General features: G+C 41.0%; 1 protein-coding gene across 2 annotated transcripts; it reads right to left on the reverse strand.

The window, feature by feature from the left end:
* Positions 1–26,739: 26,739 nt before the first annotated feature.
* Positions 26,740–108,272, reverse strand: NCK2 (NCK adaptor protein 2). Of its 2 annotated transcripts, none has more exons than XM_065741110.1 (5): positions 108,253–108,272; positions 77,006–77,077; positions 53,929–54,170; positions 35,529–36,250; positions 26,740–28,114 (listed from the first exon to the last, which is right to left on the reverse strand). In XM_065741110.1, exons 3-5 carry the CDS (start codon positions 54,152–54,154, stop codon positions 27,920–27,922), a joined length of 1,143 nt encoding a protein of 380 aa, XP_065597182.1. In that variant the 5' UTR covers positions 54,155–54,170; positions 77,006–77,077; positions 108,253–108,272; the 3' UTR covers positions 26,740–27,919. The 2 variants fall into 2 exon arrangements, with proteins under 2 accessions (XP_065597182.1, XP_065597183.1); XM_065741111.1 differs by lacking the exon at positions 108,253–108,272 and adding an exon at positions 103,415–103,508.
* Between the last annotated feature and the right edge of the window lie 35,907 nt (positions 108,273–144,179).

The raw sequence follows: 144,179 nt of genomic DNA on the forward strand, positions 1-144,179 counted from the left end.
ACCAAAAGCAGTTCTGTGCCACACTCTCTGTCCCCAGCTGTGTGATGTTTGGATGTGCTGGATGACAAGCAGCCCTACCATGGCTGCTTTCTGGGACAGTTATGGGGATAAAGGAATGGAGGTCTGCTTGGTATGAGCGGATTATGGATCCCAAGCAATCCTTTGTGCTGCAGAATCCATAACAAGGACATTTCCACACACCCCTGCTATTATCCAAGCACCTGAACATATTGGGCTATGCAGAAAGATCATCGCTTTGCTTTGTACCTGCCTCTCTCTCTCTTGCTCGAGCTTTCTGTCACAGCAGCCAAACACTGAACTCCCATCCATGTCCTTGGGTGCTTGAGTTTTCAGCAGGGGTATCTAGAAGCTAGAATCTCAATTGGAAACCCTCCTTCACTGAGGCATCTGGTAAACATTATCAGCTAGAGGTCTCCGGGCTTTGATTCAGGTCAGCTGGCATCAAAGGGGAATCAGGAGTGTTTGCTTTCCATTCCAGTGCTGAACAAAATAATCTGTTTTAAAGCTCCAGCCTCCACTTGCCCTTGATCGGAGGTCATTTCTCACAGGAGGAAATGCAAGAGGGAAGGAAAGTTCTGCTGAGCAAAATCCTCTGCTTTGTTCTAGTGTGTTATGGCTGGCACCAGCGGGTCTGCAGATGAGGGAGTGACCATACCGCCACTTGTTCAAATATTTTGAATAATAAAGATGTTAGCTCAATAAATCCCTGGCAGCAAGAGTAGCCCAAGTTCAGCATCTTTCCCTTTGAACTTTGACAGCCTGTGACTGATGGTTGGTGATCTCAGATCGAGGGCAAGGGCAGATCAGGACCAAGACCGAGCTTTTGTGAGAGCTTTGTTTTCGTTTAGCTTTGGGCATAGCAGGCAGCGCTGCCAGTTGTTTCCCAGCTGCTCCCTCCTCAAACCCAGTGTGAAGGCATGCAAAGAGGAAAAATGTTCACTCCTGATGCTGTCCCATCTCAGCCTCTGTCTCAGCCCAAATATTTACCTTCCTGACTAGGTAATTCTGCATCTCTGGGAGACGTGCACTCAGCCCTGTGCCAGGGCTGTGGAGCACAGTGACACTTTCTTATAGCTTAGATGACAGCAGCAAGGTAATGATAAGGTGTACCATACATGTTAGGGGAGCCTCCTGCTCACTTTATGAGCCAACAATTAACATTAATACAGCAGGACAAGAGGACAAGCAGAACCACTGGACACAAAACCTGATTTCTGCTCTGAGAATGGGCATGCTGTTTGCTGTGGGTATATAATCCACTAAACTCAGCCCCTTTCCTGTCCTAGACAAAATGTTCCTCAGCTGATTTCATCCTGTGAGGAGATTGTGATCCTTTGTGAGCATTTGGGAATGCTGTTAACTGAACTGCATCACACCAACTATTAGCACACTCTTATTCCTGTTGCCTCTCTCTCTCCTATGTGACCACTTGCTCAGGTTTGTCAACATCACGGGCATAGTGGCAGTGCCAGCTGAGGCTTCCATCCCAGCCTGCTCATTCACACCATCTCAACACTCATAGAAAGCACACTCTTTGTTTCATTTTTCCCCCTGACCATTCCTTCCAGGCACGGCCCCAGCAGTGGGGTCAGCACTGCTGCAGAAATCACTGCTTCCCCATGTTCTTGTTAATTCACTTACATCTTTACTGTGGCAAAAGGAACAGGAGTAAAAAATACATCTTGCCCCAGAGTGTTATTTCTCTTAAGATGCAGCACATTTCAGGATGTGACCATTTGATGAATAACCCTTTTGTCATCGACCTAGCAAGCAAATGGAACAGCCAGATGTGTGCTGGGCCTGAAGATTTACTGCTTTCCAATAATTCTCCAATTGCTTTACTCCATCAGATGCTATTTCACTCAGTGCCTTTCCCATCATCTCACAGCCAGCCCTCCAGGACCTCCAGTCTCTTCACATCCTCCTTTGCACCTTCTTCCCATCCCACTGCATGTAAAACTGCACAGCAGCCCAGTGATGGGCACAGTGTTGGTGTGCTGACTTGATGATCCTCACGGCTCCCTCCAACTCAGGATATTCCACGATACTATAGCTCTATTTCACTGTTAGCTCACCCTGCCTTTGTCCCCTCCTGCTGCGTGTGTCTCTGGTTTTTGGCTCCCAGGAGCTGGAAAAATAAAAGCGCAGTGAAACAATAATTGCCTTTTCTCTTTTAAACTGTGACACATGGATTGTTTTGTTTTGTTTTTGTTTGTTTTAATGACTTACTACCTTTGGGTAGACAGCTGTGATTTACTGCTGATGTCATGGCCTTTGGGCCAGTTGTAGCCGTATTGGTTTGAAGCTGTTCCTGTCCATGTAGCTTTCTCTGCTACGCTCATGGGAATTAGGTCCTGGCAGTGCAACTGCATCCATGCCAAGGGCTGTCCTGGTTTAATTATAACAGATGTATTTAAAGCACTACCCAAAACCACTTAGGTAAGCCCCCATGCGTCACGTGAGAGCGTGGCAGGGCTCTCCCCACTGAATGAGGATGCTCTCTGATTAGCTGTTCATTTCCACCTCACAACAGCCCATGAGTGAGGCCTGGGCAGTTACTACTCATCAGCACCTGATCTGCTATGTTCCTACAGAAATCTTTAACGTAGCAGTTTTATTTCATGTCAGTGAAATCCTCCATTCTCTGTCCACCTTTCAGATTCTTTTTCCCTTCCTAGCTTCACGCCCTCAATTGCACTCACTGTAGGTTTACCATGACCTCCATTGCAAAGGCCTAGGTTCAGTCCTACAGCTTTGTGTAGCAGCTCAGATTAGAAACTCAGAACCTTAAACACAGCTGGATGGATCTCAAGAACTAAGTTTCTTGTTTTGCTAAGGAGGTAAGAAGCTCCAGGAGATAACCTTCATTCTGAGATGTCTGAAATAATAATCACCATAGGGCACACCAACAGGGCAAGGATTTGTTAACATTTGCTGTTCTGTTTTCCAGACATGCGTGCACTTGTTTTCCTGATATGAAATGTTTCTCTTAATGCTTGCTTTCACCTTCTGGACACCCAGTACTGTCTCCTCTGTTCAATTTTTTTGTTGTTTTTTCAGAAAAAACAGGTATCTCACCGCCCTAGAATTTGATCCTGGGAATGGCAGATGTGGCTTGCAGAAGTACATAAGATTTTGTGATTTTCTTGCAAGGGAGAGAAGACCTCACTGGTGATGGAGGGACAGACAGAAAGCAGCAGTCTCATTAGATGACAAGGACTGCAACTCAGAATTAGATTTGCCAACCAGCATGTTCCACCTCAAAAAGGACCAAACTTCTTCATAACCCTGTTACTGATGGGCAGAATAAAGATTTGAGTGTTTATTTGTCCCAGCCCTCTCATCTGGCTATGGTGGCTACCACTCCAGGGGCAAGTGGGAGCTGAGGTTTCAGTACAAGTTATTGGGGTAGATGCCTCAGCATTTCCAGTGTTTGAGCTCAATGGAGGAAATGGTGAGCCTGACCTACAGGACCCCAGTTGGACTCCTATGCCTTGAACAGATTGGAACATGCTGTATGAGGAGCTACAAAAAATAATTGCCTCCAAATTATATTACTATTATTATTATAATATTATTTTCAATGTGGGCATGCAGAGTTGAAGAGGGGAAAGGGAAACTCCTTTCAGGATTCAAATGGCTGGGATCCACGGTTTGCTCCAGCTGATGGGTGGGAGAAACTGTGTGTAAACAAACATGCTGCCTTCCCTTTGGCTATTCCAGCAGGAACAGCAAGAGCCTGATGCAAAAGAACATGGAGCTGGATGGATCCCTCTGTACTGTGTAGATGAATGCTGGGACAGGATATTTGAGATGGGGGAATGATGTTTGCCCTGCACCAGAACAGTCCAGGTGGTCACCACTGCATCACACTGCTATATCAGTACACATACATCAGTGGACAAATGCAACTATTTCACAAAGGTGTCATCTGACCTTCCGTCCTCTCCATAATTAATCACAGACACAACAGTGCTGCCTGGTAGATGATTAATCTGTTTATCTATCTATTTACTTAATTAGAGAGAATGAACCATAAATAGCAGATACAAAAGCATTACTAACACATGGCTCTGTTAATTGCCTTGCACTGTATTCTAGCACAGCTGTGATACTGAAACAGTCTGAAGGAACATAGGCCTTAAAAAGACTCTATAACTAGAAGGAAGGCTAGAAATCATCAGCATCTCAGCACCAGAATAATGTGACTTTCTCTTGAGTGCCCAATTTATGGATAGGATGGAAGTAAAAATTTGGGTTACCATTAGCAGTTTGGAGAGGGCAAAGCCTAAAGGTTTGGTTGGACTGTCAAAGCAATGTGCAGGCTGAAAAAAATTTTATCACCTCAGAGTGATAATGTTTTCTTTATCTTGTTCTTCCACACAGTCTATTAGTAACTCTGTCTCAAGCCTGCAGCAATGCATGGGGCTGTTATGGGCAAAGTGAAGGACTTGGCACTTAATCTTGTTGAACTTCATCCCATTGGCCTTCATTAACTCTATTAATCATGACTTTCTGGGCCCAGCCCTCCAGCCAGTTCTCTACCCAGAAAAGAGTGTACCTATCCAAGCCACAGTCTGCCAACTTCTCCAGGAGAGTACTGTGGGAGACAGTGCCAAAGGCTTTGCTGAAGTCTAGGTAGAATCTGTCAACAGTCTTTCCCCATTCACCAGCTGGATCACTCTATACTTGAAGGAGTTCAGGTTTGTCAAGCAGGACCTGCCTTTTGTGAACCCATGCTGGCTGGGCCTGATCCTTTGGTTGTCCTGTCCATGAGGTATTGATGATCTGCTCCATAACCTTCCCTGGCACTGAGGTCAGGATGACAGGTCTGTAGTTCCCCAGATTCTCCTTCCAACACTTCCTGTAAATGGGAGTCACACTGGCAAGCCTCCAGTCCCCTAGGACCAATCCTGTTGACCAGGAACATTGATAGATGGTGGAAAGTGGCTCAGCTACCACCTCCACCAGCTCCCACAATGCCCTTGGGTGGATCCTGTTTGGTCCCATGGAATTCTTCACAGTGAGGGTGACGGAGCAGTGGCACAGCTGCACAGAGAGGTGATGGAGTCTCCTTCTCTGGAGACGTTCCAGACCCGCCTGGATGCCTACTTGTGCAACCTGGGCTAGGGAGCTGCTTTGGCAGCGGGTTGGATGAGATGATCTCTAGAGGTCCCTTCCAACCCCTACAGTTCTGTGATTCTGTGACTAGTGACAGTCCAGGCAGAGTAGTAGGTCCCTAACTGTCTCTACTTGAACTTGGCTGTAATCAGTGAATGCTCATAGCACTCCTGAGGAGGAAAATGTCACTGAGGTGAGGTAAATGCCATAAATAACATTATGGGTCTGACAATTCTTGGGTACCCAAACCAGCGGCTGGAGACTACAAGCAGATTCTGGTCACAGCTTCATAGTTGCAACCCTGTTGAAGTTTGCATTGATGAACTAACCAAGTCCCACCTACGATACGGCAAATTCAGCACTCCACTGCTACAGCAAACTCTTTTGTGCATGATCATATGTGTAAGACACTCATTCAAACATGCCGAAGTATACGTGCTTGGACAGATCTTCTGGCCTCGCATTGTTCTCTTTCATTGGGAGGGCTCAATAGCCCATAAACCTGAACAATAACTACTGCGTGTGTTCAGGCAGGGAGTGGAAGGAAGTAAGATAACTAATGGCCTGCTCTTACAGTCTGGTTCTGCCAAGAAAGTGATGAGAAGGGGCAAGACTCACTTTGAGGAGATGTAATTTGAGTACAGCAAGAAATCCAGTTGAAGTTAAATAAATCCTCCCTGGCAGAAAAAAAAAATGGATTAAGGAGAAATGAAGGAGTAGTAGGTAGGGTGAAATTATTAGGAATGAAATGAATATTGGGAAAGAAAAGGCCACAGGATTGTGCTTAAGAGAAGGGTCAGTGATTAGAGAGGGCACAGGACAGAGAAGACCCCCTCAGAGCCACTGGTGATTCTCACAGCATCTGCAGCAGGAAAGGGGCTGGAGAACAAGGCTCTGAAGCTGATGGTGAACAGGTAAGGAGCGTGAGTGAGACAGGACAGGATGGCCATGTACTGGGATGCATATCTGCCACTTACCTGGGGAGGCATGGAGGTGGATTTGATTTCTCATATGGGTTTGAAGGTACTTAAGGCACTGGGAAACAACTGTGCAACATTTCCATAGCAGACAACAGGTCCATGACTTCTTTTTCTGCATGCTCCAAGCATTTAAAAGGCTGAGCACAACCACTGTTAGAATGCAATCAGAACCACTTAGCTTTTTTTTAATCTTCACTATGCCATCGCAGTATGTCATGCATGCACCTACGTAAGGGCTGTAATGGGAAAAAAATGATAGGAGACCCTTTGAAAAGGCACTCACCCTTGCCTGGTATTTAAAGGATGACACTTTCCAAGTCACCTCCACCCATACCTGCCACTGAAAACCTCTACCATGTGGATCACTGATGGTGCTGAGGTCTCAAGTGGCCTCACATTTGGCCAAGCCAAACTGTGCTTGGGCAACTGCATCTGTGGGGCACTGAGTCACAGGAATAGGGTTCTCTTAGCAGGCAGGAAAACTGCTCTCACAGATGAAGCCAAAGTGTCACGGGTAATTCCCAATCACTGTAACCCTTTTCAGAGGTCACAGAGAACACTACAGGGACTTGCACCTTTAGTCAGTATTTTCTGGCTGGCCACAAGACGCTCGCAGTCCAGCAATAACAAAGGCTGGGGTTGGCATGGGCAGGTGTGTGCAGGGGTTGTTTTGCAGTTTCATTGGAAGTACAGCTTAATACCCAGTAAGATGTGCTAGTAGTAGTCCCTTCGTGTGCTCACACCTGTGTGCACTTCAACAGTTTGTTGGATGGAAGCCATAAGGAAAACATTTACTGGGATGAAAGGTGAGAAGGAGTAAGAGCAGGTGATCAAAGCAAGGCTTCAAGCAAAGGTTAGCATCAAGCAACTGCTCCACAGCCAGGCTTCTCACAAGAGTATACTGAAGAGGTAGAGCACTGCAGCCAGGCATGACCTGCCCAGGGTTGTAATGCAGCCACCTCAGTCACCTCACAGGCACCAAACAGAGCAGTGGGGCAGAGAAGCAGGAGGCACATCAGCTCTGCCCTCACTCAAGATCATGATATGAAAATCCTGTTCAGAGTTAACCCCATAAAAATCAAGAAAACTCAGTAGCTCATGTCAAAATCGGTCTTACTTTGTAAACACAGCTGAGTCTCCACTTTTCTCCTTCCTATTGGCAAAGTGCTCCTCTTGCTATATGAAGATATCTAAACAATCTCTCTCTTTGTACAACCATTTTTATACTTTTCCCCTTCATCTGTTTCAGTCACACTCCATTCAGCACACCACAGGGCAGTGTTCAGAGCACGTGCTAAAAGCATTGGGATTTTTGTTCAAGATACTTATGGGAAAAATCCAGGATAAGAGAAAGTTCCTCCATCACTGTGATCTCTAAGAGTCATATTCTGCTATTATTTCTGTGACAAAAATCTCACTTTCTAGGCAAAACTGATTGCACAAAATCTTTCAACTTAAACTCTCGCATTCAGAGTCTTGAATAAAATACTTCATTTAATATCCTAAAACCACTATTGCTAGGAAAATTGTAGTTACTTCCTCAACACAAACACATCACCACTGAAGAAAGCTGAAGTCTCAGCAGCTGGATACTGGAGATCCCTACTCTTGCTTTGGACTAAAACTTCCACTGCACACAGGGATCAGGTGGATGCATGAGAAGCTGTGGTGCCCCATCTCTGGAGGTGCTCCAGGCCAGGTTGGGTGGGGCCCTGTGCAGCCTGAGCTGGGGGGGCAGCCCTGCCCATGGCACAGGGTTGGGGTTGGGTGGGCTTTGAGGTCGCCTCCAACCTAAACCACTCTACTATTCACAATGAAACTTGTTTCTGCCTTCCCTTGGGACCCACTGTAACTAATTTCCATTCACTCTCACCCCCAGAAGGGAACGATCCCTGCCAGAAGCATCTACTTGAGGACAACTGAAGATGGGCAGCTTTCTGCACCCCATTTGTCTAGGCTTTACATCAACGAACAGAAATCCCCGTTCAGTTGACTGCAGCTGATGTGAACAGGTTTTTGGATTAGACCCTGTATAGGACAATCCCAGAAGCAGAAATTCAAAAAATTCCCATCCAGAAGCCTCTCTGAAGTAACTTGCCAGGTTTACCAGCAGCCAAGAATCAACAGCAGCTTCTGCTGACCTCCCACGAATGGGGAACCGAGCGTCTACTACTGTGTCACGTGAGAAATCCCCACTTCTAGCAGTCAGTGCTGCCAGCTTCTCCAAGAAGCTGACATGTCACATAACATGCATGCTCTATTCTGAGGTTTTGGAATGCCTCCATAATTAATAAATACATGGAGGTGTTGGAATTTCAGAGGGCAACTGAGGGGGTCGGTGCCACGCATTTCGATTCATTGGGATGTTCTGCACTCAAGATTTTGTGTTTTGGCAGACAAAGGGGATGGTACCTCCTGTATCTCTCCAGGCAGAATTGCATTTGGCACTTGTTCTTGGTGTATCCAGCCTGATTTTCTGCCTGAAGCAGATCCTAAAAAGCAACAGCAGCAGCATTAGCTTTAATGGGAGGGTGAGCAAGGCCAGACCCTCGAACCAATCCAGCTTTAGTTCAGTGATTTCCCATGTGTCAAGCCAACGCCAGTTTTTTTTTCTAATTATCATTACCAGTTGAATAGAAATCTCTGTAAAACCAATCATCACGCTGCTGGCATAACCCAGTTCCTATTAAAACAAAAAGGAGATGGTGATGACACGGCACACACATCACTAGGTCGAGAGGGACAAAACCTGTGTGCTCACCAAGGGCATTACCCGAACAGCAGCATGGGCTCTGAGACTGATATGTGACATTTTAGACACGTGTGAGTCCCTGCTTGCTGCAGGAAAACAGCAGCTCCTCTGAGACTTGGGGAAAAGGATTTACTTGCCTCCCCATGCTTCAGCTTACAAGAGCACTCCATTAATTCAGTTCTGAATGACTTTGAAGACGGCATGCAGTTACTGCCCAGTCTGATCGAACACATGCTCTGGTTAAGAGCTGTAGTCATTCCCACCTGGGAGCAATGATGGGCATAGGGAGCCCCCACCAGCAGCTAACCACCCTCAGCCTGTGGGGCTGAGACTGTATTGCTCTGTTTCAGCTGCCAGGTTTCCTTAAAGGAGGTATTTTTTCCCTCCTCTGGTTTAGATTGAGATGTGGCTACTGTGCATGTGTGCCAGTGCAGAAGCAGCCCTCCAGCCCCGCACCTTGGTAGAGGTAGAGGAAGGGGGAAAGACAGCTGTGCAGGGAAGAGCATCGACTTTTTCATCATGCTCAATTTCAAGAGAACAGTGGAAGGAATTTCTTCCCCTATGGGAAGATAGAAAGAACCCAGAAAGAAGTACTGATTATTGGCTTTATTTGCACTCATCGCTGGAAATAATTTTGAATTATAAATGTACTTAGGGCAGATTGTTCTTGAATAGAAGCAGCACCGTCTGCGAAGGATTCTAAAGGAAAAGGTTTGGTTTGGCTTCCATGTTACACTCACAGCTTAAATAGCCTCTCTGTTGGGATTCAACCTTTTTTTTTTGTTATTATGTATTTATTTTTATGCAAACACTAAAATTCATGAGGCTTAAGAATTAAGACAATTCTTTTTTTCATAGTAAACATCATTGAAGCCAATCCAGAGTGCTGGAGAATGGCTACGAGGAAAGGTTGAGGAGAGGTTCTAATAGCCAGACATAAGGACAGAGGTGGGAGGAGAGCAATGCTGCTGGTTAGCTCACTGCAGTCAGCTGCAGCACTCGGCTTCATGGACATCCATGCTCACGCTGAAAGCACAATTGCTAACATTCTTTGCTGACATGCAGCTTTCTTTGGATCAGGGCAGAGGTGCTCAAGTGAAATTAAGCTGGTAGTTTAATTCTGCTACTGTACTGTGCCTGCGTTACAAACTGACAGTCTGGAACTGTCAGTCTGAAACCTCTAATTTAGTTCAGAACCAAAAGCAAAAACAAATGAATAGAAGAAAAAAAATAACAACACAGCACAAGATGTGCAGAATGGCACGTTGCAGTGCCTTGCATTACAAGCATAACTGCAAAATTTTAATAAGAATGCCTCATTCTTTATGCTGATTTTACACAAAAGTAGGATGGCTCCAGAAATAAAAGAGAAAGACATGGCTTGGTGTTTTGTTTTTAGTCCACCTCCCATTAGACATGCAAACTACATGCAAAATGTATCTAGTTTGTCACACAAACACAGAGAACATGATGAAGCAATCCTGCCCGCAGCAGACACTGGGTGCTGACTTGAAACTTCTTCCTGAGGCAGGAAAGAGAAGGACCCAGACTTCCTGCAGCACTTGAGACACAAGGTGGTGGAAAGCAGAGGCAGCCACATGGAAAACACTGCATAGCATCCTTGCCAGCCAGCTCCAGGTACCACTGCTGCTGGTCTGCTCACCTATGGCTCATGTTGGACTACATGATCTTAAATCTTTTCCAGCGTTAATGATTCTACAACTCCATGTTAGTTGCTTGCTGGCATGATCCGAATCCATAGGGCTTTGCTGCTGTGCTGTACATCTTAAATTACACGTACAGTGCTCTGCAACAGGAGAGGAGTGATCAGAATTATTTCTGGGTAAGCAGAAAGCATGCCCTTTATCTCAGTGCAGCACCTACCACAGGCCACATTCCACCACCATCCTTAGAGAAGTCAAAATGACCAGAATAGGGACAATTTCTGAGTAAGATATTTCTCAACAAGTATCAGGATGTAGGTTTTCAGCCCACATCTTTAATTCTTTCAATGCGTCTTTAATCAAAATTCATAGCGCCATATAGTGCCTTCCTTTCTCTTTGCTGGTAGCTGCTCTGGTAGATACACAGAAATGCAATTAATTAGTGCAGATTTCAGAACAGAAATAGTTACACAGATATCTGAGCAGACACTAAAAACGTCAGGAGAAAAGTAAGATAAATGTCAATGCTATTAAAAATAAATGTCTACTTAACGCAACATTTACCTAAATGCTTGCTGGGAAAACATTAAATGCAGAATGTAAGTCCTGCTGTAGCACAATCACAGGCTCAAAAGGGCAAACTCCACCCCTGCACTGAGTGGCAGCCTGAGATGAAAATCTCACTCAAAACCTAGATGCTATCTCTGTTAGTCCGCTGCACAAAGGTGGATCTTATCCAGCAAACAACCCACTTCCCTTCACCAGGGCTGAGTTTAGCTTTCTGACAGTTCCCTCCATGCCTATAGCCATGCTTTACCAAACCCCACGTGTTGGTGAAGTGCTGGGTTTACGCTCTCTTCTCTGCCCATCAGATCTCCTGTAAAGTCTTCCATGAGAGCCAGCCCCTACAGACCTGCTGCCTTGAACTCTAAACACAAGCCCAATGCTGGGCAGCAATAAACGAGCATTTGCAGTATTCTGGTTTATCAAATAATGCAGGTAGCTCCTCTGGTGAGCTGACTCACTCATCACCTCGGACATCTCCAGTCTGTGTGCACATCTGCAAGCATTATCAGTAATGATTTTATCTTTTCTAGCAAGATAGTGGTGAAAGTGTTAAACAGCGGAAAGGCAGTAAACGATCCCTAAGGAGTCCTGCAAAGCACTCCACCTCAGATAGGGTTTCCTCCATTCATCTCCGTGTGGAGATCCATCACAGTCAAAGCCACTTTCTGTTGGATCTTGCTCATTTCATCTCTTGATCAGGACGTGCAGCAGACATTTGAGTGCAACTCCTTCATCTTTTATCAGTCAGGTTTATAATCTCAGTAAAACACACCAAGCTGTTTTGACAAAATCTATTTTCCTTAAGCTCAGATAGATGGACGTTAACAAAGTGGCAGTCCTTTAATTCTTTATTAAAGAGCCTTACTTCAGTCATTCCATTATTTTGCTTTGGATCAATGTCAAGACTCATATCTACCACCATCACTCCATCTTCACAATGTGATAACTACAAGCTTTTCACTCACTAGCTAAAACACACAATTTAGAGGTCCAAAGAGCTTGTCCCACCATCTCTTTAATACAAATTTCTTGGATTTGATTATAAAATGTCAGTCTGCAGCTGCCCTGGAGCTCTCTCAGTTTTTATGTGACATAGCTGTATCTCCCATTTCCTAGAACATGCAAGATTCTGTACTTTAGTGTTGGATTGAATGCCACTCTCAAGAGAATCCACCATGGGTGAGTCAGGTGCCAGGCCCAACATGCAGCATTTCCACCTGAGAAGATGCTGGGAGCTGGTTCCAGCACTGCTCAACCTCAGGAACCGTGTCTGCCTTAGAACATCTGAAAGCACTCCTGGCTCAGCTTCTTTGACGCTTGCATGATGGGCTAGGAGGGAGCCTGAAGGGCTTCATGCCTTTTTTTCAATTACAAAGATAATAAAGCTTTGTTTTACTCAGTTTGGGTTACAAGCAAGACCTTAAGTCACTTCCTGATTGGAGCTGGCTGATTTACTCACCCCAAAAATCACTGTGATACCAGGTCACGTACATGACACCAGCTTCACACACGTGGTGTGGAATCTGGCAGAAAGTGACAGGTGTCCCTACATGCACCAGCAGCTCCTAACCCCACAGTGGCTCCACGGCCTGACAGGACCCTGGCACTACTCACACTAATGAGCACATGCGTAGCTGACATGAAGAATAATTGCCATCCACATTATTCACCCCCGCCATGTGAAAACAGTGGCAGGTCGATGATTCTGGAGTAACAGTGGAGGAAATGCAAGGTGCAGATAAGTACCGATCCTTGGGGGAACTGCAATTTCACAACAAACGAATGCCCACTTCTGTGCGAAAGCACAATCCTAGAAAGCTACAAAAAAAAACCACTTAGAAACAAGAGCCCTTTCATTTGGCCGTGCTGCGGCCTGCTGCTCTGTCCCACTAACAAGCCCTCTGCCAGCAGAGTAGGGCCGAGGGACGTGGCTCCCAGGAAGGCTTCTTGCAGGCTGATGCCAAGCTGTTTGCTCAGCACATTCCTGTGGCTGTGGGACATGGCCAGCAGCCCCGGGCCCCCTGAGAGCCCAGCAGATGAAGTCATTCTGGCCGGATGCTCCAGCAGGAAAATGGATGGCGTGCATGGGGGGTTTGGACACGTTCAGCATTACCACATGGAAAAGGAGGGGAAAGATGCTCAATTTTCAGCAATTCTGCACACGAACACCGCAGCTGCTGTTGCCGATGATAGCATTTGAAGGGCCAAGCCATATCACACAAGGTGAATGTGAGCTCACAGATCAGCGCAGTGGAGTCTCAGCAGTGAAGACTTCAAAAGCAGGCCCAGGGTGAGCTATTGATAACCGCACGGCAATCCTGAAAGAGGACAGGATTTTAAGACCCTTGGGTTTGGGAGCTCAGCTACTCACGGGAAAAAGATTTGCAGCCCATTCTAGGAAAACCTGCACCAGTCGTCTGGGAACTGCAGTCTTTGCAGTGACCTGCCCCTGACCTCACGTGCCATCCCTCCGCATCCTTCTGCTCTCTCCACGGAGGGATCTGGTCTAGCAGCATTGCGCAGTTCTAGGGTTCACATCACAATTAGTGCAATGGACAGCTTTCTTCTCAGCCTGAGGGAGAGCTGGGTGAAATCCCTTTCCATTCTGCATGTGTTTTCAATCATCTTTTCTTTATGCACACCCCCTTCTCAAAAATACACCGTTCCCCTGCCAACTGCACTGCAGATAGCACAGCTGGATGGGTACAGCTCATTTCTTTCTTCCAAGTTTCTTCTCCTCTGAATCTCTTATTTTTAACTCTTGCTTTGTTCTTTCTCCCATCTGTGTGTGGAATGAAAGCTGAGTTGAATGGAATGAAAGCAACTTACTATATGCCAGTTATCTGCCATGTCTTACATATAGCCACTTCTGGATGAAAGGGAAAACTGCAGAGGGAGTATTTTTGGATGCAGAGCCCATACTAGGTACCACTCCGGAATTTCTCTCTGCACAAAACAAGCAGCTGTAGCAGTGAACAATTCACTCATACCATTCCCATGCATCAGAGGATGAGGCAGCATGAAACTTCATCAGCAAAAATAGTCAAGGCTCAGGCACTCCAGCTACAGACAAGACAAACCTAGCATCTCTGTTGTTAAACATCCCGCTGCCTCGCGTCACGTTGATTTCATTTCATGCTGAGTGTGGCAGGCAAAACTCCTGCACTAAATGAAGTTAATGGGGGCCTCACAATTGGATGCGATGGGCTGGGACTTCAGTCAGAAATCAGTTCTGCTCACCTCTGAGCTCAAGAACTGTGCCTGCTACGCCCAGCACGGAGGACCTGGGGCTGAGCCAATATCCTTTCCTGTTAATGGAAAGCTCCCACTAACTTTAATGAGGACTGAGATGGATGGTTAGCGGATGAGGATGCCAAATTTGATAAAGGACAACACTGCTCCACAGCCACTTACATTGCCTTTTTAACCCCTCGTTCACTTTTTTCATCCTCATCTCTCACGCTGATCTCACTTGCTGCCTATAAGGATTTTGCACAGCTGGGGGAAAACTGCCTCCCAGCACCATTCCAGTTGGGAAACCTACCTTACTATAGCCTAGAATATGACACAGCCTCAGGTTATGGATGCTGCTTTTAGCCATTTCTCAGCATTAAGGTAATGTCTTTGTTAGAAGGAGACATCAGTAACACAACAGCTGTCGCTGCAGTGTTGTGTTTAAAGTAAAAAGATTGTAACAGTGCCAATCAATAGATCTGATCTACAGCTCTCTCCATTCTGCGTGAGTATCACTGGAGGTTCATTCTTCCTCCTGATCTTTCCAATCACCTTCCTATCCTCCTCTATCACAAACCCCACCTTTTCCTTATTCTAACCACCTTATGCTCTGTTTTTCTTCAGACACCTCTGGCCTTCCTGCCTTCAAGGCCCCACATCTCCATTATTTTCACTTCTTTATTTTTTGGGGGGGCTGCAAGTGTGATCTTGGAGCAATGTATTCAAACAGAAATGGATAATCACTAGCTCAACAGAAGTCATTAATCCCCTGTAAGTACACTCCTGCATGAATCTATTAGTTCTCATTTCCAACTATTCAGAGCTAAAGCATTTGATATAGTACTACACACTATCTATTCTTTTTAATTAAAAATCGCTCCCACTGTTGAAGTGGGTGAAATATTTCATCAGCCAGCATCACCCACAGTTGTCATGGAGAAAATTTCTGGGTATGTCTGACACACACTAAAACACTGAGCATCAGCTGAGGTTTCTCAGTTCATATTAAATGCCATTTGTGCCAGAAGCAGAATTATTTCCCTTGCATCTTCATAGTGTAAACCCACAGAGAGAACTGCATAGTTCAGATTTATATTGAATATCCTCTGTATCCTTCTTCACCACCTGAAGTGAGACTGCAGTCAACAGCGAAAATAAGTAACACTGCTCATTATCTGTATGACAGCAAATCAGCAACCTATAGGAAACGATTTTGCAACAAGTACAATTTCAAGTGAACAGATACACATTCACTATTGCAACTCATCACTTGGAAGGCAAGTCTTGCAATGAATTTGTGTGGCTGAGGGATACAACTCTATGCAGAGGTGAAAAAGGAAGAGATCAGCTATGGGGTCTAGCAGACACACAGTAAATAAGCACATGGGTACGAGAGAAGGCTATGATAGTGGAAGCATCAAGGACAGAGCAGACACCTGAGGTCATCAGACACAGGCGTCTGTGTTATACGGACAAGGCAACATGTCCAGAAGAGCTTGGCCATGAGGCAGCAGTGCCATAGCAACCCACGTTTTGCAGCCCAGGATTGAAAGCTGGTGATTGCTTTGAGAGTTCTAAGCTTTTCGGTCATTTCCAACAAGCTTCTTTTCTGTGTGTGCAACTCAAGCCATTCCCCAGAGACCTGATACCATCGCCTTGCTGGAATCAGATTACAAGGGAAACTTGGGTCATCAAGAAACATCATCTAATAACAAAGTCATCCCCAACAGACCCAGGAGACCTCAGTGTAGGAGGCCGTGAATCACTGAAGACGTGGGAAAATGGTAGCAAAAGGGTGGAAAAAAAGACCAGTTTGCAAGAGAAAAACAGGTATAAATGACCTGATCCCTGAATGAAAACTTGTTTTTTTTAAGTAGCCACACTCTGATACCATGCTTCTGATATTAAAATTACTATAATGGATTCTGAAGCAACTAGTGCAGCATTAAGGTGTGAATCCAGGCTGCTCCAGCCAGCAGAGAAGAAAGGAGCACCACTAAGCAGCCAGAGAATGTGAAGCAAATATGCCAGGAGCAACCACCCTGAACCTGACAAACTTTGGCTAAGCTTTATGTTCTAGCACTGGATCCCAACAAAGATAAAATCCAAACCTAGGAGATAAATCAAATAATAAAACCATCGTTCATAATGCATCTTTTTAGTTCATTCTCACATCTGTAACATTTTCACTACCGTAATGCAACTACTGACTACCCTGAACAGAAGTCCTGTATTTCCAGAGGACTGACAGGAAGAATATCTATAACATGAAACGTAGCAAGTCAGGTTCAGTTAAGGAACACTGCAACAGTTTATAGCAAAGCAAGCATGAAATCCTCTTTTATAGGACATTTTCTTTGCAGATTTGGCACCACCTCCACTTTTTATCCTCTCTGCCCAGTTGGTGAATACACTTCATGTATGATTGCTTAGAAAACATAAACATGTGGCTCAGGGAGCTTCGCTGGAGCAGGTGCTTGTATTTCTGATCCCCTCTATCATTGGAAGTTAAGCCTTTTAAAATCATAAGGGTAAGTGCCCTACTACTTTTTGATATCAAACAGAAGTCAGTAAAAAATTAATTGTATTGGAGTCAGATCCCAAGCTAACTACTTTGATGTTCCCATTCAATTTCAACCTACCTTGGTGTAAGCCTTAGAAAACCTGCCAAGTAAATGCTGATGCTTTTTGCAGTTACTGCATAAATGTTGTGAGGTTCTTTGCGAATCTTTTTCCACATCTCAGTTCACATCCACTGTCCTTTAAGAAACCCAAACATTACGTAAAAAAAAAGTGAAGCATCACCAATCAAGGAGCCAAAGGATACCAATCTGGATGAGGCATTTAATGAACAACAGCCACATTCAGTGTGGTTCAGCTAGAAGTCTACAAAAAAAATATGCCAAGGACAAAAAAGTACCACAATGGTGGATTTTACTGGTTTTTAGGTCTTGCATTGCCCTAGTATAGCTGTATTGGTAGGCAAACTATTACAACGGGATCGTAACAGGAGGGTGAGCACAGCCATTAAAATCTCTGTACTGAGGAGAGCCAATTCAGAAATGGCATGCACTATATTTTACCTCTTGTCACTGACTTCTACACATCATCTGCTTCCAATCCAACTCATATCCACATGGGTCACAATGCTGCTCTCACACTGCCAGTAATCCTTCATTTTCTGAATGCTGATGGTAGGCAACACATTCATCTGGTTACGGCAGTGGAAAATCAGGTTCCCTAGCTGGGTATGACTACAGGTACAGTAATTTTCCATGCCCAATGTGAAAGGCTGGTGCAAGAAGACACAGGATCAAAGTTTTCTTCTGAATACCAGCTGTAGAAGTTGGAATAAACTTGGACAGGCATCAGGGCTGTCACAAGGATCAGAGAAACAGAAGGGCTGTGCCTTCCCAAGCAGCAACATGATGGGGAGGTGGAAGAACAGAGGACTTCTAATCTAATTACAAGCACAACTGCAACTTTTCCAATGCTGGCTCTCATGGCAGAGAGCACTGAGCTCATTCAGGATTAGTCATCGGTGTGCAGCCTAGGGCAAGTCTGCACACAGGTTCAAACACAATCAAACCTTTCCCCAGTGACCACAAAGCTACAGAAAGGTGTGTGTGTGTATGTGTGGATTCTGGGAGAACAAGCGAGTTAAATTCTGGAGTCATTCAAATCTGAAGAAATTTTCTAAATGGAGGGAAGTATGTGTGTGTACACATCTGGGACAAAGGGGATTTCTTAGATGTCTTCATTTCCTTCTGCACGAGCAGAGACTGATTGAATATTCAAGCCTACCGCTGTTTATGTCCAGACTGCATCTCAAGAGGAAAAACACAAACTGCTTCCCAGCAAAGCAGCCATTCCTCTCCCATAAGCCTGCAATGCCTGTGCTCTCAGCAAATGCCTGGTGCAACCACTCCTAGCATTCCCCCTGCACGCTGGTGCCAACACACAGATCACTGCGTCCACGTGGGCTGGCGTGCTCCTAACAGCTTCATCTGTCACCATACTTCACTTCCATGGCTCCTTGGTGTATGTTCTTTGTCTGTTCTCCATCATTACTGCACAGAATGCTGCAATTATTTGGGCTGCTCTCTTCAGTTTGAGCTGTTTCGTCCTTTTGTACGTGGGCTGAGGGCATTTTTTTTTCTTTCTTAATTAAAGGTTTTTGTTTACAGTATCAGTTTCCTGAATGAAGATTTAAGGCAGATCCCATAATTATAATAGCCCCAATAAACTGCACAAGCTGTCATTTGCAGCTACAACACAGCGTTGAAGTTATTTATACCTCAGCATAGCATCTCTGCTATGTCAAACTACACATCAGCGCACTTGGAGAAAATCAGATCTCTCAAAAAGAGCTAATGCTGAACTGCAGTTCTCCTGGAGGACTCCTTCCCATCTCCTCTCTTCAGGACCAGCAAATAACCAGTAGGTTAGAAAGAAACTCAGGCAAGCAGAAAGGGAGGAGTGGGCTCTGAACTACTTTCTCCACAACAAAACCATGTTAAATTGTACTCTCCCTCCTGAAAAATACTAACAGCATTAAGAATTTAACAGCCCCTATTTTGGTGAACATGAGTGAGACATCTGGGACGAACATGCAGGAATACTGACCATGTCCTATTCCCCACCCCAGTATCAGAGCTGCAGCTGCTTAGCCTGTTTGGGCACCAAACGTCCAACAGTGTCAACATACGCACTGAAGCCCTCAAGTCAGGTTGAGGATTTGGGCTAGAATTCTATCATTCAATGTGAGCAATGAGAAGAGGTCTGCTCTAGCAGGGCAGCCTTGCTGTGCCCACAACACAAGTGCAAGCCAGGGAAGTGGGCCTGCTTCTCTACAGCCCGCACGTAACAGGAACAAGTGAGGACTAAAGCAATCTTTCCTGACCCTTACGTAAGCTCTAAATATCGGTGCTGAAAAAGAAGGGACTGTCCACACTATCAAAGAAAAGGAAGGAGGAACTGAAGAACTTGACAAACTTCAGGGTAAAGGAGATAAAATAGGGGGAAGGAGAAAAGGTGGGCTAGGAGACAAATGGGTCAGGAAGCTAGAACACAAGAACAGAAGCAGGATTCTTGGAAACTGAAAACAGCTCAAATGGAAGCAATGCCAGACTGGCCACACAAACTCCATTAGAAAACGCAGAAAAAAAAAAAGTTATTTCCTAAACACACTATAAAAAAAAATCACTGCAGAAACAGAAAAATAAGAAAAAAAAACAAACAAACAAGATGACTGCAAGTTGCCCTAGCCCCAAAGGGTCAGAACTGTATTTATTATGCAAAGCTTGGTTTTAGATATGTTTCTGAAGGTGGTCGGTTGTATTTTTCAGTTCTGCTGCCATTGAAGAATTAACATTCTGTTAATGCTGAAGAAAGCAGACTTCCCCTTTCATTGGTAATTACAGCAGTTCCTGGCATGGCAGCACATAACAGGCATCTCCATTCTTAAAGTTTTAAAATGATTCACAAGCGTTTAAAAAGTGTTTTGATTTAAACCAGAAGTGAACTTGTTCCCTTTTTTGTTTCCCTTCTGAAGAATGGCCAGAGTTCATTCCATTAGCATGAAGTGCTTCAAAGAACCAGCATTCAAGTAGGAAAGCACCATCAGCTCTTATTTACCTCCCCACAGGCTCACACCATTCATCACCAATGGCACTGCTGCTCATTAGGAGCCAACGTTCAAGGAAAACTTGGTCGTTCCAGGCACTCCACAAAGTTTCAGAACAGACAAGGAGACTTTCCAGGAAGCAACAGGAACGCCACTGGCAGAGGGGGGAATAAGAAAATAAAACCACACAAATCTGAATCTGATGTTAGAGATTTAACAGTATCAAAGATGACAACTAAAAACACTTTGCCAGCAAGACTGAAACTCTGATAAACATTCATCGCATAGCAAAGGACTGAGATGAGATTGCTAGCTTCTGAAACACGTTCAGACTTCTCCCTTTTGCACGAGAGTTTGCACATAAGAGCACCCAAAAGCTGGGTGTGTAATATAGTGCATCAGAAATAACAGTTAAAAGGAATGGTAATTTTTTAAAAACCATCTTGAACTTTACACCACTATGATTTCCCAGAGAGAAGTCAGAGAACTGGCACATGTGATCAAAGCTGCCTATTAGCATAAGAAACAACTCCATGCCTTGGTAGCACAGAACAGACAAACACCTACAGTGCTGGCAGACACTGCTGAGTTAGCCAGGGCAAAGGACTGCAAAGTAACTGGTTAGAAGTCTCCTCCGTGGTTCCTCTCTCTTACTGCTGACCACTGCTTGCATTATGGCCATCTGCTCTAACATAACCACAGTTACTTTTCAGCAGAGGCAGGATACACCAGCAAGATCTGTCTGTTTACCTGCTAAGGCGGGTAAACACTAAGCATCTCCACTTTTTACTGACATACAAATACGAAGAGATTTTCAGTGAGAAAACAGACACAACTACCAACGTTCTTTACTTAAATTAAGGCCTTGACATCCTCTTTGTCTCCTGCAATGTTCATTTCTAATTCCTGGAATTTACTTCCGAATAGACTCTACATTAAAATAAAGAAAAGGATGAAGATTCACTTTCACAAATTAGCTGTGAGCATTCAAATTGAAAATGAACATTCTAGAGAAACCTTCAGATCCTTGCCTTGTGATCCCAGGGGCCTGTTCACACCACCTGTCTGCTGCTGCCCTTACCCTCGACTCCTTTGCTGTATTATCATCTACAGACTCAGTATTCCAAGCATACCGGTCGCCCACAACTGAAGAGCTTCTTTGCATTACAAATTATAATTGAACTGAACGCACTACTGGTTCTGCGACATAAGAAGGAACAAAAAATACAAAAAAAAATCAAGATAGAACTTTATGGAGTTGAACTCAGGTGAAAAGCTAAGTCAGTAACCCAAGGTGCCCACTAATTAATTACCATATAGATGAATGTATCCTATCTGATGGAAATCAAAACTAAATAATAATAATAATGTAACCCATTATTCACCACTGCAGTTTCAATTAGAGTTGGGAGACTAATTTCAGTTAAGGCACTGTGTGGACTGGCTTACACCCAAAGGGATGCTTCTAAGTAAAACACTCAGAAGCAAATCTTGGCTTGAAAACTGACACAAGTACCTCTTTACAAGCCTCTCCTGTAAAAATAAAACACCTCTGGCCTTGCTCTCCAGTCAACAAAGTTCCCAAATCACAGCTGTCCCACTTGAACATCACCACTGTTTCACAGAGTACAACATTGAGATCAGCAGTTATACCCTAGTATACATAGTGTTTTCTCTGTAGAATACTGATATTTTTTGCCATGATAGTGACCTCTACCTTCACCATGTTCAAGAACCATAATGTTCTGCTTCATCAATAACAGACATTTGAGCAGTAACAACAGCTTTAACTTGTGACACATTAATACATTAACCTTTCTAATAATGCACAAGTGCCATCTGATGTCAAGCCAAATTCATTTCAGGAAAAAGAAGAAAACATTTCTTACCTGTAACTTTCCCCTCATAACTGTGCACTCCCACTACTGAAGGTAATCTGTCAATTTAAAGATCCTTCTTTTCTTTTATCTATTAACCTCCCACTCCCAAACCATTTAAATATTACCACATATGAAAGAAAAAGCAAGGAAAAACTTGTCTAATATGAGAAGGGTTACATACCACTTCTTTTACTCAGCTTCTGTATGAGATTGGGTAGATACCTCAAACAACAACAGAAGAGACAAAAAGCTATTTTATAACAAAAAAAGAAACATCAAGTAAATATGCAAGAAAAACTTGCACTTCAAAATATGAAAGTAGCATAGGTTTTCAGAACAATGGAAAGGACCAGAAAACATTATGATTAGAAACATCTAGATGTTATATTTCACATTAAGTCATTTCAGGTCCATAAATGTTCTCTGCATATACGTTATGTCCAACAACAATAGATATGAATATACAGCTGAACAGCCAACCTATTGCATTTCCAAGGCCCTAGCACCAAAACATACAAATGCAAGATGCTGCTATCATATACCAAAATCGGGGCACACTTGGGTTGGAATTGCAGTATGCTTCCTATGAAATTATTGCTCAGCTCATTTACTTGTCACTGAAAAGCCTATTCCACCAAGGAGCAACTAGTGAAAGGACCAGTAGTGTTTACCTGTCTTCTCCCTGTACCATGAGACCTTTTATTTACATGGTCCAGGTGATCAGTAGTAACATTAAGGACTGAGCTCTCTGTACTCTTGCTGCTTTATGCTTTTCTTAAAAAATGTTGTCTATGTTTATGTCGATAAACCTTATGCACTTCTTAAAAAATAAAATAAAAATAAAATAAAAGCATACTTCTCATTTTGTTAGGACCAGAAAGGCTCACAGTTCCTACTGTAATTTTAACGAGCTGAAAGGTACGTCAGCAATACACCTTTCACAGCTTATAGGTATAAATATGTTAACAAGTTTCCATTTAAAAATGAGTCATCCTAACCTACTGGAGGAGGAACACATAACTCATCAGATTTTGGGGAGATTGCACAGGTTTCCTTACTTCCAAACTACTGAATAGATCCGTTTAAGACCAAGAAGAAACAAGTGTCCCAATTCTGCACTAGCTTTTGCCAAGTAAAATGCCAGACTGAATCCAAAACAAGCTTGGTCCCTTTTCTAGATTTTTTTTTAATGTTTGTTTTTAATTTTCTTTATAGCTTTGACAATATTCAGCTCACTTTTATAAGTAAAATTGTAAAATGGTTTTAAACATTTCAGATTTGTCGTAACGAAAATCTAAGCATAGATTTCTTATTTGTCCTTAGTGAAACCATTAAATCAGGGCATTAGTTTTACAATGCAGGAAAGCTACAGTAAAGGCTTGCAAGCATAGCTGTCAATTTGAAGACTGACACCTTCATTTCTAAGACAAAAAAAAAAAAAGATTAGAGAATATTAAATAGAATTATTCAAGACCATGACTTTTAGTCCATTCATACAATCCATCGTCATGTTAATTACCCAACCACCTTTTCCTCTCCTCTCCCTAAAAGCAAAGGCAAAGCAAAGCCTTTGCTTTTACAGCACAGCAGGACCACACGAGCTTACCCAGCATGCCCTCTGTTTACTCTTAGCTTAATCCTTCAATAATCTGCCTGCAACTAAAGTGTGACTACCTTCAAAACTAAATTGGTCAGCTGTGGCTATCTGGAGCCAAACTGTGTCGTATTTTGCAGACAGCACCTTAAATCAGCTGAGAGTTGCACCGCTTTATTTACAGTTTCTGTTGTACTTCTCTGCAAGACTTCCAGTTTAAGACTCAGCATCGTGCTACAAGTTCACGCTTTTTCCAATTTGGAGCTGGCGAGTGCCTGTCTGGCTTGGAACCTAAGAAAAAGCTTGTGTGCATTCATCTGCAAAAGAGAGTAAATCCTAAAGCTCTCTGATGTTTCTTTGGCCAAATACCAGCACGGGTAACAGCAGCATGGCTGTGGAGGCACTCTAACAAACAGCACCAGCTTCCAGCTATATACAGCTCTGAAGTGGCTCAGAAACAGTAGCAAAACACCTCTCTAAGTCATCTCTCCGAAAATAAGACACTAACGTGATAGCCAAGACCTCCTCCCTGCCCCTCTAGAAACTTTTCAGCCCACAAGACTGAACAACAAAAAAGCTGGGACCAAGAAGGTCAGCAACCACAGCATCCGAAGTAAAACAACCTTAGGAAAGGACTGGTACAGCCTAGAAGAGAAAGGATGTGCAAGTTCAGAAGTGACAGGATTTGACTCGTCTTTTTGTACTGCATGCCTGGTGATATCACAAGCAGTCAAGATAATCTGAAGAGGGAGCTCACCGACAAGAACCTGGAGCTGAAAGTAAAAACACAGATCTCAAATTCCTGCAACTACTACAGATTCAGAGAACTCATTCACTGCCCTACGTAAACAGCATCAAGAAAAGAAAACATTCAACAGCTGTACAGATGCAACACTTAAAAACAAAACAGATGCACCTATATGGACCAGGTGTGATAGGGACAGGCTAAATATCATGAAGAAAAATCACCACTGTAACACAAATTATCTGAGCTTTTAATGAAAACCGCAGGAGAAGTAACCACAATTCCTATAATCTTACAACAAAACACACCCTCTAATCCCATGTTTTGACAAAGAGGCTTTAAGTAGTCAAAAAATAAGATTACAGTTTTGTCAAATGACAGGAAATGTGGGTACAAAATGAGAAAACAAAAATCCATGCAATACCATCCTTTATTAAGTTGTTATCACTGAAGATTTTCAATGCTTAAGGCCCAATCCAGAAAATGAGGTCAAGAAAGCAGTAAAACTTGCAGAAACCTATCTTAATTAGCAAAGACTGGGAACAACTGAAGACCTGTTAATGAGCATGCCGAATAGACTGCATGTTGATTAAATACAGAGTGGGCAAAAACAAGATGAAGCTTGTTTCAAAAAAAAAGAAAATAATAACTCAAGCTAGTCGTTCATACTGCTGGGTCACAAATTAAATAACTGCTTCCAAAACAAAATGCTTCAGCAGTTTGTGCCTCAATACTCAGAAGCTGCTCACAAGGCAAGAAAGAGGTGGAAGGAAAAAAAAAAAAGGATTATAAATCCCTTAGCATATCAAGTAATGGTAAAAACTTCACTTGGAAGTCTATTTGATTTAGTTCTAATCTATCAAGACTAGAAAGGAGTTAGGAACTTTCAGTGCTTGTAAAAGAAGACTAGAAAAAAAAGGAAAACAGAAAACACACAGCAAGAGGCACAGGAAGACTCCTGGAACAAGAAATACAGTGAATGTTTCAGAAAAATAAACATGGGCATGAAAGAGTAACTGTAGTTGTTAGTTTACTGAAAAACATTCCCATGTATCAATTTTCAAAACACAACAAAGAGGCAATGGGTCTGAAAAGCAACTCAGAACTGAAAACACTCATATGGCATATAGTTGACTTTCTTAACATCATTGCCATACTCAAGGTACATGTTTGCACTTAGCTAAATAAAGAAGTAGACACTAGACAGCAAAAGCCCTACAGCCCCTGCAGAACTCACTTAAAAGGTTAAGAAGAAACCAACTGCGATGTCCTGGCAAGAAGACTGTAATCAAGGGGCACTTCTCACCAACTCTGTAATGAAAACTTCTCTGCTTTCAGTGTATAGCCATGGGTATGGTCTTGCCAGGATGAAGTGTGATTGCTCTGGTCTGCCCTAAACCACTGCTTTCCTTCGTGAAGCTGGACAACATGGAAGCTTCAGTGCCCAATTTTTGAAAAACACACATACAAAAAAAATACAGTTGTTAATTCTTATGCAGTTCTAATCCAGATAATCTCAGAGAAATAAAAGAGTGGTGGGAGAATAACAAGTGACTTATGAAGTTGTATGTTGGTTGCTCTGAAAGTAAGGCCTCTATTTACTTCTATGGAAACAACAGTTATAAAGAACACAGTAACACTATTTGAGAGAATAAATTCTCATCTGCAAAACACTATTTTTCAACAGTCATCACCATTACCTAAGCATTTTTTGCCACTGATGAACAAGAGCCTGCATGCCACAGTCACAAAAATCTCCACGGCCATCCAGAACATGGCTCGCCTTCCACATCGCTATTGCCATTGCCAAAACTCACTATTGACTGCCTCACTATGCTCACATCCACTGTTTGGGCTCCATAAAGTTCCAGCAAATGTTGAGGAATGGGTGCAGTTTTGGTTTTTTTTCCTGCATGGAGGAATACAATGACACATCGCTGCTTCATACACACTTTAATGTCAGATGCCATTGTGTCAGAACGCCCCTCTGCTGCCATCTGTCACACAGCAACAACATGGAATACTGGTGGGAAGAGTCAACCTCTACTGCCATCCCACCAATATTCACCTCTGACATCACGGCCCAGCAAAATAAAATAGGAGGCATTACTTTCAGAGCAGCTCTCATACTTGTCTGGCACATGTGAGCAGGACAGTGATTACACTGCCAGTTGTGCCAGTACAGCCTCCTGGCAGAGGCATCATCTACACCACAGCAGACCAAACAGAGCTGGTACCTGCTCTGCCTACGCTGCAGTTACGTATGTGTCACCACTGGCTGAAATACAAGATCTGTAAGCAAGATTTAATAGCAAAAAGGTACCATAAAAGAGCTCCATCTTGCAGTTCTCATTAGAGCTAAGAACGAACTTATCACAGAGAGAACTGACGTGGAGCACACGAGACAGTGCCTCATATCAAACCGAGCTGTGCAGTTGCAAATGTTTTCTTTGTAGGCACACGCATTCCAAGACAGACAAATTCAGAATTTACTGTTTGACCTTTCTACAGCCACACCAGGACTGCCACCCAAGGATAAACCCAGTACTCCATCATGACATAATACCTTTTTTATTACAATATCCAAAAAACTGAGTACGCAAGATTTTTGAGATCTCAAGATCCCTTCTTCAATCTCAGGAGTGTGCCATCTAAAGTCTGCATATTTAAACCATAAAGGATTTTAAATGTAAAGAAAAGAGAAAAAAGCAGTTTCTTCATAAACATTCTGTGCGTCTCTTCCTACCAATCACACCATCCTCTGTAAAACCTGAAGATTCCTTTCTGTAAAGCAAATATATATATAGTGTTGGTAGCCCGCCCCACCCCGTCCCCTGATCAGTTTTTATTCATCTTCTGTATTAGTGTCAACAATCAGCTACAGATACATATTACTTTGAGAATTAAATACATAATTGTTTAATTCAAACAAGCAGAAGGGCAAGAGGAAAAAGCATTATGTGGATGGCACATTTGGTTGTAGATTACCGAAACATTCAGTCTTTACAATTCAATGATTCTCTCTTTAGTAATCAACTTTCAAATAAAATTTCTCTTTGTTGCAATTACAGACCAAAATACACTAGATAGTTTTCTTTTACTACAATCTTACCATAGTAGTTTAAGAAGTACTATTACAAAACGCTTTAGTTAGTGTACTCTTTGCAAAGAGTCAGAGAGGCAATGTAATAGCAGAGTACAGTGTAAAGAGTGCTTCTAGGAACTAGGAGTTTTTGTAATATACTACCTGGTAAGCAATATAGCTACAGAACTCACAGCCACAACTGTTATGTCTACAATATCTCACTTACTTAGCTGCAGCCTCAGTGCATTCCAACTGTGCCCGATGTCTCTCAATGAAGAGTTCTGTCTGTCTGCGTGAGCAATTTGAACAGGTTAACACTGGGTTGAATTGCAAACCCCCCTCCTTTATCCGAGCTAACTATGTAAACGTACACAGAAGAGGGGAGCTTAGAACTCGGACATGGAAGTGAGCGCTTACAATGGCCACAGAGGTGAACTTCTCGACCTGAAGGGAGGTGATCTGAGATTAACAGAACTGAAACACAAAGTAGGCAAATGAAAAAGGACAAATAACAACCAACAGAGCAAACACGTTAGAAAGAGCCTACTCTTTAAGCCTGCTTCGGATATTGCTCTGCTCTATAAAAGTGATTTTAGGACCTAAGGCTTGGAAGTTAGAAGAGGCCTGGGTGGCCAAGTCCATCTTCATCGTCACTGAAGTGCTTTCACAAGATATAGCTTTTCCCCGTGTTCACTGGTGAAGATGGGAGCCTTTTTGTAGTGTTCCACCAACTCATCCATAGTATTAAAGCGACGCTGCCCAATACAATAGACATTGTCCACGAGCTGCACCTTGAAATGTTTGTTCTTCCCCGATGCCTTTAGAGATACCGAGAAGTCACTGGGCTGTTGAGAAGAATTCAAAGAGAAAAGAAGAGTTACATAAAAGTGCACAAAAAGAAGGCACAGTATTGTGGTTTCAGGAACAAACTGAAATACAGCTGACAGCGTAATTTGTGCTAGTCTTTGTTCCACAGCTCAGTGCTTCAGCTACTTAAGAAACCCAACAGTCTATTATTCAATAAATAATTGCCATCGTTATTAACGTGCACAGTTAAGTCATTTAAGTGAAGCTCCCCAGATGCACGGTCTGAAGCTGCCAATTACATGACTAAATCGCAAGCATTATCTTAGTTCCTCCATGCAGAAGCACGAGAATGTCAAGGAGAAGAGAAAAACTTTCATCATTTTGGTTTCTTTGCTCGAGAGCCCTGGAGAAAGCTATTATTGTGAAATGAAGCAAACTCCCCTTATAATTTTTTTATTACTATTATTTATTTTTATTTTTTGAGCTGTGACCACTAGAGGGCCATTCTTGCTTTGTATTGCAAAAGAAAAAGAAAAACAAAAAAGATGCCTTTTTATCTTCATCACCACACATACAGGAAATGATTTCTTCTACCGAGTACGCCTTTTTCTTAATAAGATAAAGCTACAGATCAAAAATATAGTACAACTCACACCATCAGCCACCATCCGTGAAAGACAAATTTAACCACTAATTAAAATATCCAGAACAGAGCAATTTTGCATGGTAAATCCTGATAAATCTTTTAGTCTTGGTGAGTGGTTGCTTTGGGAAGGCTGTTAACAGAGCAGCCAGGACTTGAGCCCGCTACCCATCCTACACCACATGCAGCAGGCAGTGCTGAGAACCTGATCACTGTTCTCACTCCAAAGAAAAGCCCACGAGGGAGCCTTCAGTTCACAGTATCATGCACAAGCTCTGCCCCAGCACAGCTGCAGAACAGCGGGGGAGTGGGAACCTCCTGATGTCAACACAGTCACCAGCTCTGCTTTGGGAAGATGTGATGAGGGTCTGCTACGCACTGGAGTATCTATCCAAGAGAGCTGTTTTCTTTGCCTGCAGTGATATGGGTCTCTGCCACACATATCTCCCACATACTGCACCGCCAAAAATCCTGTGCCCTGAATCTCACCTAACTGTTCACTTTCTCTTCCTTCTCCATCCATGCTGCTAAAAGAGAAGTAAAAGCCTGGCAGGATCCAGCTGAACCTCCTGGATCTGCATAAACCCAGCTTACAGGGCTGTGCCAGGGAGCCTATCTTTCAGCAGACATCTTCCTAGTCCCAATGAACAGCCATCAAAGGGTAATGAAAAATCTGGAGCTGAATTCAGTACAGGTCTGCACAAGTGCAGTTTTGAACACATCACAGGGTACTGGACTGGCTGCAGGGCAGCTCTGGGCACAAGCTCTGAGCACAAACCACCTTGCAGCTCCACAGAGTCCTTCAAAGGGACAACATGGGGACAAGTACAGAAGGACAGGCTGCTTGAGGTGCAGAAATCAAGATCAAGTCCTGTTGAGCAAATTCTGAGGCTTCTGATGGTAAGCCTACATTGAGTGAAAACATTTTTCATTTTTAGAAGTAGGAAGAAGCCTTTATGACAAAGGTTAAAAATGGAAACCATCACTTGGTGTTTCACAAAGTTTTCAAACAAAGCAGTTATTTACAGCACATCAACGTAATGAGTTTTCAAAGCACCTGGCATTTGCTAAGAACCACTGCCTTCAGAGGGATGCAGTACTGACAGAGGTTCTGGTTCAACACCTCTGTCCCAAGCACTTTGGCCATACTTTGACACAAGGTGGTCTACACAATGCCACAAATACATTTCTCATCATTTTAGTTACCAGCTTTCACAAGCAGCCATTTTCCTTAACTTGGTCCATTTTTGCAGCAGAGCTGCTAAATTAGATTCACGCATAAAGAGGAGACATTAGTATCACTCATCTTCTCCAGAATATATGTTACAGAGTTTACCCCTTTCACGATCTAATTCAGTTACAAAAATAGCAGAAAGGCTGATCTAACTCTTTTGAGAGCCACCATCCGGTGCATGGAGATGGAAGAGCTTGAACAGCTGTTCCAGAAACCCTGAAACCCTTTATTGGCCTCAAATTAGTAAATCCACCAGGATGTAGGAACAAACAGAAAGACCAACCAGACTTGTATCTACTTTTATTTTGGTATTCCCCATATCAAACATGCAAGATGCTTTTTTAAAAGTCATTTAAAAAATATATCTGCAGATTAATTAGAGCTCTTAACATTACTGCCCTAAAGTATGTTGATTTGATGCAGCTTGAATTGGCTCCCTGCTGTCCTCCTTGGATTTGCTCCAACCCTGTTTATTTTATTTACTATTTAAGTTGTTTCATTTCAACTGCTGGCCATTTCTTCCTCCCTTCTCCTTCTGAAATTAATTGCCGTATGTGGATGTTTGTACACTAACTTTTCCAGGAATAAAAGCTTCACATGCCTGTAAATAAAGGCACACCAGAAGTAAACTTTAATCTTTGAGTCGTTGATGACTCTGCCACAGAATTACAGAGCATAGCCTCATGGCAGGCAACCTTTGAATATTTCTGTGCTGTCATAATTGGGAAGGCCACAATCTGAAGTTAAATCCATTCCTAAAAATGAAAATGGAAGCCAGGCTGTTATGCATTTGCGGTTCCTCAGTCCCCGTGTAAAATTCTTTAAAATTACTTCACAATCCTTTAATTCTTTCCTTAATGACTAACATAACCATGCCTGCAGACTGTGGGAGACACCGTGCAGGATCACATTCCTTCAGTTTTACTTCTTTGGTCATCAAAACAGACCGAAAACTTTGTCATGAAGACAAGCTATAAAACGATATAAGGGAAAACAATGCAAATGAAGACAGTAAGTTCCTTCTTTAAAATCTCCATTTGACAACAGAGCAAGACCCTGCTATTTTAAGTGGCAATGCTGGGAAAAATAACTCCCCCAGAAAGCCTTTTACTGATCCCACAACTTAGCTTTTCATTTCACCTAGCACCACCTGTCCTCTCCAGAAGATATTGTCACGTTTCAGGTTATTCTGTGAACCCAAGCTAGGGCTGCCCAACTCCTTCAAGTTCCAAGCTCCAATTTCCCCTCCTCATCCCTTCTATTCAGCTACCTCAACAACAACGAAAAAAACACCCTAACACATCACAACTCCCAGGTCTGTGGTCAGGCTGGAAAGAACAACCTGAGAGAGTTAAAATTCCTTTATCTCATCCTATTTAGATATGTACAAATATTCTATGTAACGTCCAACATGCTCTCAAATCAATGTTATGCAGGTCAGAAACATGAATTAGCTCCACTGGTCTTCAAATACAGCCCTAATAAAACTCCTATTCTTCCATTTAAAATAACCCACTAGGCTATTTCCCAAACCCAGTTGTTAAAGCTGAACTTACTCCTTCCCTCCACTGTAGCTGTCAATTACAGCATGTCACAAAATATGACGTGCTGCAGCTTTTGAACAGCTGCCACATTTAATAGCTTCTATCCAACACACGAAGAATTAAAACTCCAGGAAAATATGGGACACCCTGAGAGCTACAGAATTAGCACCTCAAAAAGCATACGAGCTTTGCTTCTTTCCTCTGCTGGCATAATTTCTGGGCAATGAACAGAGGAGCTAAATGTAGCCTCAGCAGACTGGCACAAGTCCAGCTGCACCTACAATCCTCAATCACTGTAATGCACCTGCATTTTTCAGCATCCCCTAATACCAACCCCTGCCACCCCAGGGATTGGTATTAAAATGACAGCCATGGGACTATAGGTGTAAATTCCTAATGAATAACTGCTCTTGGAATGGTTCAAAGAAATCACATCCCTCACTCATGCTAATAAATGTGACCGGTTTGAGAAAAATAGCTGCTTCTCTGCTTCACGTGAGGGCTGAACTTGTAAAGTAGTTTTTCTAACTAGGTGTGCTCCACTTCGATCTTCTCTTTCACAGCTCCAAAAAAACTAAGGTGACACTACCTAGGTGCAACAGGGTTGGCAAAATCTATCAGCTAGTAACTGTGCCTGTTACATAAACTAGGGTTTAAATGGTTCAAAAAGGTTTATGATGCTAAGAATAGTATTTCGTAATTAATGAAGCTAATCAGATGCTCAGCTACCCAACAGGGTTCATCTCAGGGTATTCTTCATGTGGCAGCACCCATTCAACTAGAGCATAACTGAGGATGGGATTTGTATCTAAAGGAATCTAGCTGTGAGACAAACATCTGACAATCAATTTAAGAGAAATACTGTAGAATACTACAACGAGTACAATTTTAAAGAGACAGCCTCCACAGTGAAGCAGATAACACAAAAACCCCTCACCTAGGCAAACAGAGCACTGCATAGCTCATTAATAAGCACAGATCTGAAAGTAACCTAAGGAAAAATTTTCTAAGGGGGACTTTCCTGTAGCTATATTGATAGAAGGCTACAGAAACACCAAAAGCAGGTCAGAGATCAAGCACAGTATTTCCAGGATGGCTCAATGTTTCAAATATGAGGCTTTTTTAGAAAGGAAAATCCCTGCACCTTCAGCTTGAACAGGTGGATTCTTAACACAATGCCAAGGCAAGTGGTGCCTAGTATTAAAAAGGAGCAAAACGGGAGAGCTAACAACTCTGCTCAGCCTGGTCTCTCCCATCAAGACCTTTGGCTTTCATGCTGCAGAGGCTCTGGATGACAAGGCAGAGCTTGAACCACCTCTGTAGTCATGCATGTGAAATATAGCAACAGTCAAGAATTCAGAAGTTATTCCTAAAACCTTTGTTCTACAATATGCTTGAAGGATATCTTCATTATTGCTTTCCTTTGATGCTATCGGGTATACTCACTAGCTTTTTAGATAACTCCTGGTACTTATGGGAAAATGAAAACAAACTTACAGTCACCAGTGTTATTATAATTAATACGTATAAACAAATGACATGAGTATATGATATTTGAGTACATTTTCTGGGATTCCAGTGTTAGATGCTGGAAATAACATCATGACCATAATCTGAATGAATCTTCTACTTCAGAAGCAACGAGTTCCCCAGTAACAACAGGGACAGTGTATTTGGAAATGCTTTGAATATAAGTGTGTTTAGTGTTACCATGACATATCAAATTAAAAGGTTACTGCGTTCCTTCAAGCAAATTAGTTTTACCTACGATTTAGACTCCTAAGAGCAAGGAAATGAACTTTTAACACAGCACTGTGACGTGGTAGGCGCCGAGAAATGGGCGCATGCTCTTGTATTTTAAATAATGCATTAAGTTTCAAACTGCCCTGTTGGCACCTTCCCAGGATGCAGACAACGACCAATGAGCAGCAGCCAGGATAACCCAAAATGCAGCATTCTGTTCAGAAAGTATGCCTCCATCTGCTTAGACTGACTGCAGGTATGCTGCGTCCAATGCACCCTCCTGCCCTTGGCAGACACGATGCCAGGCTAACGGGACATCTGCACTGTTAATTTAATGATTACCATCATCCCCTAGTAGCTTTCTGTATTTTGAAAACCTGTATGATCTACCTCAGACTTGTATCCTGTTGATCAAACAACTTGATTCTGGCAGCCTCTGCTTATAAATCTTCTTTTCTAACTATTTTTCTATTCTCTACTGGTTTATTTTCATTAAATCTCTGCTTTTCCTTCCTGGTCCCCTCTGATTTATTTGCGTTTGTCTTCCTTTTGTGATTATACTTAACTAAAAGCAGAAGTAGGAACTTAAAAAGAGAGCACTGAACAAAGTAGTCTGACAGTTTTGTGTCTGCTGCAGAGAATAATCAGTTGAGAAAAGATGCCTGAAACTTACACAGATAGTTCTCCGAAACGACAAAAATATTATGGAATATTATACAATTCTATTTTAAGAATATGATGTCAAAATTTCATAAATAAAGAGTATATAATAAAGAGACATCAGTCTAACTCCAACAATAATAATGCACTACCAATGATTTTCAAAAATTAAAACACAAGGTTTAATTTGTGTTTTGAATATCTTAGAGAATTAACAATTCCCCTGTCTTTTAATTGCTTTTTTGCTGTCACTATAAGGCTCTGTTCATCTCCCTCACCGAGAGACAATGTGTCAGCCAATTCCAAATTTTAGGCATTATATTAAAAACGCCAACTAGTGCTATTGACTAGTAAGTGAAATCATTTACATAAGGAACAGCTCAGGGGAACGGTTTTTCCTCAGTTCCACAGGCAACTGTGATACAGGCCTCCTGATCACATGCTGGAGTCATGAAGTTGACCCTCTTTAATTTCAGAACAGTCCATACTGCTTTAATTTTTATTTGCAATCCACGTTACAAATCAGCTCAATTGACAGTTGGGGAGAAACGTGAGGCAAGTATGTCATAGGGATAGATGCTTGGAGTTGACTGTTTTTTAACAGTACTGCACCTTCAACTTAAAAGACTGAGCTGAAATAACTACATGGATTTTGATTTTTTATACTTGAAATAACAGAATATTTGGATGGAAGTATGTACTAAACAATTTATCCTCACGGAACAGTGGTCCTACAGCTGAAACAACGACTGCAGGAAAACCCTGATGAGAAATTAAGATTCACCTTTTTGTAATGTTTCAATGTTGTATAGGGGAATTATCAAAATCTGCCACCTTTTAAAAATCACAGCAAAGGGATAATTAACTTCTGAGCACTCTAACTATGCTTTCCCTGGCCTCAGCATACATGAAAGGGCTTTCAGTCTAATTCCAAATTTGAACTTTCAGATTTATAATAATCCCTAATCAGCATTATCCACATCCTCTGATGTCATCAAGGCTCAGTTTCCAAGTAATATGAGTTGCTGACTTGACCTTTTTTGTTGTGCATTATAGTCTTAACAGTTAGATACAATAATTTCATCCTATTATGACCTAAATAATCCAAGGAGAGCAGAAGTACATTAAATTAGAATTTTAATCAATAATTTAAATGATCTAATTTAAATAACGTTATTAACCTATGTTAATTAAAGGCAAAACAAAACTGACCAATGAAAACATCCCATTTTAAATTGGCTTTAAGTTCAAATTAATGCCTACATCCTTTATATGCAATATTTTTTTTCCCCTTGTAGTGCTATAAACTTGAGAAGGATTGCATATGAGGAATACATGAAATGTCAGACAGAAGCTTGAAATATCTAGTTACTTGTCTGCTAATTAAAAAACCCTGGATAATACAGTCTACAGTAGTTACATTTCATGTAACTGTAAATGTAAATGTAAATGTCACTGCATTTCTGTAAGAGATTGATTCTCACATACAGTACACGTATCAGTAGCACTGAAGCACTGCTTGTTTCTTTAGGGATGAAAAGTCCTTCTCATAATTATGAGCTTCCACACTCGTTAAACCATACATCACATGCTTTAATATAAAGACCACGGCGCTGAGTATCACTTACCGAAGATTCACTATCTCTAACAAGGAAGTCTCCTTCCACTCCCCTCTCATTTAGGGCACATTCTGCTTGATGTCGGGTAACATTCCCATAATACCACTCTCTTCCAGCAAATCGTCCAGTAGAAGATGGTCCCGTGTAGCTTATCTGAGGTGGATGGGAAGTGTTAATGCTAGGACCATCGCTAATGATTACTACATAGTTTTTAGGAACCAGACCAATTTGCCCTCTGGAATTTTTACATTTCCACCATTCTGGGTCATTTTCTGGCTTTTCAATGACTTCCATTGTTTCCCCTTTTTCAAAATTGAGCTCTTCTTCCGTGACGGAGCTGAATGGATACAGTGTCTGAACAACGTGGAGTACTTTGGTGCCCTGGCCGTTACTCATGGAAGCGCCTTTCCTCAAGCTCAGAAAGCTCGGTGAATCTGCTGTGGCCTCCTCAACTTCCTCCACCACATAGTTCGAAGGAAACCATCCAATCTGTCCATTGTAGCTCCCTCTCCACCAGCCATCGCTGCATTTCTCCATGACAATGACCCGGGACCCTTTGACAAGGGACAGTTCATCCTCTCTCTCCGCCACATAGGCAAATTTGACGTAGGCTGGAATGTTGAGGTCATAGATGCGGTCTGCACTGCTGCCATTGGAAGGGTACTCTGCATCTGTGCTGGGAGTGGGCGAGGCATCTCGCGCGCTCGTCTTTCTTTTTGTTTTTCCTAAGCCTGTTAAATAAAGACAGAAGCAGAAAGTGGTCACTCAACATCCTCCCCACACCACAGACACTAAATGTAGCAATGCGTACCTACATCGCTTCAAATCTCATCTCGCTACAACATCTCTAATGGTGCAGGCTGTCAGAAAGCACCTTTATTGATCGCCTTTAAAAGATGATAATGAATATCTTGCATGTACACCATTACATATGGCATTATCATCACCCTTTTCCCTTCCCAACAGTACCAGGATTTTAACACACATTCAAAGCACTGGTTTCTTCATTATGGAAACTTCCATGAATCCCTAGGAGGTCTGCAGTTTGGTGCTGTATCTCCCAAAAATCCAGTTAATCTATCACGCCCTCACATTTTAGTGATGACTTAAATATGACTTAAGCAAAACACGAGAAAGAAGCATGCAAAAACAAACCAAGAGAGGGATAAAACCTTAGTTTCTCTACAGATTATATTTCTCCATCTTCAATTATCACCAGGCAGCTACAGCAGCAACCATTTCCAGCTGCAAGCCCTCTTGTGAAACCTGTACCTCCTTCCACCCAAGTACCACAGAAGCATTGACTTCACAATGAAGAGGACTATTGGAGTACATCCCCCTAAAATCCACAAGATCTCTATTGTCATGGCTTCAATTATAGAATTAAATACAACACACAAAAGAATCAACAACACCATTACATTCTTAACTTTTACGGGGTGTAATTTAAGTTTAAACATGGAGGAAAAGCCACACCGTTCACTTTCAAACTTCTGCAGCAAAGGCCACTTAAACTCACATGTAAACAGAAAGATAAAGTTACTAAGTAGCTGTCTATTCTGAAATTCAGCTATAGAAGTTCTGAAGATAACATAAAAGATGCAATCTTAGTATATCACGAGCCAAGCAACATCCAAAATGTCATGCATTGGACAGAATGCAAAAAAACAATGTAGAAATCACAGGTCTTGCACTTTTCTCCACCCATCTAGATCCTTGCTGGGAGGAAAGAGATTCACTCCAGACACTACTGAATACACACTGATTATGGAAGACTGAATGAAAAAAAATGAGACTTCGTTCTTGTTTCTTTAAATAGTCATATTAGAAAGAGAAGCATGCAATTTCATTTTAACAATTCAGAACACTACAGTTGGGCCATGGCAGTGCTAAAAAATGTGAGTAGTACAACTCTCTCTCTATATATACATATATACTTACACACACATACAAATGTGTTGAATAAAACTACTCAGCTGAAAAGGACCTACAGAGATCCAAGTCCAACTGCCTGACCACTTCAGGGCTAACAAACAAGGAGCTCAAGACTATCTTTAGTGCAGCTATCTGGCATGCTTTGCAAGTTTAGCTGAACAGCACACATGAACAGTGCAGATGTAACCGCATCACACGCTAGAAGAGTTAAATACATTAATTTCTGCAGTCCTAACATCTCAGAAGACAGCAGAAAATTCTGATGATCCTAAGTGTTTCCTGACCTTCCTGAGCAGCTCCTTGCTTCCTGTTGGAGTCTGCTTACATCCTAATGTAATTCTAAGTACTTAATTTGAGCTGAGAGCCTGTGGCTGTCCTTTCAGACAAAATGACAGAGACCAACTTATTGTGCTAGGGGAGACAATTGCAGGAAAGCAATGCTTTTATGCCAAGCAAGCTTTAATCAGGAGTTGGCCGGGGGCTGATCTCTGCCAAGATTACTGGAATTTTTCATCAGTTTAGAGATCATTTTCAACCAAAAGGCAAGGATGTGTATAACACAAGAATTAAGGAGCATTAAATTAGGGTAATACAAACAAACACAACTTAAGGGTCATTTAGTTAGAAAATCCTCGTTACAACTTCATGCAGAACAAGCAACTGCATCTCAGCGGATTCATCCCACATAAAGCCTTATACTAAGATGGAACTTTCTCAATGAAAAGCTTAGGCTTTGTTATGCTTTGTAAAGAAGATATAAAGCACTGTGCCCTGGATTACAGCAGAACTAATAAAATTGAGAAAAGGAGCAGCTGGTGAAGTGTCTGGCCAGAATACAACTGGTTAAAAAGAGCACTGAGATAATGGAAAATACAGGGATACAATGTGATAAGAGAAATGTCATAAACAGAAGCATCTACAGAAAACAAACAAAAAAAAAGACAAAACCTGTCAACAGTTTAAAAAAACAAATTTGTAAAAACAACAACAACAAACAACCATCTGAAGTCTGATGAAGATTTAGGAAAAGGTTATCATTCGGGCACTTTCTTTTACTTGAAGTTTCACAGGCTGCATCTTCTCCCAGACTTTCCAATGCTGTGCTTGACATTTCAAGCATTCCTTTCCATCCTCCCCATTCAAAACAAACCACAACAATGTAGGGAAAGTCAGAAACGTGGTTGGTTTTCTTTATCAGCAAAGGCAAATAGATGGACTTCCTCACTCTGAACTCTAATATTTACTGCAACTGAACAGCAAGCTACCAGTGAACCTTTCACCATACCAGTGACATGCATCAAAGTTCTAGTTTCCAAACAATTTAAGGTAAGGAAGTACTCGGAGAGCCATCTGCAGCCAAGCTCAGTGAAGTGTATGCACAACATTATCTACCAGTCATTTTAATGTGATGTTGTAAGATCTGTAACTGTATCTATGAGAGAAGAGGATACAAGTTGTGCCACAAGAAGAACAAGGGAAATCTGTTCCTGTTTTTCTCCTTGCACCTCCTGCTGCACCAGTCCCCACCGCCTCTGCCAGCTCCTGCAGCACCCTCAGCTAAACCCCCCCTTACCAGATGACTGCCTTTGCATCCCAGCTTCTTTTCACACCTGTGAAGCCTGCTCCATCTCCCACCACGTGCTGCCCTCCCTGGTGATGCCCATCTTGCTTGGGTTCCCAAAGCACCTATGCACTGGGATCGCTGGAGTTCCCCACAAGTGGGGGACCATGACAGTGTCCCTCCTAAATGCTGAACAGCATAGAAGTGGTTCCTTTACTTCCTCTGGTCTGTCAAGTTTGCCTGAAATTGGCAGTTACAGAGGGTAGACAGATGGGTGGACAACGACAGCTGACTGTGACAGCATGACTTGTGTAAGTCTCATTTCCTTAAGAAACAAGTCTAAAAATATAATTTAGTAGGATGTCTGGTCATAGCTAAGCAACAAGAAAGTGAGAATTGTTATAAATTTCCCATACATCACATCTACAACAAAGATCACAACACCATTTAAAAAAAAAGAACCTACAATCTATGGAAATTGTATCTAACAGGGTAAACACTGCACAGTTAGTTACACATGCTACTATAATAAACTTTCATTTATTACTACTTACAAGGGTACTCCTCTATTCCCACTGCCAAACCAAATGAAGCCCTTGTAAGGAATTTCACAGGAAACAGAACATTTGGGCACATCTGGAAGAGCTGAATGCACTTGTGACTGCAGTGGTAATCTCAGCATTCTCACTGTCTTTGTTGCAATAGCAGGTATGTTTTCACTGGAAGGCAACCACATGTTCACAGTTCAACTCACTGGATACAGTTCCCTTAAAGCCATAATCTTTTGTTACACAACTAATTGTTGTGAAGAGAATTCAAAATCCATGGATTAGCTTTCAAGTGAGTGGAAAAAGAGTGGGAGCACATGGAATGCAAAGCAGCAGAAAGCCTCTTTCATCTTATGGTGCCTGGTAGGAAGAAACTCTGTTCATAACTTACAGTTGAACCATGCTAAATTATTTCATTTTTATCTCTTAACAACAAGTTGCCAAGTAATGTGAGTGGGTTTAATATTTGGTTGGATATACTGCTGGAAAAAAAACAATACAAAAAAAAAAAAAAAAAAAAAAAAAAACACCAGCCATCGGTTAGCATCATTTCCAGAGAACAAAAGCAATCCAATGCATATCTTTCTTTTCTCTACAGGGAAAGAAATCCTTTGGCCCTGACTAAGTAACACCAGGGAGACCTAGAAATGTGCCTCCCAACTTACCTTCCCTCTTCCTTCAGTGTCTCACTTGCAGCTTTAAGAGCAGATTGTTTTCAGAGCAACAGCACTAAGGAAGACCCTGTTTCCTATGAATTTGCTTCCTGTCTCTGAATTCCTCATTGTGAAAGCCCAGCCTTGCACCCTTTCACTTCCAGTTTCTCCCTGTTGCAATTCTGTGGGTCCTCCGGCCCCAGCCCACACTTTGCAACTGGGGAATTTCCTCCTGCACACCCCTGTGGCTCAATGCTTCTGACACTGCCACTTCCCCAACCCTCCTCTGCTGCTCCTGGCCAAGCACCCTGCCCAAAGCCTTGCTGGCCAGCAGAAAACAGAGGTGCTCTGTACCTGAGCAGCCCAGACTTCTCCTGCTAAAACCAATGTGAGGATTTCTCTCCTCTTGCCACCACTGAAGGCATTAAAAAAGAGGCTGCTTGGCTAGGAAAACTAGGGGTGCTTAGGAGAGAAAACTGTTAACTATGTTTAAAACTTAATTCTACTTTATCTGATACTTAGAACACATAATACATTTGTATTCAGGTGGCCTAAATAAATAAATAAATACATACATACAAATCCTTTCTGAAAATTTATATTGCATTTGCTAATCACGATTTTTATTGTTCACCATCTTTGCCAGACAAAAGCCCACATACGTAGATGTATTTGCTCATTTTCAGTAAGACCTATTTGCTAATTTTCATGCCTCACAAGCTGAAGTCCTTGCCTGAAACTGATGAGTTGCAACTTTCTGCATTCAAACTGCTTTTCCTCATCCCTAGAGGAGAAAAGAGCAGACTCATTGATGGGGCTGTGTAATGGATCTCTACAGCCTTATCAATACTCTGAATTATTTCATTGAGCTCTTTTTAAGAATAGCATGCATAAACACTGAAGATATTCTGTAGGTGAATCACCCAGCACTCCTCCACCCTCAAGACTGCTCCCTAGCTTTAATAGCTTAACTTTAAACAGAAAAATGCAGTAACATTTCTTTTCTGAAGATATTTGTTAGGCTGATACCACAAATAGTGACTTTCACATTCTCACATCTTATGGGCATTAAACATTTCAGTCAATTCCCAAAAGCCCATTTCTGAACAAAAAGAATTGGCAAATGAAACTAGGGTCATCTGCATTCTTACATCTACTTTTTCTACCTTTTCTGTTTTCAGTACATAAATCACCGGCAAAAAAAATATATTCAGTAGCTTACTCGTGATCAGATCAACTTCAGGGGATAAAAACAACAAACTACCAAACAAATCTAAATAGAGGCCTTTAAGAAAAAAGCTGTGATACAGGAAAATAGCATCAAGAAGTTAGACAACACTGAACAGTTTCCAAACAGAATTCCTCAATCCAGAGCTCCTTGAAAGAGACTAAATGTAGAACTAAATATGCTACATATGATTACTTAAGAAACCATCAGAAACCTATTACTAAAATACCAAAAGCAATTAAGGATGGAGTTCTTTATTCCAGTTCCCTCACTGGTCCCACATTAAGTTATTTCTAATCTACAAGAGAACACATAAAACCACAACAGAAATGAACTGAGAACCCACTGCCTCAGAACAACTGAGTTCTTGGAAACTACTTCCTTCACATGATTAGATCTCTCCTGAATGTTGGTCTTCAAATACCTTGTACCAACCACAGGCTGCCTGAGGCTGGCAGGGCCCTCTGCATCCCTCAGGCCCACCCCCAATCCAGCAGGGCACCCACAGCAGAGTGCCCATGGCCATGGCCACGTGGCTGCTGGAGATCCCCATGGAGGAGACCCCACATCAAAGTCCTTCATGATTCCCTGCTGTCATCAGTACCAGTGTTGAGATTCCAGAGCTGTGGTTTGCAGGGCTGGGAGACTCGATGATTTCACGTGACTGGAGCTATTTTGCAACTCCCTAATTTGGTCTTCATGACATTGCCTTTGAGAAAGATGTTTAATATCAACATTTTCATTCACGACTATTCAATATCAAACTGACCGAAACATAAAAAATAAAGTATGAAAAGAGAAGGAAAAAATGAGCCGATTCCAGAATACAGTCCTTTAGCTACTGCTTTAAATCATACCCACTCCACCACAACTCTCAAGTGGGATATTAAAGATTTTAAACACAAGGCAGGACAATCTGAAAATACAAGGGCTGCTCTGAAAGTAACGCCTCCTATGTTATGATGGTGACCCATGATATCAGAGGCAGATGGTGATGGTACGGCAGTGGAGGCTGAACCTTCCCACCAATATTTCATTACACGTCATTGCCATGAGACAGATGGCAGCAGAGGGGCACTCTGACACAACAGTGCCTGACATGGAAGTGCAGATGAAGCAAAGGTACGTCACCAAATTCCTCTATGTAGAAAAAAATGGCACCCATTGACATTCATCAATATTTGCTGGAGCTTTATGGAAACAAAACAGTGGACGTGAGCACAGCTGAGTGCTCACTGAAAACAGTGAGCACTGCAGAAATCAGCAGTGCATTTCAGCAATGGTGACCAGCCACTTCCTGGATGGCCATGCAAGTTTTTGTGATCATGTTATGCAGAGTTTTGTTCACTGCTGGCAAAGAAGCATAGCTAATGGTAGTGTGACTCTGTTGAAAAAGTGTGGTTCATAGCTGAGAATTTGTACTATCAAACAGCATCATTGCGCTCTTTGTATCTGTTGTAGTTTCCATGGAAATAAATAGGAGGCGTTATTTTCAGTGCAACCTATGTATATTTAAGAGGAAAGAAAAACAACTTAAGAAAGGATCTTTCATTGGCTTTCCAAATAATCGGTTACAGAAATTTCTACACATTGCTGGTAATTCTCTGAAATAAAAAAAAATATCTTAAAGCTTACTTGTAAAATTGTTCATACACCTTTAAAGGCATTTCAATTTATGTACTCTCCTTCTGGAATAAAATGCTCCAAACAGCACTATTTGCTTTATTGCTAAAAAATGATCACAGAAGCCACCATCCAAAAATATGAGAACTGTACATTTTTTATGAACATATTTTCATTTCAATCCATTTTATTTTAAAATTGTTTTTCTTCTTGAAAAGGAAACTTATCATTCAAATTGAAACTGGGTGGAAAAGAGCTGAAAAATGTACTGCTGCATAATCCATTAAGGGAACATATAATAAGCAAAAAAAATATTCAAGCATAACATCGATGAGGCTGAAAAATTCAACTAAGTCCAATGTGCTAACAGAATCCCTGGTATAAATACCTAGATCAAGAGCTAACTTAAATACACTGATGGAGTTAGTAAAATAGTCTTTAGAAAACATTTCAGTCAACTTCGGAATCAGTTTCAAGTAAGATGGAAATAAGTCATCTTTTATTCAAATATAAAACCAGGGAAGATCTTCCACTTAAAGCCTTAAAGGAAAGGCATCAGAGACTGAGAGTCAATCTACTAACTAAATGTTTTGTTTTAGATGTAGCAGAAGGGATAGAATTTACCAAAGCCCATTTTTGTTTATGTAACGTTTTAGCTTATTTTGAAGATACTTAAAATGATTTTTGTGTATTTTAAGAGAACTGCAATTCCATGTGGCTTCACACAGATGGAGTAAATACAAATGCCTTTTCTGTTCACCAAATAATTTATTCATTTCCTTTGACAAGGGGTCTGACTAAGTACAGACTAATGCATACAGCTAACAAGTATGAGAAATGCATGCTACCTTCATTAAACAAAAACAAATTATATTAAGAAAGAAGTGATTTTCACATTTGCGCATTTTCAGCCTGCAACCTCCCACCCGTTCTTTGCTGCCTCCACATCTCCACAACAAATTTCTGACAGAATGCTCAAATGCCAAGTGGCCATACAGAATATCTGGGTTCTCCAGAAGATCTCCATTAACAGCACTCTTCTAAAGACACTGCTGTAAGTTTCAGAAAAAATTCACCTGAATTTGTGATACAGAAATGAAGTCTTACAGTTGTAATAATGTTGTAGGTTTGTTGTTGTTTTACGTGCTCAATCAAGCTTTATCACGAAAGGTCTCACTAGGAAAAAAAACAGAAAATGGAAACTCTTCTTTAAATATCAAAGTAAACTTCTGACATTTCTAAAGCCAGGCTGCTTTATCACTAGCACTTTTTTTCCCCCCTCCAAATACAGGAAGAAGTACTGTCAAAGTTTCCCATACAGCAACCACTATTTGGTACAGAGACTTCCATAAGAAATGAACTCAACAACTGTATTAAAAACAACTACTACACTAATTCCTGTAATTTAGATGTTGTTAAATGCGCTTATCTCTTACCAGGAAAAGTACATTCAAATTTCACTGTCAGATAATGAATTTCCTGTACCAAGAGCATTTTGGAGCCAAGAGGTTTAGATGAAAGATGTTCTATGTGAAGTTACGTAGAGTTTTTAAGTGCACCAAACACACAATTCAAAGGGTTCCTTCAATGGTCTCACGTATGTTCCTACTCCGGTGCAAAAGCGAAGTAGATGAAGTGTCACCTGGCAATTAAAAGAGCCTTAGGATTTTAAATCCCACACAGAATATAAAAGGCATACAAAATGGATGGACTATCTCAAAATCATCTGGATCCATGGTTCCAATTTCTGACTATAAACTCAAAAGACAAGGCACTTTACATATAGGCTTTACTTTCAAACAGAAATAGTTTAAAAATCTTTCCATCCACATCATAATCTTATTACCTCACTGAGTTTTGGAGCATGCCATGATAAGAAAAAATAACCCAAGGCAACCCTAACATTCTAAGAAAATATTGAAATAAGAGTCATGTCTTCCCAAATCTAATTAAAAGCAAACAGTTGTGTTTACTGTTGAAATGACTGTCAAGGAAAGCCATCCTTGCCACTAGAAATCCAACTCCCTAAATAAAAAAAAAGTGGACACTGATTTTGGCATATCTTTGCTGGATGCTCGCATACATTATCAACATCTAGGTTCCTGCTCAATGCCATACTCCACAAAATGAAATGTCTGTGAGACTCAGGGAAGGAACAGAAATCTCTCCTTGTACATGCTAAGACAAAACCAATAGATTTGTGTCACAAGTACTAGTTTACAAGTTTTGTTTGTGTGGTATGAAAACATGACACTGGCTGCTGCCCACCTATCTTTCAGGACTTCTAGAAAAATAAATAAAACAAAAAGTGGAGCTGTGGAACCTGAGTAAGCCCGAAGAAACATACTGATACTCTGAGAGACCCTAGAAGATTAAATGCTCAACAGCCAGGGTTGGGGGGGAGGGGGCAGAAATCACTGAAGAGATCTAGTGATACTGAAAGAACTATTTGGGGATGCAATTGCATCTGAATCGCAGGAAATCCTCCTACTATGCTTACAGTAGAAAAAGCAGCCATTGCCAGGTCAAAACAGAACAGTTCACCCTCTGAGTCACTGAAATGCTTCAGAAGTGGAATCCCTGAGCAAACTCAGTGCGCACATTGCACACACAGGACTTCTGCCAGCCATGTCACTGCAGAGCGTGTGGGTCACGGCTATGTGCAGCAAGCCAAGCACAGGCTGCAAAGAAGGTTCAGGAAAACCCAGTGGCTCTCTTAAACAGGAAACTACAGAAGTACTTAGAACAAGCCCAAAAATGAGAAATCAGAGACCGAATGCAAACACACATTGAAACATCAGAGGCTAATAAAGAAGCAAAATCAAGACCCTCAGATTGCAATAGCTGTGGGCAGTAATACTGCCAAAGAAAGCACTGCAGGCACCCATGCATAGTTCAGGTGATCGTTGTATCTCTGCAAAATGTGGTTATGACTAAAACAAAGGATTGTTCTGCAGTAAGTCAGCGTTGATTTCCACCTCGAAGCACAAGCACATAGGCTGAGAAGGGGGAGGGGAAGACCCCATTACACAAAGCCTACAACACAAAGAACGTTTTCTAAAATCAGCAAGGTTTCTTTATGACCTCAGCCTTGCAACATTTCACTGCGACTAAATTAGAAAAAAATCTGCCAAGAGGTATGGCACATCATGGTTCCCGTTGGTTTTTGTTTTTCTCCAAGTTTTTAAAGCAGCAAATCTTTTAAATAATCAACCCCAATAAATAATTTGCATTGAAGAAACTTTCAACAAAATTTAATACACGCAACTGAAAATGGAAATAAGAGCCAAGCTGCGTTCCAGGTGCCAGCTGGAGCTCAGGGGCACTGCAAGAAGCAGCAGGCTCTGCTTTCACCACTGTCGTTTCTGACTTTACACCTAGGACCAGATAAAAGGCATGCTTGTACACATCCGGCACTGCAGGCCTTGATGGAGAACAAACAGCAGCATTACTAAATGGTGCCTGGTGGCTTTTTTCCCCCATAGACTGCTCTGCTACTTTTTCTTTTCCATTTTAGCACAAGTTCTTGCAGAAATTATAACATGGTATTTTTGAGAAAGTCTAATTTTAGTTCCACAGAAGACAGACTTCAATTTGTTTAATGCTACTTTTACTAGACAAAGCTTACTAGACATAAAAGTTATGTGCTATATGCTATGCCCAGAAATGAAAATATACAATTTTGTTTTGCATTATTCTGGGTTACTATTTTACCATATGTAATGTAACATTAGCACCAATTTGTAACAAATTTTTCCGCCATTACATATCTGTATATATGTATGTAATCAAACACTGACATAGCAGGCCCTACCCTGTCAACAGGATCTTCTTGTACCATGCTCCACAGACAGAGATACTGCTATTAAACATCTCTAGACCTTCAAAGATCATCAGTGGACTGCAGAAAGCAGATTAACCCAGATCTAGGCTATAATGACAAATGTAAGGCAGATGTGGTTCCAGGAAGTAGAAAAGCAGATGAATTCCCTGCTGTTTTCTGCTAATTCCTAACCCTGAATGGTATAGATGAGAGCAGAAATGTATTCCCAGCATTATGAAATCCCTGAGAACACACTCCCTTTCTGTCTTCTTGGCTTCTAGTAACATCAATCCATGCAACAGACTGATGACTTACTGCTCTGAAGACAGTAAAAATGCAGCTGTTCAATCACCCCCCAAAAAATCACATCAAAACAGCTTCTATCAGCTTTTGTTACCACCACAATATCACATTCCTCAATTTCACCGTCCGTGAAGAATGAAGATTTTTGCCATCCTTATTTTGAGCAATGCAACTTAAAAACCAGATGCCGAACAGCAGACAGGTGCTTTTGTTGAGCAAATGCAACTATGAAATAAACTATTTTAACACAAGGATTCTGTGAAGCTTAGCATCAATTTGTAACACATATGAAAACTTTGACTACTTCCTCTATATAAACATGAGCTAAATTTCTGTATAGATACTGCTTCTGAGTGCCAGTACAAACTGACTCATCCAGTCCTCCGAGAGACATGACAGACATGTCACTATTTTCATACCTACAATTTTTGATAAACTAGAAAGCTTCGAAGAAACATGAAGCGATAGAGGAAAAATATTTTCTGTTGTATTCCTACAGGAGGATTTTACTGCTAATTTCAGCTAGAGATATTTCACAGAAATCATGGAATCATTTAAGATGGAAAGGTCCCTTAAGAACCTCAAGTCAGCCATCCACATAATGCTACCAAGTCCACTGCTAAACCATGTCTCTTAGTGCCATGTTCAAACCCCTCTTAAAACACCACATCATTACCATCGGCAGCCTATTCCAATGCCTGACCACTCCTTCCATGGTAATCCCTGGCACATCTTGAGGCCATTACCTCACATACTATCACATCACCTGAGAAAAGACCAACACCCTCACTACAACCTCCTCTCAGACAGTTGAGCAATAAGTCTCCATGCTTCAGATTCAACAACCTCAGTTTCCTCAGTCACTCCTTGTAAGTCTTGTTTTCTAGTCCCTTCACCAGCTTCATTACTCATCTTCACATGCACTCGAACAACTCAATAATATTCTTGTAGCGAATGGTCCAAAACTGGACTCTGCACTTGAGGTGCAGTCTCACTAGTGCTGAGTACAAATGGACACTAAGTTCCCTTGGCCTGCTGGCCACACTGTTTGTGACGCAGATCCCCATCTTCTTGGACACCTGGGCATGGTGCTAACTCATGTTCATCCAGCTGCCAACCAGCACCTCCAAGTCCTCTTCCGCCAGGCAACTTTCCAGCCACTCTTCCCCAAGCTTACACCACTTTGTGGAGTTGTTATGACTCTAGGGCAGCAGCCAGCATTTATCCTTGCTGAATGCCATAGAACTGGATGCAGCCCATCAATCTAGCCCACGTAGATCCCCCTGCAGAGCCTCTCTACCCTCAAGTAGATCAACACTTCTGCCCAACCTGCTGTTGTCTTCAAACTTACTGAGGATCCTCTCACATCAAGATGACTGAAAAAGATGTTTAAACTGGCCCCAGTACTGAACTCTAGAGAACACCACTTGTGACTGCAGCAAATCTGATTTAATTCCATTCACAACAACCCCTTGTGCTCAGCCATCCAGCCAGTTCCTTACCTAACAAACAGCACATCCATGCGAGCCACAAGCAGGCAGTTTCTCTGGGTGAAGGCTGCTGGAAACAGCACCAAACGCTTGGCTAAACAAGACTTCCTATCATTCTCTCTTTGAAACCTTTACATACAATTAACACCCTGACAAGTAGTTACACACTGTAAAAAACTGAAAACATTCTTTTACAAAATAATAATAAAGCCACAGAACCAAAACAGATTTATTAAATGGCTATCATTTCTTACAGGTCCGCAATAAGGAAGCTCAACAACTCCAGTAACTCAAAGTTTCAATGAGATAAAAATAATTCATGTTGTCTTACAATGCAGGGATATTTTATTAAAATGCGCTCTATAAGGTTTAAGAGATTGTGACATACATCAATGACTTTATTATACAGTAATAATGTATTTATTCTTATAGCCAGCATTCTTTTATTCTGTAATAAATTTAGCACCCAGAAGGTGTCCAGAAAACACCGAATTTGACAACTAATTAAGAACAAATAAAAATATTTTCAAAATAGTACTTGATCATCCTGTCATGTTACCAATTTAATGTGTTTTCTGCTATGGTAAAGCTAATAGACCTACGACAGTTTGCAGATAAATGAATACAAATTTATCAAGCAAAGTTTATGGAAGACAATTTATAGCTAAGACCTTGACAGAAATACTATGCATATTTCTCATCATTACATTTTTAAAAACAGTGCTGGAAAGAACTGGAAAAAGTTCAGGTAAAAAACACAGTAAGTAGGAGTCAAAGTAAAATATTTCACTGGTGAAATTTGCTAAGTAGTAAGCTAATTCCAGTACTCAAGATTTAGGTGTGATGTTATCAATGTCAAAACACCACCTTGAACAAAGAAGAGCTTTCCGTTAGTATACAGCTCTTAAATCTAGCGGAAAGAGTTATAGGAAGTGACAGCCAGATGGAAGCTAGAACAAATCATATAAGACAACAAATTTTTACATGAGATCTAACTACAGATGGTGAAACCTTGTAGTCAAGGAGGGTCAAACTTCTGAAAGGTGTTTTGGCCTACGACTCTGCAGCCTACCTGGCTGATCACAAAGAACAGATGACGGCTGTCAGAAGGTAGATGTGGGAATAGTCAAACACACACCAAAAAACTAGGCATGTCTCGTTGACAAAACGTTTGGCTGTTGCTGGCATTTCTAAGAAGCTGGGTTGAAAAAAAGAAGCATGACATAACACACTGGAACTACCTGAATTTAATTTTTCAAATCCTCAAAGCCAAAACAAGAAATAAAGCCCACTAACCCCCACAAAATTTAAGGATTGATGACTTAATTGCAGAATGAGATTTTATGACCACATTATGAAGAGAGATTATGTTAATGTTTAGCTTTGGAGTTGAAACATTTGAATCAAAAAGGAGCACAGCCTCTCAACAGCATCTTCCAATAGTGAATAAAACAATACATTAGAAAAACCTGTGCTTTAGCTTTTTACTAAAGTTAAAGGAAAAATAATCAACTTTCTCCTTAATTACCAGATAGACATGGTAAAAATGATATTAATTTGCTCTTACATGGAAAAATGTTAAGTATAAAGGTGGGAATAAAAGGTTTTCATATAAACGTATGTATGTATATTAAAGGAAAAAATACATTGGAGAGAGGAGAGGTGTAAAACCAATGATTTCTGGAAATGATAATACACAAGCACTCAGGAAACAAAGCACAGACCTACAGATTGATCAAGGTAAACAATTCAGAGGTTCATAAGCACAGGATACTGTTTCTGTGCACTCAACACTTTGAAGTAACACTTGAGGAATCCTGAAGCAAGTAAGGAGTGTTTTCTCTACTTCGTATCTCATTTAACAATTCTTCTTCTCCACATGAAACGTCCAGCGAATTATATCTGAAATACTGACACATTTTGCTGATGTGAGTAAGCTTAATAAAGAAGAAATTTGAGGAGACTTACACAGCTTGGACACTTCTCTGACATCTCAACTAAATATCTGCCACTACTATCAGCACTCATCTCTAAAATGCTTCTTTTGTTCCTACGTATTTTGTAAATGTCCCTCGTACTTTCAATGTCTGCTAATAAAGTTTTTCTCTCTTTTGTTGGATATCTGACAAAAAAAAAATTACCAAAAACTGAAGTAACTTTAAAGGCTTTTTTTTAAGGCAACTGTTTAATAAAGGGAGTAAGATTTTAAGGAACTACCAGTACACAGTACTAGTTGAAAAGCAAATCAGATTCAAAGGAAACATCACGCTTCATGACCCCTCACCACTCACTCAGGAGCTGGTGGTAGTAAAATGATTTGTAAATGCATGAAAAAATGTAGGGCTTATTTATTTATTTATTTATTTATTTATTTATTTATTTATTTGTTCTGTTACAGATCTAAGTAAATCCTTAAATAATTTTGCTTTCTTTGGATAATATTTCTATGCAGTAGGACAGAGACGAAGAAGAGGGCATAGCACCGTTGCTGCAAAAGAGGGATCCTTTGGTCATGGATTCAGAGATCTCAGAGGCAGCTCTGAAGTAGTACTGGCAAGCACCCATTCAGATCCAGCCAGCACCAGAATCCCAGTGCATGGGAATAACTACTACAGAAGACCTCTGCTTGGGAGATATATGCTGGAGGTCTTTCATTTAGCACTTAACTGAAATGTACAGAAATATCCTCCCCGACAAAGAACCACTGTATAAGGAAACTGTTTTAAATTTCAATTAGAATGAACGAAGATGAAATTTTAATCACAGTCCTGGAAAACTGGCTTTTGCCTAAGGAAAAGTAATAATCACCAGATTTCATTCAATATGAGCAAACAGAAGACTTCAATTTGAAACGGCTAAATTGCCATTAGCTTCTTACTTTCAGTATCGCTCAGTTAAGACAAAAAAAGGGAATGAGAAGTTGAATCATTTAAAATACCTAGTAGGTGGCCTAACTCTAGATTTCTTTCACTAAATACAGTCAGTTGCAGCTATGTGTTCAGGAGAATTCACTTGAGAAAAAAGATTTAAGAATACAGAAGTAGTATCAAACAGAAAGACTATGAAACCAGACAGATATCAGCACAAAAATAACAAGCCTTGAAATCTTTCCGAGTTGCTTCAGGAAAGTAAGAAGTTTTGGCATAATTCCCTGGTGGCAGGACTAAAAGACAACGCAGAGCAACAGAGTGAGCCCCTTCAAAGGAATAAAAGAAAGTTAATAGTGCAGAAAAGACTACTGTTTTGCAAAAGAATAAGATGATACAAGAGCATACTTCAGAAATTAGTGAAGGTCATCCGGGACTTGAGGTGAGCTTGTTTTCAGTCCAGAAGAAACTGATTTAATGAACATATGCTAACAAGTGTTAATCAGCTTTTTAATTTGCATTCAATGCATTTAATAGAGCTGGCTCTGAGCATGTTTTATTTGCTGATGTTCTCTTTGCAAAGTCCCAAACTATAATGAAAATTCCAGAAGACCAACATCATGCTGAAAATGGGGGACAATCTTGGAATAGCAAGCTGCATGTTCCAGGTACATACAAGCTCATTAACCTCCCCTGAACCCCAAGCCAAACAACAGGAAAGTTGATGGGATTCAATTAAAAATTATTAAAGGTCTGAAATTCAATTAATGACAGTCAACAATTTTAGGAAATCAGTTTTCATCAAACAAGCTAGAGTTCATTCTCTGATGAGGTTAAAAACTTTCTTGATAGAGTCAACTGCAAATAGGTAATAAAAACTTCCATAGCATACTCAGTTTTTCTGTATGACACGCCACTGTCTTAAATGATTAACTGGTACCATAAGCTTTCATTAGAACACACATCATATGGATTAAGAATTATTCAGCTGTTGCATCTTCAGCAGCAAACTATGGGGACTATTAATCACATAGTTATTGTATTGATTAAATAAGAGATAGGGAGAAGCAGACCTCCATAGGATCAACAGCTTGCTGTAGTGCTGCAATACCAAAGGTGGATCCAGGCACAGCTCCGTGTCACTCTCTCTAAAGCCAATTACCCTTGCCACAGAAGGCAGCTAAAGACCTGCAATTTCTCTCCTGCAATTCCTATCATTAGTATTTGACTTACTGAATATTAAATGAAATGACTCAAATTGGCTTAAATTTTTCCCTCCACTAATATTGTGGCAATACCTTCAAATTTCGGGTTTAAAGGCTAACACTCATGACCACCAATTCCCATTTGTGCTGGATTAGTGAGCTTTTAATATTTTTTGTGATCATAGTAGAACTGCCTTATTTCTATCAGGAGAACACAAGTATCAAGTAAGTAAATAAAGCCACATTCTTGCTGCTCACTCAGCACAAAGCGTGCTCCAAGTTAGGACATGCACTCTCCTTCTGAATGGGAAGCTACTATAGAGAAAGATGGGCAAGGTTTGAAGTTTTACTGAGGAACTCTAACTCAAGACAGGTAAAAAGAAAATTGTACATAGGTCTGGCATGGCACGAGTTTAACTGTCATCACACTAAGCAGCTCACATTACTTAAACCATAAAGAAAAAATACTCAAGCATCTGCATTTTCACACGTGAGAAGGTGTCACATTTAACTTGAGCTGATCTTTGGGTTATCTATGTCTTCAGCAGGAAGTAAGAGTGTAAATGAGAGCCTCAACACTTAGCAGATACATTTCTTCCAAATGCACTCTAAAATTTTCCAAAGTTATGTTATTATATAGATCTTGTAAAAAACAATAAATAAATGCAAATAGAAAAATAGCACATAGCAAGCTGGTAAGCAGAAGAATCATAACCTCAGACAACAGAAGTATATCCCCTTGACACTCCACACAGCCACACTGCACAACCTCATTTATGAAGCGATTGAACTTTGCTACGATAGCAATGCTGAACAACCCATTTACACCCTCATATTTTTCAGAGGATCTGGCATGAGAGGAGAGGACTCATCAGCTCCTAAACCAGTGAGAACAATGATCTTCAGCTACTGAAAATACATAACCTCTGATAACCCGTAACAAAAGTAAAACCTTATTCTACTTTATATGGTGTGAGAAAAACAGGTTACACATGACACCGTTCTCCCCTACCCCTGCTCTCTCCCTCCTCCCCTCTCTCAGTCATTATCCAACACATCATCTAAAGAACATTAAAAAAAAAAAAAAAAAAGATACAGAAGTATTTATTTATATGCATTCCCAATCTGAAGCTCATTAAGTGTACTAGATTTCAAAAACAGAAAAGGACTTACCCAACGTGTCTTTGAGATTTTTAACCAGAGAACCTTTCTTCAAGCTGTTTTTTCGCTCCACATAATTTGATGGCACATAGCCCGTTTTGTTGGCCGCGTTTCTTACCCTCCACCATGTCTTGGAATCATCTAATAGCCAAAGACGCTCATTTTTCTTGATGTCAAGTTCTTGGTCCTGCTGTGCAGTGTAATCCCACTTTGCAATAACAATAACTTCTTCTGTCATCTTTCATGGAGTCCTTCTGCAACAAAATATTAAAACATGTTCACCAATCAATTATATCACGCAACTCTTGCTCAAATTTTTCAGGCAGTTCTGAAGTATGCAAGAAAGGGGAAGGGAAAAATGAGGAGTGATACAGAGAAAATAAAGCTCAGAATTGAATACCTTCTTTAAAAATAAGAAAAGCCATAGTGACCTTTCTTACTTTTTCTGCCACTGAAATATGGAAACTCCTTGATAATAAAGTCCAGACATAAGATTGCTTCTGAATGCATATTGAATATTATTCAGTTACACATTAACACAGTGAAAGTTATAAATGCCCATTTAGTTTTTGCATATAGCATCATAAAATATTGAAGTTAGCATTCAAAGTTCTGATCTGAGAAAAAAATTGACCAGTACTTCCTTCCATCCTGGTTATGACATTTAATATACCAATCCTATATTCACACTCATACAGTCAGATTACTTCTAAGTTTTCTGCATTTAAACAGTTATCCATCTTTACTAGGAAGTTAAAAATGCCTTAGTAAGTAATGCACTTCAGTTAGGAAATCTCTGCCATCGGAGGGTACTGCTTCAGTAAGCTTTAATGCAGAGCATTTTGTAAAGGGAGCACACAAGCATAGTTTTAGAAGAAGCATTTGCTTTGCCTTTGCTGCCAGGAGAAGACCAGCTTATCCCAGTCCTATGCAGGGTGAAGAACAGCACCCACTGCATTCTCCCGCATCTCCTTCCATTTTTTCCTTTCACTATACTTCTCCAGAGTGAAGATCTAGTAATCCTTTTTACTTATCCCTATAGCACAAATGATCTTTTCAGAAACTATTAGTCAGTTGCATGAAGACAACCATGTGCCTCCACATTTTTCTACACATCTGGTAATTACCAGAAACAACACAGCTCTGTGACAGCCAGAAAGTACAACAGCAAGCAATGTCAGTACCACTATGACATTCCAGTATGTTATAATACTAAACAAAACAGATTTTATTTTATCCTCTAAATCCGAATCATGGAACTGCATCAGGGAAAAAGACCTTTAAGATTATCAAGTTCAACGATCAGTCTGACTTACTGAGTCCAATTGTGTCTGTTTAACAACTCCAGAGATAGTGTCCCTGGAAGTGGAACTGAACAGATGAAAGGCCTGGAGCACCTCAGCTGAGGGAGCTGGGCCTGTTCAGCCTGGAGAAGAGAAGGCACGGGGGAAATCTCATCAATGTCTATAAAAACCTGACGGAGGCTCTTTTCAATGGTGCCCAGTGCAGGACAGGAGGCCACAGGTACAAACTGGAGCACAGAAGCTTCTTTCTGAATACCAGGAGCAAACACTGTGCAGGTGACAGAGCATGTCACAGGCTGCCAAGAGGCTGCGGGCTCACCCTCCGGGAATATCTAGAAGCTGCCTGGCCATGGCCTACGGATCAGAGGGAACAAGAGCGCCTTGCCAGCCTCAGCTGTTCCACGAGCCTGAGATTCAGCTTCCTCCTGTTCCAGTTTCCTCAGCCACTCCTCATATTAAGTTCTGTTTCTCTAGAAATTCTTTGAAAAATTTCTGAGGAGTCACTTCAAGTTTTCTAGTTACCACTGGTCCTTTGTTTCCTCTTTTTTTTTTTTTTTTTTTCCTGGGGGGTGTGGGGGGGTCAGGGAGGAACAGAAATAAGCAGAAAATGAGAATTTGCAAACCAATGTAGCATACTCATACAAAACAAAACAAAAAATCCATGGTTGTGGTTTCCCAATAAACAAGAATTTAGTAGAAACAGATCCCAGCGTACTTCAAATTATTAGTATCCAAGGATCTTCTGAGCATGATTTGACTTCACTGCCTCATTCTTAGCAGTCCACAACTGTGTGGCAAAGTCTGACATCTAACAGTAGACACAACAGAGGTTTAATGCACCATTACCTCATTCAGAAATTGTTCTGTTCAGGATGCAAGTTATACATATCACTTCATTCAGAAAGGGTTCCATCTGCAATTTGTAAGCACACACACCTCCTCCACTTCCAATGAGGAAATGCAGAGGAACATAAAGTAGTTTAAAACTCAATCTGAATATAGGCGTTCAAGGCTGACAGCCCCGAGATGAATTTGAAAAGTTGAGATGTTTTGAACAACAAAGAATCAGAACTCTGACAGTTCAAAATGCCTGCAACATAGGCAAGTAGAATTGGTATTACAATAAAAGTCATTATACCTTTAAAAAAAATTCCTCCCCCTAAAACAGCAATTCTGTCTGACACTGACAAAGACATAGGAGAGCCCGAGCTTTGGAATGCAATCTCCAATAAACCGCCCTGCTTTCTGACTCACACGAAATGGGCAGATAGCCTACAAATCGATATGCTGATGTAGCCAGGGGGAGATTGCAAACAAGCGTGTTCTGGATGCCGCTATTGTCAATATAATCTCTCTTCAATTTAGATCGGTTCATTTTATGCCAGCAATTGTAAAATGGTCAATTCACACTATTCCTGAGGATATGGAGGGCATGAAGAAAAAAGACACTATCAGTTGGCTGACAGTGTCACTACACCGACCAATTTCAGAAAGGTTTCACAACACAAACAGGTTAAAATTATCTACCCGTATGATGAGCTATTAATTGAAAATAACACACTATGCATAATGTTTGACTAACGACTAATGGAAAGCTATTAAACTTTTCTTATTCCTCTAAATCCAAGAAAAAAACATGCAGAATGGTCCCTTATTGTAAAAGTCATCAAGCTTTTCCCCAGAGTGCTGCACGAGGACAGAGGAATGAGAAAAACATACAAGCATGTCAGGGCTGATGGCATCAACCATATGGACCTGAGAAATTCCCTCAGGACAGGGAGCCTAAGCTACCTCATTTCCACAATTCCAGCCTGTTGTTACATAAAATTGCCACTCTGAATGAGTAATGATGTCATGCCTCCAGCAGGCCCTTGCCTTACACAGTTTTTGCAGAAATGTAAGGGATCCAAGGCTCTCAGGTGGCATGCTCATACAGAGCCCAGCACACTACAGCATTTGTGGTTTTGCTCAATGTCAATGGCACAAGCATTCCTACCCAAGAGGAAACTGCTTCTTTATGGAGTTAAAACATACCATACATCTGCAGTTAAACATCTGTTCACTTAAAGCTGTACAGATGTGTCCAGAGGGTTTTTTTGGTTGCTGTTGTTGTTCTTTAACGTGAGGGATCATGATCGAACTTCTTAAAATTACTTCCTTACAGTTACTTCGTTCAGGTGGCTCCATGAAGGATAATACAGTTCTTCCTGTGACATTTGCAGAGCTAACATTTCCTTGTATGTGAATAAGGACACATTTGTTCTCCGGGAGGGAGGCTGTAGAATTAAGTTCTGAAATGTTTCTGCCACACAGCAGAGTGCCAAACAAAGGATTAGAAGCAATGACATAACTAGATCTGCAGAAAGCATAAGGAACAAAAACCATTACAATCTTCCAAAGCATTCAAGCATTCCGTGTAAATTTGACATGCATTCAGATAGTGAAAATTCCTCAGTATATTGCTTTTAGACTGCACAATCAAAAATACTGCAGTTCCTGTAGACTCTTTGCTAACACAACTCTCTAGTATCAAGAAAACCCATTTCTGCTAGGAGCACACAAGCTTGTGACATGCTCCTCCTCAAAAAGTTCAGAAGCTCTAACAGTGAAAGACCAAACCTCCTCACATCAGATATGAGTATCTCACACTTTGAAAAGCACCAAGGAAAACAAAACAATGCAAGCTTTGGGATATATCCATACTTTCAGCCTCTCTTCTCAGCAAGAGTTCCCATCACTGCTAGCAGTGCCAGTTAGCTGATTTGTTGTTCCAGAATCGTGTATGCGAAAGTGTTGTAACTAATCAGTTAAAACCACAACAGTTGTATGCTCTAACTGCATGAATGTTAGCAGACTATAAAAGTTAAAGCTGAGCTTGTCTATCAGTTGAGATCTTTTGAAGATCGTATCAGACCATCTCTAATAATGAGTGGTAAATGGCACAGCTTCCAAGTAGAAGGAAACATACGGCTCAGGCTTACACTCCAGAACACGAGTGCCACCAGGCAAGCTTTAGTTATAACCCCCAGCGCAGCTGCAAGAGTCCAAAAATAAAAGCTAGTTATTTTCCAAAACTTTGTCTGTTTGAACTTAATTTCTCCAGAAAATATGTATGTTTCTTAGAATCACAAAGGTTGGAAGAGACCTAAGAGATCATCTGGTCCAACTGTCGACCAAGCACTGGTATTTCCCCACTAAACTATGTCACAGTACAGAATCCAAATGTTTCTCAAACACCTCTGGGGACAGTAACTCAACCACCTCCCTGGGCAGCCTGTGCCAGTGCCTGGACACTCTTTCAGAAAAGAATTTTTTCCTAATCTGATATTTTTTCTGGAGATTACAGCTAGAAGTTAGAAGTTCAGTAAGGAAAAAGTGAAAACAAAACTGAAAGCACTGCTCTGCAAGAGAAAATTCAACGTTAAGTACTGCACTAGAATGGTAAGTGGTTTTATTATGGTGACTTCAAGCAACTCCACTGTAATGGCAGTTTTAATAATGCTATCAGTTCCAGAGCATCTTTCTACTTCCTTCTGTATCTAAGGTTCACAGAGGCAGCAGTTAACTTGAGAGGTAACACCTGCACTATGTTTCACCAGAACAACCACTAACAGACAAAGCCAAAGATAAAATAACTCAAAAGTGAAACACTAGCAGCATGATGTCTTGTGATCCTGTAAGTGCTGCATATCTTTAAATGAAAACAAAACTTAAGAGCAAATGTCAAAGAAAATGTCTTTGGGTGTAAGAAATTTATTTTGAAAGAGTTACTTAGCTGGAAGTAAAAGAGCAGCTTTTGGCTAAATCAAAATGCATGTCTTGGTGAGGGAAAACAAGACAGGATGAGATGATAAAAAATGACTTACTGAAAGTGAATTTCTCATTCACGCATACAACAGCCACCAAAACTTTCCCTCTGTTCTGAAATATGGATTTTTTTAAATCATTTCCCAGAAAAACTGCAATACTAGGAACACCAGTGTGCAAGGATTAGATTGAGTTCGGATGTTTCAGACACTGAGCCTCCTTCATCTAGCTGATGGCTCTGTTAGGAGACAAGTTCTACCTTCTGGAGTAGTGTCGCTCCTGCTGAAGCCCACATGCAAATGTTCTAACTCAAATAAACCCTCTGGGGAGAGAAACTGGAAAGAGTGCCCAGCTATGAAGGCAGCAAACAACAGCTCAGCGAAGGGAAGTCACTTACAAACAGACTGCACTGAAAGGCTGCTCAAACAGGTGAGGGACAATAGCTAATCCTATGACAAAACAATGCAGGCAACATTTCAGAATATTTCTGTGAGCTTAAATGCAGAGAAACTTTATCTGTTCCACAAACTTGTAAAACTGGTGGTGATTTTTAACACACAATGAATTACTTGCTCAGTTGATAGTACTTAACAATATGAAACTTTGCAATGTTGTTACACAGATCTCTTTCTATTGAGATGTTTCTTTCAGGGTAGGGATAACACATTTCTTCCACACAGACCCCCTCCAGCATGCTGTCTGATCTGGAAGCTTCTCCTGCAGGCTGATACCAGTTCCCTGTGCCACCATCTGAATGCCCTGTCCCAGCAGGTAGCACAGCAGCAACTCGTTTTGCCTGCAGGAGCAAGGCACAGGATCATGCCAAGGACGTGCTTAGAGCAGCCAGAGCACACAGGAAACAACACTGAGCTTTGAAGACTCTCTAAGAAAAGTACTTGGCTCTCCCTGTTCACCATTTATTTTGCAAAATGAAATGCTGCTGAAAAATGACTGACAGTAATGCCTTAAGTTTAATCCCTCACCAAGGGAACAAGCAAAAATTCTATTAATAGGAGGTGACAGTGCATGTAACAGACTTCTGGAATTGAATGTATTCCTAAGACACACTGAAAGAAAGGTAATAACTTAATTGATATGGAGGCTTTTAAGCGACACTGATGTACATAAGATGTAATTACTACATGATATTTCGTTTACTCACTTGGGAGAACGAAAAGATAGCTAATGACACAGAAGAACATCCTCTAAGATCTGAGGGCCAAACAACCTCTCCCTCTCCAAACACCAAACTTCAAAAACCAAACCAGGTTTTGAGCTCTGCAGCCTGGGCTGCTGAAGGCCCTGCCACCTGCTGTTCCCTTACTTCACCTTTCACAGGCTACAGCAAACAGACACCGTTTGGCCTTCTACAGCAACACAGCTGAGGAAAACAAAAATCAGCCTTTTTCCATCAGGACAACTTTCATAGTGAGTGAATGGGGTTAGTGAAGTCAGCGATTAACAAAATAACTTATTAGATCTCTTCATCTGAATTGCACTTGAGGGTCTGAAACATTTCTGTTTATGGAGATGCAGTCTAAGCTAGCCTGGCTTCTGCTTCAGGTCTGATGGTTTGTTTCCATTTACAGATGTTTTAATTGTTTGTGCATGTTTGTTTGGTTGACTTTATTGTTTTTACTATTAAAAATAGCTCTAACATGTAGAAAAGAAAATCTCTTTAAAAAGAGTAAGCAAATTTGCTTCATTTATAGGAAACAGCAGCCCTTTGTTGAAACTAGAAAAAGGCCTTCCATGCTCTGTCACAGCAGCTCTTTGCTGGAGCTCAGACAAATGATGGCAGATCACATAAAGGCCATCTTTTCAAACTGCTTCTGCAGTTCAACACTTTAATATGGCAAATAATGTGTCAATCGATCTCAGGGGACATAGTTATTTAGAAAGAGGTCACTACACCAAAAATTATAATTCGGATATTCGTCCCATCTCCATCTTTAAAGAAGGTATCAACTAAGTAATGATAGCAACCAAAGATCTGCTATCTGACTACGCAATTTTGAGGTGTAAAACAGATAGCTACGTAGAAAAATCTGCAGCAGGATAGAACAGAAATAATGATAAAGATTCAGTTCTGACACTCTGGTAGAACTCAGCTCAACAACCTTCGATGGTAAGCTTTAAATTCAAGAATTGACACTGAACATTGAACAGCAGACACAACTGGAAATTTACAACTGATGGATGCATCCTATTTGTCAAAGGGAGAGCGTTCAAGCTGAGCTTTCACTCTGAAGAACTCTTTTCATGTTTTTAAATCAATGCCTGAGGAATAAAAGACTTTTGAATGCTTACAGATCTATGTACTTAATGAAAGCATTATCATAACCACACAATAATATCTGTAGTAAATATACGTATATAAGTAATCTCATATACATACATATACACCCCTTGCATACACATCCCACACTGGGAACCAGATACAGTGTTCCTAGAATACTATGTGAACACACAGTATATGTGAATTAAAAATATATTCAAAATATAAGGGGGCTTCAGACTGAGGAGATATATATATATATATTCAACAATGTACACTGTACTGGTATTAGAAACTAAAACAAATCCAGACTTCCTAAAACTCCTGACTTCTAAAAGCAAGTGTGGCAATTAATATGGAGTACTTTAAAATAACTTCTCATTAGGATGCAGTGACTACTGAGCTAGCAGTGATAGCACAGTGTGATTACTATCTAATTTAGCGTGTAAACTGTGTGCTGTCACAAAGAATAGAAGCTGATGTTGATATTAAGGAGGTCAATTTTCAAAAGCTGAAAACGATGAATGGAAACTGCGAGGAATAAATGTGAACAAAAATGTAATAAAACATTCTTCTTTCATAGTTAATAACTTATTTACACTTCCTAATGTACCACAGAATCACAGAATTGTAGGGGTTGGTAGGGATCTCTTAGAGATCATCGAGTCCAACCCCCTGCCAAAGCAGCTCCCTAGCCCAGGTTGCACAGGTAGGCATTCATTTGGGTCTTGAACATCTCCAGAGGAGACTCCACCACCTCTCTGTGCAGCTGTGCCAGTGCTCTGTCACTGCACTGTGAAGTTCCCATGCACATTTGTGCAGAACTTCCTATGCTTCAGTTTGTGACCATTTCCCCTTGTCCTATTGCCACACACTGCTGAGAACAGTCCAGCCTCATCCCTCTGCCTCCTGCTCCTTAGATATTTATAGACGTAGATCAGATCTCCTCTGAGTCTTCTTTTCTCAATGCTGAACAGACCCAGGTCTCTCAGTCTTTCCTCATAAGAGAGGTCCACGCCCTTTATCATCTTTGTAGCCTTCCCTTGAACTCTCTCCAGGAGATCTCTGACTTTTTTGTACCAGGGAGCCCAGAATTGGACACAGTACTCCAGGTGAGGCCTCACCAGGACAGAGTAGAGTGGAGATGCAATCTCTCAATTTTGCATTTATAAAAGAAGCATACAGTTGAAAAAACAACAAAAAAGAAGAACACTAGATAATTGCTGTGTTTCCCCTTCCTCTTTTTTTTTTTTTTTTTTTTCTTTTCTTAAGAAAAACCTGATAGAGATGAACACAAGTCAGGAAATGCAAACTGAAGTACCAAAAGGAGCTAAGAACTATAAAACGTTATTAAAGTGTGTCTGGCATAAATTAAACATTAGCAATAGAATACGTAAAAAAAATATAAAATTAAGTCTCTTGTAAGGAAAAATGTTCAATATCTATCTCTGCACTATGGGATTATCTTACAGTGACAACTATTTCTGTTCAGTCATTAACTACTGTAGTAAAAATAACAAGTATAATTAAACACTTAATCTTCAAACGCACCCTAAGATAGCAGAGTTGCCCACAAAGCTTTCACAGTTTTCAGTAATAACTCTGGGCAAAATTTGGAGCTATGAGGAAGTTTTGGAGAATTACAGCTGTGCCACTAATCTAAAGTGTAAATGGAATGTCCTTGGTAACACTGCTAAGTAGTCAGCCTAACTGTAACGCTAGAAAAATAAAGGAGAGGCAAAAGAATTCTCCTCCCTTCCCACTCCAAACAAACAAACAATACACACAACCTGGAAACAGATTATGGATGAGTAGCTGGCAATTGATAAAAGGGTTTCCAAGAAGGTAAGTATGATGATAAGTTTTTTTTTGTTTTTTTTAAAATATGTATCTTTCCTTTCAGCTGTTGGTAGATGCACAGTCCTAAATCAAAGTCTATATCCATAAGGAATGGATTAACCACCAGCTGAGTGGCAGAGCCAAGGATCAACCTCCCAGGAAAGCTCAGCAGAGAGCAGGAATGCTTCTGGCTGGTTCCAACACATTTCCTCACAGGTACAGTAGCACTCTGTTTCCTCTTGAGTCACTTTGAAAACAGAGTAATTACAGATAAATATTTGAGGGAGAGTTATACAGCCTGGTAGACTGCTTAATTACATTTGAGATTCTTTGGCCTGTGCACATCAAAGGTCCACTTCTGGTCAACTCTAGAGACATTATGTGTACTTTTTCTTTTCTTCCAATGACAGTTCTTACTAAAACAGAATTGAGCTTTGAAACTTCAAAACCTGTGAAGAACTAGTCTTAATCAACCAGTAACACAAAAATACACCAGCTATATAATCTTACCTTGATGCTATCAAGAAACTTGGCCCCCCACATCTCAAACACTTCTTTTCATCATCTTCTAATGTTTAATGACAATGCTGTGAGGTTTTGGTTTTTTTGTTTCTTCAAATGAATGCCTTTGACAGCTTTTAACTATTGTCTGATTCTCTCTGCTCTACAGTATATCTGGTATTTCAATCTCCAATACAACTGCACATACGCTGTAGTATCTTACATCTTGAGTTCCAAAACTGCAAACAGGAAACCTCAAGACTAGTTTGGTGGTAACGAATTTCTGCTCAGCTCCAACAGAGCACAAAAGTTAAGCTTGTTTTTTGTCTTATAAGTGGTTTAGAAGTCTTTAAAAAAATGTGCAAAGGACTAAAGAAAAATACAAACTAAAAACACACAAAATGTTCCTTCCTACCAGGGAGTCAATACAGCATTTTACTGTAAAATAAAAAATAAAAAAAAATTCACATATGTTCAAATAACAACTTGCATAAAAATGTATTTGTAAAAGGCTTCCCACCTGACCTTTTCATCTCCTGCTCAGATGAAGTCAGCTGGGATGGATCCAATTCATTATTAATGAAAGTGAACTTGCTGTTTGGAAAGAGTGTGGTTCTAATGTCAAAGCACATGATACCTCTGAGGGATTCAGCCACCACTGGGCTGAGTTCTAGCCCTCCAGGTCCCAGGTGTTACCCAGTGTTAGCTGGGTGGGCTGAAAGGCCATTGAGGAGCAGAGTGGTTTCTGATGAGGCACCCACATTCATGCCTTGTCTCCTCTGCCTGTTCTTGTAGGCCAGTCACCCACTTCTCAGACTAATGCTGCTTTGCAGTTTGAGGAACGTGGTGCCAAAAGTTGGTGTTGACAAGAAAAGGACACTGTACCTCCACAACAGTAAGTATCCAGAATGTATTATTAGATAAGAACAACATGGCTACCATTTATTTGAAAAAGCAGCAGATTAAAACGTTATTTCAGCTGACATCCTCTCTAATGGTAGAATAATCCTCCGTAATGTTACAAGACAGGCTGCTGCAGCAACAATGAACACACGCTTGAGTTCTAGCCTCCTATTAATATATACAATAATGCCCTAATTGTACATGATGTTCACTCAGTTTCATGCTGTAACCTTCATACCATCTTTGCAATTTCAGATTTTTTCTTCTCCAATTAGTGGTACTGTTGTGACCCAAAATGTCCTGGTCTGCAGCACTTCAAGATACAATGCAAAACCAATGTGATACTCTTTAAAACACATTGTCTTTTGTATTTACGTGATAAGTACTCATCTGTTTAAGGAAGTTAAGTTTTTAAAAATCTTTTGATGTCTTACTTAAAAAGACTGATATTTCTATACCCTTCCTGGAACAGCATGCCTATTATCAAGAAGGCAGTGTTCATTTCTAGCTTCTGACAGATGATTTAAATTTATAATTTCAAAGGATAAAAAGCTGATATTCTGCAGGAACAAGCTGGTATTATATTAATGCATGCTGAAGTTTAGCAGTACTAGTTCAGAGCCTTAAAACTTACCTCAGCTTAAAATAAAATAATAAGTTAGGGAGAAAGCATTCTCACAGGTCTTAGCTATGCTGGAAAAGAAAGTGCAAAGGGTTTATGACAAAAATTGGTCTAAAGTGCTTTCCTACACATAGGATTACTATTAAGAAATTGCCCAAAGACAACCTTCAGGGATTTAAAACAAGCAAACCCCAGATCAAACAAACAAAAAAACATATTTCAGCTTGGCATTTTCTCTTCTTTTTTCCTTCAGAAATTTGTATGTACTTGTATTTTTAATTCATTTGGAAATCAGGACAAAGATTAACAACTAATACTGGTAACTGTCTGAAGGACAAACGTTGAGAGAATTTTGTAGTTAGATGGCTTTATTAAGTACTTCATCCAACACAGACAGCATTTTTGGAAGAAGGCATTTCTCTGTACCTTGAAGACTACAAATAATTGCATCTTCTTGTGTTACTCATATTATACACTTACCAGAAGACACAATGAGATTAAGTTATCTCTGGTTTCAGTCTGTTGCAAAAGGAAAAAAAAAACCAAAACCACAAAAACAACCACAATGTCTGACAATGAAGCACTTCCAACAGCAAGTAGCCAGCTTGCATCATTTCCTACCCACCACCTCTGCTCTCCACCTGTCTTCAGGGCCCAGTCCTGCATCTCCTCCTGTGAGGCCCAGACACAGTGAGCTGCAGGGCCATCTCTACCCCCCAAGACACTCTGTACAGATGCAGTTACTGCTGATGATCTGGTCTGTGGTGACTTTTTCCATGATTAGTTGAGATCCTGCACACTTGGTTTTGCATGCATTGTCATCAGTAACATTTTATTATTATTTTTTCGCATTCTGGATAGCAAAGGTGAAACCAATAACCTGCAAAGGAAGACATCTTCCAATCTTTCAGCTGCAAATAGCACAAGGTGGGTATGGAAGAGAGATCTTTTTTGGCCGCAGAGTAAACCAATCGGAACCCCAACCTCTGCCTCACACCTAGGTAACTACAGCAACAGAAACAGGAAAAAAAAAAAAGCAGCAGCCCTTCCTGAATTATTTTATAAGCACTTCTAGAGAAGACGCTGAGCTAATAACCAGCTCAGGTGCACTAAAGAAAACTTCTAGGGGAAAGAAAGAAAAAATTCAAGACCACATCTCTCCTCTAAAACAGCAGCAATGATGAATGGCCTGATGTCAGCATTGTTTCATGGCTGTTTCTAAGTCAGAAACACAAAGAGGCACAATGACTACTGATGTCCCCCTGGACTGTTGACTCCCCATTCCTCCATGCAGACTAGACTTAAGCCTACATATACATTTGAAGACGTAAGAAAACCAAAGTCAAGAGAGAAGGCAGGAAAATTCTGAAAGAATACAACACCTGTGAAGTGTATAGACAAGACAAAATGGCAAACTATTTTACACTGACCAACAGGCTCTTACAAAAGCAGAGTGAGGAGAATCCAACAACAAAATCACAGGACAAACACCCTACGCTGACATTTAGGTACATTATCTTTATGATAGATGGAGAAAACACTGTGTAATAACAAAGCAAGCTTACTGCTACTCGTTCATTGGTGGTCTCACTTTAAGCTGTCCTTCTTGCCTTGAAATTAAAAGTCAGCCATTCATGACATGGTGAACATCATGAAATTTCATAAAGGAGGCATTCCTGAATTTCATGAAGGATTCAAAAAGTGTTTGAATAATCTGTTTTCATTGTACCTTCTCTTTCCCTACCTCAAACATTCAGCAGTGTGTATGAATTGCACTTTATTAGAAGTGCTTGTAGTACATTTATGCATTGTATAAGCAAAGAGCAGTCTTCAAATATAAGAGGTATAACCTTGATCTTACATAGAAGGACAAAGCTCAGAATCACGGTAGATTGCTACACTTTGCAGCTAATCCCTTGAAACACTGCTACCTACTTTTCCAGGGGTTTCACTTTAAACTGTCTATAAAGTGCTAAAATAAAATCGAACTGTTGACCTTCTGTTCCCCAACAGAAAAATCGTATATTCTTTTTTATATATTTTTCTAAACTACAAAGAAGAAGAGATGTTTGTTGAGTTCAAAAACACATTTATTCCCACCAATCAAGGCTGTTTAAGGAAAAAAAAAAAAAGAGGACAACGTTTCTTTCTAGACACTGTTCATCTGACATTTTTCAGCAGTTTATCTGTCACATTACAAATTTAATTTACTGCCTGACAGTAGGAAATTCTGAAAAATACATATATATTTTTTAACTTTCTAGTTCACAGAGACCTAAGCACTTTAAAGGCCCTGTTTGGACTCTGTTCCTATGAACTTTCCAATTTGCTGCTATTACAAACACCAAATAAATTCTTACATTTATGAATTATTATTTACTAGGTCACCTGGAACAGAATTTGTATTCTACACTGAAAGAGGCACATGCATAGAAAGGTGAGGGGGAACAAAACTTCTCTATTTAAAAATCTCTTAGGACAAAATTTCATGCAGAAGTTTACCTGAACTCAGGGTAACCCTAACACCTATTAATCTCCTATTAAAATCTAGGGGAGAGCCTCTTCAACAGAAAACCTCTTTCCAAAACCGGGGTCTTTGAATGCTACAGGTAAAAATAACCACCAGACACAAGATATCTTCGTTCTTTTCTCTGTGCTTGCATGTGTAATCAAAGACACATCTTCTATTGATATTTAACAGCCTCACAAGTCACTTGCTGGTGAAATCAATGAGTGCTGCACTAATGCTACACAGTTTAAAAAGCAGAAGCCCAGGCAAGAAAGGGTCACCCAAGTCTCCCCCTAAAATCATCTATTTCCCTTTGATCTAACAAGTTTCTCAGAATCAAACTGGGATCTCCACTTCACACTCCCAAAACACAAACGCAGATGAAACTCTCTAAAGCTTCACCTTTCCCAGTATAACAGGCCTCTAGCCAATCTATCCTATCGATCTTCAAAATCATTTAAGTTAAGACCAAGCTTTTAGCCTGGAATGTTGGCAGCGTTCATTTCTTTTAATGAAATATTTCTTAAGTATTTTCCTCCAGCTTGAGCGAGTTCCTTTCAGAAAAAAAAGTAGTTCTTGTGAATGCTCTACCACATGATTACAGCAGGAAGTCTGCTAATTCCCCAAAGGGGAGGAGTACGTGCCTACACCAAAAGGAAAGTGTTGAAGAATGGCACAGAGAACAAGGATATTTTTTTCCTAATTTATTTTTTTAAGTGTTTCTGCAAAGCATGCTCCATAGAACATGGATTTACATAAGCACACTAAGGATATGTACATTATTCTGAACTCTTACCTTGCTGTTCAGTTGCTATAACACTGCTTACCCAGATATGGCAAACAAGGAAGTGCTGCACAGTTGTTAGCCCTAACATGATTTTCCACTGTACTAGAGCTGCTGCTCCAGAAAGTAAACCTGACTTTTCCCATAGAAACTGTTACCCAAAACCAAGAAAAAACAACTAGAAGAATTAGAAGACTTTTTTTTTTTCTTTTTTCAGATAAAAAAACATATTCAGTAGAGATCAAGACTGCCTGGCAATGCTGGACTCTCACTGCCCTTTATTCCTACTTGTCAACTCCAGTGCTTCAGCAAAAGTCATCTTTTTCCCTAAATTCTCTTCTACTGTTTAATCTTCTGCCAGAAATTTCTCCCCAGACCACTTTTCTCAACAATATCTGTCTGCAATAAGCAAATCAGTTCAAAATTAAACATTTGGCTTTGGCTGCTGCATCACTTTCTCTCTCATCTGAAAATGTTACAGACTCTCACACTGATGAGATGTTCTATCCTCACTCATAGACACATTTTCTTCTTTCCTCCCATTAGATAACAATAAAATCCATCAACAAATGTGAAAGAGAAATAGTAGAGCCACATAATTCCCAACTATGAGGAGAGACTGTGGGAATTAGTATCTGTACTATAATCAAAATTAAATGAAAGAAAAACAAGTTCAAAATCACACAGGTCTGAAATTTGGAAGTTTAGCTACAAACTTTAGTCCTTCTGTATGAATACAAATAATTTGCTGAAGCTTGGTACCAATATAAAAGTGACTATTGTTTCATATACAATTTAAGCTGGGAGACACAAAATATTCAGTGCTTCACAGCCTCTAATAGTACCTTAGTATTGCTAGCATTAAAAATTCAAGAACAAAACACCACAGCTCTGTTTTAAGGAATATTAAAACAAAAGTAGACCATTTCTTCATTATCTGCATTAGATCTTATAAGAGAAGTCAGGAGTGTTATGAAATTTGCACTGGGCCACACTGATTAGCTTTTGAAGAAAATTCATATGCTAACACTAGAACTGTGAATAAGTGGCTGAAAGGAGTGGCAAGAAGTAATCCCCTAGTTCACATAAATATAAGTGCCTGAAGTTTATACTTTGAAATATCTAACAATTCACAAATTATCCCAAGGTGATGGAACAGAAAGGTGGGTGGAAAGAAGATATAAGTGTCTCTTGTCCACTTAGAATTGTGGAATCTCTTAGTGCTGGAAGGGATCTTTAATTGTCATCTGTTCCAACTCCCCTGCATTGAGCAGAGACATGCACAGCTCGATCACGATGCCCAGGGCCTGATATCCAGCTTCACCTTGAAGTCTCCAGGGATGGGGTACCCACCATATCTCTGGGTGAACTGATGAATGAACAGGAAATTAAGTTACCCTTTCCTGGGTCTCAGAGACTGTAAATACTTCAAATGACTAATGCCATGCATTTTTAGTTTCTTTGTTCTTGTACTCCTTGTTGAAAATTAAGCTCTAAGGAACAGTTCTTGAACTCGAGTGCTAACTGATGCCATATTCCTGCTTCTCCACTGTGGAGAACCATTTAGGTTCAAAAGCTCTCAACTCTGAAAGCAAGTTTTAGTTCCAGAATGGCAAGCAGTCTTGTGCACTGCATCAAATGCTGCCTTCTGTGTTTGCAGTCTTATTTTCTAAGGACTGCACAGAATGAGTGAAGACTCAGGAGGCAGAGATGCCCAACCAGCACTTACAGACCAGAATCTGAACTGTACCCTGCTTCATGCCATCCTCTTCCTCTACTTCCCCTAAACCACAGCCAGAGAGCAGGTTGCAGTGACCCACTCACAGCTCTGCTTCCACTTTTTTTCCCCCTAGCAATGGCAGCAGCTGTTCCTCACACAAGCAGACATAAGCCCACCACACATATGTGACGACACCACCACCTCCCCTGCCATTTTGGCCACATAGTGAAGGTAATACATGGGAAAAGGGCATAACTCTCCAGATTTCCCTAAATTTCAGAAAGTATCTCAGAGGAGCTGTGTATCCAAAGACTGCATGGAGCATAAGTGAGTATTGGGGAACATAAGCTGTTATTACTCCTCTGATGGTAAGGTTCAAGATCTAAAGAGCCCTACTGTCAAAACCTTGCTTACAAAGTTGTTTAAGAAAAACAGTTTTATAAATATATGTACATATAAAATATAAATAAGTATATTATACATATTTACATACACACAAGTACAAATAAAAGACTTGTTTTAGTGAAAACATTTGAGTAAATCTTACACAACTTTCTGTTTCGAGATAAATGCTTTACCCTAAAAAAATGACCCATTTTTATCATTATAACGCAGTATTCTCCAGCCATGATGGAATAGATCTTCCCAAATCTTACATAAAATCAGAGCTGGTATCAAATGCCATTCAATAGTCTTTAGGGAGAATTAAGAGATGAAAACCAATACCTGCTCTACCTGTTTAATCCTGAAAGACAAATTCAGGAATCAAAGGTAAAGATGGTCTAACCTACATCTTAGCAGCATTTTTGGGGATGGTACATGATAACTAGAGAACTAATAGTAGGAAACAACAACTTATCAGGGGATATTCTTAAGCACCAACAGACAAAAAGATTAATGACTCTTTTGCAATATAGAGAATTCCAAACCAGACTCTTGGAAAACTGGAGATCCCCCAGCTACCGGTTGCTTCAGGCAAAGGATCTCTGACATCACATCCTGCAGCCACAGGCACCAGCAGAAAATGCTCAGCTTGCATGTAGGAACGTGACAGGTAAGATTTCAGTATTTCCCACCAAAAAATAATACCAGGCTATAGGTAAATTTTTTCTAAGTTAGTGTGAAGATGTGGAACAAGTGGCAAGAGGGAAATGAAGTACTAAGAAGGGATGTAAAGTTTAGCACAGGAAAAAAAAACTGCAATTCAGAAAGACAGCATTAACAGGCGTGCTGGGAGGACCAAGCATGCAGCTGTTGCATCCAAAAGCAAGAGCAGGATAAGTAAAACAAACAAGGGGAAAAAGAAGGGTAGGGGAACAGGTATCAAATGTTCTGTTGAACATAGGCTCTATTACAGGGAACAACTAAGAGTAGATGATGTAGGAAACAGCCTCCAAATAAAGTACAGATAAAATGAGAGCTGCAGGGGAACCCTGAACAAAAGAGCGTGGTGAGAAAGAGCACAAAGGAAAGGAGTGTAAAACCAAGGCACTGCAAGGAGCTATGATGTCTTAAAATGAAACTCACAAACTTAAGTCAGAGAGAAAAAAAACTAATTTAAAAGGTTTACTTCTGTATGTGTGGAATTTTATGCCTCATATTACAGGCTTAAAAAAAAATACACAACAGGACAAGCTCATTTTCCTCAGTCCTCTCTGCTTAGCACAATTCAGGCTTTGTCACCACAGTGCCAGCAATAGCTGTAATCCAAGATTAATTAAGCAAGTTATGAGAAACAGAATTCCATGGCAAATTTATGGCAGTAATTTTTAAACATTTTGTTTTGTAAAATCTACCAATTTTAGCAGTTACCAAGAAAGCCTCTTCAACACAAAAAGGATCACAAATTGCAAATACAGCTTCTTCCCATTCATCAAAAAGAGCCATTTAGCAACTAGAAGTGTTTTTTAATATTGTAATGCATTTAATATAACATAATTTTAATATTCAAATGATATTTTGATACAGAATACGTTAAGAGCACTACTGAAAACATGAGCATTTACAGTTTTAGCTGCATTCTTCTAACTTACACCCTGGTTCTAACACAAACAATGAATAGTTTAAAGTTCCTGCACAACCTCCAAAGCAGAAGAATTGTCTTCCAGCAATTCTGAAATAAGAGAAACAAATCTGCAACTGATTTTATAACCAGGACCAATGCCAATGCTGGCCTACGCTCCTCGTACTGTGAAGCCCAAAGTCAAGCCCCCAAAGTGCAGAGCTGTGAAATGAGCCTGGCATCCCTCACATAGCTGAGGGGAGGGCATCTTCAGGAAAAGTTTGCAAGCAGAAGATAACAGCAGCTACTTCCTGGGGCAGGACAAAGCTATTAGGGTAGCTAGATCTTGGAGTGCTTGGTAACACCAGCCTTGGCTGCCTGGCTAATCTATTTCCTCCTCCAGGAGGGCAGTGGATTATTAAACCACCCCTCTGCTGATAGAGCCTTATCACACTGCACAGTGTGCTGGCACAGGGGTTGCTTAGAATCCACACATCCTAAGTTCTCCAGCTGACTCTCCTGGTTACACGCCTCCATATGCAACACTTATCTAATGAAGGTTTTCAGCACGTCAGGATACTCTTCCATTAATGTACATTAACTTCATGAACTATCTATTCTCAAGATCATATTCTAAGCCACATCAGCTGTCCCTCAGAAAAGCAGTGTATACTTTAGTCTTCTAACTGACTTGGGCTCAATGCAGGGATATGTTCATTTAGTAACCCAAGAAATATGGGTTCAGCTAGTTTAATGGCATCCCATTCAGTGCTGGTCAAGAAACGAGTATTTTGTTACTGGTTCATAAACAAAGAGGCACAAGCTTAATGTTAGCTTATTTATACATATATTATCATACATATTAACAATATACCTTTTAATTCATAGCGATACTCTTGAGCTAAGTAATGCTGTAGATAAGTAATACTCTAGATCCTTTTCAGCAGGCAAAGCCTTTTTTGGCTCAGAAAACTGACACGTTGGATGAAAAGACAGCTGAAGTGCATACAGACTACCAAACAACTTCCACCAGGGAAGATGCTGTCATCTTTTTGTTTTCACTAAGCTGAATGTACACATACTGATGAAAGCTGGGTAGTTTTCTCTGTGGCACAGAAATCACATGGATAGCAGTTACAGTGAGCCACAAATGCCGTTGGTGGGTTGCACCAGGTACTGCTGCTACCTACAAACCAAACCTAAGCTGCAGCCAGGAAAAATGGAGGGGGGAAAATACAGACAAATGATTTGTAGTCTATTTTGATATTATTAATAAAGAAAAGCATATTTGTGTTTTCATCTAGAGAATATTCAGGGGGTATATTACTGGTGATGTGGACAGGAGATCACAAGGGAAAGCATTCCTTCCCTAATATTCACTACCACCATTTAGAAAGTACTCTATCAGCAGTACAAGATAATCGGCAGAGTTCTATAAAATCCATAGCTGACAGCTTTACTTAGAGGCTTAGAATCATCATTTTTGACATCTGTGATAATTGACACAAATCCATTATTATTTTTCTTGGGAAAAGGAATGTAGAAATCTACTCGGTCCATACCTTTCATTCATCTAATTACTATCAGAACAAAAACTTCCCATGAAATCACCTCATAAGGTACATTAAGAACAGGAACTATTCCCTTTGGTTTTCAGCTCCTCAGAAATCCATTAACAACTGCAAACATGCTGAGCCACAAAAAGCACCAAGAAGTACTTTGATACAGCACTGCAGACAGTTGTATCAGGTTGAAATCAGTGTGGTGCTTCTACCTATTCAAATGAAGATGTCTGCTCTTAGAGAAGCCACCAGTGAGTCCCCTGCCTTGCCACACGCGCACTTGCACAGCAGGTGCCTGAATGCCTTTCCAGACTAAGCTCCCCACCAAGTGTCCTAATGCTGTAACCACTGACATCTGATCTCAGTTTGGCAAATCTACTGAGCACGAAAAGACTGTGATAACTGAGCTTCATCTGCTTACCTCTATTTTCTTCAGACTCTCTGCCTTCTATGTACGGATGTACCCCTGCATACCCAAATATTACACTGCAGCAAGGTACATGAAGGCAAGCTTTATTCACAAAAAAAAACCATAGTAAAGAATATTTCCCAAAGCAAATTATCTAAACATTACCGCCAAAAGGTACATATAAATAGTGCAACCACTTTTCAAAGTGTTTTAAAGTGAAATACAAGAAGCATTTATTTTTATTTTTAACAAAGAAACTGTAAGTGAATGAGTAACAAGTTCAAAAATCACAGAATAATATTAAATATCATATTCTATAACACTTAAATGCTTTTAGGATAGTTTCAAGTTTTCAGCAACTGAATGACTGGAATAAATTGCCAGAATATTGTGCTTTCTAATTTCATACTAATGTAACTACAGAAATGACAAAGTTTTAAAAACAACAAAAGTGCGTTTCCAAGCAGTTCTCTTTTTTTTAAAAAAAACAAAGAAACAAACAACTGAAAGCAGCTAGAGTGCAGTTATTAAAAGATGACCATTTAACACATACAAATTGTGCCAGTTATCAGATTCGACAAAATCCTGTGAGAATCCATTACTGCCTGCAGTTTGCTGAGATATAAAGAACATTTTCAGGGTAATTTGTGAACATTTACCAACAGCCTTTGCTTTTAAAAGAGCAAAATATTTACTACGTTCTGATTCAATGAAGCATTTCAAATACAAGTTTCACTGAAGCTACACACATGCATTAATTTCCTTTTTGGAATGGCATTAGAATGCTCCATGTTCTCAACAATCAATTTTACTGAACTGAATATAGTCCATCAGAAACATGAACAATGCTATGCATGCACATACAAAGGACAGAGATGTTAAATATAAAACAGAAATGAGATTTAATTTTCTTACTGAAATAAAAGTGTTGCCTGACTGGACAGAGCAAGTATTCTGTACACCTACACTCAGAAGGGTAGGTCAAGCAATTATGATATCCAAAGACAGAAAAGGCTCTTTTTCTTTTCGTTGTAGCAAGCTATTGTCTGTTTGGGAACTATATAAAACCTTATCTGCAATAAAAATGTTTGTTTGGGGTGTTTCTGGTGTTTTTGGTTTGTTTTATGTTTTTATTTTAAGGGGAGAAGAAAAATATCTTTGACTCAGAAATAGCTTGAATTAAGAGTACGCTAAAACTCAGACTCCAGAAACATATTTCTCTAAGTAAAGTGATGAGGTTTTTGTTTTATTAATTTTTTATAGAAAATCTGAGTGAAAGCTATGATGAAAGAGTCCAAGAAAAAGACAATAGTTTTATATTACATATTTGAAACAAATACAAGACATGGGCCACAGTTAACAAGCTTATTTGAGCAGACATTTCAGTAGAAAAGTTATAATCATTTTACTGTTATTAAGATTTTAGTTAGTTGAATCATTATGGCTTTGGGGATTGTGTATTTGTCTTCTATTTACAACAATGGCCATTTCAAGAGCCTTTTTACTTCATCTGCTACCTACATCCAACAACAATAACAACAAAAAAGCAACAAACCAACCACTCTACTCTTTAAAATTTATTACAAAAGACTTCTCACTGTTGTTCAAAAATAATTACAGAATCTTCAAGGCTACACATTCTGATCTGTTGGGAAGGCCAGAGTTATAAAAGCATTTCTGAATGTAATGGATAGAAATAAATTAATCTGAAAATGTAGTGCAAAAGTCAACCCATCTTAAAGTATTCCACAGTTTTCTTTTACCTTGAAGGAAACCCAATCATTTCCAAAAGCATTTCCAATAACATAAGTGATAAATTTAAGACTGGATTGCACTTGTAATTCTAACTGATTAATCTGCATTTTATTGACATTAGATGTAATTTGTTTAATGTCTGATAACACTTCACTGAACAACCATTAAAAGAACTTGCAGCAAAACCAAGACACATGAGGTCTTGATGCATTGCTTATCACCTAAGGACTAAAAAAATGTCAGTAATTAGCCATCATAACTTCATTCTGAAGAAGGCAATTTTATTTTAATTTGTAAACAACGCACCTGAGTAAGAAATAGTAAATCTGTCTGGTAAAGTTCTCTTGCCTGTGCTGCAATCAGTACCATGCTAAAAGTTTATTCAGCTTTTTTCCTTTTTTTTTTTTCCTTTTTGAATAGTTGTAATGAGTTTTCATTTCATTAAAAGTGACTAAAAAAAGACAACAAAGTACACCTACTAACTATGTGAGCAAATCTACCACAAAATAGAAAACATCAGCTCCATAACATTAATTCAGTCTTCAGAAATGGCTTGGTAAGTTACTCTACATATATACTGAATTCAATTCTGATCTACACTTAGAGAAAATAAAAACAAAACCAAACAAAAATAAAACAAAGAAGAAATCACCACAAATATACATGCCTTCTTTTATTTCACTCAAATTATTACTCAGTTTTTAGAAATCAAAGAATAACACTGAGGCAGCTAAACTGAAGCCTATGAATTACTACTAGGCCTCCTTTCCTTCCATACCAATACATTTCATTTATATATTCTCTAGGATAAGTCTCCTAAGCCATAGTAGTAGGTAGCAAACAGAAGAGCCAAAAAACAGCTGTAGCAGTATCTAGCAGTTAATTAATAACTTGATCCTATCTTTCTTCTTTTTCAAGCAAGAGCTACAACAGGTTTGTCTCAGATCACAGAAAGAAAAAAGATCTGTTACTTAATAAACAATACAGCAGTTTAAAGAAAACTACAGGTATCACACCACATGAAAGCACAACCTAGCAATATATCCAGTTGACTTCTTATCTTTAGATACAAAAGTAAGGCCTGAATCACTCACCTTTGGCACGCTGTTAAAAGGATCCAGGCAGTGAAAGGCAGGAGTCTCCAACAAAGATACGTACACAACTATCTGAAACAACAAACAACACATTTTAGTCTTAGCACTGAAGTTAGATCTTCAGACAATTTGGTTCTCATTCTACTAAATCTCTTAAGAGATTATGAAGAGAAGGCAGAATGACTTCAGCTTGATCCATGTACTCAGTATAAATGGAAGCTGTATCCATCCAGGAAAAAAGATATGTTATGTACAAAGTCAGTGGAACTGCAGAACATCCAAACCAAGTAGGGAAGGATATAAATCCACACAACAATACAAAGAAAAATTAGTGATTAAATCTAATTAAAAATTCAACAGTTCTAAAAATTGCATCTGAGCTGCTTCAGCTATTGCACCCTTCACTTTTACACTAGCAAGTTTGACTTGCATCTTCCTAAGGGAAACCACAATCACACACAGAGAACTGAGCATGGGAGCAAAGACCCAGGCTGCAGTGTGAGGGACAGATAATTCCACGCATTGGGTACCTGCAAGGTCCCTGGCCTACGACACATGGTTCGGGGCCCTCCAACACAAGTCAGACTGAACTCTGAAGTTGGCAAGGAGAACTCTCATTAAGGAGGTTCTGTTTGAACATGAAGAAGAGTTCCCCACAAGGTTGGCTGGGCACAGCAACATGCCTTCCAAGAAATAAGGGGACCTTCTGCCTGAGAGTCTCAAAGTTCAACTTAACAGGGTCCCAGCTTTGGCCTTAGCCCCGCTCCAAGTAGGCTTGGATACATGACCTTCAGAGAGCTCCTCCATGTTGACCTGCTGTGTTAAGTGTTACTAACCATAAAAGTAGTATTTCAGAATCTGAGATCTCAGATTATTTCAACAGTGTCTTCCTATTTTCTAACAAGACTTCCAACTCCAAAGGATGTCTGACAAATTCAGGATATGTAAATTTGTTAAGATCCAAATCAAACAGAAGGAAAATATTCCAAGCATCTTCCTGTACTACAACCCTTAGCTCATAACAACACATTATTACAATTCTTACTCATTCGAAGGCCACTTGTACACAAACATTTGTGTTCAAAAATCTTCCCTGAACAGACTCAAATAAGTTGTCATGCTACAGAAGTATCCTACAAAGAAATTCAATTACAGAAAGCAATTCATGTAGTGTGTGGAATTCATCTAATTCATCCTAATGAAAGGGGAGGGGAAAAAAAAGTACTGAAGGAAGTATTGCAAATACGTTCCAAAGACATATGAAAGTGAGGTTTGGACTTCCACTCTTTATAAGGAGAGAAAGGGAGACTGATAAACACTGAGGGCAGAAAAAATGGTTCCTACTCTCCAGCTATCTTGAAGTCTCAAGGTAAGCAGGATGCTGCTCCTGAAGCATGGGAAAGAACAAAAAACACCAAGGCCAAATTGTGATTAAGTACTGAACACTTGATGAATGAAAATACATCTGTAATGGCAGAGAGCTGATGCTATGGGAGAATGGCCTACCACCTGCCATCGCTTCTTTTGTGCTTAACTACAAGCTGAAATGCCCATTACACTGCATCCAGGCTCTTTATTTCACCAAGTTTTCAGTAGACAGACAACTATGTTTTGCCAAATCAATCCTCCTGCCCAGTTACTGTATTCTTAGTCTCCAGAACTATTATTCACCATAAGAACTGCTCTCCATTTGAAATTACAGGACAGACCTGAAGATACATTGTAAAGGGAAAAGATACTTTAATAACCAACATTAAAAACCCTAAAGCAAGGTAGATCTCTTCCTGACAGCTAAACGTTTTCAAAGTCATAGAATTAGTAAGACTGAAAAAGACCTTAAGATCATCTAGTCTAACTATCAACCCATCACCATCATGCCCGTTAAATCACACCTCTAACTGCCACATCTACACATTCCTTCAACACCTGCAGGGACAGTGACTTCACCACCTCCCTGAGCAGCCTGTTTCAATGCCTGACAACTCTTTCAGAGAGAGAACTTTTCCTAATATCCCACTTGAACCTTCCCCAGCGCAACAACTTAAGTCCATTACCTCTCTTCCTATCACTAGTAACCTGGAGGATGAGATCAACTCCTATCTGCCCCCCAAATCCTTTCAGGTTCTTGTAAACAACAATAAGCTTCCTCTTCTCCAGATTTAACAATCCCTGTTCCCTTTTGTAGTATGCTTCTCTCCTGCCAGAATATTGTTAATCACGAGAGGAAAAAAATAAGCAAGAAAGCAAATGATACTTTATTTTGATACAAGATCTTCTAAATAGTACTTTTATTCCCCTCTCACCCCACAAATCATCTACTGTCTGTTAATACCCACAAAAAAACTACTTCATCAACCTTCTGACACTGCTTCAAAGGATTTGGAGGTTCTGTTCTTCAAAGAGCAACTCAACGCTCCGAGTGACTGCTTCCAACTTCACAAATGTGCATCAGTGTTTAGAACTTGCCTTGGGAAGTGAGCAGAGAAACAGGACTGTTAATCATCAATACCTGAAAAATGAATCCTATACTTATCAGTTAACTGGAGAGAAAGTATAGTTGGGGAAAATAAAAGTCCAAATTCTATCTAAACATATAAGAAAAAAACCAAACAAGCCACAAAAGTATTTCGATATAACTCTGTTTTTGTACAGAAAGAGGCTTCACTTTCACAGCCCAATTAACAAATACTACAAGTACCTCAGAACATACCAAGAGTCAAAAGAGGAGATATATCTTAAATAAGATAATTTATATATAATATGTATAAAATAGATACATACAAGAAAACCTTATTCCTACCAACACTTTTCCTGAAATAAAGCTCAGATGCACAGACACAACAGCACAAGACGCATACAGGTTTTTCCTCTCTGGGTTCAATTCAATTGCATTTTGACTCTAATTCTGCTTTTCTCCTGCTAAGTCTTGATTTTGCTACACAATAGCCAGAAAATATTTATGCTCTGACTTTCATTAACAATAATTTCCCAATGAGTATGCATCTATTTCCATCATATCTCCCCTGCCAAAAGCTTCACTGGCAGCCCTGCAACTTGCCAAGTGACTCAAACTCAGGATGGAAACCTGGACCACAAAGAATTCACTTATGCATCAAATACATTCCTTGAAACAGTACTTCAGTTAGGCAAATCTGAGATCTTCCTTCTCACGCATGGTGAATGGAAACAGTGGTTACAGCTTGAGACAGCCTGCAACTGAACCACAGGCTTTGCATCTTGAGTGGGGCTTTTTGTCATGGTGTTCTAACAATCAAACTCTAGAAGGCCGTATCTGATGAGAAAGTCAGGGTGGGCCATGAATATTTCAGCACTGAGAATACAAAATCATTTCCTGTAACCTCCAAAAGGCTTCAAACATAAATGGCAAATGCTCACTGTCCACCCACAAGACAAACTGCTGCACATGAGGAAACTCTAGAAATGAGTCTACAGTTTCCAAAGAGTCCCAGGTAAGGCAGGCAGCCACTGCCATGGCTGTCCAACAGAAGCATAGTACCCAGGGCATCATCAGTGCCTCAGACTCTGTACCTTTTGGTGTCATATCTCAATCCAACTCCAGGCCACACCCGGAGCAATGTGTTTAGTTCTGGGACCACCAGTACAGACCTGGATATGTGGAAAAGAGACCAATATAGAGCCATCAGGACGATGAAGGGACTGGAGTATCTCTTCTATGAGACGAGGAAGTTCAGCCTGGAGAATAAGGCTGTAAATACCTGAACGGAAAGTGCACAGAGGACAGAGGTTCCTTTCAGTGGTGCCCAGTGGCAGGACAGAAGACAAGGGAAACAAGCTGGAACGCAGGAGACTCCTTCTGAATAGCAGCAAGCACTTCCAGGCTCTGTGAGTGATGGAGCACTGGCACACGCTGCTCAGAGAAGTTGTGAAGCCTCCTCCTTTGGAGATCTCCAAAAGCCACTCAGCCATGGACCTGAGCATCCTGCTCCTGGTGGCCTTCCAGCCTTAGCCAGTCTGTGATGTTGTAATACCAGACTACTGAGAGAGTCTCAGTGCTTATACATGCAGTATGCCAAGGTGGGTCACTCACGGGAGGTGGGTCCTGCGAGGTTCAGAACAAAGGCATGGAAGATGACACCAGGGAACAGGAAACACAGAACACAGGATTTAGGTGAACATGTGGTTACAAGCACGCAGAAGAAAGATAAATCTATGTTTCAACTGCAATCTCAATTACTCATTGGTTTGTTAGACCAAAATCTCCCCAACACAAGAACTGCTTAAGTCCCACAGTGAAAAGTGTTTCTGAGTAGTCAAAAATGGATTTGAATGTGGTGCTTCAACAAGTACCAAAAGACAACGATCAGTAGCATCTAATAAAACGTGCACCTTAAATTTAACTGTGTAATCTTTAAAGATTACAACTTTAAGAATAAATTAGTGCTCTTCTAATGATTATCTGAAAAGTAACCTCCAAAGTTATTAACCATCTTCCCTTTCATTAATAGCTGCGACGTGCCCCAATTTCTTTATCCCCATGACTAAAATCCAAATTCAGCCTTACAATGACTATTTTCAACGACAATTCTCTCAGGCTCCCTTCCCAACACCCAACCACCATCTATTTAAATTCTGACATGAAATAGCTAAAATAATCTCTTTGATACTTAATATGCTAATACACAAAAATGACCCGACCATAAACCTGCACCGCACAGCCTGGGAATTTTAACTCAAATGATAAGTCATTCAAGTGACTCTGATAACTATGATAAAATTCAACAATTGACGTATTGCTGGTGACCTTCTGGAGAACAAATGAAAAGCACCACGTTAATACAAATTCTCCTGCAGAGAAGATCATGCTGGCAATCTGCCAGTTCATTACACCATCTAGCTCCACTTCAACATTAAATATTGTCTTCCTTTGTAATTGACTGAAATACACTAGAGCAATCGCAGGTAACCACTTTGGGCTATTAAAGTATTCCATTAAGACTTCTCCATTAGGCAGATATTTCAAATGAAGTTACATCAAAATATGCTACGCTCAAAATATTTTAACTGTACAGACAATTGGGCATGCATAACCCAGTACCATACAGCAGCAGACACATCAGCAAAAAAGCACTCAGGAGCAAAATGCCTGCCTGAATTTGCTTGAAACAAAAAGAAACCCAAAGTGTATTCAAGGTTCTAGGATACCCTTAGTATTTTAACTGCCTACCAGTGTATCCTCATAAAACTCAGTTAATATTACTGTACTTGAAACTAAGAAATGGTAAAATAAACAACTACTGTTAAACTTAGATGAATCCATTCATTTATTGAATACTACAAACACAATTAGGTGTACAACACCTGCAGAAATCAGAAAGTACAACTAGACACATGCTGACACGCTTCAAGGAAGAAGCAATTAGGCATTTAGTTATCACTGGTCACCCAACTATTTTGTTGTTTTGTTTTTTTCATATACATATAGTTCTTGTCTGGAGGGGTGTGTCCAAGAGGAACACAAGAAGCAAAAACATGCAGCGGATCACAGTTGACCCCACCACAATCAAAGAGGCTGCAGTGGTATATATTCTCATTTAACTCCTGCAGTCAGATCCACATCATCTTCAGACTTGGTATGTTTCTAAAAAAGTCCAAGAACAATTTTTACATCTACCATCACAATCATTAACTCCCAATCCACTACTGAAACTTGGGTACTTCATCTTCTAAACAGTAACGATGTTTATTCGAAAGAACATACTTCCAAAACAGCTTCCATTATCAGCTTCCTCTAGCTGCAAAACATGCATGAATAAAATCTTTCTAATTTTGCAGAAAACAATTAGAGCTATTGTATCTATTAATGATTGCACCTGCTATGTCTACTACATATTCTACTGAATCACATTGTTTTGTTCAAGGGAATCGTGCATCTTTTACATTCTCTCAGCTAGAAGATTCCCTTAAAAGTTTAAGCTATTAAATAACTTAATGTTGATAATAAATTTCTAACAACTCACAGTAATATGAAAAACATTTTTTAAATTCCCATCTTAGAAATTCCTGCTTATCTTCATACTTAATGATATTGACAAAATGATATTGACATAATCTAAACCCAGTGCCACAAACTTTCAATTAATGCAAACACTGAAGTAGAGATGAGGAAATCATGAATGTAAGGACAGGAAGCATCATCCCAGCTAGGCTACAAATGCCTTCAGAGGAAACCTAATATTCCAGCCCCAAAAAAATAAAACAAACCACACTCACCTGCCTTTGATACACAACAAAACATAAAAATAAATGCTAGCCATGTTGAGTCCTTTGTCATATGCCTCCTTCATTTTACAAAGGTACTATGCCACTAAAACAGTCCCCATTTTGTTGAGCACCGCTATTCAAAAGCAATCCCTAAAAGGAAGAACAATCAAACTCAATTTTATCTTCATTCCACTGTTTCTTCTTTTCTATTTATAACATGAAATAGGAGCTCAGAACCGTTCCAGTTTTCCTTATTTAAGAATTTGCATTCTGATTACATAAGTGCACGTATACACATCCCACAAGACCACACAGAAAAAGCAACACAGGTCTTGATTAATGCTTAGGGCAGCTCTATAGGCACCTCACAAATGCTTGCAAAGGTACAATGAAGACCTGAATCATCAGTTATAATTGCAGATAAGTAAGCAGAAACCTAACCACGCCTAAGGATGTTCTTAAACTCTGTATCACAGTATCTCTGAGGAAGGAAAAGATCAGACTTCAAACCTTACACAGTTCTTAACTTAGCAGGCTTCTCAGGCCACATTCTGACCACAAAGTAATTATTTTTCTTTCCTCAATAGGATACCTTAAGAATCAGATTTGTAGTTTGAGCAGCAAGAAATATCTTAGATAACTAACTTCCTTCAACACTTTAGAATCCAGAAAGTAGCATTTTAAACACGCACTGTAACAATTTGCTCCACTGGAACTTCAGCCTGTCTCTGATTTATACTTTTATTTTAATTGAATGTAAAAACAGCACAAAAACAGCCTTTTCCATGAGGTAAAATTAGTTTAGAATTTTTCATGGACCAGCGTGGCTATTAATAACTGATTAGTCCAAACAGCTCGCCAGCAGATCCATTTCTCCTGTTACATACTTGCCATGTAACGTCCTATGTGTCAAAATACATATACAACCAACTGAATTATACCAATTCCTCCAGATGTCTCTAAGTCAGAGCTTTTAATCCAATGCTTGAGGATTTCAAGGCTGCGGAAGATGCCTACAAACAACATGTCAATACAGTCATTAGAGCAATCTAGAGATCTGCACATCTAAGTAAAAATGCCTGCCTCTGCTGGAAAAAAGCATTCACAGGTGGCATTTAGGGAAGTGAAAAACCACAGATTCCAGTAAATTAGCTACCATAGAGGATGTATCACTTAGTCACAGGCAGATTATCAGAGCAACATGAAGCAGAGACTTCTGGCTACCACTCTTGGCTAGGAGCACGTTTTAAGTAAGCAAATAAATTTCACATCTAGGCAAACAGATGAGATTTGCTCTGGGTAAGACGCAACAGAAAATGGACTGTAACAAGGACTACAGAGTTTTCAGGTCGCTATCGTGGTAGAAAAAAAGCAAGGCATGCTTCACAATTCAAAGTTAAAGTCTAACTCTAACTCTTATTACAGCTCCTGTTCTGATAAATTATTTGTTTTTTATTAGTCCAAAGATTATCTTTCCTATATCCATATGTTTGCATTCAACAGTTGCTTGTCTGGCTGTAACAGTACCGTCTGCCATCAGAAACAGTGCCACTGCTCTCTTCATGTAATAGCATACAGACAAGGTGATGTTAATTCAGATATAGCAAGGTCAGTGTTTGTGTTTGGTGCTGCCAGGCAGACGTAGAGAAATGGAGGATGTGCTCACAGCAAATCATGACCAACATCTTCACAGAAAATTGCCAGAAGCTTATTGGTAGCTCTCAAACAGCCCGGTGGCAGCTCAGTGCATTATACCAATCACAGAATGGCTTGAGTTGGCAGGGACGTCAAAGCCCACCCAGTCCAGGGCTGCCCCAGGCCTCAACCTAAACCTGGCCTTTAGTGGAGGGCACCACACCACACCACCTGGGCAGCCTGTGCCAGGGCCTCCCCACTGTCAAATGTGAATTATTTATTAATACATAATAATATTTATTAATAATCTGCATCTTACCTGCTCTAAAACATCCTGGAGGATGTTTGAGTTTTGGCTCTCTACCCTCCTCCAGGTGCACAGCTACTAGGTACGTACTGACACTGGAGGCACTGCTGCCAAAGTATCTTTTTGCTGAAGAGTGCACAAGCTCTGCTGCAGTCCATTCAGGCAAATTACACTTGAAATATAGTTAGTATGAGCAAGAGATATTTCACTGTGAAAGGATGGCTGCAGAAGGCCCAGGCACCCTGACTTTCCAGTTAAGAAATCAATACCAACTTCAGGTGTGAGAACAAGTTGGAGAAATCTGTCTCACAACTGTTACTAGCAGACAGAGTAGGTGCAGGTGGAGCCAAGACTTCTATTGTGACTACCTTTTTGCAACATCCAAAGTCGGCACCTTGAATTCGAAGGTCAAACCAGAACTGCTAGGTTGCTCAGTTCCAAGTAAAAGAACAAACACGCTGTTAGGCAGGATTGTTATTTCCCAAGAACACAGAGACCCTAAAAACCACCTTCCTTTCCTTTCCCATTTGTGATTGGATGTAACTGAATCTGTTTTGCCTGAACTGACCAAGATATTTCACATGAGCTGAACAGCAAGAACAGATTTTCACATAGCTTTGGTCCTGCTAAAGCACGCAGTAGCCATAGTTAGATGCTGCTGCTGTTGCCATTTGAAGGATAAATAGATATTCCAAAATCTCCTAATGCTCAAATAGAATTTGGCAACAACTTAGATCCTGACATTTTCAGCACTGATCTTCCCCATTTTACATCTAGCACACATCTGATGGCGTCGGTTCTACGCCTTTTAATCCCACCACTTCAGTGAAAAAAACTACAAATGAAAATGCAATGGAAATATTGCAGGCCTTGCAACAATATCCAAAAAACAAGATTTCCTATGGCAGATGTCAAATTAAAGACAACTCCAAAGCTATCTAAATACAGTATCTGGGCAGAAATCCAATTTGTCATTCCTGTCTGAATACCCCAAAAGAGAGTCCTACTGGGGTTAGAAGTGGAAATAATTGTTGAGTGCAGATTAGCTACATAAGCAGCTTCACACTTGAAATCAGAACAAGGGAACAAAAACCTGAACACATGACATTTATCTGGACACAAGGGAGGGGGAAAAGGAACCGCCAGACATCTGGCAAAAGGTCAAAGCCAATTACAATGTCCAAATTTGCCCCCTAAGGTAATAGCTCCCAGGTTCACTTCTTAGGAATAAGGGGCATAGGCAGTAATCCAAAGATTTCTAATTATTTCTACATCCTCCATTACTCCTGCATTTTTTTCTCAAAACTATTTCACGTACTTCATATTCATATCATATATCAGCATATATATATATATATATATATATATATCAGACTACAGATTAAGACTGCCATTACAAACCACAGTTACAAATAACTCTAAGTATTTCCACGCACTTTTAGAAAGCTACTGGTAGGCAGCACAACCAAGAACTCAGGTACAGCAAGACTGTACATGCTATGACTAGTGTGAGCGTAAACTTCCTGAAAGCACAAACTAAATTTACCTCAAGTCTACGTAACAAAAATAATAACCATATTCCTCCTCTGCTTAAATACGAAAGCTTGGAATATCATTTGTCACGGTTGCTTTAATTCAAGGCTCTGATTTCTTTCTGCTGTTTTTCCCTAACCTATTCTAGCTACCTATTTCTCTTTTACTGTGGAAGTCTCTGTTACTGCCTAATTCTGTGGCATTTAGCATTTTCAGCTTGCTGAACTTCACCACAGAATTCACTTTGTGGTTTTATAACACACAGCTATCAAAATGCCTTATAAGTCAACGAATTAAACAAAAAAAAAAAAAAAAGGAGGTTTTTTTTTCTTATGGGCATAAGAAAATAATCGCTTCTGAAAATACAGATAAGTTCATCTGTTTTTCAAATGAAACTGATAAAGAAAATGGCTACTAAATTATCTAAAAAAATGAAGATGTCAAACAGCCAAAGGAATATGAATTGTTAATAACTAAAATTCTAACCAGGAACCTTTATCTCAATTACAGATGGATAAATGAAGTTTTAAATATATAAAATGAATAATGCTGAAAAACACCTGACTGATTTAGGCAGTTTCTAATTCTGATCAGCCCAGACACCAGCATGAACACTTCTAAAGGTAAGTTTATAATTCACCAAATGCTACTGCTACCAACACAACATCAAATTCAGGAGAAAGAAAAGCATTCATTAGGAGCCAAGTCCATCTTTAGGAATACATCTTCCAAAATGCGCTTGTTACTAAGACTCAAACAACTGAAGGTTGTTTTTGGTTTTGTTTTCCTCTGAGCACGGTTATGGGATTTTCAGAGGTTTGAACATATGAAGTTACGTTTGTCAGAATCTCCTCAACTCTTAAGTTCATAGGTAATTCAGAAAAGTAATTGAAAGAAATGGGTAATACGCAAATATTGCTTGTGCTCTTGAACACCAGACATTTTTAGCTGAGATCAGTACCAGCAAGACAAGCTACACACAGTCCTCACCACTTCAGTATATTCAGTCTCAAAAGCCACTTCTAGGGGCATGGGCAGAGATCCCTTTCCAAGTCACCAATGTGGGATATTGCCAGTTTGGACCAAGTTCAGATCAGTAACCCACCACATTTTGTGATGCTACAGAATAACTTAGGATACCAGGCTTTTATTTTCAACTAAATTTGTCAATAATATAATTTACTTCAATTATTATCTTGCAATGAAAAAACCATCAGGTTTACTTAAAAATAACTTCCACGTGGACCATGGAGTCAATGAGGCTGTCAGGAACATTTTGGCAAATCCCAGAAAGCAAATTTCTCCAGTTTCAGATTCAATTTATTTAACCAGAAAGCTAGGATATACTCAAGGAATACATTTGGTGCCAGTTTTTTATTACAAGAGATTTAATTTTTGTGTTCACTCTCTATTACACACAGAGCAGCAGTATCATGAATCCTGCTCTGCCATACATGTACTGCAAATCCAATTACTACTCTATTAGGTCTCATTTAGGTCCCAGATGGTGTGACAATAAACTGAACAAAATGAGCATCAACATGCTTTTCAACCATCTTTACATTATGATATAGGTGGCAACCACAGCTTAATAACATTTCATTTATAATAAAGGCAGCTCTGAATTTTCTCTATCTGCCACATGTTTCTGAAGTCTCCCTGAAACACCTACACACAACCACCCAGTGAATTCAACATCACCTGCAAAAATCTCACTGTTTGGTTTTATTTGTTGTTGTGATGTGATTTTTAAGTAAGCTCTTATTGCACCTGCATTTAAAAGCTCTCTTCACTAGAACTCTCAGGTGCTCAGAATACTTCACCACTTCACTGGAGTTAATTTATGGACACACTGTAATCATGTACTCCTCTACTTTCATTCATGTACCTGCCAAATTTGTCTCACCATCCAGCAATTCACTGTTGATAGATGTCCAGACGCCCTTTCTTTCAGGAATTCAGAGGAAAAAAAAAACCAACAAAACAAGCCCTCAGCACCATTTAGTAGTAAGCACTCAACTCACTCAGAGTTCTCTAAAGGATGACAAAGTGTCTTGTTGAACGGCTCGTTCTTTAGTGGCTAACCTGACTAAATCATCTTCCTCGTGCAGGCTAGAAATAAAAATGTCACACTGACATTTACACACATGATCTGTTATTAAAATACAAAAGCCAAGTAAACACATACTGTCCATTTTCAAACCCAGTCCCCATATCTGGTTATTTTATTTCCAAAACTGAAAGGTTCAATCTTTCAAAAACTAGCTTTTAAATATTTCAGTCATCGTGTTGAACAATTTTAGTAGTAACTATTAAATTTTGTCCTTTACATGCCTCCCACTTAGGCTCAGAAGCAGTAGGAGATACTATTTCAGGCTAAGGGACAGAGGATCTTAAGATATGTCAAGGTTTGTGTTCCAGTTCTGCAATTAGAATGAAAAGATTTGGGTTAGAGCTTTTTCTATACAGAGACTGTAAAGGCAGTGACTTTATTCATTCCCTTGCTCCTCCCCCTCCTCGCTAGAAATGGTTAAAATACATTACAAAAAAAAAAAAAAAGCCTTTGCATTTTATTCCATTGCATTACTCAATTACGTGGTCTTCTCTATTGCATATTCATGCTTTGTTCCACACATTCTTCAAAATGCCTTCCCCCTCCATTACCTACCTCTTGAGCTCCAGCTGAAGCCCTCCCAGTTCCCCTTCTTGTATGTCTAGAATTATGGGCAGACCACAACAGGGAATCTCCCAACAAGAGCCAAAGACCAGAGTCCCCAAATTATCACTCGCAGTTTTTAATCACAGAATCCTTAGAGTCGGAAGGGATCTCTGAGCACCATTTAGTCCAGCTCCCCTGCAATGAACCGGGACACCACGGCCAGATCAGGTTATCCAGCCTCGTCTTGAAAGTCTGCAGGGACAGGGCATCAAACACATCACTAGGTAACCTGTTCCAGTGGAACAGACCTTAAGGAACACAGACTTCACCTACAAAAATAGAAAGCTGTTAACTTCATCAACCAAACACCTTCACCTGAAAATGTAACTAAGGGTATCTCTTAGTTTTTAAATCTAAAACAGGACCTGAAAAAGCTAAGTTAAAAGTATTTCTATATTTAAATAAATTTGAAAACTCTGTTTTCCTTCTAAGTAGGTGGAATAATTTCCTCTCTTTTTTAGAAGCTATTAATTATGCCCATGTTCATCTTACCATTCCTTCAGTAGTCTTCAATGGTAAATGCTGATCCTGTACAAGAGCTCACTCTCTTGATAAGTTACACACCTCAGACCATACAAGAGCACAAACATCTCCTTGATAACACAAAACCTATTCCCATCTACCAGCAATAGTCGCAGAAATCCATTATAGATTACTGAAGCACAAATGCACAATTCCAGGTCTCAAAATCAATTACAGCAACCTTCCATTTAAATTCGCAATATCACAGATGCCAGAAGTACTTTCCTACTGACGAATGTAAAGGAACAGTTCTCAGTTAAAAAAAAAAAAAATTGAAACAAAAAATCAAACAATTTCCAAGACAAAGGCTAAAAACAGACTACAGTGCTACTAAGTACTGAAATGATAGTTACTATATATTTGAAGCGCTAGATACTTCAAGAAAGCAGTGAAACAAGTTACAAGTTCTTCTGTGTATTTGACACGCAGTATCAAAAAAATTATACAAAATTCAGAAACAGGCACCACGCACAAGCAAGAATCAAGATCCTAGTTTGTTCGACTAATATCACCTTACTCCTCTTGCTGATATTTATTAATGTCCTCAAGAAGGCTAAAACAATACTCTGAATTTCAAAATACAAAGCAAAGCAGGCTTACCATTTTCTGCTACCTCATTATGTGAGATGTAAAGGAAGCAGGAGAACAGTAATAAAACAGCCCACAAAAATGTATATCCACCAAAACTCCCTAACATGGATTCGGATGGCTAATACTGATCAGTACTGCACTTCTGAACAAGACAGTGCTACAATTATAAGCTGTACAGCAAGATGTTAAACACTTTGCATAATTTATGTTTCCGAAGCCAATTTTAGCACTGCCACTTAAAAGAAAGTAAGTTGACTGAAAATTCCTTCTGGTTGAATAAAGCTTCACATTCTTGAAGGAAGAATCACCTCAAAGCAAGGCAGCATTTTTTCTTCATCAATATTTTTAAATATACCCACAGGCAGAAAAATTCTTCTTCCAATCAATGCTTTCCCAAAAGTCCCAGAGGCAGCAGAACTGCCGGGCCTCCAACAGAAAGAACAGTTATGCTAGTGAGCAGCAGAGTACATCAGCTGACAAACGAGTCAAAAGAAGTTCTTGGAACCTATCACTCAAATTTATGATGTCAGCTTAAAGAGCAACCACATGACTATCGAACACACAGCCACAAACTCTCACGGTATCCTGCACACTTAACTTGAAGGCATAGCCAAAAAACAGAATGAGATCATAGGGGCCCCAAGAATTAGTCACGATCTTTCCGTAGTCCTCAGTAGTGTAGGAATTGCCCCAGAACTTGAAAGACTGACTCTAATTATCACCAAGAGCTCAAAATGACTATTAGTTAAACCTAAAAAAAACAAAACAAAACAAAAAACATAACTACAGTTTCAAAGAGAAGTTACACAACTAAAAGTATTTGTACACTGAATGCCTGTGGGCAGCGTGATCTCTGCTTCAGTTCCACAGAGCTTCACCAAACAGCATCAAAAGCATAAACCAGAGAGCAGAATCTACAGTAGATATATTCTGGTTGCTAGACCATGCTATCACATCCTCATTACTGCCATTACCTGTAATATCTAGATCAAAGCTTGAATGGGCATGCAATCACTTCTTAATTTTATTGCAGAAAGATCTGCCAAATTGCTTCTCACTGATGTCTTCAAGATGAGCGCTTGGATAGCAGATTTAGACTTGTAATAAGCAACTGGTAAAGATCCCACACCTTGCATACGATACAGAGTGGGAGACTGGTGTGAAAACTGAGGTAGGAAGGTAAGAGTGATACAAAAACTGAGTGAGAAACAAGACAAGAAGAGCAAAATGTAAGATAAACACTGAAAAAGATGCAGAAAGATTTAACACAATTAGCGATTCCTTGTACAGGCAGGGAAAGAAAATACATTAAAAAGCAAAAATACATTAACACATAAAGAAGAAAAATACATAAAGAAGCATTGTGTAGTTTGGTTCTGTTAATTAAGCTGATGAAAAACTAATGTTATTTACAACCACTTTTTAAAATCTGACAGAAAATTAAGGGCTGGCAATAACCTAAGCAAGGATTTCCTTTCTGATACATTGAAATTTCAGAGCTATTAAATTTAAGCTTGTTTATAAACAATATAGGAAATGTCGACTTACACTGAATACTGTGTCAAAGCATCACAGATTTTACTTAAAGTTTTGTGTTTGACAGCTTGAAATTTAATCCTGAAAAACAAAGTAAAATCCTAATGAATTCAAGACAGCGCTTCAGAAGATAAAGAACTGTGGAGATTTTGTTGTTGCTAATTGTGATCCAAGTCAAAGGCACAAGATGAAAAGGTTCCGCATACAGGGTTTCTTCACATGTCTGAATAAATGAACACTTTGCAATTCTCAGTTTCTTTAAAAAGGTCAACATACAACATTTCTAGAAAAAGTGAGAGAAGAGCTTTCAAATTAAGATACAAAAGAATAAAAGAAAGCCTTCCTAACATACCCACAGCATATTAGCGTTCCTCTTAAGACATTTCACAACCAACGTTTCCATCCAGATGGAAAACTGAGAACTGCACCTCACAGAAGGACCTACTTACTGCATCAGGGGCACCATGCTGCACGTCAGCCCCACTTCTGACCAAGATATCATGAGCTGGGACAACGACCTGTACGTGGGGAGAACGTGCAGCGGACGCTCCCGAAGAGGCTCCCAGCTGTCCTATGAGAACTGCACCTTCCTGCTCCTCAATCCTCATCAAACTGATGTATTAATTCACACAGGCTTAACAGATCGATTATTTTCCAGGAAAAGGAAAATGTTTTTCCTTCGGGACGCTGCCAGAGCTAAAAGCGGCAGAACTGCTGGTAGCTATGCACATCTATTGCCTTACATCACTAACCACCTCCCCCCTCACAGCCCACATCCTTCTTGCAGCCAGAATGCATTAAACGTGCTTTCATTCAAGGTCAGAAACGACAATTACCTGGCACACGGCACTGAGCTGTGGAGATGATCGAATGCACAACGGTAAACTTAGCACCAGAAGCCTCTGAGTTTTGTACAAACGAACATACACAAAGGCTGTGGGCTGGAAGCAGTTATGAACAGTTGTACTGAAGTACAACCATTATGAAAAATAAAAATGGTCGGGAGGATTTAACTGAGTAACTTAATTTCCCCAATGAATGATCTCTTATTGAGGTAGAAAGACAGAATTAATTTCAACAAACTCTACCAGTTAAGCAACTTTTGAGGCAAAATACTCACCGTGCAAATTATGTGGGCCACCATCCATTTTTTTTCCTCCCTCTTCCTATAGAAACAAAGTTTTGAATTTCATTGTCTTCAATTCTGTAGAAGAGGTGCCTAATCGATCTTAATAACGAGCTATGTTATTAGTTTGCTCTTCACAAGACTGAAATGCTTTTCCTAAGCAAAATCAAATTCCCCAAACATCTCTTCTGCGTTTAAAAAGTTTCCATGGAGTCTCCAGGATTAAAAATAACCCTGGGACAAAATCTCCAGAAAAGCTTCCTAAGCTTTTAGTAACCAACGAGAGATTAAGAAAGCTAGTCTTGAAATACAATCAATACAGAACCTTCTAAGGGGACCTATATAAGAATAAGCATTCAATAATACATAAGAATTAGGTTCAGTCATTAAGGTCTGAAAGGGAAGTTAACTCATAAAAATGGTTTAAAATGAATGACTGAATTCAGTAACACAGAGCAAAAGAAAGCACGGGGCCCAGCTCCACATCTCTTAGCATCTGCAAGAATAAACAGAGCCATATTAAACTGATAGTCCTACTGAAATTAGTGTGACTTTTGGCACGTAAATGACATCTACACCGTGCTGCATTAGGGTTGCACCTCAGACTTAAGCATGCAAACCCTCAAGCCAAATTGACATCAAAGCCTCCCCACTCATCTGCCTGCAGAGCTCAGCAATAGATGAAATTGAGAGTATGGTTTTCATTCATTTCTTCCAGGCACTCTAAAATTCACACATGCACCTCAGAGTGGCTTGAAATCTGGTGTGCCATATGGCGGCACATTTGTCATTTCCAGAAATATGTTGAATATGGGTTCCAGAGATATAAAACCCCAATAAAAAAAAAACAACTCCTGAAGCCAACAGACCCTATTCAAACGCCACCAACTTCGCATTGCGCACAATTGGAGAGCTCAGGCTTTGATCAGGCTTCAAAGAACCTCTTCATTCGCCCCAGAAAATAAATCTAATGCATTAGCTTTATGAGTGAGGGAAATGAGTGGAGGCTCATTTCCCTACTGTTTTTACAACTATATAAAGTTATTTACACTTGCCTTAAGTGAGACCAAAGCTGAAATAATACATAAACATCGATACTCAAATTATACAGATGTGTCATAGTTGTGGCACCAAGTAAATGATTTACAAGCTGCAAAATAGAGGAGGACTGGGATGAAAGTTAATGGCTATTTCAGCATGAACCAACCGAAGAAGAAATAATTATTTCTTCCCATTCCTGCATACAAAGTTTAATGGTGCACGTTATGAAGTAACACAGAAAAAAAAATTGCAGAACAATTAGCAAACAGATTTTTTTTTTAAACCTGAAGAATAAGTCTCTCCTGCTGGCTGAAACAATCATACAGTCTCTAAACCAAGCAATTTAGGGTGAGCTTTCAAAAAAATTGATTGAGCTGAACTAAACATCTTGCTGTTGCCAAAATGATCAAGTCCTGTGCTGTAGGTACAAAGCAACTAATTCATCTTTCTACTACAACTGCTACTTTGCAGGGACGTCTGTTTTCCACCACTGGCACTCTGTGATTAAATAATCCTTTTTCTTAAAATAGATACAGATATAGATTTAGATGTAGACATAGATTCGCAAGCAGTGATCGAATTACGCTCCATGACTGGAATGACTTTCTTCCTTGCTTTCTTCCTTCAAGGTTAGTGTCACAGATCATGGCATTTTCCAATATAGACAAAAAGAAATGGAAAAAGACACACTCAGTTTTTCACTTTCTTCATTCTCCTTACGTTGCCTATTAAAAATAAGCTACATAGCAAACACCTTTTCACCCCAAAGCTGAAAAGGAACAGTAGGCAATAACCGCTGACAAGAAGTGCTAAGGGTACTTAGTTTTGAAACACCTAAATTAACACAAATCTTAGTGCAAACAGGTGGGTCCTGGAGTCTTTGAAGAACTTCGTGCATACATATGCCACAGTAAAATTTGTTTTGGAAATGGGTATCTACATAATTTCTCCAAGATGTGGGGGTGTAGGAAAGACAAAGCAAGTAAGGTGATATACTTTAATCAGTCATCCAAACTTACTGTAAGGTTTCTGTATGTAAGAAAGAAGGTAAGGATGCTACCAAACAAAAACACTTCTCCAACTGGAAGAAAACACTTGTGACCACCTGAAACAATATACAGCAGCAGCAACCAACATTTTTAACAATGCACTGCCACTGTTCCTTTATACTCATCCATCACGTTCATCCAAACCAGAATCTGCTCAGCCATTCCAGCTGACAGGCATTCCCAGCTACCCAGAGACAAGGTTGTTGCGTACCTGCAACTGACATCTCCTAACAGTGACAGCATACATACTCTGTGCTGCTACAGGCAGTGTGATTTGAGAACACTAGTGCTTTTCCCCAGGCATAATGAGCACATTGCTGCCAGCTGCTGATGTTGCCATCCAAGGAAGCTGTTCCTAGAAAAGCAAAAAAAGGTGTGGGCCGAGCTGCTAAGACAATAATGTAGAAACTAAAGCAGGCAGACAAGTCCTCTGTAATAAAAGAAGTGAAGAAAATCACTGCGTCTGCCAAGGTTGATGAGCAGACCTCTCCCACTCAGCCAATACCTGGGCTTTTTAGGTATAGCGAGCTTGCAGGTGGGATGAAAAGCAGCCTTCACATGCTAAAGCAATGTTTTATCATGCCCAACAGACAAGTAAGGCATGCTAGATTTCCTGAAAATTTTAAGATTTACTCCAAGGCAGAACAAAAACAAACAAAATCTCTACACTTTACAGAGCTATCTATGTGTTCTGCGCGTTGCACGGAAACCACCTGCTGATGCTGCTAGAACAACTCAAGAACTCAGGACTGCATTTGACAGGTTTGGACCTGTTGCATAGAAAGGAAAATCCCACTTAGGAAGTGTAAATGAGAGAACGACTTCGGTGCGATACATGGAGGCATTATGCAGGATAATACACAAGACATTTCTTCTCTAATTCTTCTTGCAGGAAAACATGGTGACAATCAGTTTGAAATTCAATGTGTATCAATATTCTGAAATCTAGGGTTTGAGGAACAGAGAAGGCAGTGAATGAAGCCACAACAAGCTGCCACCCTCTCAGTGCTACACCCACACTGGAGCAATTGCTCCAAGTACTCATGAAGGCACAGTCACACAGCTAGACCTGATTTGTTAACCACACTGTCACCAAGGCTGGCTCCTGACAGGACCAAGTCAGCAGCATCTGTCTATGCACTCTGAAGTAACTACATAAAAATAGCAAGACAAAGTCTTATAAAACAAGATGTAAGATAAAAGTTCTGAATGTAGTAATAACATACAATGAATACATCAGTACTGTACCCTTCTGCAGCAGGCATATTACTGCCTTCTTCTTACAGTGGTGCTCTAGTCTGTAGGAGCTTTGAAGCAAAGCTACGAGCTACTTATCAGCAACCTGATACAAGCCATGGCCAGCAACCTAGAATCCACCTGGTTACTAGCAACCCATCATAGCCAGAAATATCTACAAAAGCAGATCTCACAACATTGCAATATCAAAAAACAGAACTGCTCCTCAGCTATGCACATTCTTTTAATCACTGTTTTCTTTCTCACATGTTTTTTCTTGCTCAAGTCCCATCTCTAAGTCTCTGAAAAGTTAACTAAACATATTCATGTGTAAGTGGTTTAAGTATCACAACTCAGTTTATTACATTTTTGGAAGAGCTCAACTAGTGGCTTTGAAATGAAGCAGAGAACCAAACCAGAGCCCTGAAAGTAATAATATGCTCCTTGGGGATCTAACTTTAAAATGGTAACAATCCTTCAGCTGAAGCACAGCCAGAAGAGTCGAGATGGGAAATGAAGGTATAAACAATAAAAACGTAAAAGTTCACTTCCTGAGTCCAATGTTAGCGAACTATTAAAACTTCAAGGTACATGCCAGTAAAGCTATTTTCCGTCCTTACTTTCAGATTTTAGCCTCTGAGGTATTCTATGCAATTTTTTAAGCCCTCTACATATTTTAATTTTATACTTAAAGATCTTCCCGCGTTCTGAGACAATTCTTATTTTTTGCTTTGATGCTTTTTTCCTTGGATGTTTTACAGATCAAGCTCTAAATCAAAGCTCAGCAGAAAAACGATCAGAGCACTGCATTTCAATAACAGAAGTGCTGAAAACGTGGCCTTCAGTATATTAAACTCATTGCTGGAAGCTACATATGAAAATATATTACCCAACCCAGAAAACTCTCCATTGTTATAATTTGGTCATTTCACACACCAGCGATCAATCCCAGCTAGCACATTCTATAAGTCCACACGTAATGATAAAAAATTAGACCAAGCAGAAAAAAAATTAAAGCCCTTCCTTCATTAACAAGTCCATTCACCTAGTAACTTTATTAAAAAAATAAAAAATGGCTTTTCTGCTTCTTCTTGTTAAGAAGCTAAACTAACAAGTTGTCGGTAATGAGGGCCAATGGCTCACAACCTGTATTTGCCTATTTTACAGCAGAACCTGGTAGACACCAAGGAACATCTTATAGACATGCCCAAAGGAAACATCTTTATTTTTAAAAGCAACAAAGGTATTTAAGAGTACTGAATGTAAGTTTTTTGTCTTTTCACTTTCTTTAAGCTCAGGATTTCTGTTCTCCAATCACTTTCCTTTACCCCCTTTCTGAAACAAAGTTGCAGACTGATGCTGTACATAAGAGCCTCAGAATCAGAGGCTGTCACCAAGCACATTAAAGTGCATCTACAAGCTGAAAGCCCCAGGCTACAATTCAGTACAAAAAAACAGAGACTTTCCATAAGAACAATGTTCTAGAGGAGTATTACTAAGAAGAGATTATCTAGCTACTGGAAAACAAATACTTTGGAATGACCGCATCTGCCATTCCCCTAACTCCCTACCGCAGTGAGATCCAGAGCTGACCTGGACACCAACTGCTCCCTAGAACAGTTCTGTGACAAAGGGTGGGAAGGCAAAGGGAAGGAAAGTTTTATGATTCATTTTAGTCCAAAGCCATTTCACACTACTAAATCCCATCCCAATATGTACAGCAGGGAGAGAAACAACAATTTACCAAATCATTCCCAAATGCCAGCCTGCATGCACGTACAGATATAGGTAGAAAATGGAAGTGTAATACTCGGCAGAAGAATCTGTAAGACTTTGTGCAGTCACCCCCAGCCCAAACAGACAAAGCAAGCAGACGACAGCATTCCCATGGCTGGTTGGCACTACATGCTTAGAATAGCGAGTCAACACAGCAAGCACAAAAATATCCTCATCCAAATCCTATCTGCAGCTGTTAATTTAAAGGAATGATATGAGGGATATATGAGCCCCTACAGTAACTTTAACAGAGACTGCTGGACAAGCAGCTTCGTGACATATCAGCAGGATGCCACTCTGCTACTCAGAAAACGCATTCATCTGAACACATACATTTCTAAGGCAATGCCCAGCACTCACGTGGTACTGCAAAGGAAACGAGAGGGAGGTGGGGTCAGGAGGCACACACAGATGCTCTGAAAGAGAGGTTAGGGTGAGGGGCTGCGGGAGTTCTGTAGGGGGTGGGAGCAAAGCCAATGTCCTACCACCATGCTCACGCTGCAGCTGCAGAGACACACAGACTTCTCCCCAGGACAGCTACAAAATGCAGCATTCATTTCAGCTTTCCTCAAATGTACAACACTTTAACACGACTGCACTGAAAATGATGCAAAACCAAGGTAAAACATCACGATTTTTCCTCAGTGTGAAAGTGCTTCTTTTTATTTGGTGAACTGCGCTTATTGACTGAAACGTGTGGGGAACCCACTTTCCAGCTGAGCTCGACCCATTATCCCAGTGCGATGCCAGAACACATTAGAGGAGGAAGAGTTTGAAACAATCCTACGGAAGTGTTGTGAGCGAGGGTTCCAAAGTGAGGATAAACTGTGCTCAGTTCAGAAACCTCACCACTTTATTTCTGTACACGACTTTCAGCCACAATGCTTGAGTCCAGACTTGCTCAGTTTAGTCCTAAATAAGTGTAACCATACTAGATACAAAAAAACCCCAACCTCTTATACTTAAGTTTTATCTGACTTTTTTTAAATGCTAGAACAGTTCTATCCCATGAATAGATTACAGACAACCCAAAAATACATCCACTCGCTGTCAAGGCTGTTCCCAATCCTAACTATGCATGAAACCCAGCAAAATGGGAAAGAAGAAAGAAAAAATGTCCCAAAACTGAAAGGCAACATGAAAGCTGCTCCCCACTCTCGCTTGCTGGGATGAGAGCTGGTGGGTGGCAGCTGAAGCTGCATGACAGTACATTTCATGTTCTTGGGATTTGAACGGCTCACAGTTTACAGGCCCTGCCCTGGATTTTCACAGACACCTCCTACATGAGCACTGAAGACAGAGGTGACACACAGCAGTCCTACAGTTACTCATTCCTAATTGCTCCTTTGTCAAAAACATCTCGTTTGTACAAAGAAAAACAATTTTTAAACTGCCAGCTGCATCTGGAACTAGAAATGCCAAGTAGTTCTTTCCACAGCTAATAGCAAGAAAGACTTTACAATCACCAGCTACTTGACAATTGTTTTACTGAAAAGGGAACACCTTCTCAGCATGGTATTGGCATCTCAAAAACATGTTCTCTTTCTAAACTTAGCTCAAGAAACACACAGAAAGCACAGGTAAAGTAAGATGAAAATATTTAAATATGCAAGCATGATTACAGTTAAGATCTGATGAGTTTCATCTAAAAGACATTTTAACTCCATTTTTAAATATTACTCTTAAAACATGGCATATAGGGCATTTGTAGAAATGCTTTACGATTGCCTGGAAATTAGGATTTCTATTTTTTATTTTTTTTAACAGAAGCTTAAAAACATCTATGGTATTACTGAATTAGCCTGTAACACCCGTATTCTGTCTGAATATTGTATGTGTGTATGTATAATACAAGTATTTATAATCCAAGTGATTCTGTTTCAAAATGCCTAAGTATTTTCACCTTGACACAGAAAAACAGATACTTGCACCAACACAGCAACTCCCTCCTAGAGTTTTTATAACTGAAGTGACCTGATAATACAGCAACAGGTGCTCTACCTCAACTATCAGAAAAATTACTCTTGACTCACCTGCGTTTATGGTTTGTTGACATCCAACTCAGCACTTCAATCTTTGAAGAACATAACTGAAAATTACACTACCGCGTTAGTAAGCACACTATCATCTACTGAACACCAAGCTGCTTCTATTATACATGCTTAGTTATAGCACGCGTGCCATTTCTGCAGAGGAAGACAATGTCTATTAATTCAAATACCACAATTTAGAGTCACACATAGTACCACCTTTCAGCTATGAGTACGTAGCCTGCATTATCTCAAAGGAATCAAAATGCTCAACTACTTGACCACTAGAATTATCCATCCAAAGCAAGAAAATCAAAGAATAGAACAGATAAATCACAAGAACAACCTGAGAGCATAATAATCACATAAACTAAGCCTAATTACACCAGACACAGTATTATAGTTAAAACATAGGTAAATAATTTTAAAAATGGGCTATTGCAATTACCTGCATTAACACACATCTTCTCATTTCTTCCAAAACAGACATTATAATCCTCATAGCATTTGAGGGCTTTTCTTGCACTGTACTTTTAACATCTGCTTACATATATTATCATTTTCTGTTTTAAAATCTAGGTTTCCACGCTATAAAATTAAATGCTGAACTAACTTATCCCTTCTTGCCCACAAGGAACTTCTTTGTCCATTACCTTCAGCAGGCAGCCTATCAACTCCTGTCTGCCTCATTTCTGTTCTTTGATATCTCAGAACTGCCATGTATTAAACAAGGCTAACCTACCAGCAATCCCGCTGATTTCACAGAACTTCTTAGAGTAACATCATACACAACAAATAGGTGTAAAGTCTATAAAAATAAGCTGGGTATGCAGGCAGGAGTTCAGCATATAGTTTCATGTACATGTCTCGACAAGCTGAGAAATATATAGCTAAAAAATAGTTGACCAGCAAAGTCATTTTGGTTCCTATTTGAGAAGACACGCTTACAGGCTTAGCTTCATTTTCTTGTAGTAGTGACACACATTGCAGTAAGACCACTAGCAGCAGTTAAGCACATACCTGCACCTTCACAGGATCACAGTAACAACAGGAAAGTTGGGATACAAAACCAAAGACGAAGAACATTCTGACAAAGCCACAATAACCTATCTTACTGATGTTCCAGGCAGATGAAAGGAATATCTGAACGAAACAGACATCCAGGATCTCACGTCAGCAAAAATGGAAACGATTCTAGAGGCACACAACTGTCAGTACAAGGCACATCTAACAGCAGAAGGCACACAAAGCCCCAATAATAACACTACTCAGATTGCAGCAGATCCCCATCACAGGAGGTCTGCAAAATATCAGTTCATTATGATTCCCCATGCATTCCTTAAGAGCCTCAGAGCTCGTAAAAATGATGTGTCATATTTTGATACTTGCGCTAAACACAAGCTTTATTATTACCCACGTTTAAGCCCAATACAATCCACACAGTCCTTACTGAGATATCTGATTAAATTTCTAATATTCATGAACTAGATTTTTAATATTGAATGCTCAAAAATGATTTAAGTCTTTTGATGTAACAGAACATAAGTCATTCAGTGTCAAGTGGAAGGCAGATCCTTTATTACAGCATTAATTATTTGGGATATTAGCATTAACTTCTCTCTCTATTTGAATTAAATGGAATTCAAAACAGTGTGAATTTATGAATAGTCCACAATATAATTATTTCTAAGTTATCCCTGCAGCACTAGCAGAAAGACTGCCAACACACTTCAAGGCAGGATACTGATCATCAGTTTTTCCTTTCAATCTTTCCTCTGGAAGACAGAAAAGGTGAAGCTCAGTATGTTTATACTCTAAATGGCTTACACTCTCTTTTGATGTAAAAATCTACATATTTTTGTATTCACATGTAATGATTAAAGGGAAACAAATTTAAGGAAGATATATTGTGGCCAATTTCTTTTATGACTGGAACAAAAACATTCTTAATTAAAACCACAAAGCTCCAAAAATAGCACGGACTTTCACAACATTTCAATACTCTGTGGGAAAAATGCTATGTCTTAGCTTACAGCCCCAAAGTCACTGCATCAACAGGATCCCACGGAGTTCTGGTAGGAAAGACTAAGGACACAAAAAAGATACTTTTTTCAGCAGCTAAACTGCGCTAATTTTTAATTCATCTGTGGCACAGGCACAGCCAGAGCTGCTAACAAAATACAAAGCACAGTTCAAAATGAAAAGATAATAAAAAATGAAGAAATCTGCCGTTCCTTAAATCTGCTGCTGCACATCACCTGAGTCAGACAGCAACAGAACCTTCAGGATTATAACCCAGCACAACATTCTCACACAAAATACAGAAAATATGTATTTACAGGTCTGTATTCAACCTTACAAGACTTCTGGAGTCTGGTTACACTGAAACAAGCTGTCCAACTGAAAGTGTAACTTTATGAATAAGCAGCAGCCAAGGCCCAAAATAGAACAAATAAAACATCTGTGCCACCATCCGCGCTCCAAGCCTGTCTCTACAGCTGCGAGCTCCCTGCCCTGCTCTACACAGAACTAACTCGGGGTGTTAGCACACAAGCTGATGGACAGCAGGAACAAAAATTGAAAAAAAAGAATCAGTAAATAAAGTGCCTGTTCTTGACCTAGAAAATACTGGACACTTGTCCTTCTGGGATTCTTGAAGTTCTTACTGAAAACACAGAAAGAATTCAAAACACAGGGGTCTTTAAAGTGACTACACAAAGTCTACCTAGTTTTTTTTTCTGTTAATCTAGCAAACTCTATCTGAAATTACCAAGTAACATTTCAAAAACCACCAAAGCAAATTAAAACAAAACAAAACACAGAAACAAGAAACAAAGCCTTAAGGGGCATCTGTTTTTCTACCTGAACAAACCAGCAATGGGTTTTGTGAAGCCAGGCACAACATTCATTCAGCCCAAGCCCCCGGGTTCCCCGGCATGTCATCATTCCAGGCCTGTCAAATTTGATAACACTCTTTGTATGTTTGGAGGCACACCATCCATTCAAGGAAACGAACATGTGATTTGTTGTCGTGACAGCTATCACAACTCAGCACAAGAACATACCATACAGCCATGTATCTTTCCTTCTGCATTACAAGGTTCAAAAATACTTTCCTCAGCGGCATCCGCAACATCAGTAGGATGTCAAATCAGAAGTGACTTCGTCTGGAGCAGCCCATGATGGCACTGAAGCCAAGTTAGGACACGCAATGGGTGTAGAAGAAGACAAATGTAATGAATACGCTGCTATTATGAGAGCAGAAAGGAAAAATACAGACACAGTATGCTACACTGAAGGTGCTCCCAGTGCATTAAAACCAGGTCATGCCAATCAATACCTGGAATCCCTCTCCGCTGTTATCAGTGCCAGGCTTTGATAAACGGGAGGCTTAATTTATTGCTGTTCCTTAAAACGTTTGATTAGTCCAGAATGCCCCAAAGAAATTCCGAGTAACACACCAATTTAACCCTCCACGGGTAGAATAAGTTTTAGTTGGATTTGTTTATAGTCCATCCATCCTCCATCCTCAGACTAAATTCAACAAGGAAAAGTTAGAAAATTATTTACACCCATACATTTAACTTACATTTCAAATACTTAACAATACTCCTTTCCCAAAACTGCCCATCCTGCAATGGTCTATTCTTCTGAATAAGTTCTGTTCTCAATTACTATTCTTTAATGTAAGAAAAAAAGGACTCATTTTTAATAGTTTACTCATTTATTTTCTTTAAAACACAAAAAAAAGCACAAAAAAGGAAAACAAAATCCTACGAAGATTTTTAAAACACCACTGCTAGCAGACCATCTGCTCACTCCAGCAAAAGCAGAAAGCACCTTCTTACTAACCCCTCCTCCCACTGCCTTGAAGTTTGACTGCTTCCCCAGATTTGCATCGAGCTGCTCCAGTGTAACCCATCCAAAGACAGCCAAGAGAGGCCTACAGCAGCTGCTGGCACCCTAGTAGGAAGGGACTCGGTGTACCTGCTTTGGGAAGAGAGGCATCAGCTGTAAACAAACTGCATTATGCCTACAGTTTCTCCTTATTAAGGCCTCGAAGTGAATACATTTCTAGAATGCAAAGAACTGCAAAAGGGGCAGAAAGCAAAAACTTGTCTTTCCATCAAAGAAATAATAACTGTGTAATACAACAGCCATCTAACCTATAGTAATCTCTCTGCTCAATTATTTTTGATCAATTTTGGCTAAAACGAGCAAACATGATCTGCACACATCCAAACAGAAGGCTTCAGGTACCTGCTGACATGAGAGCCATAGAGAACATCCTACCTGTCGAAACAGCACAACCTGCTGAAACATCATGGTAATGAGTTACCATCCAGCTATAACCCACACTTGGGCTTCAAAATCATTTTATAAACTTGTTTTTAAATATTTATTTTATTTCACTTGCTTTTTTTTTTTTTAAATAAAGGAGATTGCCTGCTTTTATGATCATACTAAATACACCAGGATTTCTACAATAAAAATTCACCTATCCGCTACTGGGGGTGCATCTCAACATCTGTTTTCACACTGATCAATACAACTGCACATACTCTGCAGTCGATAACTTAGATGAGTTAAGAACGAGCAAACCTGGAGAGAGTTTCTTCAGCTTAAGACTAAAAACGCACCTACATTTCACTTATTTTGCAGTATTGTCTCATTGTTATGAGAAGCAACATTTTGTAATTATTCAAGTACCTATCACAAGTCCCAGTATGTTCATCCCACTGTCTGTTTTCCAGAGTAATCAATATTAGTTACAAGTCACCATATTAACACTCGTTAATGAGATCAGGACCAAAAGCAGCACAACAAACCTACAGAGGGAAAAAGCCTCCAAGCCACACAGTTTCTACTACTTTGAACACTGGATACTCTAGCATGTCTGAGCATCCGCTCTAACAGATGTTTCTCCCAACAATATTTCTAAAACAGTTTATATGCTTAATCTAATGCCTGAAATGGTTATTTATGTCTCACTTGCACAACGTATCTGACTGGTTTGATCCTAAAATTTACAATAAAAACATACCCTGCCAAGCCACCTCACTGTATGCAAAGCTATCTATACTGTCTTTAAAATACAAATTCACTTTGTTAACAGTGAGAGACAAACTCATTTGTTGTGTCACATGTAATTAACGGAATATAAAAATATGTACTTTATATCTCAGCGCACTTCCAATTTACTCATTTCATTAGCATTTATGAAATAATTAAGAATCCTTATGATGGGGAATAAAAAATTACTCTAGGAACAAAACAACTTCACACTTGGAAGAATCACTTAACCCACCACTGAACAGAGCAACAGATTAATTGGGCAGAACATAGATGACTAAGTTAACGATTGCTAATGGGTCTAATTGAATCCGCAAGAAAAAATTCAACACACCTACCTAAAATAGAAAAAAAAAAATCTAAGTACACCTGGGCCAATCTTCACAACTTTGTGAAGCAAAAAAAACATTTTTCAAAAGGCAGAAGTGACACACAGCATCTTTTTCAGAAGACTGTACAACAGCCTGCTGGTTAAATTAACCATATAGGCATCATTTGTATGCTTTAAGAGGAAGGAACAACGCTATCTGCCATAGCACAAGCACCGTCCCCATTTCCCATGAAGGCCTTCCAATAGAGGAAGTATTAGGGATACCTGACTTTCAGCAGCTGGAGATACTCTCACCACGCGGAAGCTACTGTTTAGCAACATTTCTGTATGCCTAGTAATCACAAGGATAAAGCATATTGTCCAAAAGTTTATTATTTCAGCAGAAACAGACAGCAGCTTGCCTGCAGAGTGCACCTCAGCTCTCTGCACAGCCTCTCTAACACACAAGATCAACTGAGCACTGTGTCCAGCACCTCACCACACATCTCATCAGCCAACCCAGCAGTACCTTGCTTTCATCCACACTTTCCTTCCACCGTCTCCCTTTCTGAGAGCACAGGGGAGAAGAAAGGGTGGGGAACAGCCATGGTGGAGACACTTCGAGCTCCCTGGAGCCAACGGAAAGTACTTTTTAGAACATATGTAGCCTTCAGACTCAAAGACATCTTGGGTTTGATTGTGAACCTGTCACAAGTATAAAGTGAAGAGCGCTTGCCTCTGAGAGTCTGAAGCAGCTTTTATGCTCACATAGTATGAAAAAGGAGATACCTGCGGTAGCGTTCTGCTGCTGCTCGAGGCAACAACCAGCAAACTGCACTATCTGAACACCACTTTCCCAGTTGCCAATGTTGTAGTTACTCCTGAGGAAACCCAGGAGCACTGTGAGCAAGGGAATAACATGTCAGCAGCCACACACACACACACACACACAAAACAACAAAAAAAAGCAAAGCCTGGAAACAAAGCAGATGCTGCTGACCTTGTCCGTCTTCTTTAGCACACTGTAGATGTGAGGTGACACATAAGAGTGCAAACACCTTAACACCACCACACTGCTAGGCAAGGAAATAGGGAGAGAACAGTGAAGAGGAAAGGAACAAGCACTCCTTTCAACGCAGGAGCACGCCGAAGTCTGGAGTTTTGGATTTAGCATACATTTAACAGTAAGGACATAACATAAGGGACCAGCCAGACAGCCATGGACTAACTCTGCTGCTGTTTTTGGTGAAACACAGCAGAAGAGATTTTGCAGACCATTGTATTGTAACAGCAATCGGAAATACTATTTTGCAGAGGTAAAACACTCAGATGACAGCTAACCATACACTGACAGAATAACTGCAGGGAGAGCTGACGGTACAGCAAGCCCTGATCTGCTTCATGGCCTATATACAGATATTTGCTAATTACAACCGTAGTCTTAGCAGTACAGGTGCCTCCTATGCCTGCATTTATGCAGCGCTCCCAGAAGCAACATCATCTAGCTGAGTTTCAAGGAGAAAGTCAGATACGAGGACAGGGCTGCTGCTGCCAACCAGGGTGGGACGCACAACTCCAATCCCAGAGCTGAAAAATATCAGTATCTCCGAGTTACAAACTGATTTCGTTCCAAACACACACACATCGAACTACAAACATCTCCTCTGTGGTACTGATGCCGACAAGCAGCGGCAGAAACACGTTCGTTAAGAAGCCCTGATTGAGCTTGGCCCTTCTGAACGCCTCCGTGCCCGGCCGCAGATGACATAAGCCACGCTCGGCCGGCCCATGGAGGTTTGTTTTTATAAAGGGCACCGGCGCGTTGCACGTGAGGAACCCGCACACAATGCGCGGCCACAACAGCAGCAGCAGCGCTTCCTCGGGAGCACTTCACCGCACACAAAAGGAGCGGAGTTGGCGCAAGTTCCGAACTAACAAAAGAACACGGCAACTCCGATGCTCGCAGCGAGCCACAAAGACGTAACAAACCCCGAGCTAGCGGAGCCCTGAGGAGGCAAACTCCAGCAGAGGACTGGCAGTTCCCGTGCTCGGGCAGCTTCCCACACAAGGCACGGCGAGCGGAGGAAGAGCCGATTCCCACCCCAACCCCCCCGAGACGCGCTTCCTGGGCACGCAACGTGTCATTCCAACTTTTTTATTTTTGATTTTTTGATTTTTTTTGGGGGGTGGCACTGCTGAAGAAACACTCCGCTTTTTCACCCCTCCCCGCCACCACCCCCCCACCGGAAAACTTTCCGGCCGTGCCCCGGCTACGAGGAACCCCTCCGCCTCCCCGGCCCAACTTCTCCTTTGTGCCGACACAAAGCGGCGGCTGTCATGCGCCCGCCGGGCCCCTTCCCTCTCCCCCCCAACCCCATGGCCGCCACCTGCCCCCTCCCCGGGGAGCCCCCGCCCAGGTGCCCTCCGCCTCTCCCCTCCCTTCCCCCCGCCGCCCTGCCCCCCACCGGCCGCCACAAGTTTGCGGCGGCCCCGTCCCGCCCTCCCGCGGGGCGCGCTCACCTCGGCCCGGCCCGGCCCGGCCCGGCCGGTGGGAGCGGGGCGGAGCGGCGCGGCGCGGGGAGGCTCCCAGCTCCCAGCCCGGGCGGGCTCCGCTTCTTTGTCTCCTCGGCGGCGGTACCCGGGTGCTCGCTCGCTCCCCCCCCCTCCGCTTCCCTCTTCTTCCCTTCCACGGGCGGATGCGGGCTGCGGGCTGCGTGCTCCGAGAGGGGCCGGCTCTTCCTCTTCCTCCTCCGGACGCGTTCAAGGCCCCGGCCCTCGGCGGCTCCGCTCCCTGCCTCCCTCAGCCGCCGGCGGCCCCGGCCCCTCCTCCGCCCGATCGACCGCCCGCCCCCCCCCCGAGCACAGCCCCCGCCTCCGCCCTGCCCTTCCTGCCGCTGCCGCTGCCGGGATCGCGCGGGAGGAGCTCCCCGGGCTCCCCCTCGCGCTCCGGGAGTGCCGCCGCTTCCTCCGCCCGCCCCCGCCCTTCCTTCCCCCACCTCCCGCCGCAGGAAGGCCCGGCCCGGCCCGGCCCGGCCCGGGGTTGGGGGGTGCTTCCCGGCTTTCCCGATCGCGAGAGCCCGGGGAAAGTGCTCAGAGAAACGGGGCTCGTGTTGCGTATGGAGCCGGTAACTGCTCTCCCCGTGGAAAGGGCATCTGTCGTGGAAACTGCCCCTTAATAGCTGAACCGTGTGCCGTTTGTAGGTGTGAGGCGTGGCTGCATCTCTGTCTCCCCTCGGCAGCCTTTGTGCTGAAGTTAAGGGGCTTGTTGGCTTTCTGCCCTTACAAAAAAACCCTCTGCCACAAGACTGTGGCCTTCTGGAAAGCTGCCCTGCTGCCATGTGCACACAGTCATAGGATGGTTTGGTTTGGAAGAAACCTTTTAAGGTCATCTAGTTCCCACCCCTCTGCTATAGGTAGAATATGCCTCCAGGTTGCTCAGAGCCCCACCCAGCCTGGGCTTCAGTGCTTCCAGGGAGGGGGCATCCACAGCCTCAGCAGACATGAATGATCAAAGCCAGCATTTACCACAAGGGCTTCAAGATGACCTGCTGGTGTTGGGAGTGAAATCAGTGGTGGGGTGAAGGACCAACTCAATGAAATCATGGTGTAGGACCTGGTTCCAGCCAGGGCCCTGTGGCACAGAATCATAGAATAACTTGTGTTGGAAAGGACCACACAGCACAGCCAGCCCCACTCCCTGCCATGAGCAGGGCTGCCCCCACCAGCTCAGGATGCCCAGGGCCTCGTCCAACCTGGCCTCGTGCACCTCCAGGGATGGGGCACCACAGGTTCTCTGGGCAGCTGTGCCAGCACCTCACCGCCCTCTGAGGAAAGGATTTCTTCCTAACATCTAACTTTAATCTCCCCTCTTCTAGTTTGAAACTGTTCCCACTTGTCCTATCGCTATTAAACTGTGTAATGAGTTGATGTTCCTCCTATTTGTAAGCTCTCTTCAAATACTGGAAGGTGCAATGAGGTCTCCCTGGAGCCTACTCCACACTGAACAAGCCCAGATCCCTCAACCTTTCTTTGTAAGAGAGGTGCTGCAGCCCTCTAACCATCTTTGTATCCCTCCTCTGGACCCACTCCAGATGTTCCACATCCCTCCTGTGCCCCAGACCTGGACATAGTACTACAGATGAGGCCTCCTAAGGGCAGAGTAGTTTTGCTGACCCATAGTGTGTATTTGTGCTGCTAGGCGATATGAAATTAGAAGGGTTTGTCCTTGTGTGGGCAGCCAGGTAGTTGAAGAAGGAAAAGTCAGTGCTGCAAACGGAAGTCACTTTGAGACGTTGAAAACAATTGATTTTTCAACAAAAACATCTCTTAAAGAAGAGATTTGAGCTCTACCAGTGCTGCTTTAGGCTTTTACCAGCTCATTATTCGTTATTAAACGCACAAACTCAAATCAAACTCAACAAGTCCAACAAAATACTGTCTTGTTTCACTGACTAATGCAGAATTTAATGGAGAGAACTTCATACCGATTTTCAACCAGTTACAAAAATACATATTATGAGATTTTCCCATGTTCTGGTTTGAAATAGTTCAGAAATCTGTGAATAAATCCCTCTTCCCCTTGAGAACTTGTACTGGTTCTTTCAGCATTTAATTGATGGTTTCAGAACCCTTGGTTCCCTTTCACATGCCTGCTAGATAAAACTGAAAGGAAAATGTGGCATCTTGTTTCTTCCACGAAGGACTTAGTGTGCACTTCAGGGAGGAACAGAAAACCACTTTGTTTTCAACTCCTTTTGTGCTCACTCTTGACTTTGATTTGGAAGAGTTTTAGTCTCCCCTTATGAACCATAACTTGACCCTGCATTATTTGGAGCTGGGAAATATTTGGTGTCCCAGGAATGGAAATTTACATGCTTCTGCATGGCCTCTGCCTCACTGTGAGGTGAGGCCTCTCTCAAGCTTCCCTCCGGGCCTCGGCCTGCGGAGGTTTAGGCTGAATTTAGCTAGGTTTGCCCATGTAATGACTTTCAGATAGTCTCTTGCTCCCGGAATGAGATATGCTGCAGGAGCAATAATGGAGAAGTGAATTACTCCCGCTCTTGTTTACATTCGTAGCACACAGTTTGATTTCTAGGGTTTCTTTTCTTTTCGTTTTTTCCTTAGGTTCTGTCCTTTCTTGCCACACCCTGCAGATTTCATCACACAAAAATCTCCTGTTTAGTCATTTATTCTACAGCACCACAGAGCTGAGGATGTGCAGGGAGGACAGCAGGAGCACTCCAATGCTCCAGTTCATGTGAGACCTCCAAAATTATGCTGCAACATAACAAATGGGCAGCGGAGCTCAGAGCTTTCCAGGTACCTGAAAAAAAAATGATGAAACACACCTAGTTTTGGCTAATAGCTAATTGGATTTATGGAAGAAAAATGTTTTAAAAGCTGGGATTTGAATGAATTCATTGTCTTCTGGCAAATGACTGATTTAAGGACTTTGAAGCATTCTATTTTTAAATATATTTAATTACATGAAGAAAGAGCCATTAAAGCTGTTTTTGCCAAACTGTGGCTTATGGCAAACTGAAAATGCTGTAGAAAGGGACTGGAGTGGTATGTTGAAGGGTGCTCTGATTGCCTGCTGAAAGTGTCCTTTTGTTTCACCAGCAAAAGAGACCGTGCTGTTGCTTGGAGTAGTAATTCAAAATGTTGAGCCTTCTGAAATATTAATGTAAACTTTTTGAAATATCATAATTAGCTGTTATCTCTGGAATAACTGTTATTAAAAATATCTGACTGCTTGTGATTCGAATGAGGATTACATTCTAAATATGAGAAGATGATAAATTTGGGGGGATATGTGCATACATGAAATCAGTACATTATGTGGTGGGCATGCTATTTTGTATAGAGAAAGTAAATATGCAAAGCATATACTTTTGCATATGCATAAGAGTGGTGCAGTCCTTAGAAACTATATACACAGGAGAGAACAGCATGAATATTTCTCCCGGCCTAAGGCTATAACTGTATAGTAAAAATAAAAGCAAAAATCGTTTGGAAATAGAAAGATGTTTCTTCATCTTGGTTAAAGAAACAGTATACTTCACACCACTCTTAGAATAGAGTTACATGCAAACGACAGTTCTAAAGGTTTTGTGACACTTATTTTGCAGTGACTTAATAATAGCAGTAATTTGCACAAGAGGCTGAGAAAAACAAGCTTTTTTTTTTCCATTTTGCTTTTATTTCTTTCTTTTTCTTTTTTACATCCCGTTTTCCACTCCCTATGTATTGCTACCTGTGCTGCTCAGCAGAGTGCTATATTCCCCTTGACCAGAACTCAGCTGTAATCAAAACCACAGGCTCCATTCTTACAGATGTAACACATGCTAATGAATTTACATCTCAGAGTGGCAAGAACATGACTACTGTCTCTGAGACAAAGCTTCCTCCATGTTCTGTGCAAGTAGCTCACCCTTTACCCAGACACTTCAGTTTTTCTTATTGGCTGTTCATTCTGGACTCTGAGTTTATACGTTCTCCTTAAGACCAGCATGAGGACATCAGAAGGAGAAATGCTGTGTTAAAATCTGGAAAATGGTGTTGTTCAGTTTGGATACGGATGGCAAAGGCATTCTGCATCTCTGTGTTAGTTCACTGGAGAGAAAATATATCTAAATGTAAATATACCCTTTTTTTAAAATAACTACTCCTCCTTTTCCAGTACCTTCTTTTAAAGGAATCCGTGTCTTAATAAACTCCGTATATACAAGTGGTCTTGTAATACTATGACACTAAGAGATGGAGAGGTAAAGACACACAAGATATTCCAGAAAATCAAAAACAACAACAACAAAAACCAACACCATATTGGCTTCTAATTCTCTCTAATCTTAAAAAAAAAAAAAAAGTTTCATTTTTATAGTATCTTTCAGAAAAAAAATCCCAGCTTACAATTAAGTTATTTTTAAAATACTGAAAGCCACTGTGTTTTCTTCATCTCAAAAAAAAAAAATCACCTTCTTAAAAAAGGGTTTCTGTTGCCACATACTTTCTGCTTAAATCTTATGCTTGATTCCTCTGCACATGAAGGGAAATTACATGGCCTCTGCCAATGGAGGATGGATCCCCAATACTCAATTAGTTACTGCTGAGTCACTTAAGTATATATGCACAATGATTCTGATTCAGCCTGACAGTAACACAGCTGCTTTTCTCACTTGCTACATGACTGCTGCATCTTCAATGACATTTACAGAAAAACATTGAGGGGAAGAACATGTCCTCAGAGCTGAAAATACATCCAAATTCTTCTATTCAAGTAGTTTTGGCCCTTGAATAGAAGAATTTGGATGTATTTTCAGCTCTGAGGACATGTATCTTCCCGCTCAATGTTTTTCTGAAATATCTTTTGTAGACAGTTGCTAAGTATCAGTGTATTTCTGCAAGGAAAACAATCCAGTGTTCTGGGCTTTGGAAATGTCAGGGCCCTTGATTCTCCTGTTTATTTAAAAGTGGAAATGCACTGAGGGATGTATTTTGAACTCTATTCAAAGGTTAAAACTGATCTTTCATATAGTTCTGAAATTCAAAATATTGCTGCTAAATGGCTTGACTCTGCAGTGTAATCTCTGCTTTGCATTTAAATACCAAATCCTATTGGGGCTGGCTGCTAAGCAGGTTGTGGAGACATGGTCATTGCATCTCCCAGCCACTTCTCCAGGTAGGAGGGCAACCCCAACTTGTGGCAGGGAGATGTGAGAGCTGAGCGAGAGCCACACAGTGCATGGGGCGTGCTGCCAAGGTGGATGATGTTGGCAGAGTTAAATTACCCACGCTGGACTTCGCTCAGGGCTGAGAGCTGACAGTCCTTTCTCAAGGGGAAAAGCATGTGGGGAGAGGCAACAGAAGCAAAACAGAGCAGGTTACACCTTACTCGGAGAGCAGCAGGCTGTATGACTGACTTACAGATTGCACAGTGGTTTGTTTCTTGGCAAGGGGGTGTTTATCCCTCCTGATGGAGGGTGAGGCTCACCCCAGTGGGCCTTTGCCAAGCTCCCACTGAAGCTTCCTCAGGGACCACTGGCTGCAGCCCTGAAGGGCCAACTCCAGGTGCAAGAGGTGACTTCGCTATTCAAGCTCTACCAGTGTCAGAGTCTCACAAACCATGATGCTCTACTTGACTGCAGAGAAGGAAGCAAATAGTCCTTATCAGCCTTCCCAGGTCTTTTATAAAAAATGATGATTAATCATAGCCACTGCCTTTGAGAACTATATCACCAGTTGCTTTAGTACTGCCATCATCATACACAACACCTGGTATCTCTTAGAGCACCAAGAAGAGTAAGGTTATGCAAGAAGCTTCATTTTCATAAAATGTTTTCACCCTTCGTGGCTGCCAGGGAAAGTTCCTATCAGCTTAGAAACCTGTAGATAAAGAAAAATCAATGTGCTTTTAAATCAGGACTTTACATTAGTTTCATGGTTTGTGGTGTCCTGGATGAACTTTTGAATGCTTGAGCTGGCAATTCTGAATCAGGTCAGAAACTGGAAGGGTTTTTCCTCTATTACACGCCAGCATGAAGTTCAGCTTCATGCAGTATTTTGTACTTTAACATGTAATGCAGATTGTTAACATGAGGTTTTAGTCTGTTGTCTATGCAGATCTACAATCTACACAGATCAGACATCCCCCACAGCCTACACAGATCATCCCCGTATCTGCTTTGTCTGGTTCAGGAAATATGAAGCTGCAGTCTGTATTTTACATTTCAATCCAGAATTAAGACAAAAAGACAATCAGTGTAAAGTGATGGCAGAAAGTATGATTTTCCCTTCATCTACATGATCTGCAACAGCAGGAGCTAAAAACACAATGGATGAAACAAAATGGCACCTGCTTCTGATGGAAAACTTCAGGATGTTTTTAAAATTCTTTCTTCACCTTACAGAATTTATGTTCTCCACACTGAACAAATGAGGTCACCCTTGTTTTCTAATGAGTAATGTATTTCAAAACATTGGAGGAAGACAAAATAATAAAAACATAACTTCTGTTGCTTCTTTTGTCAAGGATGTTTTTAAGTAGGGTTCATTACACAGGGGAGAACTCCAAGTGGCTGTAACTAGATGTGACTTTAAATTCATCATCTGGATATACAAGGTGATATACCACTATTTCCAGTAGAACTGGTAGGTAATTATTGCAAAATACTCTGTACTCCGGTATTTGTCTGTCACTCAGCAAATAACCCCAGTCACCATTGTGGAATTAATTGAATAGTACATCAGTACAATCAATTGCTGCCGTAACTAATTAAAATTAGAATTAGCTCAAAGAAAAATAGTATAAGGAACTAACATGACCGAGGGAGAAATTGTCCTGTGACTCCATCAGTTATAATTTAAATTGCTGAACGATTATTCGTAATAGAAAAACTGAATACAAGGCAGCAATGTAAAAAACACCAGTCAAATACAAATTGTACATAAAAGAATCAGAAAACACTCAATTGTTAAGTTGATAAATGCAGTTTGTTAACTGAAATCAAGATAAAGTTGGATTTATTTAAAATTTTGATTGTATTTTAAGTAGATCTTATTCTCTGCACATCTCATTATTTTAAGGAAAAAAAAGCTTATTTTTAGTTGTCACAGAAGAGCTGATAAAATAATCAGGTTGCAGGATATGGCTATATGTTTCCTGGTTTTTTGGCTGGTTTTCTTTTCTTTTCTTTAGCTTTAAAGCAATCCATTTTTCAACAGCTACTGCAAAGACAGCAGCCTGGCAATAGCAAATGGTTGAGCATATCTAACCTCAGATCTGCTCTACCACCATTCTTTTAGCTGATCTCTATTACATACAGGTATTGTCTAGAGACAAGAGAAATAATTCAGAAATCAGTGTTCTTGGCTTTGTTTTCTATCTGTCACTGTCACCAAAGTGCTCTATGGCTTTACCTTAGTCAGTAAAGCTTGGGCAATTTAGCTCTCCTGTGTTTTATGTGATTATAGTTCACCAGGATGATGGAGGGCTAATTTGTAGATGTAAAGCATGGTGGGTGCTGTGTACAGGCGGTACATTTCAGTGCTGTGACTCCATCATGGCTGAGTCAATTCTGATTTAGTTGAAAATTCCAGCACTCAGCTGATATGGATCAGGTGCTTTTTATTTGTTTATTTATTTTAAGATGGGGTGGATCTGTTGGATTTATAGTTTTGTCACTCATTAGGCAAATATTTGTGTCATACTAACATAAGTCAAGGCGTATTTATCTGCAGTGTATGAACTTACATGGGCATATGAAATAAAAAGAATCTGGGCGTGCGTCTGAGCCAATGTCATCTCCCAGACGAGGAGGAGAAGCTGACAGCATTCTTCAGAACAAATCCTTCTGCTGGCAAGAAATAGGCGACACCAGGCAAATGGTCCTCATAGTTCTGCAAATTCCTGGTTTGAAATGTCACCATTCTCAGTGCCAGACTCCTCTTCAGCAGAGGTCTGCCGTCAGGCAGGGGGATGTGGAGCAGGTGGCCAGATGCCGTGTTGCTGCCATCCTCAGAACACCAGAAAGAAAATCATGAAATCATAGGATCATAGAATGACTTGGGTTGGAAAGCACCTCTAAGATCATCTAGTCACAGTGCCTTGCTGTGGGCAGGGTTGCCACCCACTGGATCAGGCACCAGATCAGGTTGCAGTGGTCTATTGCATCAAGGAGCTGTTTGACCTAGCACTGACAGGTTCTGTTCTGAGTTTTAAATTACCTACGCATCAACATTTCAATGCATGTGAAATTAGTCATTTCTCACAAACGTTCACATGGTGTCTTCCTCTTGATCTTCTGGAAGGCTTTCTGCAGAGCTCACCACTACATCATCCTGCTGGGGTTTTCAGCTTGGTCTGTGCAGTCCCTTACTTGCAGAGCAAACAGTGGAGCAACTTAAATTGCAGTTCATCTGTTTTATATCAACATCAGTAGGTCCCGACAGGTCAGTCACCAACAGCCTGTGTGCTCTCTGCGCACCCCACAAAGCAGAGGGTTCATTCAGTCAGAGGGAAACCTGCAGAGAGCTGGAGGTCCTTCTCCCCCGCAGCCTCACCACATCCCTGTCAGCATGGCTGTAGCCAGTTGCCAACTCCAGAGCTCTGTGGGAGGGCGGGTGGGATAAACACTAACGGGGAGTGGTTGCATTCTCCCCATTCCTGCCCCAAGCCTCCCAGTCACCGGGCCCTCTCCACCAAAATACCCACGGGAGAGGAATTCCTGGGATTTAGCCAAGCCAGAGGGAATGTGCCTTTGGGTCTGGATGACATAGTTCTTGGAGATCTACAGATGTTACAGACGAGGCAGTTCTTTGCTCAGTGCAGCATGCCCCATGGTAGCATGGCTTGCGTTGGCAGCATCCTCTCCTGCTGAGTGCCTAACACTGTGCTACCATGTACCTTGGTGTATGCAACTTTAAACTGTTTACAGAAAAATGGCTTTCACTGATTTCATCTGTTCTTGCAGTTTCACCGTGAGTCACACAATATGGTGTGTACTTTTTGCTTTTTACTTAGAGACCAAACGGCCCAAATCCCATCTTTAGTTATGTTTTCTAGTCTTTACTTCTTTCAGAGAAGAAAAAAAGCAACAAATAAAGTTTATTGCTGTCGAAGCTGAACATGTGTACTCTTAAGCTCTTTTTTTTTTCATTATGAGATAAATAAAAATAAGTCCACCATCACATTTTAACAGCTTATTGGGGTCATGAGCTATGAATACCAGTGGCTGATGGCCTGGTATCCATATTCTGAAACTTCTAAGTGTCTCCATGTGCGGACCCCAAAACTGTGTTACCTCCACTGGAAAGAGCAGTGGTGCTTCAGCTCCTCACAAGGGAGTTTGTGAGGCTTGGTGATCTTGCTTTGAGATTCAAGAAGGGAAAGCATTGAAGGAATGTAATGCTGTGTTTTCTCACATGCTTCTGAATACCTAGTTCTGAAGAAGAAACACAAAGCAGGGCCAGAGGGGACTGCTGTGGGATGCTTCTGAGATCTGGCTGCCTTCTAGCCCAGCATTTCACTTTCTGCCTTCAACCTGCCACACAGAAATGAAGTCAGCCTCACACTTCTGCCAAAGCTGAACCTGTTGAGAGCACTGATTACAATGAAAAACCTCTAACTCTTGCAGGGGGAACCCTTTTGCTTTTTGATAATGCTGGAGCCAGGAAGTCACTGAGTGAGAACAGCCCTCTGAGCTCTGATGCTCTGGAAAGCAAAATCAGTCTTGTTTTTCAGAATAGCACACTCAGGTCTATGGGCCAGGCTAACGGAAGGGTAAGTTATTTTCCCCACAGTTTGGCTAAAAGTGGCATAATTATGACCATTACTTTATCACAGTTGTTACCTTTGCAGTTGTAAACAAGAAGGCCTTGCCAATTTTCCACTCAATGGGAAAATTCTGTGTGCTTTGATAGCAATACACTGGAGACAGCACATAATGGAAATGCTATCATGGAGTGCCAGCTCGAAAAGAGAGGAAAATGGCTGAAGAATTAACTGTCAAATAACTTCTCTTTTTTCTCTTTTCTTTTTTCCCCTTGTTTTTCTTTTTTTTTAATTCCTTTTTACTTCTTTTTTTTCTTCTTCCTTTTTTCTTCTCCTTCTTCATAAGTCTATTTAGCAACAGCTATGGAAAACGATTTATTTATCAAATAGGCCTAGGCGATTCTTTTGCTTCCATTTAAGATTAGACCTGTGGCAAATCTAACAGCTATAATCTCAATGCGCTTCCAGCTTATGTCTTTTCTTGGTGTTAATTAAATATGCAAAAAGATAGACTTGTGTCCATGCAAATATCACAGAATTAAAGGTGCCATATCAGACTCAGCAGTCTGGGGAATATATCTGCAAGTGGATTTCTCTCAGATAAATGCTGTACTATTCATGTGTATCTCTGTGTGCCCTCTCCTGGCAAGCCCTTGCCTTCTGGCAGGCAGGTGTGCCATACACCAGGTAGCTCTCTGCTCCCTAGGTACATTGATACATACAGGGAAACCACGAGCCCCTTTTGGAGCTGTATTTTGTCCCAGTTCTTCTCCTGCAACAGTGCAAAGCTGTGTGTGTTCAGCCCATATAGCCCGAGTCCTCTTTAGTTCAGATTAATTATTTGCTGACCAACAATTGATTATTTGCAACAAATGCAGACTTTAGTTCAGACATTTGTGGTTTCCCCGGGGCTTATTCCTAGATTAAATCATAAATGTTTATACTCTGGTATGAAAAGTTTATTCAAAGCTAGGAGGGAATGCATCTAGTATGGACATATCCCCCAGTAGCTGCCATCTAGGCTGTATGTCAATACTAGGACAGCTGCCTATGTTCAGGAAAATGCTCATGTCTCTTTTTTTAATAAAGTTGTGCCAACATTCTTCACTCCTTAGAGACTCAGTGTGAGGCTGCAGTTGCAGCCAACAGAACAGTTGGCTCAGGAGAAAAAGGGGATGGCTCATGTTGCCATCCTCCCGTCCCAGCCCTCTCCACTGATTCTCTAGTGAGACCCAGAGATGACATCAGGATTGGGGATGGTCCCAGGCACGTGCCATGTGTTCTGGAATGAGACAGGAAGGTGTGGAATTGCCATGTTGGGTGTTGGCAACATAACAGCACACAGCCTGTGGTTAGTCACACTGGTCTTTCATCACCTCCAGCCCTAAGCAAGTCATTGAGCTCCATTCATGCAATCAGGAAGCCAAAGCAATGTCACGTAGAGTCACTGCCCCCTCAGTCCCTGCTGAATGGCCACAGGAGTGCTGTGAGCAATCCTGGCCAACCCCTCAAGGACTTCCACCAGCCATTGCAGCAAGGTATTTGTTTGTGATTCGTGACTGACTGGAGAAACAACCTTCCCATTCTCCCCAGTTTTCTGCAACATTTGCTGTGTTATTTGGGTGGCTAATTTCTTCAGATTCAATTCACATATTTAGACACCTAGCACAAATGTCTTATTTAACAGATTCACCTGTATTGGTAACAAAACCTTTATGTACTTTTGCTGGAAGTGGATTTAATGAAGAAACATCAAGCGTTGTCCTTTGGGAGCATCATTTTGTTGGTAAAACTAAAAAGTAAAAAACAGGTGCACAGAGGGAGGTAGAATCTATATCTCTAAATTACTAGAAAATCACAGAGAAAAGAGGGAGGCTGAGGGCAGGATTAGCAAATGAATTTCCCTAACTCCTCTCATACAAAGAAGTGGGGGAATGTGGCTGGCCCTAAATCTGGGAATGGAAGGAAGGAGGCAGTAACTCTGCCCTGTGCTTTTTTGCAGCTTGCTTTGCTCCTTTCAGTGCCCTGACCCTGACAAACAGGAATCCCAAGCTAATCCCACCTGCTCAGAAGACTTAGAGTGCCAGAGCACCACTAGAAGGCTGAGTTTATTTGTTTGCTGCTGCTTGATGTTCTTCCCAGTGTTCTTTTTTTTTCAGAGAAGAGGACATGTCCCCATCAACATGCTTTGACAAATGAGTTTAATAACATTTCCATTCATTCAGTGCTTGCTAAGTGAGCAGCATAATCAGTATGTCTGATAAAGTGGTCAAGGGAGTTGTTCATGTGAAGGCAGACTCAGAAAAAATGGTTTGTATACAAGAAGAAATTTGGGTATGTTTTTAGGCATTTTTCCTACTATTCCACATGATGCAGTGCAGCCATTTAGAATATAAATGACTAATCAGATACAATTACAGATTTCTCTATTCATTTTTATTGAGTCTGAAGAAACAAATTGTATCTACTATAAAACAGAACCATAAACTATAGATAGATCTCACACAGCTCAGGCAGGTAAAGAGAGAAGACATCTCTTCATTTGATATATGTCTTGGAAGTATGCATCTCTTATTCATACATAGAAAAATGGTGCTTCAAGTTTTTAAGTACTCACTAGTTCAGATATTAGGATCATGAACCACGTATAAAATGCTAAACTTAATGCTTAGGGGAAACACATGCATATTGAAAACTTAGGATTGGTCAGAGAACCAGCTGAACTAGACTATTGAGCTATATAGGTGAGGAGCATGGCTCACATTGTTCACATAACTTTAAATTATAGCCCCAGTCAAAGCCATAGTTACTTTGTCATGTTTTCCTGTATAGCATCACTTATATCCACAGCAGCATATGAGCAGTAGTAATACAAGTGTTAGTGCAACACAAGTTAAGAACAACCTCATAAGGAAGTCCTCATGGGAGGAAGAAGCACACTTATAGGCACAGTGCACTGTCAGGTTTGGCAGACTGGTTGGTGGATACGTCTGGGGCTGTGAAGAGGAAGAGGCAGTGAGCACATCATTACTCTAGTGCTCACATTACAGCCTGAAACACACAGGCAGGAGGACCACAGCAACCCTCATCTGTGGTGCCAATGTAACTCACCAGTTTAATCTGAAACGCTCAGTCAACCCACAATATTTTGAGAAACAGAGGTTATTTAAACACCCACATTCTTACAGCCAGAGAAACAAAATACTATAACATAAACGCAGCTCATGGCCACTTGTAATGGACAAACATTCCCATTATTTCCCAAACCAGCCATTACATTCAGTACACTTTTCCCTGTTTGCTCTGGGCTCCTAAAAAAAGGGAAGAGCTCAGGAGAGGATGGGGCAACTGAGGAAATGAGATAAAAAAGCTATAGAAATTGAATTTCCTCACAATTATTCTTCTATAAGCTGTATACACTTTGCTTACTGAAAGAACTTTGAGGCCCGCGAGTTCTTACATTTTCAGTATACAACACTGTCAGGAACCTTTGCCTATGTTGTGACCATCCAAAAAAAAAGAAAAATAGCTGATACATTTACATCCTACATACCACCCTGAGCTACATAAAAGATAGAAAATACAAAACCCTTCCAAACATTATGCTAGTACCAGGTTCTTCAAGTAAACAAACCAACAAACTGGGTACAAATGATTTTAGATATATAAAGAAAAAGGACTTTGGTCTTCTGGGTGACTTTACTGTCTCTTTCAATGCAGTGCTTTATTGACTCTGCCTGGATAGGCCACATGTGAGTGCAAAAGAAACTAGTGAGGTAAGTGTTTTGGATACTTAGGCTAGAAAACATCAGCCTAAATATCAGTTGTAGCAGCCCTAATATAGTATTTTCCATACATACAATGCTGCTCACTGCTAGAGTTTCCCATGAGGCAGGGGCACTTTATATAGAGCTAGATTTAGGACAAAGAAATGATGGCGTAAAGCAGTTAGGAGTGTTGCCTTTGATCAGAAAGCAATTCATTACCAGAGATGAAATTCAGCACAAAGCTCCTGATTCTACTGCTCCCATCCGCTATCTCAACAGGAAGATAAACCATTTTACATTCATAAAATAAGAATTAAAATTCTTTTGCTTCAAGTGCTTTTGACAGTTCAGATGTATACAGAAAAAATAAACTCAGCCTTCAGTTTCTTACCTTATCTATAATCTAAATAATATCCATCCCTTAACTACTAACCCCACATATGTGTTATACAGCAGTGTGGGGACTAATAGCATTAGCTCTTGACAAGCAGAGATGGGTAATGTCTTACCTCCTTGCTCTAACAGAGCCAGCCTTTGGAGAGTTGGTTTTTAATCTCTTTCCTCTCTATTAAATGAACAGCTCAAATGAGATGAATTGCCTTGGAATCATTAATTTATTTTTTCTCCACAAGAGTCCTTTATAAAGATCTACTTCCCATCCCTGAAAGAAGAAAAAAAAACCCATCTAAATAAAAGCAAACAACAAACAGTAAAGCAGGAGCTGTGATTTATTCTGTCTGGTCCCTTCCGAGGGTTACAACAGCTGCAGTCTGCCAGGAAGGCATCTCAGAGTGCTGGGGAATCAGTGCTGCACTCAAAAGTGAAGAAGCATGGAGAATTTAGAGCCAAATTAGCTCTTTTCATTCAAAGGAAAGACAATGAATCATCACTTGTTTACACACAGTCTGTCTTACCCTGCTCTGTGCAGAGGGAGTGCTCTCACTCACCCACATATTGCTCTGCCTGACCTGTTCTTGTTCAGATTTTGCTATCAGATGTCCTCATCATCGACAACAAAAAGAACAAAATACAAGTTTGTAGTGTTTAAATTGACTCATCAAGAGTGTCAATTAAAAAAATTAAAAAAAAAAAGACACCTTAAGGTTGACCTGCTCAGAAGAAAGATTGTAAAACTTGTTATCCATATAGATTTTTCTCTTAGTTCATCTTATGCTTCTCTGTGTGGCCTTCAGCTCTACATCCCTGGAGTTAATTACCTTTAACACAATTTTGCTGTCCCCTCACTTTTACTGTTAAGTGTAAACTCTTTCATCATAAATTATGACCGCCATAAACTGAATCACAGAACTAAGATTATGATTATTGCTCCCGCCGATAATGAAAAAGTTATCTACCATACTGGAACAAATCCCACAGCCTTTTAAGTTTCCTGCATGAATAATCTGTTATGTCCCCAGTTTAAACCTTTACTAACAACATCTCCCAGTTTCGAGAGCCCTGAGAGTTTAGCAGAGTAGTTTTAATTTATTGCAGCCTAAAGATCTTTACAAGACCAGAAAAAAGAAGGCTCTTTGTCTAACCGCCAGGGAAGAGACAGCTGCAGGCCCATTACCCACCATGTTAGCAATCACTGCACTGGCTGATTATGCTCACAGGGGCTAAAGCTCCTCCCATGCTGTTGTTCTCTCTCTCCTTCCCTCACATCATCTCTTCTCGGTGACAGAAAACAATATTTTCAATATTTTCAACAAAATCTATTCCAGCCACCAGCCCATCCCCTGCCATGCCCACCGACCACACAGTGCCACATCCACACAGTTCTTAAATACCTGCAGGGATGGTGACTCCACCACCTCCCTAGGCAGGCTGTGCCAATTTATATTACAATTGTTGGCTGCTCGCATACTTCTGCAGTCTCCCCTACCAAGAAAATCCCATTGCTTGGATGGCTTGGAAAAGCATTGACTTCTACAGTTAGAAGAGGTATGCGCAACAACATCACTCAGATATAGAAGCAGTTGTAGAAACTTAATTATCATTATTATTAATTTATAGCAAGGCATTAATTCTACTGAAAACACTGGAGAGTGTGCCAGAAAAGGCGGATATGCCATCTACCTAAATTTCTTAGATCTCTTATAAGGATGGACAAAATGGATGGGAAAATTGCTTTGGGAAAATGTGTGAATAAAAGTAATATTTGAATAATTCATTTCTCTAGAATGGCCTCTCAAGTCTTTTTCCCATTTTAGTGATAAATGTACCATCCACTTGTGGCAGCCTATAGATGAGGATTGTATTAAAAGGTATTTAATCAGGAAGTGATTTCAAAAATTTCCCACTTTCCATGCTTTAGCAAGTATTTTTTACATAGCCTGATGTTATAGGAGTTGTAATAAGTATTCAACTTATTCAAGAACTTAGATCATTTTTAGACTATTTGCTACCTATTATTAGGACATCACCTTTGAAAGAACAGAACTTCAAACAAGGAAAGACACCCAGCTCCGCCACGAGATTTCTATGTAAAACAGGTCTGTGGAAAACAACACTGCAACAACTACTCTAAAATGCAGATGTAATGGAAACAGATCAGAACAGAACTGTGTTTTTAAATAGAGATGTCCCCAGAGAGGCATAGTTCTTGGGACTGCAGTATTCCAACATCTGTGCTTGGGGACAGAGATCAGCAAACCTCAAAAGCTGCTCCTAGAGACACAGATTCACACATCCACATTTGGGGCGAGGGTTGAGCAGAGACATCCATAGGATAAGAGCTCCTTTCCCAGGTTGAGTGGCAAATGCCACATCAACACCCACATCGTCAGGGAAGAGAGAGACACCACTCTTTTCCTTCCCCACAGCTGTCCCCTAGCACATAAGTGTCAAAAAATAAAGGCCAGGTCTTCAAATGCGGTCTTACACAAGAACTGCATTTTGAAAAATTTCTGAGCAAACTCAATTAGAATTCTATTTTCCCAAAGTAGAAGGGCAACAGTGTTACAAAAATAAAGCAAGAAAGATGAATTGGAATAAAACATTTGGGTGGAAACGCTGAGTTGTTGCCATGACTAAAGGGAGCTAATTTATTTGCTTATACATTCTTTGTAATCTCATCTTCTCCCATGTGACTGCCAATGACTCATAGTTTGTTTACTGATGAAGAAAACATGCTTTCCAAAATCTGTACATGGAGGCATCTTCTCCGGTCAGAGCACATTCCTCCCACACACAGAAGCAGGGACAGCCCCATGGACACTGCTCAGCATCTCTGAGGATCAGCAGGGCGGGGAGACATGGAGAGGGGCACCTGCGCAGCTGCTGCCCATAGGGTAGATAATTTAGGGTAGATAACACGGCTTGGGCTTGTTTGATTCTCCCACGGTGGTTTGGAGACTTTTCTGGACAGAAAAGTTGTGTAGTAGTGATACTAGGAGAGCCGTAAGGCCAATAGCTCAAAGTCAGTTCTAATGTGGTCTGCTACTCTAGGAGGATTCAAGCCTCCTGCAGACCTTCATAGGCATGGATGGCTTCTTGGGATTAACCAGGCTGGGCCATTTGTTATTTTGTCTGGTTGCACCATCAACTCTCTGCATGGGGCTGAACCAGGGAGAGAACTGTCTGATTCAATGGCACCATAATGTACAAGGCAAACTACTTAGAAATCCCAAAAGAAAACAAACCAAGGAAGTGCATAGTTTCTAGTTCACAGATTTCAACAAGCATGTTCCAGCTACTGTGCTCTATGCTCAAGCCAGTCTGCTGTACTTCTGGACTTCATATATGCCAGCTCAGACACAACCATTGGGAAATGCAGGTTCCTCTCCTCTCCTCTCCTCTCCTCTCCTCTCCTCTCCTCTCCTCTCCTCTCCTCTCCTCTCCTCTCCTCTCCTCTCCTCTCCTCTCCTCTCCTCTCCTCTCCTCTCCTCTCCTCTCCTCTCCTCTCCTCTCCTCTCCTCTCCTCTCCTCTCCTCTCCTCTCCTCTCCTCTCCTCTCCTCTCCTCTCCTCTCCTCTCCTCTCCTCTCCTCTCCTCTCCTCTCCTCTCCTCTCCTCTCCTCTCCTCTCCTCTCCTATAAAAATGAGCAGGAACTGGAATGGAAAGGTATTCCTGGGATGCTTCTTCAAGGTAGTAGACAAAATAGAAACATCTCAATTTTTAAAGAAAAGAGAATTGTGTAATTTTTGATAAAAATCCAGCAAGAATCATTGTGATAATCTGCCAACATCTCTGGAACGAGTGATGCTCTTTTGTAGGTGTGTCATGCAAAAAGCTGCTATGTGACTGTTTGTCTTTCAGAGGGGTTTGCTGAACCTGGCTCCAGGAGTTGCTGTTGGCTATACATGTTGCCCATAGCATGGCTGAGCACATCCTTCTTTTCCTGCTCCATGCCACAGTCCAGCCTGCAATTGGAGGAGATCAACAGACACTGTCATTAGATGCAGTGGCTTTGCATCACTTTAGGCCTGCACTTATTGAAAAAGAACAAGACTGCTTGTAGATAAACATATGAGATCATCAACCCACCCATTAATTAGAAAGGAGTGTTCTAATGCTGTGGCAGTAGTCATCTTAAGTGGATATAGAAGATCAGCTTCGTGGTAGGACTAAGTACAACAAGAAAGCTGTTAATGCCAGGAGGTAATCATAGAATCACCAAGGTTGGAAAAGACCTCAAAGATCATCCAGTCCAACTATCCACCTAACACCATTATTTCCCCACTAAACCATGTCCCCTAGTACAACATCTAAACATTTCTTGAACACCTCCAAAGATGGTGACTCTACCACCTTCCTAGGCAGCCTGTTCCAGCACCTGACCACTCTACCGGAGAAGAAATGTTTCCAAATATCCAACCCGAACCTCCCGTGGCACAACTTCAGGCTGTTCCCTCTAGTCCTATCACTACTTATGTGGGAGAAGAGGCTGATCCCCTCCTCTCCACAACCTCCTTTCTGGTCATTGTAGAGAGCTCTAAGATCACCTCTGAGCCTCCTCTTCTCCAGAATAAATAATCCCAGTTCCCTTAGCCACTCCTTGTGCTTCAAACCACTCTCCAGCTTCTTTGCCCTTCTCTGGTCATGTTCCAGGTTCTCATGTCTTTCTTGTACTGAGGAGCCCAGAAAATGCTGAACACAGTACTCGAGGTGCGGCCTCATCAGAGCTGAGTGCAAGGGGATGATCACTTCCCTGCTCTTGCTGGCAACACTATTTCTGATACAAGCCAGGATGCCACTGGCCTTCTTGGCCACCTCAGCACACTGCTGGCTCATGTTCAGCCAAGCATCGACCAATACCCATAGGTCTGTTTCCTCTACAGTCTTCCAGTCACTCTGCCCCAAGCCCATAGCACTGCCTGGGGTTGTGTTGGCTAAAGTGCAGGACCTGGCACTTAAATATTAGTCATATGTGAAGCTCTGAGAGATCTCTTAGAATATGAGGGCAGGCTGCTGTCTGGAAAACAAGCTGTGTGCTTCAGGCTCAGCCACAGCAAGTGCCTGAGACCACACATTCTGTTTGTGGTGGAGCCTTAGACTGGCCTTTGGTGGCCCACTTCGTGGTGCTGTCTCTTAGTTCCTTTAACTGTAATATCATAGATAAAGAAAGAGAAAGCCCCAAATTCAGAAGAATTTATATTTTTTTTTTTGTTTGAATGTAGAAAGCTAAATGAAAAATTGCAGCTTTTAAAGCTTTAGTCATGGGCACCAGAAAACCCCCTGGTGCCTCAGTTTTATCAGTGAAGCCTCCCCCAGGCAAATCCGTAGATGTAGCTCCTTCAGCAATGATGCTGCTGTTAGCAACACTTACATAGATTATTAACAATATTTTTAGTTAGGATCTTAGCCCAGACTGTTCTTGTAGTTGCTTTTTGTGTGTGTGTGTAAGGGGTTTTTTTTTGTTTGTTTGTTTTGTGGGTTTTTTTTCACAGCTGCAAAAGCAGGAAGCCCCATTGAGCACAGCACTTCAGGAAGGACACACAGGGTGCCAGCACATCCACTGACTTGGAGAAAGGCAATAAGGTGGTTTATGTCTTCTCATCTCTAAGCCTTTGCTTACATGAAGATTCAGATGGTCATGCAATTTGTCTGTCTCTAACCTAAAATTCTCCAGGGTGATAGTTTAGCTTCTAAAATATTTAGAAGCACACACCCACACATGGCCCATTTTTTTTAATAGGTTTATGTAGTTGTGTGCCTCATTTGCTTGTGCAGATTCTGTCATTGAATATTCAGATAATAAATGGACGTGTGAATGCGTGGATACACAGATACCAAACTCACTCTTTTCTCATCTTTATGTGAAAACAAGAGAAATGTCAAATCCATTTTGTCACACAGAGAGTAGACAACAGTCCATGCTTTTTAAAAGGAAATTGGGCACAGGAAGAGAAAAAAATCCAGTTACCCCACCACCAGATGCATTAAGCCAAAAATAAGTAGTTCTAAAAATATATGTACTGAAGCTGTAAGTGGGAACTATTCATAGTGGACGGTCACATTCTTGACCCCAGTCTGTGCTGGTTATAAGATAACTACACTAATTCCCAAGTTGCATTGAGAAGTGATGCACAAAAAGAAAAAAATAGTAACTCATTTCTAGAGTATTGTTTAAGTTAGACTTCACCACTTTCTTACCAGATAAATCTGCATTATAGGGACAGATGAAAATAATGTCATAATCAAGGTGCTCACAGAGCCTATTTGTGCATCTGCCAGAGCTGTGATTAGTGTTAAACTACAGCGTGAACATCTCACCACTGGGGTACAGTTAATAGCTGTGAGAGATCTCTTGCCTTACAACATGCTATTGCTCCCTCCATACACAAGAAGCAGGTTTTCCCTTCCTATAATTTCACAGATATCATCCTCATGGAACTCATGCTCAGATGTTCACCTTCATCTCTGCATACTGACCATCTTCCAGGGGCACTCAGCATCTATCTCAGAGGAATCCTCCCCCTCTCTTTGGCATTTTATTTACCTCACACCTCAGCAGGAGTGGTAGAGCCGCTATGTCATGTTTCAGAGCTGTTCGTGGAGGCTTTTCTCTGCTTCCCCTCTGATCAGGCACCCTGTGTCTCTACCAGCCATCTCTCCCCCAAAATGCAATAATGTCTTGCTCATGCCAGCCCCCTCCACACAGCCCCAAAGTGGAAGGAGCTGTGATTAGTTTCACACCAAGAAGACAGAAAATAGAGCAGGTCACAGGCTGGATCTACTGTGCTGTAGTATTTGTGATGGGGCATTTAGGTAATGATGTGGATTAAGCTTTTAAATAGAGCCACCTTTCTCTAGCAAACCCCTGTGCAAGACACAGAGGATGGAACCAATCTGGCAGGCTTAAAGGGAACAACAACCCATTGGGCTTTTTGCAGGGGGCTGGATTTCTTACAGACTCATCATTTGTGGCCACGCAGTGTTTCTAACTGCTGTCCCTGATAAGTGTTTTCACCGTGCCCATACAAAATCTGGCTGACATCACTTTAGACATGATTTTTAGCTGTCAATAGCCGTACTGATTTATTGTCTGCTGGGGGAATATGGTAGGAACTTTAACATATAGCTGGTGTGAAGAGCAGCATTTGGAGCTCTCACTTGGAGCTACCTCCTGCTCCAGGCTTTCAGCTCAGTTGGTTAATTGGAGTTACTTGGAGCACTTTGGGATACTTGAAACACGTCCCATCCTATCTGGCCTCCAGCTCTGAGCTCCAGAGGGACATGGGTTCCCTTATTTCCTGCAGCACATCCATCAGTTCCCAGCGTGTATCTCACATCTTCTGGGGCCATCGACCGATGTCTGCATGTAAGCAGCTGAATGAAGCCTTACATTGCTGCTGATTATAATGAGACATTCAATGCCTACATCACGCCTCCCTGATTAAACCAGCAAGTCGGATCTTCCCCATCTTAGTGTGCTTTCCCTTTTCTCTGACATGTAAGAAATAATAGGCAATTCAATAAAACTTCCTTCAATATTATGGATGAATTTAGTCAGGGCAGTTAATTTAACAAATATTTTTTTTGCACTCTTTTTTTATCAACAGTTAAAATGTTATCAATACTTCTTAATTGCCAGCACTCCATCTTCATTTTTCTTTCTACAAAGAAGTTTGAAAATAGTTCTGTATTATTCTTATTTCATAACAATTTATTTCACTTCCCTCTTTAGAAAGAGGTCTGTTTCCTCTTTGGTACAATATTCATTTTATCTGGTGCCCCTTTGGCTATCTTAACTCATTCCGTTTTCTTGCTGTTTTTGTATTTTCCCGTGGACTTTAATCAAGTCTGACAGGCAGCCTTTCTAAAGCACACAGGCAGATTCTGTCTCCATTTTGTTTTCTCTATCAGAAGGACTGCAGGCAGAAATGCTGCGAATGAGGTTTCTTTTAGAGTTCTCCAACTTTCCTATAAACTCATATTTTGTTTGATTGTTCAAGTGCTCCACTGCACCACGGTCACTAGTTTTATTAATAGCTTTCCAATTCGATTCCACACCTCTTTCCTCAGGTATTAAACATCTAATAATGGTTATCAGCAGCCGACTCCTATACAGATATTTTTTTGTTTTAGCTATATTTGAACTTGACTCACTGTGCGAAACAGCATCAAAATGTCCTAGCACTTTCACATACCTAATTCCCTTTCATTGGACAGAAATAACTCAAGGCTGACAATTTCTTTGAAAGAATTTCGGCTGCACCAAACCCAAAAGCACTAGGAACTCTATCAGCTTTTCTGTATACAGCTATGTGATACTGTTTAAAAAAAAGTGCATTGGAGGTCAAGGAAGCATGGAAGTTAGCTTTTATTTTGTAATTGGGTCCTCTGAGAATACAGGCCATCCTTCTATGCTTTTTACAGCACTGGGGAGATAAAGAGAGATAAGAGGGAAGAAAGGGAGAGAAAAAAGGAGGAAAGGGAGGAAGAAAGGGATGGAGGGAGGAAGAGAAGGAGAGAGGGACTGAGGAAGGAGGAAAGAGGGAAAGGGAGAGAGGGAGGGAGGAGGGAGGGAAAGAGGGAAGGAAGGAAGGAAAAGGAAGGAGGGAAGGAAGGGAAGGAAGGGAAGGAAGGGAAGGAAGGGAAGGAGGGAAGGAGGGAAGGAGGGAAGGGGGGAAAGGGGGAAGGGGGGAAAGGGGGAAGGGGGGAGGGGGGAGGGGGGAAGGGGGGAAGGGGGGAAGAGAGGGAAAGAGGGAAGAGAGGAAAGGAAGGAAAGGAAGGAAAGGAAGGAAAGGAAGGAAGGAGGGAAAGGAAGGAAAGGAAGGAAAGGAAGGAAAGGAAGGAAAGGAAGGAAAGGAAGGAAAGGAAGGAAAGGAAGGAAAGGAAGGAAAGGAAGGAAAGGAAGGAAAGGAAGGAAAGAGGAGAGGGAGGGAGGGAGGGAGGGAGGGAGGGAGGGAGGGAGGGAGGGAGAAGGGCTGGTGCTTTTTATTTTCTGAATCATGATGCAGCTGTGCCCATAGCTAAGCAATGCCTTATATTTGCAGTAGCTGTAGTTGTCGTTCCAAAGATATCCCTCTGAGGTAGGGTGCCCTCTGGACCCAGTATTCCCAAGCACTGAGGTTGTAAGCCCTGGGATGGCTGAGACTCCTTTCCCTGAAGCTGGGCTCTTGCTTTTCTACCACATGTTCCCCTTACCCATTCTTCACGTCCCCTGTTAAAAAGAACCACATACTCTGAAAGCTCCTTTTCTTATCTGATTGCACACTACTCCATCAGTATCACTGGTCCCATCAGTGCCTTCTGAGATATCTGTGCTGCAAGTGGCCTGATGCAAGTACCTTGCATGTAGGAAAAGAATAAAATTAGGGGTTTGGTAGCTATGAAAACTAATAGCAGCTTTGTGCTGGGAGCCCTGGATAGAGGCAATATGAAGATGAAAAGATAGGAAAACACCATCTTCTCACAGTAAATCAATACTGTTAATATAACTAAGACCTTCTCTAAAGGCAAGGGCACAAATTTCCAACATTAGCTGTTGTCATAACAAGTGGTTCCTACTGTTCACATTTTTAAAATTGACCTTTTCATCTTTTCTTACTGCCATGGAGATCAATAATCTTATGCATGAGCAGAGTTACTGGTATCTGCAGGATGTCCAGAGGATAAAAAATGATGCTGTGGTACTTACTGCACTGCCTGCCTGAGCACGTGCCTGCAAGTGTCCTACAGCAACCTGGATAAAGTTTTTTTCAGTGGGGCAGAGACAGAAAATAAGAAAACTCATCATAATTCATTCTACATAATTAATAAGCTATGATAGAAGCTTGGTGAAACAACATTTGCAGTAATGCAGGCTTTAAAAATAGGTTGTATAATTCCCTCCATATTTTCGGTTTCAGTCTACATTCATGCAGAATGTTATGCAAATACATAATCATATCCCTTACTCCCACACACATGCACTTATAGGAAGGCTCGTTGATACATACAGGAATAAAAGACACATACCCATGCAAAGGAAGCCGAAGAGAGCTGGTTTACATTCAACCACTTCCTCCAAGATCAAGATTGGTGTGTCTGTCTCTAACAGTAAGAAATCAGATGAAGGTGGCAGGAGACCCACATGGATGAGCAAAGAGCTCATGGGAAACTTCAAATGGATAAAGAACGTGTACGGAATGTAGAAAAGGGGTCTAACCTCTTGAGATGAACATAGGAACCCAGTGAGGCCGCAACTGGAGTACTGTGTCCAGTTCTGGGTTCCTCAGTTCAAGAAACTATGCAGACAGAGAGGGTCCAGCAAAGAGCCACAAAGGTGATGATTGGCCTGGAGCATCCCTCTTATGAGGAAAGAAGCTTCCCAGAGATGTTGTAGAGTCTCCTTCTCTGGAGACATTCAAGACCCACTTGGATGCCCACCTGTGCAACTTGGGCTAGGGAGCTGCTTTGGCAGGGGGTTGGACTCATTGATCTCTAGAGGTTCCTTCCAACCCCTATGATTCTGTGATTCTGTGAGTTGAGGAATTTCAGTATAATAATAAGTATTTACATTATTTTCATCATTCTTTTCAGTTGCACATATGTTTACGTTTTGTGCCTTCATAAGATATCATGTGAACACAGTGATGTCCATGTACTAAACTGCAGAGACTTGGGGTGAATGAACACTGCTGGTGAGAAACATGATGTACACGTTCAGGTACTTCCCCATTACATACAAACAGTCAAAATATTTTTATCATCCCTCAGTATATATCACTGAGAAATTGGTTCCAAGGCAATTGTAGTCTCTACTTTTTAGACGATACGTTTATAAAGGGAGAAAATGGGGGAAAAGAGGAAGGGAAGTATTTTCAGTGAAGCTCTTTGTTATAAAGATTACAGTGCATAGAAAATCTATTGTATAGATATAGTGACAGGATCATACAGATAGATACACTGTCCTACATCTGAAATCTCAGTCCAATATATGTATATACATACACTTTACAAATCCATTTTTTCGTATATTTGCTTGTACATGCACATTGATGCAGATATATATACATGGTGTATAAATGCCAGCCCAACCACAGAACTTTTGCAAGGGGAAGAGGGAATCTAACACCGAAGTGCCAAACAAAATGGGGCAGGCAGCTTAAGCAACATGCCTGCAGCTCACCTCAAACATGAGGGCAGGTTTCTGCCAGCAGCGCCTCACAGGCGGGTGTGCTGTGCAAGCAGCATCAGCTTCAGCAGAATGGGGATAAAGTCATTGAAATCACTGACACAGCTTCTCTGCTAGAAAAAGCCCCGTGGTGGACCAAAGAAAACCCCTCAGCCAATTTATTTCCTCATCACATCCTAATACGCACCACTGTCATGTCTTGGAAGAAATTCAGGGCTTTCTCCTGCAAGAAATTGCAGAAAGGAGGATAAATTGCTTCATCTTTGGCACAAGTGGAGCAGGCCTTCTGTCATATCCCCAAAGCTGCCCGAGGAGAGGATTTTCTTTGCATTCACTCAGGCAATTATTTCACACTGAACGAGGAGCAGAAACATTTCTGTTTTGCTTTTGAGCCTCCTCCAGGGTCCTCTGTTGTGAGTGCCCAGAGCCTGCTGCCTTGGGACTGGGTTGAGGGCTACCTTCTGTGTGCTGCCCCTGCCTCCCTGAGGTCGCATCTTTCTCACCAGTTCATAAAAAGGCAGTGGGACAGCCAACAGAGACTCCCTCCACAGAGTGGCAGTTTTATTTCTCAGCTACGCTCAGCTTCCCTCTGAATCCATGGTATTGCTGGCATTAAAGGCACAGCCCTTGGTACTAGGGATGGTACTAACATTATCTGGGGGACAACTGAATTTCAATTTGGTATAGCGACAATTTGTTTTGCCATCTCTCTGCTTTTATTTGCAGGCATCAGATTTTCAGATTTACTGGAGCACACCCACAGTGAATACTGTTTCCTGCAACTTTTATTATTCTAAAGAATGGATCCCAGCAGAACATTAGAAAAATAGAACTGGACATGTAAATTTTATGGCCTGAATCCACCCAGCTCTAATTGAAATAAATACTTGGATGGTTCAGTTCCACTTAAATGAAACTCATACTGATTGTGAGGGTGACAAATATTATATATACATATAAGTACATACATAAAGATTTATCAATTCTTTGTATCTCTGAATCTTCACCAGAATTTTCACATCACTTTGTAGCTTTGGAAAGTGGGACCATTCTCATTTTTGCTACATTCCCATGTAGCATAGATATTCATAGAATCATAGAATTGTTTGAGTTGGAAGGGATCTTTAAAAGCCATCTAGTCTAACTCCCCTGTAATGAACAGGGACATCACAGCAAGATTGGGTTGCTCAGAGCCCTCTCCAGCCCGACCTTGAGTGTCTCCAGGGATGGGGTTTCTAGCACTTCTCAAGGCAACCTGTGCCAGTGCCTCACTGTAAAAAACTTACTTATATCCAGTTTAAATCACAGAATTGAAGGCATTGGAAGGGACCTCTAGAGATCGAGTCCAGCCCCTTACTAAATCAGGTTCCATCCAGCAGGTCACACTGATAGGCATCCAGACAGATCTTGAATTTCTCCATAAAGGAAGATGTCACAATCTCTCTGGGCAGCCTGTCCTAGTGCTCTGTCACTTTGATAGTCCCCCTTTTGATAATGAAAGGCTGCTCTCAGGTCTCCCTGGATCCTTCTCCTCTACAGGCTGAACAGCCCCAGCTCTCTCAGCCTGTCCTCATAAGAGAGGTTTTCCATCACTTGGATAGAATCATAGAATCACAGAATCATAGGGTTTGGAAGGGACCTCAAGAGATCATTGAGTCCAACCCTCCCACCAAAGCAGGCTCCCTACACCAGGTTGCACAGGTAGGCATCCAGGCGGGTCTTGAATATCTCCAGAGAAGGAGATTCCACACCCCCCCTGTGCAGCCTGTGCCAGTGCTCCGTCACCCTCACCATAAAGAAGTTCTTGCTCATATTCATGCAGAACCTCCTGTGCTGCAGTTTCTGCTCATTTCCCCTTGTCCTGTCTCCACACACTGCTGAAAAAAGTCTGGCCTCGCCACTTTGTCCCCCACACCTCAGATATTTTTTGTGGCTCTCCTCTGGTCACGTTCCAACATGTCTGTCTCTCCTGTACTCTCCTGTGCTGAGTACTCCAGGTGAGGCCTCACCAGCGCAGAGTAGAGGGGCAGGATCTCTTCCTTCTCCCTGCTGACCACACTTCTTTTGATGTAGTCCAGGATATGGTTGGCTTCCTGGGTTGTAAGAGCACACTGCTGGCTCATGTCCAGCTTGCCATCCACCAGTACCCCTAAGTCTTTTTTGGCAGGGCTGTGCTCCATCCTTACATCCCCTAGCTTGAACTGACAGCAGGGGTTGCCACAGCCCAGGTGCAAGACATTGCATTTGGATTTATTGAACCTCATGAAGTTCACCTGGGCCCACTGTTTGAGTCCATTTTTACCTGAAGGACAGCATCTGAATGATTTCCACATCGCTTTTAAGCATAGTAATTAGTTTCATGCTATGTTGAAAGCACTTGGGGCAGAGCTCAGGGAGGGGGGTGGTATTGTTGCTCTATTTTCATGGAATGAAAGTGGAGCAGATTTGGATATCTGTGTGCAGTTACAGAGATGGCAGCATTTTTGCCATGAGTAGTTCACGTGGGAGTGGAGTGGGCGCCATTTTTTGGCTGTTTCCAGGTGCATTCTACACCCACATGCACAAAGCTAACTGCACAGAGAAAACAGGTTTCTGGTAGAGAGTTGTGAAGAGTGACTGGAAGTTTTAGGGAGCCTTGTATGTAAAATAGGTGAAAGATTTCCCAAGACATGAAGCTTTGTATGGACATTTCTGAGCAATTCTTTCACCCCGGTGAGGTAATGGCATGCCATTGCAGCCCAGCAAACAACACAGCCCCTGCTCTGCCTGGGCACAGCACCCACAGAGCTCAAACGGGACAGCACAAGGTACAAAAAATGCGTGACTATAAAACATCAGCCGAAAGAGAAAAGATAGGTTTAGGAAACAATTAAGCTGCTTAAAAGCTTTGTGAGACTCTTGAGGGGCAAAAAAAAATGAAAGGAAAATGTTCTCACAGCTCTCAGCGGAGGAGAGAGGTTTGTGCAGCTCTGTCTTGCCTTGCTGTTCCACTGACATTTTGCAGATGTGAGCTCACCTTTGTTTAAGGTCAATTTACCGGTGCTTGAAGTTGCTAATCCTGCTGAGTAGTCAGGCCCCAAATGAGCCTCATCCCGAAGGGAGCTGTCAAGCAACGCTTCCCTGCTTAACTGATTAAGACCTGTTCCCAGTTTTTCACCAGCAATTGATGGATCTAGTAGTTGTCTTCCCCGCGTAAGGTAGATCAATTGACAAGAAAACTATTTAATGGCAAAGCTTCTAAATGCTTGTCTAAGTTCTTTTTGCATTTTAATAGTGGAGACAAGTTATTCAATCAAGCATGGCACTTCGCGCCACGGTGTCAAGTTGAAACATATCAGCCTCTCTGAAGAAAATGCTTCAGGTCATATTGTGGACAGAACAACCCGAGACACATTTAATGTGACAGGCTATGTCATCCAGTATCTATAAGTTTGGGTTGAAAGCAAGCTTGCAGAGGTACTCTAAAATGCCATCTGAGCTTGGAAGCACATAGATTAATTTGCTGGTTTAATCCCTTAAAGGCACTTCTGTGGCTGCACAAGTGGGGTAAGGGTGCAGCTGGGCAGCTGGTGCCACGTGGCAGCCCCAGAACTGTTGTCCGCTCAGTTCAGTTCAGAGCTGCAGACTTTGCTTCAACTCTGTGCAAGCATTTCTCTGGTAGTAGTTTTGTCAGGTAATGCCTTCTCACAAGGTTCCTGCGTTTTCCCTACCTTTACTAATTGCAAGCACGGTAGACTACACTCTTGCTGAAAAGAATAATCTGTTTCTAAGTCACTGCTCTGACACATTTATGAATTTGGCATGGAGATAATATATTAATATGGAAAGTTTTCGAACATAGTCTCATTTCCCTAAATTAAAAATGCTGCTCATAATGAAATCTGACTGATTTTATACATTTTTTTTTTCATTTTGGGAATGTACCAAACTTTCCAGCTCAGAAAGAGGCAGTTCACATTTTGTCTTCAAATGGTTCACATTTTGTCTAGACCGAGCAGTATTTCAGTTCAAGGAAATTCCATTTGATTTGTTGTAGTAATGGCTCACAGAGAAGATGACATAACCTGGTCTACTTTGAGGTACTCAGAGCAAAAAGTAGGCTGACTCTAAGGTGAGAAATTATACTCCCTTAATTCCATCCTGCTTCTCTTGTTCAAGCCAAGCAGTCGTTTCAAAACTGAGCTTTTCATGCTTAAGAGGCTGCCACCTGCACAGGGTTAAGAAAAGCAGGAGAAACCAGCCTGTTGTGCACTGAGTTGTTTGTCTTTCGGGAGTTCACTAATAGCAGAACTGCTCTTCACTACTCTGTCTTTCTTGCAGAAGAAGAGCAAAGTAAAAGCAATCCTGCAGCAAGATCACATGTTGCCCTTGGGATTTTCACCTTTCCTCATCATACCTGTTTGTCTGAGGCAGACCGTGCTTTCTAGTCTTTCATGTTTGTGGGCAGTCTGAACTAAAGACCTCACAATGCAGGCAGTTGTAAAGCTGCAAGCTGTTAGAGAGCACCATCTATTGCACTGCTTTTAATCACAATGTTTTTCTGCCTTTAACCATCTTTCCCTGGCACTGAAGTTTGTTAATAGAAGCTGTCTTGCCTTTTAAGCATTAACATGAAATTTATTGGCTTGAGAGACAGGATAAGGCTAGTTAGCATATGATACAGCACTCATATCTATCTAATTGAAAATGATCATAATTTCCCTGAAAATTTAGCTGACAAAAGAAACCAAATAGCCCTTTCATGGTGACCCAGCTATTTTACTCATGAGATACAGTACAATAACAAGTGCAGAAAGGACTGCTCTATTACCAGTGATCGGAGGCTGATGCTCCAGCTGAGCCTGCTGCTATGCTCCAACCACCCTCTAGATCAGGACTGCCACGTGTACCACTTAATAAGGCTTCTTACACTGAAGTTTTGTCAGCCTCAGACTCCTGTGGTGCACCAGCTGTCTCAGTATTTACTCTGATTCACAACAGAAAAAAAGTTAAGGCTACCAGAAAAATGACCAGATAACTTGCTATTTTTGCACACATAACAGCTGCAGCTATGTTCCCTTCAAGGCATGAAAACTGATCTGGAAATGAATTCGGGGTTTATAAAAAAAAGGTTTTCTATGTTTGAAGTAAAAGAGGGTGGAAGAGTAAATAAAGTGGCTGAATCACTTCCCTAACATTCACTGTGTGGTTCTCTCAGTCTTCTTTGGATGGGAAAAGTGAAAGGCAATGGTTTGAACATCATCTAAGAACATGTCGCCCAGCTGGGTGCAGGCAGGTGTGCTCCTCTTCCACCTGCATTTGAGAATATGCAAAGTGAAGGCACTCATCCGCACCTGTTTGTATAGACAGATCCTAGGTTTTGAAGCTTGAAATTCGGTCTCAAAATAATCCCTTCTGTGCTGAACAGATGTTTGAGAAGTTTCATATAGCTCAACGAAGAAGAGCAGCTCTGAAAGTTAGGTAACACATTAAAACAGATTGCTGGGCTAGGGCTGTCAGTTCAGTCCAAGTGCACACACAAACCCTGTACGTTCAGCTCACCTGTCTTGTGACATCATTATACAGCCATGACCTAGCAAGTCAACTTCTTACCTTTCAGCTAAATGACAGTACTGCTGACAGCACTGTCTACCACTGTCTTCTGGGACTGCCACTGAACATCCAAAGTGTAAGATTTTGCTAGAATTACAGCTTGTGCCAAGCTGAGTATATGTAGGCAACGTGCTGAGGGGGCACAAACCACTTTGTTCAAGTCATGTTTGCAGTCCCTTCCTCTCCTTGTTGATGGTCATCTTGTGCAAGGACTTCTGATGGTTTGAGGCTCCCCTGATTTCAGCTTCCTGACAAGGGTGTTACCAAAAGAGATCTAAGTCACAGTGTTTACTAAACACAGACAACTGCATAAAGAAGCATCTACACTATGATGAGACAAAGAACATCTACACTCCAAAGAAATTGTATTTTTCTTTCTGGATGAGTTTGTTTAATGCCTTCCCATTAAATACCTTTCCCATGCAGAACTACTTACAGGTGGCCAAGATGGCACTGAATACCCCTGGTAGGGGATAAATTCCAAAAGCTGTTCAAGACAAGCACTGTTCTCACTCTGGTTTTCTCTTCTGGATCAGCTGGTGTCCTTGCTGTGACATTCCTCAGTATCTACACAGCAAATACCAATAACAAACTTGCACACAACACTCATCACAGGGGTTTGCTGCTGTGGCAGTCAGAAGTAAGCTCACTTTCCTACTTCCCTCCTCAGCATGATTTTAGGTTGCTAATTGACAGAAAAATAACATTTCTGCTCCTGCATTTTATCTCTCTCTATTCAGAATACCTTTTCTCTTTTTCCCACTTGGGAAGACCTTGCTTTTCTAGTTCAGCTGATCCTTCACTACCCTTAGTACTTAGAATGGATGAGTAACATGAATGCTGAAGTCATACTCTGCAGTCACTTGCAGGTTGCCTGAATGTCTGGTGCCTTTAATTATCCCCAAACTGAATGTTGCAACACACTGCACCACCTGGATGGCTTGGGAGCCAGAGAGCTGTGTTGGCTACCTGTATGGTACTTGCAAGGCCTTGCTTAGCAGTATCTATTATACATGCATGCATATGCATCTCTGTAAGGCAAGGATTGTTCTATGCAATGCATGCAGTACCATGCTAGAACTCTCTAGGCTACCAGCTGGTATGTCTCAGCGGTGCAAAGCAGCTTTGATCCCAGAATCTCTGTAATTATGTTACTGTGTTGCTCTCTTCAAAGTGCTTAGCTAAGCCTAGAAGCCATCTGCAAGATGGTTTGGATGGGATATCTTGCTCCCCTATCGCTGTCACGCATCAGGTGGTGGTGCCAGATCCTCCCAGACAGCTTCAGACCCATTCAAGCCTCACTCACCTGGCCCCACTCGGCTTGTGGGCCAGAATGGGTTGACAAGAACTGGGTGCCTATGCTCTGGCATCATCTGCTCATCTGTGCCTTCCTTGCAGCCCACAGCGTAGACAGAGACCGCAGAACTGAACAGGGCTGGGGATGTTCCCTTGTTCACCTGGAAAGTGCTTTTTCCACCACCCAAAGTGCCAACTGATTCTCCTGGTGATGGATGTTCACAGTGGATTCCAGCAGTCACAGAATTGCAAAAGGCATGACTATTTCTATGGCTCTTGCGTGCTATGTCATGGGAGACTACCCTGTTCCTTCCTACATCTGCAGTAATTATGTTTCCCTCAGGCAGGGAAACTGAGTCATGCAAATTGTCACTGTCTCATCCCTGCTCTGAGAAGCTCACTGGTGATGGCTGTTATCAAGGCAGTATCTGAAATGAAACCTGTCAAAAACAGAGACTACGTGAGGGTGAGTCCAAATAAAACAGGGGCTACCAAGCTTTAAAATCCCGGAGTGAGAAATAATAGAAGGAATTTTGGGAATTGCAGCTGCTCAGTGAAAACATTTTTCTGCCCGAAAAAGGGAAGAAGAAAGAGAAGATGTGTGGAGTAGGAAGGATTGCTTTGTGGTTAAGGGTCTCAGGAGCTCTGGCCTCATTTCCCAGCTCTGCTCAGGCTTCTTGTATAACCTTGGCCAAAGTCATGTAATCTCTCTGTGCCACAGCTCCTCCGCTGTTATATGGATTCCCACCTCACCATGCTGCCTCTCTTTCTCTCTCCTGTGTCTGCCTCACCTGCCGAGTCTGTAAACACTCTGAGGTGCAGACTGTTTCTCATTTGTGATTTGTCTTTCCTTTGATATGATCGTTTCTGATTTGATTTTTTTTTCTGTTTGCACTGTATTTAGCAACCTCAAGCAGAGCCTATAGATGATCCCATAACACAAACAAAGCAACAGCCGAGCTTTTGAAAGGTTCTGCATTAAAAAAAATCAATTCTGAAATGTTCTGCTTCTGATGAGCCAGTAGTAAACTCTAAGAAAGATTAGCTTGTTGTAACAGCGTAATTGGTTGGCTCTAATGCAGACACTAACTGGCAGGTTCTCATGGTGTTACTGTATGGATTTTTACATAACGCTTTTAATGTTGTAAGCTCTGTCTGCTGCAATTAAATATTTGAACATAGTTCTATGCTCAGGGACTGTAAACTTAATTTTGCAAACAGTCCTTCCACAGGTGAAATTCTGTTGTTAGCATTAATCCCTGACATATGGCTGTTATCTCCATGAACTGGGCTCCAATTACCTCGCTGGTGATATCCCTGTTGCTGGCAAGAAGCAAATTTCCATAAAGTCACAACGTATCAGTCAGAAGGTTCATGCAGTTGCTGTGTTAGTGATGTAATTCATCCCATTAGATAGCAGCAGTTCACCCCAGGAATGGATAAAAATTAATCCAGAACCAAATGTAAGTTGGTAAACAAAGATAAAAATTATGAAAACTTCATTTTCCTCCAGTGCATTTGTTTTCTATTAACTCAAACCTCACTAGCAATAAAGCTTGATGCTTTTTCATTAGAGAAAAAGAGGACATCAATCCATGTGTACAGGTACAGTTGTCATTGAGATTTTTTTTACTATTGCTCAAGTATTACCTACAGCGTTTTCCAGGCAGTAGCAGCTCCATCTAAGGTGAATTTTTTCATAATCTTGGCCACCAGGTAGAGCTGCCATTTCTGCCCAGAGACACTCAGGCAGGTCCAAGCCAAAGAGCAAAGCTGCAGCTTGCAGAGCTGCATCTCATGGTCTCCCCCATGTTTTATGCTTTCCTCAGTGCTCATTGCTGCTCATCCCCTCTCAGTCCCAGTACCCTGACAGGTCAGTGGGCAGAACCAAGCCATTTCCCAGCTGAGAAGCACCAGTCCCTTTCAGGCTTACCGGGGTTGGAAACCATTTGTTAAAATTTTTAACTCTGGGGGGCTTGTCCGGAGTCCTTTCACCCTTACTCTCTTTTTAACCCAGGTTAGGTCTCTTCCTGCTTTACTTAGACTCACACAAACTGGAAGAGCTTGCTGCGAAGCTCTATGCTAGCATTTGCTCTCCATTTTGAGATGGGCAGACCCTTTCTACGCAGTAGGCCTCAGTCCATGTTGCAGCCAGTGAGGGTAGGCTAGAAATGGTGGGCAAATGTCCTGGGAGCCCCCCAAAACCCCACTGTTCAGCTTTTCTCTGCCTGGAAAGGGGAGACGCCCAGTTCTGTGATATACAGTGTTGTGTTACTCCTGTCTTGTGAGAAAGCAATCTGGTGGCAGTCGTGTCTTTCCAATTCCAACACATCCCGTTTTGGAGAGATAACACCACTGCTCACAGGCCTTCCCAGCCAATTGCAGGGACATCTTCACCGAAGTCACTTCACAGTGCTTGTTCTAACGCAAACCTTGCATTAACAACTTCAAGTGAAGTGAGATAAAACAGTTCCTTTTATGTGCTTTATTTATTTATCTCTAGATCCAAGATAAGCATTTGGCCAAAACAAAATCTCGCGCAGCCCCAGTTCAGCGTCTCTAAACAGGAACCTGTGAGAATCTGCCAGTCACCAATGTTGGAGTCTCCTTGCCAGGTTCATAATTAAATATAGATACAGAGTAGATGAAAGCATGCTACAGTGCTGAAACAGTTTGCTATCACAGCACTGAAAAATGGGAAGCAGATAGTGCAAAGCCAACTGCGAGGAGTCAGTGAAGCTCATTTGCAAGGGAAATGCAAATACAAAGCTGATTGCAATCCCTTAAATGGAAATGTGTGTTAAATCTGATAAGAGCGTTCTTAGTGTCTCCTAAGCGTGGGCTTGCCTCAGTGCTGAGTTTCTGTTCTTCAGTGGGTAAGGGAATGAGTGCTGCTCTGAAACTGCGCACAGGTGAGAGATAGCAATTATTTCCCTTTGCTTCTTCCACTATCTGCATAAATTAACATCCAGATAGCCTTTATATCTCCAAAGCACTCCACATATATTAGCTAATTAATGCTCACCATATCCCTCTATATTAAAGACAGAATTATCCTCATTTTGCTAATGTTGAAATTCAAGCAGGAAGATTAAGTGCCAGGGAGTGAATCCAGCTAAGCAGTTTAGTCAAGTCAAAGGGACTAAAAATTAATCATACATTTAAGAGCTTTGGTGGGCTGAGACCTCGATCTTGCACAATGCCAAGAGCCTTGTAGAATCAGACTCACCCAAAGCCACAGAGGAACCAAGTATGTGAATCTGGCATTGAACCGCTCACCAGGAACAAGGTACTCAGTGCCATGCATGAAGCTACCACACACATTCTGGAAGAAACTAAAAGTCAGCTCTAGGCATGAATTTTGGAAACATACACTCATACCAGGCAGATAAGAGAAAGCCTACTTGGTTAGGACATTGCCTACATTAAATGGTGCATGTTCTCTCCATGGTCACGTTTCCAATGTTGCAATATATGAGCCTGCAAAACTGCACTCTGTCATTACCTGCAGTGCCTATGGCAGAAAACATTAGCTGCTACTGCAAGTTACATACAGCTCTTGAGGAAGATCACTGTGTCTTCCCAAAGCCATAAAAACAGTCCTCTCTTCATGAATTTTGAAGTACTTTATTCTGGCTTCACAACAGCAACTTTGTAAACCAAATGATCTGATGATCTTTTCCGGAGAAAAATAATTGTGAGAAGTACTGAGAGGGGACATGTGCACAGTGCTCTTTGATTACCTTCATTTGGATATACACAAAGAATTTTTTGAGAGACTTAAGAGGGGAGAGCTCTACCTGAATCTTTAACAAGTATTTGTTTTATCAGGTTCAAGTTCAGGACTAAACCCAGCTCAGATAACTGGCAACATTTACATAGAGCATTCCCAGGGCTTCATAAGGGAATATATCTTCCCCTTATAGATTTGCTGTGCTTTACTGATATTGCACAGG

The sequence above is a fragment of the Cyrtonyx montezumae genome, unplaced genomic scaffold (assembly GCF_038088225.1).
Source record: "Cyrtonyx montezumae isolate F1298 unplaced genomic scaffold, pur_monq_1.0 scaffold_3, whole genome shotgun sequence".
NCBI classification, from domain to species: Eukaryota; Metazoa; Chordata; class Aves; order Galliformes; family Odontophoridae; genus Cyrtonyx; species Cyrtonyx montezumae.

What these genes read in the sequence shown, in the direction of transcription:
- NCK2 (XM_065741110.1), bottom strand. Translation starts at nt 54,154, where the DNA reads ATGACAGAAGAAGTTATTGTTATTGCAAAGTGGGATTACACTGCACAG. An exon ending in AAATCTCAAAGACACGTTGG is followed by an intron (nt 36,251 to 53,928) that starts GTAAGTCCTTTT and finishes TTTATTTAACAG; the next exon opens with GCTTAGGAAAAACAAAAAGA. An exon ending in TTAGAGATAGTGAATCTTCG is followed by an intron (nt 28,115 to 35,528) that starts GTAAGTGATACT and finishes TCTTCTCAACAG; the next exon opens with CCCAGTGACTTCTCGGTATC.